Source organism: Nelumbo lutea, chromosome 1 (genome assembly GCF_056320005.1).
Source record: "Nelumbo lutea isolate HS-2025 chromosome 1, American lotus-T2T, whole genome shotgun sequence".
Lineage (NCBI taxonomy): Eukaryota > Viridiplantae > Streptophyta > Magnoliopsida > Proteales > Nelumbonaceae > Nelumbo > Nelumbo lutea.
In genome coordinates this window covers 72,890,891-73,035,069 of record NC_142684.1, presented here as the reverse complement: position 1 = coordinate 73,035,069, position 144,179 = coordinate 72,890,891, and the positions used below count along the sequence as shown (strand labels likewise).

The following is a 144,179-nucleotide window of genomic DNA, read 5'->3' as shown; positions in this document are numbered from 1 at the left end:
TCATGCGCTATCTTCATCTTCTCGAGGGCTTCATAGAAGAGGATGTCGGCCGAGGAGTCACTATTGACGAGAATCCTCTTAACTACAATCTTTACAATGACGACCGAGATCACCAAAGCATCATCATGGGGGACTGTGACCCCTTTCATGTCCTTGTCCGTGAAAGAAAGGGTCTCCTATTGCTTTGGCTTCTTGGGGGTAGGTCCTTGGATGTTTAGCTGCATGGCGTAGGCCTTGCGGGCCAAGGCCGGGGCCCCAACCGAGGCTGTGCCCCCAGCGATGACGTCGATAACTCCAGCTATTTGCTGGTGCCGTTGGGAGGACAAGGCATCAGGCTCACCTTTGACGAACTACTTAAGGTGACCTCATTGGATGAGGGACTCTATCTCATTCTTTAAATCGTAGCAGTCCTCGGTGTCGTGGCCAGTGCCGTGGTGATACTTGAAATATTTTTTCAGATTCCCCCCACTTGGGGTTCCTATTCATTTTCTCTGGCCACTTCATGTACTTCTCTTCCCCGACCTAAATCAAGATCTGGGTTCGGGTAGAGTTGAGTGGCGTATACTGGTTGTAAGCTAGGGCCGAGGCCAGCTATTTCTTCACTGACCGAGGGCAGCTATTTCTTCTTCTTCTTCTTCTAATATTCCTGATTCGGGGTTCTTGTTTGTCCATTCTATAGCTATTCGTATTTGGTGATTAGCTCATCAACTCCTCAGTAACCAGCAACCACAACACAAGGACCATTGTCCAACATTCAAAGGTAACACAACCCCCAAAAAGCCCTTTAAAAAAATGCAGTGAGATGCTTTGTTTGATTTGGTGGTATGTGCTCATGCTATGTTTATTTAACCAAGTCTCAAAACTCGTTTTTGCAAACCCCAGACAATATTACTATCATGAATGCCATGGGCCCATTCTTCTAACCTAGCATTTGGCATATGCATTTGCAAATGTTTAGTTACATTCTACTTTATCTAGCCACAGAACTAGAGTTAGAGTATTTAGTATTTACTATTGCCTTATAAGTTATTCTAGTGAATAATGAACAAACTGCATACTTTAATGAAGGGAGATAATGATAGAGAAGATGGGCTATGAAGCTAAAAGAAAAAATTTAGGAACAGCTACAAGGCTAGCAATGTTGCATGGAGAAGAGTGTTGTGGCAGTCAAAAAACAAAATGTTTAAAACAAGAATATAGCAATTCAAATTTTGAGATCTAGAACCTTTATTAATGAAGGGCTTTTGAGCTTTTAGACCAGTAGAACAATCTCTGGAGCTCCCTTACGTAAAGCTTCTATAGTTTTGAAAATTCATTAAAGTTTCTTGGTCCCTTAAATTCTTTATTGTATTGATAAAGATCGCTCAAGCTTCTACTGGTTGTGAACTCTGGTGAAGATTTCTGAAGCATTTTCTTTTTTCTCTTGCTTAAGACATTCCTACCTTGAAGTATTCTTTCAGTAGTCTCTTTCTTCAAGTAAGGACATCTTCTAATTTATGGGCGTAGGGCGATAAAAATTTGAAAACCTAATGGATTGCATGCTATAATAATTTTATAGCATGAATATATCTTATCCATTCAAAGATAACAAAAATGTTATTCTCTTGGGTTTGCTTAAAATTTCCCAGGATCACAACCAAAACCCGATTCTCCATGTCATCTAACCATCTTGCCAACCCCCTTTGCTACCATAATCTCTCTCTCTCTAAATTCTGTTGGGTATCCCATGAGATATATTTACTAATTTATAGGCTTGTTAGTGTCGTTTGGATGGATTATTTCAGGTTTAAGAAAAAGAAGTTTTTAGAATCATATTGCTGAATATCTAGAGCATGCTTTCAGAACCAATGGGTCCAAAAGCACCACTAATAATAGTACAACCACCTCTTGTGATGCAGAAAGAAAACCAAATCCTTCGAGGACAGGTGGGTGATCTTCAAGCAAAAATAGCATGATTGGAGTCCATGGTGGAGCTGTTAGCGCACCGTCAAGGACTGGATGCCTTGTTTCCCACTCCTCTTCCGGTTCAGGTAAAATCTTGAAAATTGATCCCTCTTCAAACTAGTATAGAAATGCTAAAAAAGAACAAGAATAATGAATCACTGAAATGTGGCAAATTTTCTCTGTTGGCATCTAAAAATCATTTGGTGATGGAACAACATAATCTATGAACCAGCCAACAGAGTGAAAAGAAATGCAAATTAAGAATTTTTTCTAGGGTAAAAGCTTTTGGCAGTTTTACAAGTCAATTTAAAGAACATCATATAGTTGCCTCATTTGTGATTTTGACAACAATGTTCCACTTTGATCATGCTTAGTTGAAATATAGCACCAAGGAACCAATGACTACTAACCAGAAATTGAGTTTTTAAACCTCTTTGTTACGAATAAGTTCCATGGTTGCACCTGCATCATTTTGTTTCAGACTTAACTCTTAGATCCTCTTGATCAATTTCATAGGACTCATAGAAGAAGCTGAAAAGCAAGATCTTTTATCTAAAAGCAAACAGAAACAAAATCTCTTCATAGAAAGAAAAAGGAAAGGAAGGATCTGATCGTCTTAGACTTAGATACTTTGATAGTGCAGTTCAAAAGATGGCTTTCTCTTGACAACAATGTTCCACTTTGGGTCAGCTTTCTCTTCCTCCTTTTTTTTTTACTTGAGGAGTCCTTGCCCCTCTTAACGAAGAGATCACAGTTGAAAAGATGGCTTGTAATGGCCCGCTTTAGGTATACGCTCGCTTTAAATAGTTGGGGGACCGAGGCTGAGGCAAAAGGTGCGCAACCGAGGTGCAACTTGCCTGGCCCGCTTCCTCCCAAGTGTTTACTTAGGAAAGGCCGAGGTGGCCTGTCAAAGTGTGGAGGAGGGGCCGACGCAGAGGTGTAGCTCGCCTGGCCAACCTCTTTCCCAAGTGGTTACTTTGGCGAGGCCGAGGAGACGCTCTGGGGAGGCTGGGGTCTCAGGCTGAAGTGAACTGCCAAGTTAGTCGAGGTTGCTGTCTTTATTTAATCGTGCTAAGTATGTAAGACTAGTAGGCCATCCACCACCGAGGTGGGTAGTGAGGCGTACGATGCCTCAACTATCCTAATGTATTTTCTGTTTGGCTAGGTGTTAAGTTTGGGTGTTCGCCATCGGCTTTGTGCCCTTCCTGAGTACGAGGTCTCCCTTTCGGTAGTGTCTTTCTTTCACCTTTGAGTTGTTATAGCGGGCCATTCATTGTTGGTAGGCGGCTACCCTAATTTGTGCCTGCTCCCGAGCTTCTTCCAGCAAATCTAGGTTTGCTCTCAGTGCTTCACTATTCTCAGATTCATTGTACGCTTCAATCTGGAGTGTCGGCTGGCTAATTTCTTCTGGGATAACTGCTTTTGTGCCGTAAGTTAGTCCCAATGGGGTCTCTCCCGTGGTCGCCCGAGGTGTAATTCGGTATGCCCAGAGGATACTGATCAGTTCATCAGCCCATAGGCTTTTGGCTTGGTCTAGTCTAGTCTTCAGTCCATCCAGGATGGTTCAGTTGGTGACCTCGGCTAGGCCATTTGTCTGAGGATATTCTATTGAGGTGTACTGTTGTTTGATGACAAGGGAAGTGCATCATTCCTAGAACCTGGCATCTTTAAATTACTTTCTGTTGTCAGTTACCAACATGTGGGGGAGGCCGATGGGACAAATTATGTTCTTCAAAAAGAAGATCTAAATTGCTCGAGTTGTGATAGTAGCCAAGTGCTCGACCTCTACCCACTTGGTGAAGTAGTCCACGACGACGACAAGGTATTTCCTACCCCCCGTTGCTTGAGGAAACGGGCCAAGGAGGTCCATTCCACACTTGGTGAAGGGCTAGGGGCTGCTAAGAGTTGAGAGGGTTGTGGCCAGTTGGTGGCAAAGGTTGGCATGTCTCTGGCATTTGATGCATCTCCACACCAACTCGGCTACGTCATTGTAAAGGGTCAACCAAAAGTACCCTGCCTTAGTGTTTTTTAGGCCAGGTTCTATTGCCAAGGTGGCTGCCACAAATGCCTTCATAAACTTCTCTAAGCACATACTCACCCTCTTCTGGATAGAGGCATCGGAGGTAGGGCAAGGTGAATAATCTTCTGTACAACTATCCCTCAAGCAAGGTGTTATGGGCTTCCTAACGTCAGAGTCACCTAGTTTCAATCCTATCGTCAGGCAGCTACTTAGTCAAAAGGAAGATGATGATGGGGTCCATCCATGACGGTTTGGCCTCTACTGGGAGGACCTGGGCCTCTTCTACAAAGTGCCAAGGTAGCTTCTCTATGTGAATAGTGCAGCCGAGCATTGCGTCCGAGGTGCTCGCCAGGTTGGAAAGGGCATCGGCTCTCGTGTTTTCAACTCGCAGGACTTGTTGCAAAGAGAAGCGTTGGAAATGGCGAGCTACCTCTTGAATCTTGGCGAGGTACTTGGTCTTGTTCTATTCTCTGACTTCGTACTCACCATTGACTTGGTTCACCACCAACTGCGAGTCATTGAAGACTTCGATGTGCTAGGAGCTGAGGTCCTTTGCGAGCTGCAAACTAGCAAGAAGGGCCTCATACTCGGCTTTGTTGTTGGATGCTGGGAAGCCGAATCTCAGTGCGTACTCTATTACTGCGTCATCTAGGGTGAGAAGGATAGGCCTGCTCCACTTCTTTTGGGGTTGGATGACCCGTCAACAAAAGGTCTCCACACAGGATAAGCCTCCTCGACTTGGCGACCCTCTTCCAATTCGTCTTTAGGGTCTCGATAGAGGGTTCGACTGAAGGTACATTCTACTACAAAATCTGCAAAGGCTTGTGCTTTGATTGCTGGCCTCGGCTGGTACTGGATATCGAAATCAGACAGTTCAATGGCCCACTTAATTAGGCGTCCCGAGGTCTCAGGCTTGGTGTGGACAGCCTTAAGGGTTGCTTCGTCAGAACTACAATGGTGTGAGCTTGAAAATACGGCCTGAGCTTCTTGGCCAAGAACCTTGTTGACATAGTATATTGGCTTCTACGTCTCATCCTCATTTATCAAGGTCGAGTTGATTGCCTCCTCCCCGGCTAAGAGATATAAGTACAAAATTTCTCCTGGAGTAGGCCAGGCAAGAAAGAGAGGAGAGGCGAGGTATCTGTTCAGTTCATCCAAGGTGTGCTAGCACTCCTCCGTCCATTGGAAGTCTTTTAGTTTCTTGATGGTGTGGATGAAGGGCAAACAATGGTTGTTCGACTTTGAGATGAAGCAGTTGAGGGCAGCTATTCGGCTAGTGAGCCTTTGAGTTTCCTTCATCGACTGAGGGGGTGCCATGTCCAGTATGGCTTGTATCTTCTCAAGGTTAGCGTTAGTGCCTCTTTGAGTAACGATTAAGCCTAAGAACTTGCTTAAGGCGACGCCGAAGGCACACTTGCTGGGATTGAGCTTCATGTTGAACTTCCGCAAGGTGTCAAAGGTCTCGACCAAGTCCGAGGTGTGTGCTTCGACTTTTAGGCTCTTCACCACCATATCGTCGACATAGGCTTCGATGTTCCTCCCCATCTGATTTTTGAAAACCTTGTTAACAAGGCGTTGGTAGGTGGCCCCTGCATTCTTGAGGCTGAAAGGCATTACTCTGTAGCAGTAGGTACCATGTTCGGTGATGAACGAGGTCTTTTCCTTGTCTCGGGCTACATCTTTATTTGATTGTATTTGGAGAAGGCATCCGTGAATCTAAGCAACTCGTACCTTGCAGTGGCGTCAATAAGGTGGTCTATTCTCGACAAAGGAAACCTATCCTTAGGGCAGGCTCTGTTAAGGTCTATGAAATCAATACAAATCCACTACTTCCCATTAGCTTTCTTTACTAAAACCACATTTGACAACCAGTTACGGTAGTATACCTCTTGGATGAAGCCGGTGTCGAGTAGCTTACCAACTTCCTCTCCTATGACGTTCCAATGCTCTGGTGCAAAGTTCTTCTTTTTCTATCGAATTAGCCCAGAACTTGGGTCCATGCTCAGCTTGTGAGTGATGACCGATGGGTCAATTTCTGGGCATGTCTACGGTAGACCAAGCAAAAATGTCAGCATTAGTTTTGAGGAAACTTACCTGTTCAAATAGGCTATCAGGGCGAAGGTTGGACTCGACACAGACTGTTTTCTCGGGCTCGACCTCGTTTAGGGGATCCGAGGTGAGGTCTTCAATTGGTAGGCCTTGGCTCGCTGGTTCCTTGATAGTCCTTGTGTGACTGGACAAGAGTAGTTACTCTTGTCAATACCCTTAATTTTAAAATTTGTGCCTTCTTTACACTACTCTGTACCATGGTAGTTATTGGGTCTGGAGTCTGGATAATGGTTTAGGAAATTCAAACTCCATAATGTCAGCTTGATCAACCCAACCTCCAGTTTCGCCTGCTTGTCTTCCTGGTACAGTTAAAATATTTTGTTAGATGTTTATTTTTGTAACATTTTGTTTATTTCATGAGAATTTCATTAGAAAGGGGGTTTTCTAATGTTAATGTTTCTGTTTTTCTTGTATCAACTAGTGACGACTCGGATTTTGGTAATCGACACCTAAGGTTTTTTCCTTTTTTCTAAATTGTTGGATGATCATAAAACTAATATCAATTATTTGGATGATTTTGCACACACTCAAGTGCACCTTTAGCATTTTACAACATTGTGTAATGTTTTTTTCCATGAAAATTTTGTGCAATTGGACTGGATTTGGTCCAACCTGATCCAGTCCAATGTGGGAAAATAACAAGATTGGCCTTATAATGCAGGTTTTCTGGTTTACTGGGTTCCGTAGTACCTAAAAGTTTTAGGAAATTGACTTATCTCAGAAGTCAAAAATGTTTTTTAAATTTAAAAACCTGTCAGATGAATAATTCTCATAAGTGAATTCTTTGTTTAACATCTAATTAGTGAATTCCACATGCTAGGATCACCCACGGGTTGACACTACAAGATTTTGGTATAGAAAGATCTCAAAAAATCCATAAAACTCATCTCCATCAGATCTGGATCCACCACAATCTAATATGATTAAGATCTAAGTAGTGGACTCCTAAGTATCGGAAGCAGAGAACTCGACAGGAATGATTCAGTGAGGGGAAACATTCAGTCATCCCATCATTTGGATTCAGACTTGAAGCTCATTAACATAAATTATCCATTCAAAGATAACCAAAATCTTATTCTCTTGGGTTTGCTTAAAATTTTCCAGGATCACAACCAAAATCCGATTCTCCATGATCTCTATTATCGTTTCCTCCCCCAGTTAGTCACCATTGAGCCATCAACTTCACCACAATATTATAGACCTGATGATGTCATCTAACCATTTTGCCAACCCCCTTTGCTACCACATTCTCTCTCTCTCTCTCTAAATTCTGTTGGGTTTCCCATGAGATATATTTACTAATTTATAGGCTTGTTAGAGTCATTTGGATGGATTATTTCAGGTTTAAGAAAAATAAGTTTTTAGAATCATATTGCTGGATATCCAAAGCGTGCTTTCAGAACCAATGGGTCCAAAAGCACCACTAATAGTACAGCCACCTCTTGCGATGCAGAAAGAAAACCAAATGCTTCGAGGATAGGTGCGTGATCTTCAAGCAAAAATAGCATGATTGGAGTCCATGGTGGAGCTGTTAGCGCATGTCAAGGATTGGATGCCTTGTTTCCCACTCCTCTTCTGATTCAGGTAAAATCTGGAATGTTGATCCCTCTTCAAATTAGTATAAAAATGCTAAAAAAGAACAAGAATAATGAATCACTGAAATGTGGCAAGTTTTCTCTGTTGGCATCTAAAATTCATTTGGTGATGGAATAACATAATCTATGAACCAGTCAACAGAGTGAAAAGAAATGCAAATTAAGAATTTTTGTTAGGGTAAAATCTTTTGGCAGTTTTACAAGTCAACAATGTTTCACTTTGGTCATGCTTAGTTGAAATCTAGCACCAAGAAATCAACGACTGACTAACCAGAAATTGAGTTTTGAAACCTCTTTCTTACGAATAAGTTCCATGGTTGCACCTGCATCATTTTGTTCCAGACTTAACTCTTAGATCCTCTTGATCAATTTCACAGGACTCATAGAAGAGGCTGAAAAGCAAGGAGATCTTTTATCTAGAAGCAAACAAAAACAAAATCTCTTCATAGAAAGAAAAAGGAAAGGAAGGATCTGATCGTCTTAGACTTAGATACTTTGTCACTAGGCAAGTTTTACAAAACTTTGATTTGCCTTAAGTCTTTATAGTTTGATGGGCTGATTCCTTCATGGGGGCTGTCCAATTTTTGTTTCTTGAATACGTTGTATGGAGAGTGGAGATGTTATTCTTGAATACTTTAATGTTAGTTGAAATGGCTGAATTGAATGGCTTATTGCTTTGTCTTTTCTAAGTAAATATTCAAGACACGTTACTTTGTAATTCAACCCAACTCTAGCTAAAGCCATTAAGAAGAGTTTCCTACAACCTCCTGAATATATAATTTATTCACTAAAAAGACCAAGTAGCTATTGTCAAATGGCTCCTTAGGTATGTGATCAGGTATAGGCTGATAGTTCATAGTGAAGAGAGGAATTAATTTCTAATATTGCTTCAATGTATGCCAATGTATGCCAACGTTTACGTAACGTCACCAAGAAATGTTTTCTCTGTAGTGAATATTGTAGCTAAACAATAAAGGGGAGAAATGTTCTCCCAATATTTTTTAAATTTATTTTCCATAATTTCAACAATACATTGAAATTGTGGATTATTTTTATATTTAATAAAACAATCATTAATTACCATTAATTGATATGGTAAATTACAACTAGTTGGATAATAAATTATAGATAATTCATTTGTTGCAACATAAAAATGTTTTAAAAAATCTCTTATACAGATTGCAATTTCCTAGTCTTCCTCAAATTTCATATCATTAGGCATTTTTGAATTAAAAAAATCAGAAAGAATTTGTTTATGAGATATACAAGTTTTTAACATAGCATAGGTAGAATTCCACATACGCTTTACATCATCTAATATAAAATGTTTATATTTTCAACCATAATTTTGGCATAAATATTTAAATTATTGTTTCATTGCCCCTGAACTTATATATATAATACAATTTCTAATTTTTGAAATATGAGTAGAAATAATATTCAAGGCATCTTGAATATATAAATTTAAGATGTGACATACACATCTAATGTGAAATAATTTACCATTTAAGCATGGTTTAATTGAGATTTTAAAATATTTGTGGCAGAATCATTATTGCTGGCATTATCAAAATTAATAGAAGAGAATGAAAAGTATTTAAAATACTTGTAGCAATAGCTGGGCCACTATGTGGCTATTCAAGCCTATTAAAACTTAAAATTCTTTTATTCAAAATCCATTTTTCATCAATGAAATGGCCGGTAAGACAAATATAATTACTATTAAATTTGGATGTCAAAAAATCCGAAATAATCGCAACTTTAGAATTAAGATTTGATAACAAAGAAATTAAATTTTGTTTATATGAATAAAAATATTTTAAAGCATCAATTCTCATAGTATTCCTAGATTTTTTTTTTATTGTGGGTTTATAGAACTAGCAAAACATATACTAGCTAGTTATGCATGCAAATTCGCGTGACCCATATGCCTCCCTTTTAGACGAAGCCTATGCAAGGGAAGAGCTGGTATGTTTTAATAAAGTCATATTATCGATCTACATATTTCATCATGCCTCTTGCTCCTGTAACATAAAAAAATTCTTAATGATGAGGTTTATGTAAAGATGAGAAAAAGAATTTGCATTGTCAAGGTTGTTGGTAATGGTGCTCAGTTTATTTGTAGACCATGTTTGTAAGCACATTGTATCTATATCTATATATTAAAATGGAATGTGTCAATTTGGAACTTTCTTGCCTTATGGTTTTTTTTTAATGTCACGTATTATTTTTTTTTTGTCTTTTCTCAAAAGCACTTATTTTTTGTATAGTTTTTTTTTGAATTTTTACTTTTATAATTGAAAACAAAACTTAAGTATTGACCAATCACTTTTAAGACTATTAACACTCCTCATTAAGAACTCAGCCATTACCTCTCTCATTGACTCTTTTAGTAACCTATCCTCATTAATTATGTCATTAACTTTCTCCTCATTAATAATAATTCTCTTTCATCTCCATTACTCCATTAATTAAATATCACAAATTCATTAACTTTTATGCATATCTATATCCATTTTAGTTTAACTACAATTTTATATAATATATATATATATATATTTTTATTTATTTACATTAAATAATAATTATTAGTAAAGATTATTTATATTGAAATTGAGATACTCAATTATATACTATTACGCTAAATAATCTACTTCCATTTAAAATTATAATCCATTTATATTCCATTTGAAAATAATAAAAATAATATAGTAAGTTACATGAATAAAATAAAAATAATTATTAATTATTATTATTATTGGTGAGGGGTAATTTGGCCCTCCAAATGACATCACGACATATTGCATTTCTAAACAACTATCCAACATCTCAACACCAAGTAAGTTGATCACCTCTACAGAACAACTAGCAGTAGTTCGTCCAAGGCTTACCTGTATTACCTCGGCCTTGTCGATCTAAGGGTCCTCGATGTAAGTAGCGACCTCCTCAAGGACTTGCCGAGTAGACTAGGGTCCAGGTAGCAACTTGCAAGACATACTTGTCAACCTATTCCTTAACTCTATGATCAAGATCGACTTCTCTGGGGGAACGATGCTCAACCGCTAAGCCCGCCTATCCGCATCAGAGTTGATCGAATGAACCTTAGCCCTTTGCATGGATCACATAATTGACTGAGATATCCTCTCCAAACCTAGCGGGAGCAGTTTTTCGGGAATCTCAGACGTGTTACAAGGAGCATCTGGATTGTTACACCTATATAAAGGCATCACTTCCTTGAGAAAAGATATCCACAATTTAGCTCTTGCAACTCTCTAGATCTCTCAATTTTATCTCTCTCAAAAATCTCCAATTCGCTTATTTAAGCATTGGAGTGCCCATCCTTGGTAAAGCAACCCGGGCACTCTACTACTGTCTCCTTGTAGGTCACCCCAGTAAACTATATAACTCATCATTATTCAGCTCGACATTTGAATCGCCTTCCAACTTGACATTATTCAACTAGGCATCCGAGTCACCTTTTAATTAGGAAGGTTTAGCTCAACACCCGAGTCACCTGTCACTAGGGAGCTGCCAGATTGCACACCATCAATTTTTGATAAAACTATTTTTATTAATATAGTAAAAAGAATTTAATTAATAAAAGGAATAAGATAAATTAAAAACTAATATCAATTTAAAATTATTATAAAACTAAGGCAAAATTATCTAATAATTATTAGTTTTATAAATAATTATTAATAATTTTAAACCAACTTAAGTTCTACTAAAAATAGAAAAATTAATATAGTTAAATAAGGAATTTAAATTTATTAAAAACTTATCATACTTAATTAAATTTGTTTTTTACTAATTTCAAAAATTTATAAAAACTCTTAATTTTAAATATAGTTTAATTATTTTAAAATCAATTTAAATTCCATTAAAAATAAAGAAAATTACAAATACTTGCTCGGGTTTTCTAACCTCCACTATTGTTTTGAAAAAAAGGTGGAAATACCTTCCTTTTGTCATCATTTCAAATTAAAAATGTTGGTTAATGCATTAATTTTGCTTCACTTCAGCCTTTTTGTCTTACTTTGTCCAAGAAGAGTAAGGAGAACTATTCTTTGAAAGTTGTTTCACGAAATAAATTAGTGGAAGGTAAAGTTGAAAATTTTAATTGTATATGATAATGCATTAACAAGGATAAGGGTATTTTGGTAATTTTATTGTCTTTGTTAATGAAAATTCAAGGGAAAGGAGGTATTTGTACTTTCTTTTCAAAACCAGAGGGGAGATCATTATTAGGGTCAAAACACAAATGTGGTTTAAAGAATTGTTATTTAGATTTTTTTTTTAATTTTACCTAAAATTAATACAAGAATAATAATAAATCAATAAAAATTAATAACTTATTTTCAAAATAATTAATAAAAAATACTATTAATATACAAAAAATAGAAATTCATCTAGAGTCACTTTCACTAAAGAGCAACTTAGATTGTGATTGGATAAACTAGATGTAGCCCAAAAAATAATACTTGAATTGAAAATAGATAAGCACCACTTAATTGAAAATGTCATAGGTCTTCATCCTGAAATTTGCTTATAAATAAAGCAAAATTTATCTACAGTCACTTTCACTAAAGAGCAACTTACATTGTGATAGGATAAACTATATATAACCCAAAAAGTAATACTTGAATTGAAATTAGATAAGCACCATTTAATTGAAAATGTCATAGGTCTTCATCCTGAATTTTGCTTATAAATAAAGCTTGTGCTTGCCCTAGTTGCATTTTAAAACAAGCCCTCAACACATTCAAATCACTAAGCTTAAATCAAAGTTTTAAAAATCGACCCAAAAACGAAACCGGTTTGATTTCCAGTTTTCAGATCAGTGGTTCAACTATCTGATTTGAATGGGTCAAATCAGTAAAATTTAAAATAATACAAAGATTTGTCTTTAACTATTTCAACAATTTTTTACAAAATGATAGTTCATGACCAAAAGAGAACCAATGCTGAGTTCCTGGGCCAAACGGTTATATATATATATATATATATATATATATATATGTCCTTTTTGAACCATTCAACTGACGGGCACGTAATTAGGTTGAATATCAGCCTGAGAAAAAAAATTATCGACCAAAGCATTTTCCTAAGGCGGTTAAAAATTAAAAATCATCATTAATGGCTTAATGCCGATGTTTTTATGCAATAATTTCTTCCCTAGCTAAGTGGGACCCAACCAATGGTCCAAGCTGATCCATTGATTATACAACACACGTGGCTAGTTATGCAACCCGAGAACGGCCATTAGCGTCCCGTGGCGCTTACGTGCATGGCCATACATGCAGGCCTGTACTATTAAAACCGAAAAGGCTAAAAGCCTAAAACTGGGTCAATTACACAGGCTTGGCCCGTTCCAAAGTTTTACTTGGTTATTCCGTTGAAAGTCAATGTATGAATGCCATGCTGACCAACCAGAAACAGTCCGATATGCCGAACCGGTTCAAGATGTTGAACGTAAGATGGAATTCCATTCAATTTTTTCGTTCTGTTTCTCTTCCTATACTCCTCCATCTTACCTTATATAAATGAAGATGAGGCTGGCCTCTTCTCCACCATCTCATCTCGCTTCTGACAACCCAATTGCAGAACAACCATAACATCGGGAGCCAAATTAAAAAAATTGGCAAACTGTGAGCATCAGGCCATCAGCATAGCATGGCGACCCTTCGAACTTCCGGTCTCCTGTGCTCTTCCTCCTCGTCATCATTTTCACGACGAAGAAGAGTATCAGCTACGCTTAATACCCCAAGACTCCAACCGAGTTCTCCTTCTTTTCCAAAGATCCGGACTACGGACTTGGTTGAGGAATTGAAGTTGAGAAGTGGATACACAACAGCCACAACCATTACCCAGACAGAAACGAAGCCTTTTGACACTAAAGTTGCTACCAATACCACGAGAGATGATCATCAGGAGGTTAACTCCGAGTCTGCGGTCATTGCGGAGCTTTATGCAATCATGGAAGCTGCTGCAGACAGGGCGGAGATGCATGCCAACATCCAGGAGCAGCGGAATAACTGGAACCACCTCCTTCTCACCTCCATTAATACAATCACCATCACCGCTGCAACGATGGTCGGGCTGGCAGCAACAGCTGGAACGGGAGCACCACTTGCCGCACTAAAGCTCTCATCTACTCTATTATATACGGCAGCTACTGGGATGTTGCTGGTGATGAATAAGATTCAGCCATCGCAACTCGTAGAAGAACAACGCAATGCGACAAGGCTATTCAAGCAACTTCACGGGCAAATCCGAACAACTCTTACACTTGGTAGTCCTAGTCCCATGGATGTTAAGGACGCCATGGACAAGGTGTTTGCTCTTGACAGGGCTTACCCATTGCCCTTGCTTGGAGTGATGCTTGACAAGTTCCCTAAAGCCGTGGAGCCTGCCGTGTGGTGGCCAAAACAAAGTAAATTACGAGAACAGGGCTTCGGTGGAAGAAGAGAAGGAAATGGATGGAGCAGAAAGCTGGAAGAGGAGATGAAGCAGATAGCTGCGGTTTTGAAGAGGAAGGACACTGAAGAGTACTTGAGGCTGGGAAAGATAGCTTTGAATGTTAACCGAGTTTTAGCCATTTCTGGTCCTTTACTCACAGGTCTCGCAGCTGTTGGGTCAGCTTTCGTGGGATGCTCTTCTCATGAGACATGGGCTGTGCTGTTGGGTGTCAGTGCTGGAGCATTGGCAAGTGTTATCAACAGCTTGGAGCATGGTGGGCAAGTTGGAATGGTGTTTGAGATGTACCGGAGCACTGCTGGCTTCTTTACATGTATGGAGGAGTCCATAGAATCCACTTTGAAGGAAAAGGACGTAGAGAAGAGAGAAAATGGGGAATTGTTTGAACTGAAGGTGGCTTTACAATTGGGAAGAAGCCTATCAGAACTTAGAGATCTAGCTGCTTCAGCATCTTCAATAGATGGGGAGGCCAAAGAAGAGTTTGCAAGCAAGCTCTTCTGATTTCTCCATGGATCGGATCCTCGCTGATGATCAAATTTTGCAGCTCATCAGACGTTTTCTACTATTCTTTCCTGTATCTATAACATCGCCTAGAGATGGGTCCACAAATTTCATTGTTTTCTATATACTCAATTTGTTCATTCATTGTAATTGTAAACAAACAGTACATATATATTCAATTCCTTCATTCATCTATGCTATAAGTCTTTACATATATATATATATATGATACATGTATACCAGATTGGTCATTTATAAAACAACTCCCTAAATGGGGCAATACTTAGCTCCTACCCAGTCACGAGTACATTTTCAGGGTAAATTTTAGAGTACGTTTAGGGTTAGGGGCCTGGGGTTCATGGGTTAGATGTAAAAACTAAAAATCAAGAAGTGGTAGAATGATTTAATCCGCCCATGATGGTTCGGAAACAAATAAAGTATTTTGTCATTTTGTGGGCTTTTTATTTTTTAATTTCTTTTTATCAAATGTGGGCTATTTATTATCACTCTCCTATAATCTTCTTTTCACTCTAACCCATACGTCGCACAGATATCTTGGTAAATTACAAAGAACCCCTGTATTATGGGTCTGTGACAAAAGATGCGCTGTACTTTATTTTGTGACAAATACCCCTCTGTACTATGACGGTGAGATAAAGACCCCCTTCTTTTTGCCTTCCATCAAAAAATGCCATTATAATATTTTTTAATCCCCATACTTTCCTTATAATAATTAGACAAGATAAACACTGTTCATCTTCTCCCGACCTTCAAATACTACCCTTCCTTCACATTTCTCTCTTTCCCTCCCTCCCTCTCTCTCCTCTCTCTCCTCCTTCTCACCGGATCTCTCTTTTTTCTCTTCCCCTTAACAGTATCGGGATTGAACCCATTTAATTCAATTTTGATATCTCTCTCTCTCCATTGAGCTGAGGACGTGGAGCCTTCGGAAAGTTGGGGTGTTAGTCTCCAATTTATTTTTTTGATATGTTAAAAATAAGAAAAAGGTGGAGAAAAAAATAGGAAAGTTGAATGCCCAGTCGAACTAGGAAAGAGGCTAAACAAGAAAAAGGAAACTTTAGCTTTTTCAAATCTAGACGCCATTAACAACCAAATTTTAGAAAAGATAAAAGCGTTTCTTTCTTTGAGCGGCATTGAGAGAAGAGATTTGCTAAGAAATGGTGGAGTGGTTCTTTGGGCGGCATTAATAAGAAATTTGCAGAGGTCTTGTTTGAACAATACACAGTGACGAATCAGAGGTAACTTCCCACCAAAATTGTGACATCTCACTATTTTTATTTTTATAGACTGATTCTATATACATCTCTGCTCTAAACCCACCGAAACACTGCTATTATGTTCGAATTATTTTAACCGCACTAAATCTCTATTACTGTGATAAACAGTTCAGAGAGTTGAAATTTCAGCCCATATTCTTAACCATTTGATGGGACATGTTTAGAATCAATTTTGTATTAAATAGTTACAACTTTATGGCTACGGAAGTCTTTAAAAAAAATTCAACCTAGGAATAGAGATTTGTCAATAGTAATGTTTTAAAAAGTGACCCGGAAGCTGAATTATGGCCACCGGTTTTCAGGTCGACGGTTCGACCATCTAGTTTGAACGAACGACCCATTTTTGACAAATAAAATAAAAAAATAATTAAAAATAAAAAATGGTCAAAAACCGTTGAATAGGTTGATGGGTCAACGGTTTGATCGCTTGGGTCAACGAGTTATTGACTTTTTTAACGGTTTTTGACCAAAAACCAGGTTTAGGGTAAAACGGAACCGGTTGCTTGAACAGCTCACGGGCCGAACAGTTCAACCGTCAGGGTCAACAATGGTTCGAAAACCTTGGTCAATAGTAACTATGTTGCAAAACATCCATGCTCTTAAATGTCAAAGAAACCTTTGTTTGTTCCATGCATGTCTCTCTATCACTATTAAAACATCTAATGCTCTTAAATTGTGCATTGAAAAAACATGCTTTGTAACGATCATTTAATGGAACTCCAAGGCCGATCACGGACGATTTAGATCAACCAGATCAGATAGTTCCCGTGCGAGGAGTCACTCGACTTTTGAGGTTGAAATTAGTTGAGTGCGTGTTTGACGTCGACGGAATTTATAATCTGAGTGACGTCTATGCATTCCCGAGGTGCAATCTAGCTCCACGGTTGAGCCAGTTGGGTCATTTAGGTCTAACCCACAGATTGGATCTCAACCAAATTGAAGATCAGGCCAAATTCACCTAGGCTTGTCATGAACTCTCACACTAGGTCAAATACCCTTGGCATGGTGGGGGGGGGGGGGCAATTGATGAAGAGTAATATGGCCCGACCTATCAAAACTCGAACACGTGGAAGCGACCTGCTGACTAGATGATGACTCGACATTCCCTACTACCTCAACGAGCCAGGCCAGCTTGGGTACCTCGTGCACCTCAGCCAAGACCGAGTATTGAACAACTCATGATGGCCTGACCTATTGAGGTAACACATACCCACTACTAGAAGCTATCCAGTTATCTCCGACCTCTCCGAGATTATGTCGCACGTCCGCAAGCCTTATCTTTATCCCGCCTGAATCAAACAGACTCGATAAGCCTTATTATCTCACACAAAGTCCACCTCCAAGTGCATAACGAATTCCTAGTAGTGCAGGCTGAGGATCTCGGAGGTGTTTAGTAAGACCTACGGTAGATCACCTATACAAGGGCTTCAACCCCAACGTTATAAGGTACGTCCGATTATTTGCTCACTAGACTTCAGCTCACATACAATTACTGACTTAAGCATTGGAGCACCCAAACTGTGTAAGCCACCCTAGGTCCTCTAAGAATTCTTTTCTTGTAGTTCGACTGACCAACTAAGAGGACTGACGTCCGAACTATCCTCCAACTAGGAGCATTTAGATTGTGCACCATCAATTACCTTAGCTCCCATTATTGACTATGAGAGGCTGAGATTTTCCCTTACCATTAACAACAAAAGATGACAACGGTACTAACCCCAATTGAAAATGATTGCCGAATGGAGGTTACAACAAATAAGGGGCATAGGGCGAGGTACATTAAAACAATGAAAAGCAACGGGATTAACTCAAGTAATTAATCTCCTACACATCTGTTAATGCAACTACTCTCGTCGCTTCAACTATGAAAGAAGCTGTAGCAATCAGAAATGGATTGTGAGCTCCATTAGTGGCACTATAGTCATATCATTTCAGCTGCTTTTGGGATGTTGGCTATGAACAAATATGAGAGTAATAAGAGAGAGAGAGACAATTGATAATGATGGTTGAATATCTATTCTCCTTTCTTTGATGATATATAGAGTATAAGAAGTTATATCTGAAATATGATATGTTAGATGAAATCCTAATTAGAATAATCCTTATCTTACTAGGATAGGTTGCTTTTGGGATGTTGTTGGCTATGAACAAATATGAGAGTAATAAGAAAGAGAGAGAGAGAGACAATTGATGATAATGGTTGAATATCTATTTTCCTTTCTTTGACAATATATAGAATACAAGAAGTTCTATATGAAATAGGATAGGTTAGATGAAATCCTAATTAGAATAATCCTTATCTTACTAGGATTGGTTTATCCTTTACAAAGATAATCTACAAGTGTATAGGATAGGGGTTATTTGCAAGAATGAGAAGTATAGTGGGAAAGGTATTTACAGGATAAGTGGGAAGAGGAGTTTACAGGATGAAGTAGGAGTCTTGGGTGCATGTGCCATGCACTGGATATGTGCATGGAACATGCACGTTAGTATGTTATTGCTTACACCCCCTCGCAAGCACAGTCGGAGGAGAAGCGGTGAGCTTGTGATGAAGGACCTCGAATTGCGGAAGATCGGGAGGCTTGGTAAGGATGTCTGCGATTTGATCAGCCGAGGGTATGTACCGAACATCAAGAAGCTTCGCTGCAACCTTTTCCCGTATGAAGTGAATATCCAACTCGATGTGTTCAGAACGAGAATGAAGCGTAGGATTATTAGCAATAAATTTAACGCCCATGTTGTCACACCATATCAAAGGAGTGGAAGAGAGAGAGATACCCAATTCTTGGAGGAGCATATGAAGCCACAATGGATTGCTTTTTGGACCTCCAAGAAATTAATTTAGAACCAAGAAACACACAATAACCACTTTGAGAGCGACAATCCATGAGACAACTACCCCAATCAGCATCAGAGTAAGCAACAAGAGAGAATGTATGGCATGGTCGAAGACGCAAAGCATATGTGATCGTCCCTTTGAGGTATTGAAGAATCCTCTTTGTAGTAGCCCAGTGAACAGTAGTAGGGGTTTTCATGAAATGACAAACCTTTTCAGCAAAGACGATTTCTGGACGTGTAATGGTTATGTACAGGAGAGCACCAACAATACTACGAGAAAAGATTGGATCAGTGAGAGATTCCCCTTTCGATTTGGTGAGCCGAGTGGAGGCAAACATGGGAGTGGAGAGGGGTCTGGCATCATGAAGTTGTGCTCGATGCAGAAGGTCATCAATATACTTATGCTGAAAAAAATGAAAACTAGTGGATGATCTATGAAGTTCAACACCAAGAAAATAATGTGTCGATCCCAAATCTCGAAGAGAAAACTAAAAGGAAAGATGCTGAATGAGAGTGTTAGTGGCAGATGAGGAAGATCTTATAATGATGATGTCGTCAACATAAACAAGAACTAAAATAATATCAGATCCAGAATGAGAAATAAATAGAGTGGCATCTACTCGAGATTCGAGAAACCCTAGAGAAAGAAGAAAATCATGCAGCTGTGTAAACCATGCTCGAGGTGCCTATTTCAAACCATAGAGAGAGCGATGGAGCTAGAAAACATGTGTTGGGAATCTGGGGTCAACAAACCCAACTGGTTGCTTCATATATATCTTCTCTGAAATGTTGCCATGTAAGAAGGCATTGCTAACATCCAATTGGCGAACATCCCAGTTAAAAGAAATTGCAAGATATAATATTATGCGAATCGTAGCCGGTTTGACCATAGGGTTGAATGTCTCATCATAATCAAGACCAGCTTCCTAAGAGTAGCCCTTGGAAATGAGGCGGGCTTTGAAACATTCAACCGAACCATTAGACCTATGCTTGATTTTAAAAATCCATTCGTTAAAAATAATATTTTTATCAGGTGTTGCTGAGACAAGAGTCCAAGTGTTATTTTGAATTAAAGCCCTATATTCATCAGTTATAGCAAGGACTAAGCAATGATCCTTGTGAGCTTGGGAATAACAAGTAGGTTTGGATTCTGGAAGAGGACTAGCAAGAAGGGCATACCTCGGATTAGGCTTGAATATACCATGTCTAGTCCGAGTGGTCATGGGATGCAGGGAAGATGTAGGTGGCAGGGCAGAATTAATAGATAATGCAATTGAAGGGAGCACAACATCCTGACGTGTAGATGAAGAAGATGAAACCTCACCTAACAATGTAGTGTCAGAAGCAACAATAAGGGTAGGAGCTCCAACTAGAGGCGGTGAAGCCAATGTTGGAGAAAATGTAGCATCAGTCAGAGTAAGGAAGGGAAGGAATCCTCATTATAAATGACATCCCGAGAGATAAAACTCCATCCTGTAGATTGATGTAGGAAAACATATCCTTTGTGAGAATTACAATAGTCAAGAAATACACATGAAAGAGAGCGAGGCTGTAACTTGTGCTTATTATATCATCGAACATGTGGAAAGCACTCACATCCAAAGGCATAGAGTTCGAGGTAGTCCGAAGGATGATCAAATAACTTTTCAAAGGGAGAACACAATCCAAAAATTGAAACAGGAAGCCAATTAATAAGATAGACTGCAATGGAGAATGACTCAAACCAATATTTTTAAGGAATCCTGGCACGAGTCATAAGAGCAAGACTAGTTTCAAAAATATGGTAATGCTTGCATTCAGTTTGCCCATTTTGTGTCTGTGTGTGGACATGATATACGACGAGAGATGCCCACATGATGAAAATAGTTCTCAAAAGGTCTTAAATTCAAAGCCACCATCACTTTGAAAATATTTAACTTTAGTGTAAAACAATAATTCAACATTGGATTTGAATTTTAAGAACACACTAAATGCCTCAGATTTGTAAGTAAGAGGAAAAATCTAACTATAATGATTAAAATCATCAACAAACAGAATATAGTTACAGTAGTCAGAAGCAGATGTCACTGGAGAGGGTCCCCATAAATCACAATAAATTAATTCTAAGGGAGAATTTACTAATGTTATGATTTCTAGAAAAGGGAAGTATATGACTTTTGGCCATAGAGCAAATTAAACAAAAAGTTAAATCACTACTAAGTACTATTGGTAAGTGTTGAGAAGAAATAAGTTGTTGAGTCACTCTAATAGCAGGGTGACCCAATCGATGGTGCCAAATTGCAAGGCTGGCACGAGTACCTACAAATGCAGAAGGGGACAAATCTGATATCTTGAGTGGGAGATGAAATTGATACAGATCACCCCTATTTGGCCCTTGAAGAAATATCATCCTAGTGTATCGATCCTTTACAAAAAAATCATGAGGGTGAAATTCAAAATATACATCATTATCAGTAGAAAATCGAGCCACAATAATAGATTAAAGGAGATCCGGGGAACATGTAGAGTATTATTCATAATCAGTGATCGAGAAGATAAAGCAGAAATAGTAGAAGAGCCAGAATGAGCAATCGGCAAACCTGAACCGTCACCAATAGATATACGATTAGATCCACCATAATCAGAATGTATTTGCAGTTTATTCAAATCAGAAGAGAGGTGATGTGTCGCACCAGAATCAGGGAATGAAACATTTGTATTCTGCTTGTTACGTCCTAATGTAGCTGTAAACGCCAGGGGTTATGGTCGTTACCTGGCAGAATGATTTTGTCCTCTACAAATTTGACAAAGATTATTGCAATATTTGGAGGGCTTAGTAGAACCATTACCCGTTCGGGAGGAATTGAATTTATTATATTTCTCGAAATCCTTCCCCTTAGAGGCAAGATTCAGGGAATGAGAGCTAGCCTGTGTAGATGCAATTACTGAATGAAGTAAACGATTTTCATGGGTGAAAAGCATACCTTGCAAACTAGTAAATGATAATTCATCTATCCGGGTAATGATTGTTGTAGAGAAGACATCATATCTGGATTGAGACCATTGAGGGCATGATGAATTAAATGTGAATGTGTCAGGGGCTCACCAATTGTAGCTAGTTTGTCACCAAGTACCTTGAGTTTTTGCAGATAGTCTGACATGGTCAGATCATTCTTGTGCAGAGCTCCGAGTTTGTTTCTAAGACCAACTTTTCTAGTTGTTCCTCGAGGAGAATAAAGACTCTCAAGTGTTTCCCAAACATCCTTGCTGGTTTTGCTTCCCACGACTTGCGTTAATGTTGTTTCTGTTAGAGAAGACAACGGTAAACTGAAAATATAACGGTCCTGTTTAACCCATTGTGTATAGGGTTCAACCAGCGAGCAAGATGGACAAGGGTTTGTCCCATCGACATATCCGAGAAGCTCATGGCTCGGAAGGGCATCCTCAACCCGAAAACACCAGACAATATAGTTGGAACCATCCAACCGAACTGAAATCAACTGAGGAATGTGATTCCCCAATACTCTGAAGGTTATTTGATTGATCGAACTGGTAGACATGCTGGAAGACATGATGAAAAGTTGAAGAAGAAATTGCTCGAAAAGAAGAAAAGAAAGGAACTGTCTATGGCTCTAATTCCATATGAGAGTAATAAGAGAGAGAGAGAGAGATTTGATAATGATGGTTGAATATCTATTCTCCTTTCTTTGATGATATATAGAGTACAAGAAGTTCTATCTAAAATATGATAGGTTAGATGCAATCCTAATTAGGATAATCCTTATCTTAATAGGATAGGCTTATCCTTTACAAAGATAATCCACGAGTGTATAGGATAAGGGTTATCTACAAGAAGGAGAAATATAGTGGGAAAGGTATTTACAGGATAAGAGGGAAGAGGAGTTTACAGGATGAAGTAGGAGTCTTGGGTGCATGTGCCATGCCCCGGATACGTGCATGTGCCATGCATGTTAGTATGTTATCGCTTACAACAAGGCCATTCAACTTGCCGAGGAACAAGTTAAGCAACACAACAAAAAGCTATTCAAGCAACTTCAGGGGCAGTTTTGAACAATCTTTGCGCTTGTCCATCCTATTCTCTAGATGTAAAGGACGCCATAGAGAAGGTGCTGGCACTAGACAAGGTGTATCCGCTTCCCTTGTTTGGGCTGATCAGAAACGAACGGAGTTGACTGTTCATGGATGGACGGACGGTTGTCGGTCGGACGAACGATGGCCTGTTTCAGCGTTCAACCCTGCCTTATCAAGTTTCCTGTTGTGTTTTCCAATTTGTGTCTCTAGTCTCTTTAAGTCTTTCGAATGAGGAGAAAGTTGGAAACGAAGAGGGTGAGGGGGCAAAGGGCATTTTGGTAGGATTTTGAATGAAACCCTACCGAAATAACACTTTTTAGTTATCTTTTATTTGAATTTCAATATTTTAAAAATCCACTTCGAGGCCGAATCATTTTGCCTTCTGGTTGCGGGTGATCGGTTTGACTATTCGGGTCAAATTGGTCAAACCGCCCCACAAATTATTTAATGATAAAATATATATTTATATATAAACATATATACAAAAATATAAAAAATTGCAATTTAAAGCTAAAAAAAGAGGTTTTTCGTGAAAATAGCGGGGCAAGGCACCCACCGCTCCTAAGGATGCATGGATCATGAAAAGTTATCCAAAACAAAAAATAAAAAGATCAACCCAATTGGACATCAGAGTGCTATGTATTGAGTGTGCAACCCATGACCCGGTGATTGGGTCGAACGAACCATCGGTTGAACCGGATGAGTAGGATGGTTCTTGACCAAGTTAATAATTTTTTACCAACTGACAGGTTTTGACTAAATCAGACCTAGAATCCAAGTCGGGTAAAGGTTTTAACTGTAAATAGCTGGATCAACAACGAATTGAAAACACTGATTTTAATATTATAATATTACTTGTATGTATATATATTCCAATTGGGACAAGATGGACCTAATTCCAACCCAATAATAATCAGGAAGATTTAGTAGGATCCGGGAACCGACTCATCAGGGCAAGTTCTAAAACCAGAACCGGTCCAATCAATCCGGGTCCATCGGGTCAGACCCGACCCTTTGACAATCCTAACGGAGTCAAATAAACCTCAAAAGTTAGTAGGATCTTAGCAATTACTGGTCCTTTGCTTACTAGCCTAGCTGTCGTTGGGAGATTTCCCTCCCATGGGTCATGGGTTGTGTTTTGGTGTCACTACAGAGCTTTGGCAAACGTGGTGAGCACTTTGTACTTGGAGTACAGTGGGCAAGTGATATAATGGTGATGTTATTCTTTGCAAATAAAAACTTTATAAATAAAAGAATTAAAATTCTATCATATATTAAGAATATCTTTCAATGAATTTAACATAAATGTAAGGGAGATATTCCCAAGGTGAAGCTGTATACTATATTGCTATGTGAGAAAACTTTTTGTTTTCAGGACTGGATACAGAACCATTTTGTCCATTGGTTCCCAGCTCAAATGGTCAGACTTGCTTGTCCAACCCCGGGTCGGATGGTTTTGGGGTCCAAAATCTGACTCGATCCTTGATCAATTCCCTGGTCAGCTGGTCTGACTATATATTCCGGTTTTCAAAACCATGGTTTGAAAAGAGAAGGAAGAATTGTTTAAAATTAAGTAGCTTTACAACTAAGCAGAAGCACACCAGAGCTTAGGGAACTAGCTGCAATGCATGGCATCTGAAGAAATGGGGGGTCCATAGAAGAGTTTGTAAGCCAAGGCAATTCCATTAAACCAGACGATACTTTAGGGATAATAATAATAATAATAATAATAATAATAATAATAATAATAATAATAATAATACTAATGATAGTAGTAAAGCAAGTCGGCAAGGGGAGCGCGGTAAGGATGCTCCCGAGTCCAGCAGTAGGCCGATAGAGCAGTCATAGAGGCAGCCCCTGGAAGAGAGGTCGGTTCGGGGTACCATCCACATGATAGTTGGAGGCTCGATCGTTACGGGCTGTACCTCGGCGGCAGCTCGGACATCAGTCCACGAAGTTGACAAAGAAGAACAGAAACCTCCGAAATGGCCAAAGACAGAGGAACCGATCTTCTTCATGGAGGACGATGTGCATGGGGTCCACTACCCCCATGACGATGCGCTCGTCATAAAAGTAATGATCAATGATTTTGAGGTCAGGCGCATCCTCATTGATTTAGGTAGCTCGACGGATATCCTCTTTAAAGCCGCGTTCTACCAGCTTCAGCTGCAGGGAAGTGACTTGAGGAAGTCGGCGCATGGCCCAGCGTAGTAAGGCTCAACCATAACTTCTTAGTGGTCGCGACCCCCTCCCCATATAATGCCATAATAGGTCGGCCGATCACCCATGCCCTATGGGTGCTGGTTTCCACTTATTATTTGGCAATGAAATTCCCTACAGACTTCGGAGTGGGGGTAGCACAGGGCGACCAACTGGAGTCTCGCAAGTGCTATGTCGCTGCCCTCAAGGGAAAGACCAAGGTGACCGACAATCTTGAACTGGAGTGACCTACGGAGCAAGGCAAAGAACGAGTTGCACCCACAGAATAAACAGTTGCTATTTCAGCTTCAGCGAAAGACCCATCTCGAACACTTCAAATCGGAGTTTCAATCCAGTAACCCCTGCGGTTCAAACTAGTAAGTTTCCTACTTCAAAATTTAGATGTTTTTTCATGGTCCGCGGTAGAGATGTCGGGCATAGACCCTAATCTCATAACTCACAAACTCAATACTGATCTTGTAGTTAGTCCCGTTAGACAAAAGAAACGCAACTTAACCTCAGAGGGATGAAAAAGCAGTTGACGAGGAGGTCGAGAAGCTCCTCGCATCTGACTTCATAAGAGAAGTCCATTACCTGAGTTGGGTAGCCAACCCCGTTCTGGTAAAGAATGCTAACGGCAAGTGGCGCATGTGCATCGACTACACCGACCTGAACTGAGTTTTCCCAAAAGACTGCTTCCCCCTTCCCAGAATCGACTGCCTAGTGGACGCGACCTCAGGGCACGAGTTGCTGAGTTTCTTAGATGCCTATTCGGGCTACAACCAGATCAGGATGGACCTGACGGATGAAGAAAAAATTGCCTTCATAATAGATTTTGGTCAGTTTTGTTACAAGGTTATGCCCTTCGGATTGAAAAATGTTGGGTTAACCTTTCAGAGGTTTGTAAATAAACTATTTGAGCCATTAGTTGGTAGGAAAATGGAGTGTTATGTAGATGACATGGTCGTCAAAACCCAATTCTTACATGAATTAACACAAGACTTACATTCTGTCTTTCAAATTCTACGACAATTTAATATGAAGTTAAATCCAAACAAGTGTGTTTTTGGTATTACTTCGGGTAAATTCCTAGGGTACATCATCAACCGGCGCGACATTGGGGCCAACCCGGATAAAATTAAGGCCATCATAGATATGAGACCACCCCGGAAATTGAAGGAGGTTCAGAGGTTAAATGGCCGCATAGCCGCCCTGAGCCGCTTTATGTCCAAGTCAGCAGACCGCTGCGTGTCTTTCTTTAAGGCAATTGAAAGCAAAGGATTTGAGTGGACCCAAGACTGCCAGCTCGCGTTTGACGAGCTCAAGATATACCTCACTAGTGTACCAATCTTAACCTGGCCCAAAGAGGGCAATGTTTTAGAGTTGTACCTCTCGGCGAGTGATGAAGTGGTCAACTCGGTACTAATAAAGGAAGTAGACCAGGTCCAACGACCCATCTACTATGTTAGTAAAGTATTGCAGAGAGCAGAGATGAGATACCCAGAGATAGAGAAGCTAGCCTACGCACTGGTCATCGCAGCTTGAAAGCTCCGCCTGTACTTCCAAGCTCATACTGTTATCGTCTTCACCAACAAACCTCTGAGGCAAGTCTTACTTAAGCCCAAGGTCTCTAGTTGACTGACAAAGTGAGCCATTGAGCTCAGCGAGTACGACCTCCAATTCAAGTCGCAAACTACTATTAAGGCCCAAGCATTAGCAGATTTCATTGTGGAGTGCACTTTCAACTCCGAAGTCCCCAGGCCGGTTGAGCACGAGGCCCTCAGTTTGGGCAAGCCCGGAACTCCCATGCCAGCTGAGTCTGAGCCCCGTGAGGTAGCAGCTAGCGTGGCATCTCTCCTAGTTAGGCCAAGCGTGAATTGGGATGAGGAGCCCTAGATCCTTCACGTAGATGGCTCCTCATAATAGCAGGGCAACAGAGCCGGAATAGTTCTGCATGGCCCAAGTGGCACAAAACTGGAGTGCACACTACGCTTCAAGTTCACAGCATCCAACAATGAAGCGGAGTACGAAGTGTTGATAGTCGGGCTAGCTTTAGGTAGAGAAGTAAAAACCAAGCATATTGTCATTTGCAGCGATTCCCAACTTGTAGTCAACCAAGTCACAAGAGATTATGAAGCTCGCGAACCAACCATGATTGCCTATTTAGCCAGAGTTAGAGAGACTCTGCACAACTTCCAGTCACACTTCATCAGGCAAATCCCGAGGTCAAAGAACGTTGAGGCTGACGCTCTGTCTCGGTTAGCCAGCACCAGTGACATCACCATGAGGACCGTGTACATAGAGAACTTGCCTCGGCTTAGCATTCTTGGGGGAGCAAAGGAGGTCGCTCCCGTCGAGCTGGATTGACCCACTCGTGAGCTTCCTGCTACATGGGACCCTCCCTACGGACCGTAATGCTGCCAGAAGGGTAGAGTGTCAGGTGGCCAAATACGTCATAATAGACGAACGGTTGTACCGAAGATCCTATATGCTCCCCTACTTGCGCTGCTTGCGACCTTCTGAAGCCGAGCTCGTACTCCGCGACACTCGTGAAGGCCTGTGCGGCGGACACTTGGGGGGTAGGGCCCTTGCCCAAAAAGCACTGCGACAGGGGTACTACTGGCCAACGATGAAAGCGGACGCTGTTGAGTTCATCAGAAAGTGTGACAAATTCCAGAAGCACGCCAACACCCATCATCAGCCCACTGCTGACCTCAAATACCTCACCAGCCCGTGGCCTTTCGCACAATGGGGTATAGACATAATTGGGTCGTTCCCACCAGTGACTGACCAGAGGAAGTTCTTAGTGGTAGCGGTAGATTATTTCACCAAGTAGGTAGAAGTTGAACCCCTTGTAACGATTACAGCCCGAAACGTCCAGAACTTCTTTTGAAAGAACATAGTGTGCCGCTTTGGTCTACCTCGGGTGTTAATCTCTAACAATGGCAAGCTGTTAGAAGACATAAAATTCCAGAACCGGTGTCAAGATATGGGAATATGATAGGATTTCACTTCGGTTGCAGACCCTCAAGCGAACGGACAAGCAGAGGATACAAACAGAGCTATCCTTCGCGGACTGAAAGCATGCCTAGATCAAGCTAAAGGACTGTGGGCAGACGAACTACCCAACGTTTTATGGGCCTACCGAACTACAGAAAAGACCACCACAAGAGAAACTCCCTTCAACCTCACCTATGGCATCGAAGCAGTCATCCCAGTCGAGATTGAGATTCCCTCGTTACGACTGGAAACATACAACGACAAGGCAAATGAAGACGAGCTAAGTACCAAGCTCGACCTACTCGATGAAGTAAGGGACCTTGCATATATCAGAACTGCAGCTTACCAACAAAGAGTAGCCCGGTACTATAATGCTAGGATCAAGAAGCGAAACTTTCGCATTAGTGACTTGGTCCTTTGGAAAGTTATGGTACCTGAACCTGGCGTTGGCAAGCTCGGACTGAATTGGGAAGGACCTTACCGAGTGAAACAAGTTCTCAAGTAAGGAACATATGAGCTCGAGACCCTCGAAGAGAAACAAGTACCTCAGGGATGGAATATTGTCAACTTAAGACAATATTACTTGTAACAACTGAGTAGGCCACGAGTCACTCTCAAAGCTTAAGGGCCAAAATGCCGAGCTAACATGATCTCAGCGCAATAAGACCCAGTCACCTCACGAGTGTCCTACTTCGAGTAAGCCCTCAAAGCTTAAGGGCCAAACTTTCGCATTAGCTCGAGCATGCATGGCACCATAGGGATGCCTTAAAACGTCAAAAGACGGCTCAGAACAACAATTGCCAAAGGGTCCTAGTTCGAGTAAGTAGCTTTAAGTTACTTGGAACGATGAGAACATTGCGGCAAAAAGGAAAATTCATCACTGCTTAAAAAAAAAATACATGAAAGAAAAATGGCAAATGACAAAGCAATAACCGAGCTAAATAGCTCGGGAAAGTCTGACGGGAGGCAGTGCGAATCAACACCGGACATGATGGCTACCAAGAAGAAACCATAAAGTATTAGTTCGGTAAGAACAAATTACATGTATATACACAATATTGTGACAAGGTACTACGCGACCTAAAGAGGCAACCTACCCGGGCTTAGGCCAGCCTGCACAAGCTTCTCCTCCAAGTAATCCGAACAGAGGAAACCAAATGATGCCCAGGACAGCATCATTTTTTTAGTGTCGGGGTCTAGCTCGACCCCAGAGTCATGGATGGCGCCCCTCCAAGAAGTAGGTAAGGGCCACCCCTTAGGGTTGCGGACCAAAAAACAATCCCACTTCCAGGTGGGAATTTTATTCGAAAGCTCGTATAAGAGCTTGTAGCTTCAGCGGGGAGAGAAGGAGTAGAGACGCCTCTCCGGCGGAGCCCCGGGCGTGGCATTCTTTATACAGAGGATAGCAGAAAAAAATGTCGAGGTTCAAGGGAAGACAGTATTCACAACACAAGGATATAGTCCCAACCATGAGAGATGATCTTGATGTTAACTCCAAACAACATGAATCAAACATGCACTTTATTTATTTCCACTAAATAACAAAAGTACATCAAATCAGATTGAAGCTAAGGGCATACAAAAAAACTGTCTAACACCACTATCAAGGGGTACAGGGGGAGATGCAGGCCAGCCTCGAGTTGCTCCTGGTAGATAACTATCTCATTGGGATCATGCTCCCACGGAAAGTTACCGGTGGGAAGGCAGTAGATGAGGTCCCTGGGAAGGTGGAAATAGCTAATTAGAGACCTAAGTCTCCCCTCTGTCATGGAGGAAGGGCTGAAAGTATCGGGCTTCCTTCCTCGGGAAGTGGAGGCTCTGTCACCGGAGGTCTCCCAGGCTCCCGGGGCCCGTTCCCAAGCTCCCCCCGAGTTTGAGGGAGCATCATAATCCTAGTCACCGCCCCGATGACGAGTGTGGTACGGGTACCCAGACATGTCTAATAGTGATCAAGACTCACCGGAAGGGATGGGACGAAGTGAACTGAGGAATTTGAGTAGACTTGATAGATGCGCGACCTCAGAATTTGAAGACAGCAAGATGGCGTGAGGGAAAATGAGACCTAGAGGGCCCTTCTATTTATAGCATCCACGCCTCCAAATCAACGGCCCAGATTAAGGCAGATCCGACGGTTCGCAGGTGTACTGACTGCACGCCTTCGGAAAATCGAAAGGAGATTGGCTGCACGTCTCCCATGATTGAGGTAATGACATTTGCACGACATCCGGAGTTAAGAGCCACTTCAGCACGTTTTCGGAATTCGAAAAGTCAAAAAATCTCCTGATTCTCGCGAACACATTTAATATGTGAAGTCAATCAAGATTGAATTTCGATCAATTCAGTCCCTCATACTCCATGAACTCCTTGCGCTAAGGCAACTTTCTCAGCTCGAGGAGTGGGGGGCAATTGATGGAGGATGATTTGGCTCGACCTACGAAACAATGACACGTGGACCTGACTCAGCACGAGCAACAACTCAGCACCATAGTCTGGTAGTGGCTAAGTAACAGGCCTATAAAGCAACTCGCTATATCGTAGCTCGCTGAAGGAGTTTGCTACAACACGAGCTTCGGTTTCCCTGAGCTACCTTAAAGGGGATAGTCCGAGGCTACCTTAGCTCACGAGTTAGGGAAACCAGCTCACTCAAGCCCCTAAGCAGATAAGTCATTAGAAGGGTAACCCTGAAGGAATCCTTTTTTTAATCCCTATACTACCCTTATAATAATTAAACGAGAAAAATATCGTTCATCTTCTCCCAACCTTCAGATACTACCCTTCCTTCCTTCACATTTCTCTCTTTCCCCCTCTCTCTCTCTCCTCTCTCTCCCCCGATCTCTCTTCTTGCCCTTCCCCTTAACAGCATCGGGATTGAACCCTTTTAATTCAATTCTGATCTCTCTCTCTCCATTGAGCTGGGGACGACGTTCCGATGCCTTGTGGAGCCTTTGGAAACCAATGCACATAATACATCTCTTCATTGCTTCTCTTGTGTGAAACCATTTACAGAATTACAGTTATAGAGAGGAGAGGCACTCACTGATACAAGATCATACGATGGGAATTCTAGTGCAACCACTTGCTATTCTACTCATCTCCCTCTTCCTTGTCTTCCCTCCCAGAACTTGTGCAAAATTTGGGATTGAACCATGTAAGTCCTCTGACTCCTGTACCTATCTACTCTCCTATCTCCTTCCTTGGGACTCCACGCTCTCAGAGATTGCATCTAGGTTCCAAGTAAATGTACTCGATACCTTAGGCTCAAACTCGCTTGACCCAACAATGTCATTCCCTGAGAACCGAATCCTCCCCAAAATTTCTCTAATCAGAATACCCATTTCATGCTCCTGCACGGATGACATTTGTAGTTTCGTATTGACATCTTATACGGTTCGAGTTGCAGACACAATTGAGTCTATATCGATTGGTTATGGTGTGCTAGCCAGTGCAGAGCAGATCATGGGCGTTAATGGGGTTGATGCCCAGGAGCGACTGTGGAGTGATCAGAGCCTTGTAATTCGTTGCCGTGCAAATGCTTCAATAACACTAGTAATGGCATTACGACAATTTACTTGTCGTATTTAGTGCACGCAACGGAGAGCGTAAGCAGCATCGGAGCGACCTATGGTACAACTGTAGCAGAGTTGGTCATTAATGGCCTGTCACAAGCGGCAGTTGATCGAGGAGACATTGTAGAAGTTCCGATTCCAGGTTAGCTTAATTAACCACTTAAATTCTTCATCCTACTTCTCTACAACTCACAATTGGTAGTATTGTTTCATTGTTTGGGCTTTCGCATCATTAAGCCTTGTAATTTGTCTGAGGAATTTGTTTTTCCATCTAACCCAAAACAATGAGTTGAGTTATTGGGTTGTAGCTCTTCGGAACTTCGGATGGTCATTCCACCTAGATTTCCAACTAGAAACCTAACTGGTATTTGGCTAGATGCCTAGAAATTCCAGATTTCCAACTAGAACGTCGGTGGCTACCATTATTGCAAGACTTGTGGATGGCAAAGGAAGGATTAGTAGTGGCGACAGGGCCTTCGGGTCGGGACGTGACGCCGGCTCCAGCTCCGTCTCTGCAAGTGCTGCAGGAGGAGAGTCTCTAGTTCCGCCAACTACAAGTTCTTCCATCCTTTTTTTCTCCCTCTGTTGGTTGCCATGGAAGCAGAAGAAGTCGGCGATGACGATGAGAAAAAGATGGAAGACGGAGATTTGGGCAGACATCTGTTGTTGGGCTACGAAGCATTGCAGTTTACCATGATCGTGGAATCGTCAGCGACGACTATAGAGATGAGATTGAAAACGGATAAGAGAAGAAACGGAAGATTAAAAACAGGTTTCCTCCGTCCTTTCATTTCAGATAGTTGGAAAAGAGAGAATGAAAGAGGATGGTGAAAGAAGGAAAAAGAAGAGAAGAAAGGAAAAATAATAGGTTAAATAGGTTTTAAGAGAAAATGGCCAAAAAAAAAAAAAAAAAATACCACAAAAAGCAGATCAGTCGATGTTTTGAATTTAAAACAAATAGATTGTGTCAGAATTAATTTGCTATCACCATGGTTGTAGCATGCCTTTCCTCCTTGACTTTACGGATGCTGAATATGTATCTATGACTTTTTTAATATATTTATGGTTTCTTTTTTCAAATTTAAAATATAAAATTAAATTAGTAACGAATTATCTAATGGGATGGAACGTTGCTTGACTTTTAAGGGAAGGCAACCGATGTGTTGACCTAATGACCTTTACCCCGGGTATTAACGATGAGAGATTCCAAATGTTCTCCTTCACTCTTAGTATTCCGAGAGAGTTTATTAAACAACTGCTTCGTGAAGGCTATTTAACGGCTTCTATTTAGTTTGTTTTGTTCTTTTTTAAAGTATTATTAGTTGGGTTTTCTAAATTTGAAAAAATTTTCATCTGACTGCTTAAAATTTTTTAAATGTCCAAACTACCCTTTTATACTGTTCATTGTCATCTTCATTGAATTTAGGTGAAATGGCTACAATAAAAACAACGGTTTTGAAACATTCAATCGAAAACATTAACGGAATAAAGGGGACTCCTTTTATGATGAAGATGGGAAAAAGGATGAATTAGAAGACTTAACCAGAGACGAGAAAGAAGCTAATTAAGCTCCGGGGTGAACCAACAAGGGCATCGGAACTCACCCTTGTAAATCTTCTTGTACATGGCCATGATGTTTTGATCATGGAAGGGAAGATAACCAGCAATCAAAACAAACAAAATCACTCTGCAGGACCAGATATCCATTTCCTAGGTTAAATAGGTTTTAAGGGAAAAAGGGTAAAAAAAAAAAAGAAAAAGCTTAGTGGGGTATTTTGGTAATTTAACGCTTTCCATCATCTAACTTAACGGCCAAGGGGGTCTTTGTCTAATGACTAAAGTTCAAGTGGGTCTTTGTTGCAAAAAAAAAGTACAAGGGGGACTTTGTCACTAACCCCATAATACAAGGGGGGTCTTTGTAATTTACCCTTATTTTTATTATAAATGTGAATCAACGTAAACACCATTGTCAGTTTGCATTTGCTCGTGTTTATTTCCAGTGTAAATACGGATTGTTGTAAAACTCTATTTTCGGTTTATATTTTCATGCGTTTGTTTTTAGTGTAAGGTTTACATTGAAAATCAATGTAAATCTCCCCATCCTTTGTATTTTACATTGAAAATTGATATACTTTTACATTGAAAATCAGTGCTTCACTATTCTCGGCTTCATTGTACGCTTCGATTTGGAGCGTCGGCTGACTAATTTCCTTTGGGATAACTGCTTCTATGCCGTAATTTAGTCCGAACGGGGTCTCTCCCGTGGTCATCCGAGGTGTGATTTGGTATGCCCAGAGGATGCCGCTCAGTTCATCAGCCCATAGGCCTTTGGCTCAGTCTACTCTAGTCTTCAGTCCATCCAGGAAGGTTTTGTTGGTGACCTCGGTTAGGCCATTTGTCTAAGGATAGCCTACTGAGGTGTATTGTTGTTTGATGCCAAGGGAAATGCACCATTCCTGGAACTTGGCATCTCTAAATTGCTTTACGTCGTTAGTTACCAACATGTGGGGTAGGCTGATGCGGCAGATTATGTTCTTCCTAAAGAAGATCTAAATTGGTCGAGTTGTGATGGTAGCCAAGGGCTCAGCCTCTACCCACTTGGTAAAGTAGTGCACGACAACGATGAGGTATTTCCTGCCTCTCATTGGTTGAGGGAAGGGGCCGATGAGGTCTATTCCACACTTGGTGAAGGGCCACGGGCTGCTGAGAGCTGAGAGGGTTGTGGCTGGTTGGTGGCAGAGGTTGGCGTGTCTCTAGCATTTGTCGCATCTCCACACCAACTTTGGTGCGTCCTTGTAAAGGGTCAACAAAAAGTACCCTACCTTAGTGTTTTTCGAGCCAGTTCTATTGCCGAGGTGACTGCCGCAAATGCCTTCATAAACTTCTCTAAGCACATACTCACCCTTTTCTAGGTGGAGGCATTGGAAGTAGGGCAAGGTGAATAATCTTCTGTACAACTATCCCTCAAGCAAGGTGTAATGGGATACCTAACGTCAGAGTCACCTAGCTTCATTCCTGTCGTCGGGCAGCTGCTTAGTCAAAAGGAAGTTGATGATGGGATCCATCCATGACGGTTTGGCCTCTACTAGGAGGACCTGGGCCTCTTCTACAGAGTGCCGAGGTAGCTTCTCTATGTGAATAGTGCGACCAAGCGTTGCGTCCGAGGTGCTCGCCAGTTTGGAAAGGCATCGGCTCTCGTGTTCTCAACTCGCAGGACTTGTTGTAGGGAGAAGCGTTGGAAATGGTGAGCTAGCTCTTAAATCATGGTGAGGTACTTAGTCTTGTTTTGTTCTCTGGCTTCATACTCACCATTGACTTGGTTCACCATCAATTGTGAGTCGTTGAAGACTTCGATGTGCTAGGAGCTGAGGTCCTTGGCGAGCTGCAAACTAGCAAGAAGGGCCTCATACTCGGCTTTGTTGTTGGTTGCAGAGAAGCCGAATCTCAGTGCATACTCTATTACTACATCGTCTAGGGTGAGAAGGATGAGGCCTGCTCCACTTTCTTTGGCATTGGATGACCCATCAACAAAAGGTCTCCACACGCGATAAGCCTCCTCGACTGGGCAATCCTCTTCCAATTCATCTTCGGGGGCTTGACGGAGTATTCGGCTAGAGGTACATTCTACTACAAAATCTGACAAGGCTTGTGCTTTGATTGCGGGCCTCGGCTGGTACTGGATGTCAAACTCAGACAGTTAGATGGCCCACTTAATTAGAAGTCCCGAGGTCTCAGGCTTGGTGAGGACAGCCTTGATGGGTTGGTTCGTCAGAACTACAATGGTGTGAGTTTGAAAATACGGCCTGAGCTTCCTACCCGAGAACATTGTTGACATAGTATATTGGCTTCTACGTCTCATCCTCATTTATCAAGACCGAGCTGATTGCCTCGTCCCCGGCTAAGAGATATAAGTACAAAATTTCTCCTAGAGTAGGCCGAGCAAGGAGGGGAGGAGAGGCAAGGTATCTCTTCAGTTCATGAAAAGTGTGCTAGCACTCCTCTATCTATTGGAAGTCTTTTAGTTTCTTGATGGTGTGGAAGAAGGGCAAACAACGGTCGGTCAACTTTGACATGAAGTAGTTGAGGGCAGCTATTCGGCTAGTGAGCCTTTGAGTCTCCTTCATCGACCGAGGGGTTGCCATGTCCAGTATGGCTTGTATCTTCTTAGGGTTGGCGTTAGTGCCTCTTTGAGTAACAATTATGCCTAAGAACTTGCCTAAGGTGGCGCCAAAGGCACACCTGCTGAGATTGAGCTTCATGTTAAACTTCCACAAGGTGTCAATGGTCTTGGCCAAGTCCGAGGTGTGTGCTTCGGCTTTTAGGCTCTTCACCACCATATCATTGACATAGGCTTTGATGTTCCTCCCCATCTGATTTTTGAACACCTTGTTAACGAGGCGCTGGTACGTAGCCCCTGCATTGAACTTGAGGGCGTGGTGGTATGAGGACATGGCTGCCCTGAGGGCATGAAAGGTCAGTCTCCCCATGATTGCATTGTAGGGTGAGCCAATCTTCACGCCTAGGAACTCATTCATACTCGTCACCTACTGAGGCTCGGTCCCTACCGTGACAGGTAGGGTAATTCTTCTCTCTAGTCTGACCACGTTAATAGAGAAGCCGACCAGTGGGACGTCGTTTGGCTAGAGATGGTCATGCGCTATCTTCATCTTCTCGAGGGCTTCATAGAAGAGGATGTCGGCCGAGGAGTCACTATTGACGAGAATCCTCTTAACTACAATCTTTACAATGACGACCGAGATCACCAAAGCATCATCATGGGGGACTGTGACCCCTTTCATGTCCTCGTCCGTGAAAGAAAGGGTCTCCTACTGCTTTGGCTTCTTGGGGGTAGGTCCTTGGATGTTTAGCTGCATGGCGTAGGCCTTGCGGGCCAAGGCCGGGGCCCCACCCGAGGCTGTGCCCCCAGCGATGACGTCGATAACTCCAGCTATTTGCTGGTGCCGTTGGGAGGACAAGGCATCAGGCTCACCTTTGACGAACTACTTAAGGTGACCTCATTGGATGAGGGACTCTATCTCATTCTTTAAATCGTAGCAGTCCTCGGTGTCGTGGCCAGTGCCGTGGTGATACTTGAAATATTTTTTCAGATTCCCCCTCTTGGGGTTCCTATTCATTTTCTCTGGCCACTTCATGTACTTCTTTTCCCCGACCTAAATCAAGATCTGGGTTCGGGTAGAGTTGAGTGGCGTATACTGGTTGTAAGCTAGGGGCGAGGCCAGCTATTTCTTCACTGACCGAGGGCAGCTATTTCTTCTTCTTCTTCTTCTAATATTCCTGATTCGGGGTTCTTGTTTGTCCATTCTATAGCTATTCGTATTTGGTGATTAGCTCATCAACTCCTCAGTAACCAGCAACCACAACACAAGGACCATTGTCCAACATTCAAAGGTAACACAACCCCCAAAAAGCCCTTTAAAAAAATGCAGTGAGATGCTTTGTTTGATTTGGTGGTATGTGCTCATGCTATGTTTATTTAACCAAGTCTCAAAACTCGTTTTTGCAAACCCCAGACAATATTACTATCATGAATGCCATGGGCCCATTCTTCTAACCTAGCATTTGGCATATGCATTTGCAAATGTTTAGTTACATTCTACTTTATCTAGCCACAGAACTAGAGTTAGAGTATTTAGTATTTACTATTGCCTTATAAGTTATTCTAGTGAATAATGAACAAACTGCATACTTTAATGAAGGGAGATAATGATGGAGAAGATGGGCTATGAGGCTAAAAGAAAAAATTTAGGAACAGCTACAAGGCTAGCAATGTTGCATGGAGAAGAGTGTTGTGGCAGTCAAAAAACAAAATGTTTAAAACATGAATATAGCAATGCAAATTTTGAGATCTAGAACCTTTATTAATGAAGGGCTTTTGAGCTTTTAGACCAGTAGAACAATCTCTGGAGCTCCCTTACGTAAAGCTTCTATAGTTTTGAAAATTCATTAAAGTTTCTTGGTCCCTTAAATTCTTTATTGTATTGCTAAAGATCGCTCAAGCTTTTACTGGTTGTGAACTCTGGTGAAGATTTCTGAAGCTTTTTCTTTTTTCTCTTGCTTAAAACATTTCTACCTTGAAGTATTCTTTCAGTAGTCTCTTTCTTCAAGTAAGGACATCTTCTAATTTATGGGCGTAGGGTGATAAAAATTTGAAAACCTAATGGATTGCATGCTATAATAATTTTATAGCATGAATATATCTTATCCATTCAAAGATAACAAAAATGTTATTCTCTTGGGTTTGCTTAAAATTTCCCAGGATCACAACCAAAATCCGATTCTCCATGATCTCTATTATCGTTTCCTCCCCCCAGTTAGTCACCATTGAGCCATCAACTTCACTGCCATTCACTCTTATAAACCTGATAATGTCATCTAACCATCTTGCCAACCCCCTTTGCTACCATAATCTCTCTCTCTCTAAATTCTGTTGGGTATCCCATGAGACATATTTACTAATTTATAGGCTTGTTAGTGTCGTTTGGATGGATTATTTCAGGTTTAAGAAAAAGAAGTTTTTAGAATCATATTGCTGAATATCCAGAGCGTGCTTTCAGAACCAATGGGTCCGAAAGCACCACTAATAGTACAGCCACCTCTTGCGATGCAGAAAGAAAACCAAATCCTTCGAGGACAGGTGGGTGCTCTTCAAGCAAAAATAGCATGATTGGAGTCCATGGTGGAGCTATTAGCGCACCGTCAAGGACTGGATGCCTTGTTTCCCACTCCTCTTCCGGTTCAGGTAAAATCTTGAAAATTGATCCCTCTTCAAACTAGTATAGAAATGCTAAAAAAGAACAAGAATAATGAATCACTGAAATGTGGCAAATTTTCTCTGTTGGCATCTAAAAATCATTTGGTGATGGAACAACATAATCTATGAACCAGCCAACAGAGTGAAAAGAAATGCAAATTAAGAATTTTTGCTAGGGTAAAAGCTTTTGGCAGTTTTACAAGTCAATTTAAAGAACATCATATAGTTGCCTCATTTGTGTTTTTGACAACAATGTTCCACTTTGATCATGCTTAGTTGAAATCTAGCACCAAGGAACCAATGACTACTAACCAGAAATTGAGTTTTTAAACCTCTTTCTTACGAATAAGTTCCATGCTTGCACATGCATCGTTTTGTTTCAGACTTAACTCTTAGATCCTCTTGATCAATTCCATAGGACTCATAGAAGAGGCTGAAAAGCAAGATCTTTTATCTAAAAGCAAACAGAAACAAAATCTCTTCATAGAAAGAAAAAGGAAAGGAAGGATCTGATCGTCTTAGACTTAGATACTTTGATAGTGCAGTTCAAAAGATGGCTTTCTCTTGACAACAATGTTCCACTTTGGGTCAGCTTTCTCTTCCTCCTTTTTTTTTTTTACTTGAGGGGTCCCTGCCCCTCTTAACGAAGAGATCACAGTTCAAAAGATGGCTTGTAATGGCCTGCTTTAGGTATACGCTCGCTTTAAATAGTTGGGGGACCGAGGCCGAGGCAAAAGGTGCGCAACCGAGGTGCAACTTGCCTGGCCCGCTTCCTCCCAAGTGTTTACTTAGGAAAGGCCGAGTTGGCCTGTCAAAGTGTGGGGGAGGGGCCGACACAGAGGTGTAGCTCGCCTGGCCAACCTCTTTCCCAAGTGGTTACTTCGGCGAGGCCGAGGAGACGCTCTGGGGAGGCTGGGGTCTCGGGCTGAGGTGAACTGCCGAGTTAGTCGAGGTTGCTGTCTTTATTTAATCGTGCTAAGTATGTAAGACTAGTAGGCCATCCACCACCGAGGTGGGTAGTGAGGCGTACGATGCCTCGACTATCCTAATGTATTTTCCGTTTGGCTAGGTGTTAAGTTTGGGTGTTCGCCATCGGCTTTGTGCCCTTCCTGAGTACGATGTCTCCCTCTCGGTAGTGTCTTTCTTTCACCTTTGAGTTGTTATAGTGGGCCATTCATTGTTGGTAGGCGGCTACCCTAATTTGTGCCTGCTCCCGAGCTTCTTCCAGCAAATCTAGGTTTGCTCTCAGTGCTTCACTATTCTCAGATTCATTGTACGCTTCAATCTAGAGCGTCGGCTGGCTAATTTCTTCTAGGATAACTGCTTTTGTGTCGTAAGTTAGTCCCAATGGGGTCTCTCCTGTGGTCACCCGAGGTGTAATTCGGTATGCCCAGAGGATACTGATAAGTTCATCAGCCCATAGGCTTTTGGCTTGGTCTAGTCTAGTCTTCAGTCCATCCAAGATGGTTCAGTTGGTGACCTTGGCTAGGCCATTTGTCTGAGGATAGCCTATTGAGGTGTACTGTTGTTTGATGACAAGGGAAGTGCATCATTCCTGGAACCTGGCATCTTTAAATTACTTTCCGTTGTCAGTTACCAACATGTGGGGGAGACCGATGGGACAAATTATGTTCTTCAAAAAGAAGATCTAAATTGCTCGAGTTGTGATAGTAGCCAAGTGCTCGACCTCTACCCACTTGGTGAAGTAGTCCACGACGACGACAAGGTATTTCCTACCCCCCGTTGCTTGAGGAAAGGGGCCAAGGAGGTCCATTCCACACTTGGTGAAGGGCTAGGGGCTTCTGAGAGTTGAGAGGGTTGTGGCTGGTTGGTGGCAAAGGTTGGCATGTCTCTGGCATTTGATGCATCTCCACACCAGCTCGGCTACGTCATTGTAAAGGGTCAACCAAAAGCACCCTGCCTTAGTGTTTTTTAGGCCAGATTCTATTGCCAAGGTGGCTGCCGCAAATGCCTTCATAAACTTCTCTAAGTACATACTCACCCTCTTCTGGATAGAGGCATCGGAGGTAGGGCAAGGTGAATAATCTTCTGTACAACTATCCCTCAAGCAAGGTGTTATGGGCTTCCTAACGTCAGAGTCACCTAGTTTCAATCCTATCGTCAGGCAGCTGCTTAGTCAAAAGGAAGATGATGATGGGGTCCATCCATGACGGTTTGGCCTCTACTGGGAGGACCTGGGCCTCTTCTACAAAGTGCCAAGGTAGCTTCTCTATGTGAATCGTGCAGCCGAGCATTGCGTCCGAGGTGCTCGCCAGGTTGGAAAGGGCATCGGCTCTCGTGTTCTCAACTCGCAGGACTTGTTGCAAAGAGAAGCGTTGGAAATGGCAAGCTACCTCTTGAATCTTGGCGAGGTACTTGGTCTTGTTCTGTTCTCTGACTTCATACTCACCATTGACTTGGTTCACCACCAACTGCGAGTCATTGAAGACTTCGATGTGCTAGGAGCTGAGGTCCTTTGCGAGCTGCAAACTAGCAAGAAGGGCCTCATACTCGGCTTTGTCGTTGGATGCTGGGAAGCCGAATCTCAGTGCGTACTCTATTACTGCATCATCTAGGGTGAGAAGGATAGGCCTGCTCCACTTCTTTTGGGGTTGGATGACCCGTCAACAAAAGGTCTCCACACGGGATAAGCCTCCTCGACTTGGCAACCCTCTTCCAATTCGTCTTTAGGGTCTCGATAGAGGGTTCGACTTAAGGTACATTCTACTACAAAATCTGCAAAGGCTTGTGCTTTGATTGTGGGCCTCGGCTGGTACTGGATGTCGAAATCAGACAGTTCAATGGCCCACTTAATCAGACGTCCCGAGGTCTCAGGCTTGGTGAGGACAGCCTTAAGGGTTGCTTCGTCAGAACTACAATGGTGTGAGCTTGAAAATACGGCCTGAGCTTCTTGGCCAAGAACCTTGTTGACATAGTATATTGGCTTCTACGTCTCGTCCTCATTTATCAAGGTCGAGTTGATTGCCTCCTCCCCGGCTAAGAGATATAAGTACAAAATTTCTCCTGGAGTAGGCCGGGCAAGAAGGAGAGGAGAGGCGAGGTATCTGTTCAGTTCATCAAAGGTGTGCTAGCACTCCTCCGTCCATTGGAAGTCTTTTAGTTTCTTGATGGCGTGGATGAAGGGCAAACAATGGTTGTTCGACTTTGAGATGAAGCAGTTGAGGGCAGCTATTCAGCAAGTGAGCCTTTGAGTTTCCTTCATCGACCGAGGGGGTGCCATGTCCAGTATGGCTTGTATCTTCTTAGGGTTAGCGTTAGTGCCTCTTTGAGTAACGATTAAGCCTAAGAACTTGCATAAGGTGACGCCGAAGGCACACTTGCTGGGATTTAGCTTCATGTTGAACTTCCGCAAGGTGTCAAAGGTCTCGACCAAGTCCGAGGTGTGCGCTTCGACTTTTAGGCTCTTCACCACCATATCGTCGACATAGGCTTCGATGTTCCTCCCCATCTGATTTTTGAAAACCTTGTTAACAAGGCGTTGGTAGGTGGCCCCTGCATTCTTGAGGCTGAAAGGCATTACTCTGTAGCAGTAGGTACCATGTTCGGTGATGAACGAGGTCTTTTCCTTGTCTCGGGCTGCATCTTTATTTGATTGTATTTGGAGAAGGCATCCGTGAATCTAAGCAACTCGTACCTTGCAGTGGCGTCAATAAGGTGGTCTATTCTCGACAAAGGAAACCTATCCTTACGGCAGGCTCTGTTAAGGTCTATGAAATCAATACAAATCCACTACTTCCCATTATCTTTCTTTACTAAAACCACATTTGACAACCAGTTACGGTAGTATACCTCTTGGATGAAGCCGGTGTCGAGTAGCTTACCAACTTCCTCTCCTATGACGTTCCAATGCTCTGGTGCAAAGTTCTTCTTTTTCTATCGAACTAGCCCAGAACTTGGGTCCATGCTTAGCTTGTGAGTGATTACCGATGGGTCAATTTCCGGGCATGTCTACGGTAGACCAAGCAAAAATGTCAGCATTAGTTTTGAGGAAACTTACTTGTTCAAATAGGCTATCAGGGCGAAGGTTGGACTCGACACGGACTGTTTTCTCGGGCTCGACCTCGTTTAGGGGATCCGAGGTGAGGTCTTCAGTTGGTAGGCCTTGGCTCGCTGGTTCCTTGATAGTCCTTGTGTGACTGGACAAGAGTAGTTACTCTTGTCAATACCCTTAATTTTAAAATTTGTGCCTTCTTTACACTACTCTGTACCATGGTAGTTATTGGGTCTGGAGTCTGGATAATGGTTTAGGAAATTCAAACTCCATAATGTCAGCTTGATCAACCCAACCTCCAGTTTGGCCTACTTGTCTTCCTGGTACAGTTAAAATATTTTGTTAGATGTTTATTTTTGTAACATTTTGTTTATTTCATGAGAATTTCATTAGAAAGGGGGTTTTCTAATGTTAATGTTTCTATTTTTCTTGTATCAACTAGTGACGACTCGGATTCTGGTAATCGACACCTAAGGTTTTTTCCTTTTTTCTAAATTGTTGTATGATCATAAAACTAATATCAATTATTTGGATGATTTTGCACACACTCAAGTGCACCTTTAGCATTTTACAACATTGTGTAATGTTTTTTTTCCATGAAAATTTAGTGCAATTGGACTGGATTTGGTCCAACCTGATCCAGTCCAATGTGGGAAAATAACAAGAATGGCCTTATAATGCAGGTTTTCTGGTTTACTGGGTTCCGTAGTACCTAAAAGTTTTAGGAAATTGACTTATCTCAGAAGTCAAAAATGTTTTTTAAATTTAAAAACCTGTCAGATGAATAATTCTCATAAGTGAATTCTTTGTTTAACATCTAATTAGTGAATTCCACATGCTAGGATCACCCACGGGTTGACACTACAAGATTTTGGTATAGAAAGATCTCAAAAAATCCATAAAACTCATCTCCATCAGATCTGGATCCACCACAATCTAATATGATTAAGATCTAAGTAGTGGACTCCTAAGTACCGGAAGCAGAGAACTCGACAGGAATGATTCAGTGAGGGGAAACATTCAGTCATCCCATCATTTGGATTCAAACTTGAAGCTTATTAACATATCTTATCCATTCAAAGATAACCAAAATCTTATTCTCTTGGGTTTGCTTAAAATTTTCCAGGATCACAACCAAAATCCGATTCTCCATGATCTCTATTATCGTTTCCTCCCCCAGTTAGTCACCATTGAGCCATCAACTTCACCACAATCTTATAGACCTGATAATGTCATCTAACCATTTTGCCAACCCCCTTTGCTACCACAATCTCTCTCTCTCTCTCTCTAAATTCTGTTGGGTTTCCCATGAGATATATTTACTAATTTATAGGCTTGTTAGAGTCATTTGGATGGATTATTTCAGGTTTAAGAAAAAGAAATTTTTAGAATCATATTGCTGGATATCCAAAGCGTGCTTTCAGAACCAATGGGTCCAAAAGCACCACTAATAGTACAGCCACCTCTTGCGATGCGGAAAGAAAACCAAATGCTTCGAGGACAGGTGCGTGATCTTCAAGCAAAAATAGCATGATTGGAGTCCATGGTGGAGCTGTTAGCGCACGTCAAGGATTGGATGCCTTGTTTCCCACTCCTCTTCCGATTCAGGTAAAATCTGGAATATTGATCCCTCTTCAAATTAGTATAAAAATGCTAAAAAAGAACAAGAATAATGAATCACTGAAATGTGGCAAGTTTTCTCTGTTGGCATCTACAATTCATTTGGTGATGGAATAACATAATCTATGAACCAGTCAACAGAGTGAAAAGAAATGCAAATTAAGAATTTTTGTTAGGGTAAAATCTTTTGGCAGTTTTACAAGTCAACTTAAAGAACTTCATATAGTTGCCTTATTTGTGATTTTGACAACAATGTTTCACTTTGGTCATGCTTAGTTGAAATCTAGCACCAAGAAATCAACGACTGACTAACCAGAAATTGAGTTTTGAAACCTCTTTCTTACGAATAAGTTCCATGGTGGCACCTGCATCATTTTGTTCCAGACTTAACTCTTAGATCCTCTTGATCAATTTCACAGGACTCATAGAAGAGGCTAAAAAGCAAGGAGATCTTTTATCTAGAAGCAAACAAAAACAAAATCTCTTCATAGAAAGAAAAAGGAAAGGAAGGATCTGATCGTCTTAGACTTAGATACTTTGTCTCTAGGCAAGTTTTACAAAACTTTGATTTGCCTTAAGTCTTTATAGTTTGATGGGCTGATTCCTTCATGGGGGCTGTCCAATTTTTGTTTCTTGAATACGTTGTATGGAGAGTGGAGATGTTATTCTTGAATACTTTAATGTTAGTTGAAATGGCTGAATTGAATGGCTTATTGCTTTTTCTTTTCTGAGTAAATATTCAAGACACGTTACTTTGTAATTCAACCCAACTCTAGCTAAAGCCATTAAGAAGAGTTTCCTGCAACCTCCTGAATATATAATTTATTCACTAAAAAGACCAAGTAGCTGTTGTCAAATGGCTCCTTAGGTATGTGATCAGGTATAGGCTGATAGTTCATAGTGAAGAGAGAAATTAATTTCTAATATTGCTTCAATGTATGCCAATGTATGCCAACGTTTACGTAACGTCACCAAGAAATGTTTTTTCTGTAGTGAATATTGTGGCTAAACAATAAAGGGGAGAAATGTTCTCCCAATATTTTTTAAATTTATTTTCCATAATTTCAACAATACATTGAAATTGTAGATTATTTTTATATTTAACAAAACAATCATTAATTACCATTAATTGATATGGTAAATTACAACTAGTTGGATAATAAATTATAGATAATTCATTTGTTGCATCATAAAAATGTTTTAAAAAATCTCTTATACAGATTGCAATTTCCTAGTCTTCCTCAAATTTCATATCATTAGGCATTTTTGAATTAAAAAAATCAGAAAGAATTTGTTTATGAGATATACAAGTTTTTAACATAGCATAGGTAGAATTCCACCTATGCTTTACATCATCTAATATAAAATGTTTATATTTTCAACCATAATTTTGGCATAAATATTTAAATTATTGTTTGATTGCCCTTGAACTTATATATATAATACAATTTATAATTTTTGAAATATGAGTAGAAATAATATTCAAGGCATCTTGAATATATAAATTTAAGATGTGACATACACATCTAATGTGAAATAATTTACCATTTAAGTATGTTTAATTGAGATTTTAAAATATTTGTGGCAGAATCATTATTGTTGGCATTATCAAAATTAATAGAAAAAAATGAAAAGTATTTAAAATACTTGCAGCAATAGCTGAGCGACTATGTGGCTATTCAAGCCTAGTAAAACTTAAAATTCTTTTATTCAAAATCCATTTTTCATCAATGAAATGGCCGGTTACGCAAATATAATTACTATTAAATTTGGATGTCAAAAAATCCGAAATAATCGCAACTTTAGAATTAAGATTTGATAACAAAGAAATTAAATTTTGTTTATATGAATAAAAATATTTTAAAGCATCAGTTCTCATAGTATTCCTAGATTTTTTTTTTTTTTGTGGGTTTATAGAACTAGCAAAACATATACTAGCTAGTTATGCATGCAAATTCGCGTGACCCATATGCCTCCCTTTCAGACGAAGCCTATGCAAGGGAAGAGCTGGTATGTTTTAATAAAGTCATATTATCGATCTACATATTTCATCATGCCTCTTGCTCCTGTAACATAAAAAAATTCTTAATGATGAGGTTTATGTAAAGATGAGAAAAAGAATTTGCATTGTCAAGGTTGTTGGTAATGGTGCTCGGTTTATTTGTAGACCATGTTTGAAAACACATTGTATCTATATCTATATATTAAAATGGAATGTGTCAATTTGGAACTTTCTTGCCTTATGGTTTTTTTTTAATGTCACGTATTATTTTTTTTTTTTTTGTTTTTTCTCAAAAGCACTTATTTTTTTATAGTTTTTTTTGAATTTTTACTTTTATAATTGAAAACAAAACTTAAGTATTGACCAATCACTTTTAAGACTATTAACACTCCTCATTAAGAACTCAACCATTACCTCTCTCATTGACTCTTTTAGTAACCTATCCTCATTAATTATGTCATTAACTTTCTCCTCATTAATAATAACTCTCTTTCATTTCCATTACTCCATTAATTAAATATCACAAATTCATTAACTTTTATGCATATCTATATCCATTTTAGTTTAACTACAATTTTATATAATATATATATATATATATATATATATATATTTATTTATTTATTTACATTAAATAATAATTATTAGTAAAGATTATTTATATTGAAATTGAGATACTCAATTATATACTATTACGCTAAATAATCTACTTCCATTTAAAATTATAATCCATTTATATTCCATTTGAAAATAATAAAAATAATATAGTAAGTTACATGAATAAAATAAAAATAATTATTAATTATTATTATTATTGGTGAGGGGTAATTTGGCCCTCCAAATGACATCACGACATATTGCATTTCTAAACAACTATCCAACATCTCAACACCAAGTAAGTTGATCACCTCTACAGAACAACTAGCAGTAGTTCGTCCAAGGCTTACCTGTATTACCTCGGCCTTGTCGATCTAAGGGTCCTCGATGTGAGTAGCGACCTCCTCAAGGACTTGCCGAGTAGACTAGGGTCCAGGTAGCAACTTGCAAGACATACTTGTCAACCTATTCCTTAACTCTATGATCAAGATCGACTTCTCTGGGGTAACGATGCTCAACCGTTAAGCCCGCTTATCCGCATCAAAGTTGATCGAATGAACCTTAGCCCTTTGCATGGATCACATAATTGATTGAGATATCCTCTCCAAACCTAGCGAGAGCAGTTTTTCGGGAATCTCAGACTTGTTACAAGGAGCATCTGGATTGTTACACCTATATAAAGGCATCACTTCCTTGAGAAAAGATATCCACAATTTAGCTCTTGCAACTCTCTAGATCTCTCAATTTTAGCTCTCTCAAAAATCTCCAATTCGCTTATTTAAGCATTGGAGTGCCCATCCTTGGTAAAGCAACCCGGGCACTCTACTACTGTCTCCTTGTAGGTCACCCCAGTAAACTATATAACTCATCATTATTCAGCTCGACATTTGAATCGCCTTCCAACTTGACATTATTCAACTAGGCATCCGAGTCACCTTTTAATTAGGAAGGTTTAGCTCAACACCCGAGTCACCTGTCACTAGGGAGCTGCCAGATTGCGAACCATCAATTTTTGATAAAACTATTTTTATTAATATAGTAAAAAGAATTTAATTAATAAAAGGAATAAGATAAATTAAAAACTAATATCAATTTAAAATTATTATAAAACTAAGGCAAAATTATCTAATAATTATTAGTTTTATAAATAATTATTAATAATTTTAAACCAACTTAAGTTCTACTAAAAATAGAAAAATTAATATAGTTAAATAAGGAATTCAAATTTATTAAAAACTTATCATACTTAATTAAATTTGTTTTTTACTAATTTCAAAAATTTATAAAAACTCTTAATTTTAAATATAGTTTAATTATTTTAAAATCAATTTAAATTCCATTAAAAATAAAGAAAATTACAAATACTTGCTCGGGTTTTCTAACCTTCACTATTGTTTTGAAAAAAAGGTGGAAATACCTTCCTTTTGTCATCATTTCAAATTAAAAATGTTGGTTAATGCATTAATTTTGCTTCACTTCAGCATTTTTGTCTTACTTTGTCCAAGAAGAGTAAGGAGAACTATTCTTTGAAAGTTGTTTCACGAAATAAATTAGTGGAAGGTACAGTTGAAATTTTTAATTGTATATGATAATGCATTAACAATGATAAGGGTATTTTGGTAATTTTATTGTCTTTATTAATGAAAATTCAAGGGAAAGGAGGTATTTGTACTTTCTTTTCAAAACCAGAGGGGAGATCATTATTAGGGTCAAAACACAAATGTGGTTTAAAGAATTGTTATTTAGATTTTTTTTTTATAATTTTACCTAAAATTAATACAAGAATAATAATAAATCAATAAAAATTAATAACTTATTTTCAAAATAATTAATAAAAAATACTATTAATATACATAAAATAGAAATTCATCTAGAGTCACTTTCACTGAAGAGCAACTTAGATTGTGATTGGATAAACTAGATGTAGCCCAAAAAATAATACTTGAATTGAAAATAGATAAGTACCACTTAATTGAAAATGTCATAGGTCTTCATCCTGAATTTTGCTTATAAATAAAGCTTGTGCATTGCCCTAGTTGCATTTTGAAACAAGCCCTAAACACATTCAAATCACTAAGCTTAAATCAAAGTTTTAAAAATCGACCCAAAAACGAAACCGGTTTGATTTCCAGTTTTCAGGTCAGTGGTTCAACTATCTGATTTGAATGGGTCAAATCAGTAAAATTTAAAATAATACAAAGATTTGTCTTTAACTATTTCAACAATTTTTTACAAAATGATAGTTCGTGACCAAAAGAGAACCAATGACCTAAGTTCCTGGGCCAAACGGTTATATATATATATATATATGTCCTTTTTGAACCATTCAACTGACGGGCACGTAATTAGGTTGAATATCAGCCTAAGAAAAAAAAATATCGACCAAAGCATTTTCCTGAGGCGGTTAAAAATTAAAAATCATCATTAATGGCTTAATGCTGATGTTTTTATGCAATAATTTCTTCCCTAGCTAAGTGGGACCCAACCAATGGTCCAAGCTGATCCATTGATTATACAACACACGTGGCTAGTTAGGCAACCCGAGAACGGCCATTAGCGTCCCGTGGCGCTTACGTGCATGGCCATACATGCAGGCCTGTACTATTAAAACCGAAAAGGCTAAAAGCCTAAAACTGGGTCAATTACACAGGCTTGGCCCGTTCCAAAGTTTTACTTGGTTATTCCGTTGAAAGTCAATGTATGAATGCCATGCTGACCAACCAGAAACAGTCCGATATGCCGAACCGGTTCAAGATGTTGAACGTAAGATGGAATTCCATTCAATTTTTTCGTTCTGTTTCTCTTCCTATACTCCTCCATCTTACCTTATATAAATGAAGATGAGGCTGGCCTCTTCTCCACCATCTCATCTCGCTTCTGACAACCCAATTGCAGAACAACCATAACATCGGGAGCCAAATTAAAAAAATTGGCAAACTGTGAGCATCAGGCCATCAGCATAGCATGGCGACCCTTCGAACTTCCGGTCTCCTGTGCTCTTCCTCCTCGTCATCATATTCACGACGAAGAAGAGTATCAGCTACGCTTAATACCCCAAGACTCCAACCGAGTTCTCTTTCTTTTCCAAAGATCCGGACTACGGACTTGGTTGAGGAATTGAAGTTGAGAAGTGGATACACAACAGCCACAACCATTACCCAGACAGAAACGAAGCCTTTTGACACTAAAGTTGCTACCAATACCACGAGAGATGATCATCAGGAGGTTAACTCCGAGTCTGCGGTCATTGCGGAGCTTTATGCAATCATGGAAGCTGCTGCAGACAGGGCGGAGATGCATGCCAACATCCAGGAGCAGCGGAATAACTGGAACCACCTCCTTCTCACCTCCATTAATACAATCACCATCACCGCTGCAACGATGGTCGGGCTGGCAGCAACAGCTGGAACGGGAGCACCACTTGCCGCACTAAAGCTCTCATCTACTCTATTATATACGGCAGCTACTGGGATGTTGCTGGTGATGAATAAGATTCAGCCATCGCAACTCGTAGAAGAACAACGCAATGCGACAAGGCTATTCAAGCAACTTCACGGGCAAATCCGAACAACTCTTACACTTGGTAGTCCTAGTCCCATGGATGTTAAGGACGCCATGGACAAGGTGTTTGCTCTTGACAGGGCTTACCCATTGCCCTTGCTTGGAGTGATGCTTGACAAGTTCCCTAAAGCCGTGGAGCCTGCCGTGTGGTGGCCAAAACAAAGTAAATTACGAGAACAGGACTTCGGTGGAAGAAGAGAAGGAAATGGATGGAGCAGAAAGCTGGAAGAGGAGATGAAGCAGATAGCTGCGGTTTTGAAGAGGAAGGACACTGAAGAGTACTTGAGGCTGGGAAAGATAGCTTTGAAAGTTAACCGAGTTTTAGCCATTTCTGGTCCTTTACTCACAGGTCTCGCAGCTGTTGGGTCAGCTTTCGTGGGATGCTCTTCTCATGAGACATGGGCTGTGCTGTTGGGTGTCAGTGCTGGAGCATTGGCAAGTGTTATCAACAGCTTGGAGCATGGTGGGCAAGTTGGAATGGTGTTTGAGATGTACCGGAGCACTGCTGGCTTCTTTACATGTATGGAGGAGTCCATAGAATCCACTTTGAAGGAAAAGGACGTAGAGAAGAGAGAAAATGGGGAATTGTTTGAACTGAAGGTGGCTTTACAATTGGGAAGAAGCCTATCAGAACTTAGAGATCTATCTGCTTCAGCATCTTCAATAGATGTGGAGGCCAAAGAAGAGTTTGCAAGCAAGCTCTTCTGATTTCTCATGGATCGGATCCTCTCTGATGATCAAATTTTGCAGCTCATCAGACGTTTTCTAGTATTCTTTCTTGTATCTATAACATCGCCTAGAGATGGGTCCACAAATTTCATTGTTTTCTATATACTCAATTTGTTCATTCATTGTAATCGTAAACAAACAGTACATATATATTCAATTCCTTCATTCATCTATGCTATAAGTCTCTCTCTCTCTCTTTGTTTTTTTGATCCGTGGTACATGTATATATACCTGCAGATTGGCCATTTATAAACCAACTCCCTAAATTGGGGCAATACTTAGCTCCTACCCGGTCACGAGAGACATTTTCAAGGTAAATTTTTGAGTACTTTTAGGGTTAGGGGCCTTGGGTTTATGGGTTAGATGTAAAACCTAAAAATCAAGAGGTGGTATGCTTTAATCCGCCCATGATGGCTCGGAGCCAAATAAAGAATTTTGTCATTTTGTGGGGTATTTTATTCCTTTTTATCAAATGTGTGCTATTTATTATCACTCTCCTAGCTATAATCTTCTTTTCAGTCGAACCAGTACATCGCATAGGTATCATTATAAATATATATTAAAATTTTGAGCAGGTCATTGTCCCACTTGTTATTCTATTACTGATGATTTGATTGCTAACCTATACATGCTTGTTTTATGGGGCAATTGCAAGAAAATACCACAAAGATGGTCATGGCATAGAAGCAGTATATGTAAATTCGAAAGAAAAGATGAAGACATCTAATCTACAGAGAGGTCTTGACTTGGAGTTCGTATTTGCTGTTTCCATGGTTGCATCAAAATGCTGGAGGTCCAACCAAAAAGCAGATCAGCTGATGCTTTGAATTTAAAACAAACAGATTGTGTCAGAATTTTGTTGGGTGATGGCAAAATTTGCTGTCACCATGGTTGTAGCATACCTTTCCTCATTGACTTTACGGATGCTGAATATATATGACATTTTTAATATATCTAAGGTTTCTATTTTCAATTTTAAAATATAAAATTTAATTAGTAACGAAGAATCTAATGGGACGGGACGTTGCTTGACTTTTAAAGGAAGGCAACCGATGTGTTGACCTAATGACCTTTACCCCGGGTATTAACGATTAGGGCTTCCAAATGTTCTCCTTCACTCTTAGTATTCCGAGAGAGTTTATTAAACAACTGCTTCGTGAAGGCTATTAAACGTCTTCTATTTAGTTTGTTTTGTTCTTTTTTTAAGTATTACTGGTTGGGCTTTCTCCTATTCTTTTGTTTCTTCTTTTTTATAATGGTTTATAAAATTTCAGCTAATCATCTCTCCACTTCAACTAAATTTAGGCTGTTTATGTTTTATTTATAACGTTATCGGCATGGTTTTTGAAGAATCAATTTTTTGTTAAGTATCAGTTTTTTGGTTAATTACCTCGTCATTTGGTTTGCTTCTAAGTGGTCGATGACTTATGCCGAAGTGAACTTTGGATACCGAACTGAGTTGAGCTGGACAGGCTAGGTGGCGAGCTGACTATAGTGTCGAGCTGCCTATGAGGTATCGAGCTAACCATGTGGCGAGCTGCTTGTGAGGTGTTGGATTGACCAAATTCCGAGCTACCTGTGAGGTGTTGGGCTGAACAGGTGCCAAGCTACCTGGTGGAAAGCTGAATTGATGAGCTTCGTTGCTCTTTTGAACCTGCAAGGAACCAAATGTTAGAGGACTCGGGGTGGCTAACCTAGTGAGGTTGCTCCGGTGCTTAAGTCAGTACTCTCATAGTAGACCGCGAGCTCAAAATCACAAAGTTTGAGAGCTAGAACTTGCTTACTTGTTTGTTTGCTTTCTTGGTATCATTGGGGTTGGTGCCTTTATATAGGCCTTGCTCGCGTACCGCCCCTGAGATCTCCGGGAGGTCGTGTCTAACTGGTCCGAGATCCTCGACGGTAATTGCCATGCACACTGACCATCTTTTGGAACAAGGGCCAACCTCCAAGGATCGTGGGGTATGCATGCCGAATTTTTCAGCGAGCACGTCTCGCAGGTCACCAGGTCGACGCCTGGGCCAGGCCGCCAGGTTGGACACCATCAACTTGGCAAGTTGTTGCCTGAGTGGTTCCGGGTGTCACCTAGTTGTTTTGAGGTACCATGTGTCACAATGTCATTGGAGGACCAAATCCGCCCTCATCAGTTTTCAAAACCGGACTGGATCAGATGGTCGGATCAGAAAAACCAGGAATCGGTCAGGCGATCGATTCCATTTTTCCCCAAAATAGGATTTTCTCAAAAAACCATTGATTTTGGTCAGTAAATCGCTGACTCGGGCGGTTAACCATTGATTTTGGTCAGCAAACCGTTGACCATTTTTTAAATTTTTGTCAGAACGGGCCAACTATTCAGTTTAAACGATTGGACCGTTCGACCCAATAATCGGGCCCCTGACCGATTTGGTCTCCGGGTCGTTTTAAACAAGGTTTTATAAACTGACCTAGAAACGGAACCGCTCTAGCTACCAATTTCCGGGTTAAAGGTTCAACCATCTGGGTCGAACGATTTGGACGATTTGCATATTAAGGCAAATATTTTATATGAGTTATGAGATTTGAGAAAGGAGATAAGAGATGTTGTTGGCTGAGAAAGAGAAAAAAAAAGAAAGAAGAAAAGAAAGAAAGAAAGGAGAAAGGAAAAAAGAAAAGAAGAGAAAGGAAAGGAAGACCACGTTTGTTTGAGGTGGAAAATCAGACTGGAGTAAATTTTACACCCCAGTTCGATTTTACACATGTTTGGTAGAGGTGTTAATATTGCCTCGTGAATCGATGTAAAAGTCCATTCTCACCAATATTTACATTGAAAAACAATGAAAAATTTACATTGATAAAATCGATATAAACTTTTCCTTCTTCTCTGTCAAATGGTCTCCTCTATATGAAGAGTCGAAGAGAGAGTGAGAAGACCTCCTCTCCTTTGATCGTGAGAATCCCCCTCTATCCAATGGTCTCCGTCCAAAGAAGAGCTCGTCGTACATTAACATTCTATCACCAGCCATTGACATACTCAAAGCGCGGGCTTATGGAGATGAAATCCTTGTCATCAACGGACAAAGAGATCCGAAGGCTCAATGTCAACTCCATGCAGTTTCAGAGTAGATCTCCTTCCAAACCGAGCCTAAGGCAAAGGGTTTGGGTTTCCTGCACTAAGGTCGGCTCTAGCCTTTAGGTTTATTTATTTAACAGACTGAACCGCCTCACCTACAAACCTTCATTTCTAATCGTTGGAAAATATTTTCCAACTCTACTAGCTCCTCAATCCCTCTCTACCGCTCATTGCATTCTGTGACTCGGTGTCGGAAATATTGAATCCTCTTGAGGCTGCCTGAAACTACCAGACCATCTCTGACACCCTTCTTTGCATTTGAGTATCCTATGATTCTTTTGGCTTCATCGTCAAGAATCGATACCCATCTAAGTATCTAAGGAGATTCTCTGAGAGAAGCTTGTTATGCTCTTGCAGCGCAGCAACGTTCCTTTCGTCATCTCCTCTTCTACAGTTGCAGTATTTTTTCTGGCAGTGCAAGCTTGGACCTTGGCCAATAACATCTTGTTCTATGCTTTATCATCGTTGAGGAACTCCTCTGTGTCTTTTAGTCGTGAACCTTTCGAGCAAGCTCCCTTGCTATTATCTCCTCCTTCCCCAAGCTTGAGAACATCCGTTCCAGGTTCTTCTATGCTGCCATGCTTGCATTGAGTTTCAAATCAAAGCAGAGTTTCAAAGTTTCAAAGCAGAGTTTCACTTTTACATCGAAACAACCAAACAACATGAGAGAAGAATTCCAAAACACCCCAGTTCAATTTTTGATCGATCACTAAACCGGGATCAAATTTTTCATTCGTGTAAATTTGAATTTACACCTCTACCAAACACAACCGAAGGAGGGAAGAAGGAGGAGGGAAGGTTTACATTGAAAATCAATGAAAATCTCCCCATCCTTTGTATTTTATATTGACAATTGATATACTTTTACATCGGTTATCACATAAAAATTGTTCCAACAACAGTTAACTAAAATTTTAATCCCATCGGCATTGAACTCCACTAGTTGACTTTTACATCGATGGAATTTATACACAAACTCAGCCTTAGGGATTAAAAGAAAATTTCTATTTATCTTTTAAGATCACATGATGAACCTTGGCTAATAAACTATTAGGAGAATAATAACAATAAACGAGTAGCCATTTCGGTGGGTCTTTACGTCAATACATCTATGAAAAAGAGAACAAAGCTTGGTAATTAATTAAAAAGGTGTAGTATTCCTGATTAGAGGTGCAAATGGGGTATCCAATTTGAAACATTTACATCAGGCCAAGGCTTCCTAGGCTATTGCAAATTTAACAAAATCCCAACTCAAAGTCTGCTCAAATTGTACTTTTATTCTTGATGATTTAGTATATTTAATGAATTTGGATTAGTTAAACGCTTTAGCTGTGTGGCGGGCTATGGAATTAATGATAACGTTTTCATCCATTGATGAAAGTAGATCGGATAAATACAATATTGTGAGTACGTTCAATGAACATTTAGAAAATATTTTGACATTTATATTTTAAAATATTTATAGTTTATCCTTGAAAAATATTAAAATTCACTTTTAATAATTGTCAAAATATTTATCAAATATTTACTATATTATACCTACTACATCCAGTCCCTGATAAACGAACCCACATTTTGGGGTTAAATGTTTGTGGGTCTCATGTATTTTCTAACTGATGTGAAACATTATTCTTGATTAATAGCGCATATTGAATAGCTATTACTTTCTGCTAAACCTATCTCATATTAGATAGGTGTTGGGACCTGCTGCAAACACTTTGTATAATAGGCTGCAGAGTCAATTACAGAGGAACATATGCCAGTGTTCCGTATGTATGGACCCATATGAGCCCACGGTATTTATAAATGCCACGTATATAGAATAATCTTTAATCAAAAATTTGGAAAAAAAAAATAATGAATTAATCATTTATGGTGAACAGAAAACAAATGGTCATATGTAATTGGATGAAGATGTGATATGTAACTTGGACGGGATCATACAAGTAGAACCATGCATGGAACCATCAACTATCGATCAAAATGTTTTTTTTTCTTTTTTTTATTTTGCTTTTCCGGTTCTTGGTAAGTTGATTTGGTCAAATTTACTACAATTATTTGTGTTAAATAATAGTGTTATATACTCTAATATTTATTCTTTTAAGTTTATATTGATATACCTATGAAAGATTATAAAAAATTAAAAACTATGTTAATTTTATTTTAAATTTTTATATTCATTTGAACAAATTGAACGATTGAATTGGCCATTGGATTGATTGGGATATCGAACTGTTTGACCCATGACCCAGTCACTAAAATGATTCCATGTTTGATCAAAGTCTGAGTCTGACAACATGCATTAATTTCTTCAATAAATATTACCAATTGGTGTCGATGGTCCGATTGATTCTTCCGGCCAACAAACAATATGTAAAAAAATAAACTGAAAACACTACTTTCCAGCATTGTAAAAATTTTACGTATCTACTCTCAAGGTTTGACTAATTCAACTATTTGGAACATGCACACCGGAGGCGGATACCCCTCTCCCTCTACCCAATTTTGGGGCCACGAAATGATGTAAGCGATCTGACCACTTGTCCGGTCCAGGTCTCACTGTTGCGTTGGGTTATGAGTCGCGCAAAATAAAAACGGAAAAATACAGACAGGTTCATCGCAGATTTTTTATTTCCACTTCAGATTTATAAATATTCAAAATGTCAAATACCCTGAATTGTCATTAATTCCGAATCGGCACCTACCTCAAATGTATTTTGGGCCTAAAATTTATAATCCTGGGCTGAACCATCATTCTCTGAAATAAAAATTCTTATAACGGTCTAATCAGAACTAGAAAGGCCAATTCAAAGCGTCAAATGGCCTGTCGAGATTGAAGTGACAGCCTCATTTGATAAGTCTTTTTTTTTTGATAATTGTGACAGTAAAAAGAGAATCCTGATCTCCTGTCTACACAAAATCTGCCCATATCTAGTCACAAATGAAGAATATCCTCGTACATGGTAGTGTGTTATGGATAAACATGGGCGTATATTTTGATAATTCTCTTAAACTCACCGTAACGGCGAAAACTCACCATGTCAGTGAGATAACGGTAACTTGACTAACAGTCATCATTAATTTACCATTTTAACCTTCATTATCTCCTACTTTCCTTTCTTCCTCTTCGATGGTTTCTTCCTTCGCTCTTCCGCCTTCCGCCTTATTTTTATCTCCTTATCTCCTCCCATCTATTGTCTCTCTCTTTGTCTCCTCCTATCTATCGTCTTTCTTCCTCTTTGATGGGCTTGTCCCGTCGATCGGTCACGCAACACCAAAACACCTCATCGGACCAGAAACTTTTACAGAGCAATCCGATCGCAACGGAAAAGGGGGATCGGACTAGATAAGAATGAGGGACTGGTGGCCGACGTGCATCTATTGCCGACGACTGCAGTGGGTCAGAAAACCGGAGATATGAAAATTATTCTCTCCAACTTTGTTGTATCTGCTGAAGAAAATGGTTCTCTTCATTCTTTCAAACTAACAGAGTCGACATTCTTAGCTTCACTGATGCCCATGAAGGAGATCGGAGCCGACCGATTTGTCGAAGCTCATCCTGAATACGATGGGCAAGGCATTGTTATTGCGATTTTCGGTAACTTAATCATTCAAATTTGTTCTTTTTGTATTCATTTTGAAATTATGAGAAGTGAACGTTGAGACCAGTGGACTTCCGAGTACAGAACGTTAAACTACGAAGATAGAAAAGAAAAGGTTGGGATCCTGGTCTTATTGTATTCACGTGTAACGCCACCAAGAAAGTAGCGTCATTGATCTCAACTACCCTTCCTTTGCCGTCCCGTTCGACACCGCAGAGTGGAGGAACTACCGCTGCGACTTGAATCCATGGAGACGGAGTTAAAGACGAAGAATAGTGATTTCGATTGACATTTCAGCTCGATGGAGATGAGGAAGAGAAAGGGAGAGAGAGAGAAAAACTGAGAAAAAAAATGAGGAACAGTAGATGTTTTGGTCATAAATGGAGGCGACTTGAATCCCGCTGTTCGGGACGATGAACAGTATTCGCCATTTAGGGGTATTTTGGTTACAAAAAATGTATTTGTGCTGACGTAGATAATTTTCGCCGATGAATACTAACGATGCTTTGACGGATGGTGAATTTTAGAAAATGAAAACTAAGTGAATTTTGAAAAGTTATGATCATAAAAAATGGATGATGAATTTTGAACAATTTTCCAAAAATAATAAAAAGGCTCCATTTGAAACTTTCTGAAAATAGCCTAAAACGGGTTTTTTGCATCTTTTTGACACCTTATTAGCTTTTAACAACTAAATCTACTACAAACCAAACGGATAATAAAACCAAAGACGATCAGCAGACTGAACGCACAGAGAGACGTGCCAAACGGGGGCAAGAATACAGAGTCTGCCCGTTTCAACGTTTCACTGTTTATTTTCTGTTGAAAGACAAACATAAGAATGCAGACAGCAGATCCCGTCTCACAGCAGAGAAGGGGAGACCAACCAAAACAAAGAAACAGTCCAACCTCTGATCCATTCAAAATGTTGACAAGGACTGAATTATTATCTTTTCATTTCTTTAGATCTCTTCTCTCCTTCGTTATATAAATGAGATCGGGAAAGTCAGCTGCTACATCGTCTCACACATCTTCAAGCCAATTAATCCAAAAGCCTTCCAATACCCACCATCAAACAACAGCAACAAAAGGCCAAGGCAAGTAGCAGATTATTAAACATGGAAGCGCTTGGATCTTCTAGTCTCGTGCGTTCGTCGTTCCGGTCATCATCACGTCGCCAAAGAGGAATACAAGCTACTCTCCAGGCCCCAAAAGCCCCATCCAATTTCCTCTATCTTCCCAAGCTTCCGGCCGGGGACTTGGTGGAGGAACTGAATATGAGAACTGGTTATACAGCCAGAACTATTAGTTCTCAAATCGAAACATGCCCCTTCATACCAATTGTTCCTACTACTACTACTAGTACTACAGCCACGAGAGACGATGAGGGAATCTCCAGCTCCAATTCCGTTGCGATTTCCGAGCTATACGCTATAATGGAGGCTGTTGCTGACAGAGCCGAGATGCACGCAAACATTGAAGAGCAGAGGAATAACTGGAACCACCTCCTTCTAACATCCATCAACACAATGACCATGGCTGCTGCCACCATGACCGGACTTGCAGCAACCTCTGGAATGGGAGCCCCTCTTGTGGGACTCAAGCTTTCATCCACTGTTATATTTGGGCGCTACTGGATTGTTGTTGGTGATGAACAAGATCCAACCATCTCAGCTCGCCGAAGAACAACACAACGCAGCAAGGCTGTTCAAGCAGCTTCACGGGCAGATCCGAACAACCCTTGCTCTTGGCACTCCTACTCCAATGGATGTAAAGGACGCGATGGAGAAGGTGTTAGCGCTTGGCAAGGCCTATCCACTTCCCTTGCTTGGAGCGATGCTTGACAAGTTCCCTGAATCTGTAGAACCCGCTGTATGGTGGCCGCAACAACGACAACGTGGCCCTGGTGGCAATGTAGAGAGAAATGGCTGGACTAAGAAGCTTGAAGAGGAAATGAAGGACATCGTTGGGTTTTGAAGAGAAAGGATAGTGCAGAGTACCTTAGGCTAGCCAACGTAGCTCTGAAAATGAACAGGATCTTGGCGATTACTGGTCCTTTACTAACTGCCCTTGGCGCCATTGGATCAGTTTTCGTGGGATCTCCTAATGCCACATGGGCAGTGTTGTTAGGTGTCATTGCCGGAGCTCTGGCAAGCGTGGTGAACACCTTGGAGCACGGTGGACAAGTTGGAATGGTTTCCGAGATGTACAGGAGCTCTGCCGGCTTCTTTGGACTTATGTAAGAATCTGTTGAAGCCACTCTAAAAGAAAAGGTTGAGAAGAGAGAAAATGGAGAACTGTTTGAAATTAAGGTCGCTTTACAGCTTGGGAGGAGCCTATCGGAGCTTAGGGATCTTGCATCGTTGTCATCGTCTAGAGGAAACAAGAAGACAACAGAAGAATTCGCCAGCAAACTCTTCTGAATTCTCAAACAAAAATTCTTAACTTTGAGCTGATTTTTTGTCCAGGACTCAAGACTGTTGTATAGCATTAATTGTTCTTAGATGCTTCCCCAAAAATAACGGCATCCTATTCATTTGTTCATTTTTTTCTTTAATAATATGTCCAATGTTTTCTAAACACATTTTTATTTTTAAGTTTTATTATTATTTAATTATGACATTTAGGGCTGATATATTTGACCAAGGATTTAAAAAATGACCCAGAAATGGAACTATTCTATCTACCGGTTTTTGGGTCAGCACTTCAACCATCTAGGTCCAACAATTCGGACAGTGCATATTAGGGCATATTTATATGATATTTCAGATTTGAGAAAGGAGAAAGAAAAAAGAGATGTCGGCTGAGAAATAAATAAAGAAAGAAGAAGGAAGGAGAAAAGGAGGGAAGAAGAAGGAAGAGAGCGGCAACAACGACGACGGCGAGGCGGTGGCAACAGATGTAGATCTGAGATCAATTTCTCTAAAACACTTATAGTCTTCTTCTTCTTCTTCTTCTTCTACTACTACTTCTCTTTGTGCTAGATCCCAAATGTGAATTTGTGTCTCAAACTGCATCTCAGATTTGAGTTCTCCTCTCTACAACTTTATATTGCGAACCACTGGCTAGGTCAAACGAGATGACAGTTCGACTACCGGGGTCAGCGGTTTTCTAACGAATTCAATGGTTTTTGACCCAAGAACGGGTTAGGGGTGAAATGAAACCAATTGCTTGGATGGTTTCTTAGTTGAATGGTCCAACCGTTCGGGTCAATGACGGTTCAAAAACATTGCATTTGACACAAAAGCCTGAATTGTTGACTCATCACCAAAGAGGAAAACAATGCCATTTTTGTTTTGGTTTTAAATTTGTATATTTTTATATAATCAATAAATATTATTGTTTGTCACACTTGTTTTTCTTTAATATAGTTAATTAATATATGAAAGAATGAAAGCTAATATCCTCAACATAAAACATAATGAGAGGGAATTGATCGAGAAGAAATGTAGTAGTTCAAATTACATTTTGTGCCCTCACAAGAAAGTGATCATATTCAAAAATAGGGTGTTCTAGTCAAGAATAGGATTCAATGACTATTAATAGGAATTAATATCTTAAATATAAAACTTTATGAGAAAGATTTGAACAAGGAGAAATGTGGTTCAAATAACATTTCTTTCTTACAACTACAGAGTAGAGAGTATCAAATTCAAAAATTGGGGTACATTAGTCAAACAAAAGTTTCACATTATCACTCATACTTTTAATGGTACTAGTAATCGTGCACGTGCTTTGCATGTGACAATTCTAGATGATGATAACGATAGTAATAACATATCCAAATTTTTCTATAAATGTTATGTATTTTTTTTTTGTTTTGTATTATTAATCGGATGTAAATTGCAAAATCCAAATATGAATGCATAAACACCTCGTTCAAATATATGATAATAGGATCAAGTGACAGGCCTATTTGCTTGGCTAAAGTCTTATTTTTGTAATGTTTTATTTTTTTGGTGTATCTTTTTTTTATTCATTTATCAAAAAAATGTAATATTTAAATAGAGATAATTGAATGAGGTGAAAAGTAGTAGTTCAATTTACAATTTAAAACTCATAATTAAATAGGGCCTAAATTCAAAAATGAATATTTTAGTCAAAAGAAAGTTTCACAATTTTATTCATATTTTTAATAGTAATGTAAATGTAGAATTATAGACGTGTTCAAATTTTTCTATAGTTTCTTTTTGTATTTTCCGTAGTTTCTTTTACAAAATTTATGTATCTTTTTCATTTTTATATCTTTATATTTTATTAATTTTTGTTATTTATTTATGGCATTAAAGGTTAACACATTTAACCCAAAAGTTGAATTACTTATTATTAATTTTTATATTTTATTTTTTCCAATTTTAAATTATGTATTTCATGTTCATTATTAATAGAAATAACTATTGTTTATGATACTTATTTTTTAATTAGATTAATAAAAATATCATAAATGTGTCTAATTATTTTTACATTTGTATAATTTTCTATGCTAATTTATATTTTAAAATTTATTACCTAACTATGACTTTATAGATTGATCAATTTGATTTAGATGATTGAATTGATTAGTCACCACTTGAACAAACAATGACTTTGTGTTTTTTTCAAATTTAAAATATATGGGGTTGTATCTATACTATATATAAAAGTGTAGATGTAATGTGAAACTTTTTTTGGACTAAAATTACCATCTACATTTTTGTTTGAGAAAGGGTATAAATGTCATTTTATTATAACTTTAATGTCAACTTTAATGGCTACTAAAATGTCCATAATTGTGTATATAGTCCATCTCTAATGGAAAATTTGAAATTATAATTTCAATTATTATTTCCCACCTTATTTAATCCCCTCTCATTACGTCTTACACTTAAATTATTAACTTCTAATTGTGTTAATAATTTTAACAATATAAACCCATATGTTTTAAACCTAACTCAAATATCAAACCGTTTTTAATTCAAATGGTGGCTAAGCAATTCAACCATCTATTGGGTGTGGGTCCAGCCCATATGAGGGGCCCACCCCACCTTTATTTGCTCCCAAAAGGAGTCGTATAGTGGAAGAAAAAGGCTTCCACCTTTTTAGTTTTTTTGGGCATCATGTTCGTAACCACTGAGGGTTTTTCTGGTTCTTTGAGTTTTGTGAAGAATAGAAGAAAAGCTGGCCCTTAATCCATTCAAGATCAAGTTTGGAGGTGTCTTTCAAGCCTGTTCTTGATGATATTAAGTGCTGGAGTTAAGAATTTCACTCCAGTTCAGATTTGGTGATTTTTATTTTCTCTACTTCTCAGTTCAGATTTACAATAACTTCGTGAGATCTAAACCTTTATTTGTGTTATATCCATCTTGCATTTGGTGATGTTAATGCTATTCTTGTGAGCCAATGATTATTTCCTTGATGTTTGTAAGCCTCTAGTTGCAATTAGAGAAGACTATTGTACCCATTAATTTATGAATTAGTGGAAGACTTTTATGGACCATAGGTCCCATGGTTTTTTCCTAGATTTTGGGGTTTTTCACGTAAAAATTCTGGTGTGCTATTGTGTGGTGATTGTTATCTATTTTTCTGTTACTTGGTTGAATTGTTTACTTGTTATCATTGTTGTTGGCATACCCATTTTCACACACAAACTTAGGGGAAAAGTTCTTGCAGTCCTGGGATTGGTTTCTTCTACTATAGTGTAACTTACCCAATAGTGGTATTATAGCCAAGCTGGCTGAAATTAATTGTTTGTGTTGATACAAATGGAGGAATCCTCGGGTGTTATGATAAAATTGACTTCATCGAATTATGCCATTTGGAAACCCAGAATGGAGGACATTCTTTATTGCAAAGATTTGTACCTACCCATAAGAGGTGATGAAGCAAAGCCAAGTGGCAAGTCAAGTGATGAAGGGGGAATCATGCATAGGAAAACTGTAGGCCAAATCCAACAGTGGATTGACCACAGTATTTTTCACCATGTTAAACAAGAAACTGGGGCTGATGTTTTATGAAAAAAATTAGAGTCTATGTATGAAAGAAAAACGAGTTTAAACAAAGCTATCTTTATTAGAAAACTAGCACACTTGAGATATAAAGATGGGACTAATATGTCTGAACATTTGAGTGATTTTCAAGCTTTGATAAATCAATTGACTACTATGAAATTGAATATGGATGATGAAGTGCAGGCCTTGTTGTTACTTAGTTCCTTGCCTGACAGATGGAAAATCTTGGTGGTTTTAGTTAGTAATTCAGCCCCTAATGGTATAGTAACCATTGACACAATCAAAGATGCTTTGTTGAATAAAGAGTCCAAGAGGAAAGAACAAGGGACTTACTCTGAATCTCAAGCTCTTGTGACAAAAAATAAAGATAGATAGGGAAGAAGTAAGAGCAGGGGTCCCCGTAACAAATATGATAAAACCAGAGAAAGATCCAAGTCCAAGAAAAATATCATTTGTGATCACTATAATAAACCAGGACATTACAAAAATGAATGTAGAGAACGGAAAAGAGAACAAGCCAAAGGGAAAGGTGAAGGCAAGAAAGAAGAAAAAGATACTACAGCTATTGCAGCCAAGGGTGATGCTGTTATTGTTTGTGATGATAATTATATCGACTTTGCATGCCCAGACAGTGATTGGGTTATAGATTCGGGTGTTTCTTTTCATGTTACTCCCCATGGTGAATTTTACACAACTTACACTATAGGTGATTTTGGACATGTTCGTATGGGGAATGCTTATGCATCCAAGATTGTTGGTATGGGAGAACATTTGTCTAGATAGTAATACTAGTTGCAAATTAATTTTGAAGAATGTTAGACATGTTCCTGATATCCGCCTAAATCTGATTTCCACTAGTAGGTTAGATGATGTAGGTTATGTAAGCACCTTCAGTGATGGAAAATGGAAGCTCAGTCGGGGTTCACTCATTGTGGCAAAGGGAAAAAAGCACAATACCCTTTATGTGATGCAAGTAAGGTTGAGCAAAGGAGAGGTGAATACAGTTCATGATTCATCCACTAAGCTTTGGCACCGGAGGCTTGGATATTTGAGTGAAAAATGGCTTTAGATACTTTTCTGAGAAAATCTTTTTCTTGATGTGAAATGTATGCCTCTTGAAACATGTGTACATTGCTTACCTGGCAAACAGAGTAGAGTTGCATTTCATAAATTTCCTCCATTTAGAAAGCCTTATGTTTTAGATTTAATTCACACTGATGTTTGTTACATGAAAGATAGATCTCTTGGTGGTGCATTATATTTTGTGACATTTATTGATGACAACTCCAGAAAAGTGTGGACATTTGCCTTGAAATCTAAGGATCAAGTGATGGATGTTTTCAAGTATTTTCATGCCAAGGTTGAGAGGGAAATAGGGAATAAGTTGAAGTGCATCCGAACTGATAATGATGGTGAATATAGGGGTCTTTTTGAAGAATATTGTAGGATCCATAGTATCAGGCTTAAGAAAAGTGTTCCTAAAACTCCTCAACACAATGGAGTAACAGAGAGAATGAACAGAACAATTACTGATAGAATCAGATGCATGCTCTCTCATGCTAAGTTACTTAAATCCTTTTGGGGTGAGGCTATGAGAATTATAGTTGACCTCATCAACCTTTCTCCTTTAGTTCATTTGAATGGAGATACTCCTGAAAGAGTTTGGACAGGGAAAGTCATATCATACAATAATTTGAAAGTGTTTGGGTGCAAGGCATTTGTTCATATTTCTAGAGATGAAAGATCCAAGCTTGATGACAAGGCTAAACAGTGCATCTTCTTAGGCTATGGGCACAAAGAGCTTGGGTACAGGTTATGAGATCCAGTGGACAAGAAAGTGATCAGAAGCAGAAATGTATTTCTTGAGGATCAAACAATTGAAGATATAGAGAAAATTGAGAAGCCCAAATTCTTTGTTGATGTTCCAATTAACTTGGATCCGGTTTTCCCACCTATAGTTGATGGTGATCATGGGGGAGTTATACCAAATGAACAGAATGATACAGTTAGTGATGAAACTCCTGTAAATGAAAGTACAAAGAGTACGGAATGAACAGGTACCTTTAGTTCATTCACCACAAGTTCAACTTAAAAGATCAACTAGAGAGAGAAGACCTTCTACTATGTATCCTTCACATGAGTATGTAATGCTGATAGATGGGGGAGAGCCAGAGACTTATCAAGAGACTGTCACATGGAAGCCTTTGGACCATCTAGTTTCGTGTGTTCGTCGTTCCGGTCATCGTCATGTCGCCAAAGAAGAATACAAGTTAGTCTCCAGGCCACAAAAACCCGGTCCAGTTTCCTCTCTCTTCTCAAACTTCCGGCCAGGGACTTGGTGGAGGAATTGAAAATAAAAACTGGTTATACAGCCAGAACCAGAACCAGTACTCAGATAGAAGGAACCTCCAGCTCCAATTCCGTTGCAATTTCCGAGCTATATGCTATAATGGAGGCTGTTGCTGACAGAGCTGAGATGCACGCAAACATTGAAGAGCAGAGGAATAACTGGAACCACCTTCTTCTGACATCCATCAACACAGTGACCATGGCTGCTGCCACCATTACCAGACTTACAGCAGCTTCCGGAATGGAATCTCCTCTTGTAGGACTCAAGCTCTCATCTACTCTGTTATATTTGGGCGCTACTGGGTTGTTGCTGGTGAAGAATAAGATCCAGCCATCTCAACTCGCCGAAGAACAACGCAACGCAGCAAGGCTATTCAAGCAGCTTCACGAGCAGATCCGAACAACCCTTGCTCTTGGCACTCCCACCCCAATGGATGTAAAGGATGCGATGGAGAAGGTATTAGCGCTTGACAAGGCCTATCCACTTCCCTTGCTTGGAGAGATGCTTGACAAGTTCCCTGAATCTGTAGAGCCCGCTGTATGGTGGCCGCAACAACGACAACGTAGCTCTGGTGGCAAAGTGGAGAGAAATGGCTGGACTAGGAATCTTGAAGAGGAAATGAAGCAGATTGTTGGGGTTTCGAAGAGAAAGGATACTCCTAATGCCACATGGGCAGTGTCGTTAGGTGTCACTGCCGGAGCTTTGGCAAGCGTGGTTAACAACTTGGAGCACGGTGGACAAGTTGGAATGGTTTTCGAGATGTACAATAGCTCTGCCGGCTTCTTCGGGCTTCTTTAGACTTATGGAAGAGTCCATTGAAGCCACTCCGAAAGAAAAAGTTGAGAATAGAGAAAATGGAGAACTGTTTGAAATTAAGGTCGCTTTACAGCTTGGGAGGAGCCTATCGGAGCTTAGGGATCTTGCATCATTGTCGTTGTCTAGAGAAGATAAGAAGAGCACAGAAGAATTTGCCAGCAAACTGTTCTGAATTCTCAAACAGAAACGATTCAACCTAGCCGCTGATCTTTGTTCAGGATTCACGACTGCTGTACAGCATTAATTTTTCATATATAGATGCTTCCACAAAACTAACAGCATTCTTTTGTTTTAAGCGAAGCCTAATAAGGCAACAAAACTAACTGCATTCTATTCATTCGTTCGATATTCTTTTTGTATATGTAAATAACTTGACAGCAGTGATCTGAAATCCATAGCCTTTTCTACTTTTTTTTTTCGAAGCCTCGAGTTGTACTCCTTCCAAACTGATGTGTGGATTGGAGCACCATTTAGTACGTTTTATGGAGCAACAACTTTTTCTATTTAGTATAAATTTTGCTCTAAATTGTGCCTTCCCAATTTGTAAGGCATGACTTAGAGTACCATTTTCCATGACTGTATATAAGCTTTGGCAATATTATATACAAGGTTTTGCACCATAAATCTGTGGAGAGTTCACCTGAATTACTTTTCCTCTACCTAATAACGTGCGTGTCATTTGGGATAGCCCCTCCCCCAGCCAGGCCAGCCCATAAGTCCCCTGGTGAGTGGTGATAGAAAAGAAATGTCAGATTAGATTTGGTCCAATCTGATTTGATCCAATATGAATTCATTATAAATGGATCATGTCCAATCCAATCTGATAAATAATTTGGACGATTTAGACTGGCCCAATTCAATGTTTGAACTATTCAATCTGTTTAAATTGGTTTTTTAATTTAGACACCTGAATTCTTTATCTTTTATTAATGAACTGAATATTGGTTCAATTTCACCCAATAGACTAAATATTGATTAAGCTTCACCCAATATATTCAATATAAATTCATTATAGATGAAACAAATTCAGTCCAATCCAATAAATACTTTGGACCATTAAATTTTACTAATCCAATTCAATGTCCTATTGGTCTGTCCAATCTCCCCAAATAAATATTGATCCAATCCAAACCAGTATATTGACACCCAAGCAAAAAACATGATCAACTGACAATCTTAGTAGGGGTCCAAATTGGGTACCCAATTTTAAGAATTTAAACTCTATGGAGCTTAGGCTTCCGGCAGGATGGGCCCATTTAAATTTTAAAAAGTTTCAACCAGAGCCAAACTAAGTTGCACCCTTATCAGTAAGAGAGATTCATTGGTACTCCTAATGAGTCTACTAGATTAGGCAGGCAGTACGCACATTTGCTTAGCACGCCAAGTAAGAACTTGTAAATTTTCTGGCACTTGTCCATAAGTTGTTGAAATGATTTATAGCAAATTTATATTTTATAAGACAGTTGTGAGAATATTTTGAAACAAAAAATAAACCTGAAGCCTTTAGCCATTGAGATGGCCATGGATAAGATAAAGATCAAAGATATTCGAGTTGTAGTTCTTCGAGGGTGTCTTCTTGAACTCTATACTCCAAAGCCGTGTCAACATGTCTATAACCAGCCTCAACAATTGCAGTGAAGACAGAGTTAGAAGCTTCAAAACCAGACCTCCAAGTGCCCAATTCCACCACAGATATGGTGTGACCGCTCAACAGTTTAAATGATTGGGTCACATCTAGCGCAATGAACAAGGCTTGTGCAATCTCCTCTCAGGGTGTCGCAATTTACTTTTCTTCTCTACTCTGTGATTTGGTTAATTGATTCCAGTGTTTAGGACGCAAGTTAGTTTTTTCCTTTCAGGAACTATATTTCATTGATTTAGTATATCATGGCCTTCATTTATTAAATAAACATTTTTACTTGATTTATCTTTAAAACCAAGAAATAGTATTTGATAAACATTTTGTCATAATTTGTTGACAATATTGATGAAACAGTAAATAAACGATTAATCATTGAGAAAAGCGTTAAAATGAAACTTTCTACAACGGTTGATGTACACAAAAATTATGGTCAAAATTTATCAATTCCAATATATATAAATCGATACAATGCGACTAATGCTGATTTGGGGATGATATGGCTTTGGGGAAGCTATACTGAGCACCACCTTAATCATTTTGATCACAAGATGAGCGTTGGTTTTCGGATCAGAACTCCTTGGTAATTGGATACAGTGGTAATATGAACAACAATCAAGTTTACTGTTCCAAGGTTGAAAATGATGGTTTTTTTTTCCTTGAATTAATTATATGTCAATCTAATCCCACAATTAACTTAGGGTACATTAGTCATTTTGCTTTCTCTGTTAGAAATACCGGTCTAAAAAATTAAAAGGCAAAATTTAAATTCAGTTTAAAAGGTAAAGGGATGTTTCAGTATTTACGTGAAATATAAGGGGAGGTTTAAATCTTTTGCCCTAAAATCATTTGTTCTCCCATAATCATCCCTTTGTAAATAAAAAAATTACCTATTAGAGATAATCATGAATGGGTGCGTAGGTAATATAATATAATAATTATCTTTCTTTTTTTTTTGAGAGAAGTGATATAATAATTATCGGTTTAAATATTAATTAGATCCAATCATATTATATCTGAATTGGATCTGATTAAGCTGAATATTGAATTCTTAGCTACCGCTTACACCCCTCTAATTGATAACAAGTTATATGAATGACGACTGGTTTAGATCCACTTCCTCTGAAATAGTGCTCAAGAGAGAAACCATTTATTGGTGGTGAAGACTTCGTTGGGAGGATATTCACTTATTTGTCACTTGAGGTCGGTTTTTTTTTTCTTTTTTGAATTTTGAGGAAGAAAAATGGTCAATGCATGGGATTTTGGTTTTCATGTTTTTTGTTCAAATTTATTTTCCCCCTCAGGCAGTATCACTTATCCACCTATTGGGCGGCGGGGGATTGCCAATACATTGATGGGACAAAATTGTCCCTTTTAATAATATATTTTTATTATTAAAATTATCATTTTTTATTTACTTGGGGATTAAAAGAACATAGGTAAATGCACTTACTCGGATAAGTATTTCCAAGAAAATACTTAGTCAGGTAAATGCATTTATCTAGATAAGTAATTTCTAGGAAAGCAAACAAGGCCTTGATGTCTTACTACAATATTAATTTGAAATGTTCAAATCTCCCCATGGTTTCCTAGTTAGTTGGATATCCATCGATTTCATAACAACACTCTTTTTTGTAACATGTTTGATTACAGTGATCACACCACAATTTAGGTTGATTGTTGGACAAAGAATTATGTGAGCCAACTTTGGCTATAGGGATGCAAATGGATTGGATCGGACTTGAATCATGGAATATTCGAATCCAATCTGATAACACATATTCAAGATCTGATCTGATCCGATTCGAAGATCTGATTTGATCTCACAAATGATGATTCAAACAAAGAATTGTGTGAGTGTTGTGCGGATGCAAATGGATCAGATAGTTAGGATTCGAATTAGGGTATTTCCAAATATGATATGATAGCACATATATGAAATCCAATCCAATCTGAAGATTTGATTGGATCTCACAGATGGTGATTCAAATCCAATTCTGTTAAGGATATCAGATGTCTAAATATGATCTGATCCGATTCAAATTCTAAAAATCTTAATAAACTTTTAAAAAATATAAAGAAAAATAAAAAATATAAGTATTTTGTTAAATTATTTTCGTCATATATATTAATATATATATATATATATATATATATATATATATATATATATATATAGTGTGTGTGTGTGTGTGTGTGTCTTTTTATAAAAAAAAATTAAAAAATGTAATATAAACATATTTATTACTAAATATGCCAATAAACATATTAATATATGCATGACTTTTTATAGATAGATGACTTTATACATGGCTTTTACAAATAAATATGTTTATATAGAAAGATAGATAGATCCGACCGAATTGGATCCTATCCAACATCTCAACTTGCTATAAATTTACTCATCCAATTAAGTTCATTAATATATAGTGTTATTTGCTCAAATATTGGTTGACTGTTTTTAGCTATATATTTTGGTATAGCTATAAAAATAATATAAAACCAATTTTCTTTTCTCTTTTAAGCTGTATTTAATTTTAAAGAAAATGAAAGGGTTGGGAAACCTATACAAGGCTTGTATAGGTTTTCCAACCTTTTCCTTCCTTTCTCAATCTTTTCTTTTAAACCAATTGAACGATTGAATTGGGTTGGTCTATGGAATTATTTGACCCATGACCCAGTCGTGAAAACTATTCTATGTTCGACCCAAGTCTGACAACATTGTAATCTTCGATAAATATTGCCTGTTTGTATCAACGGTCTGGTTCTTCTTATCAATTATCCAGATCAAACCAATATAGAAAATGAATATGAAGTAAAAAAAGTAATATTTATGCAAAAGTAAAGCTAGCAAGCAAACATTACAAAGCTGTATCATATAAGCCGAAAATGCTAAATCCACCGCTCAAGGTTTGACTAATTCAAGTATATCGCACCCCACGCACTCAGATTCTGTAATCCGCTCCATGTCTCACCGCTGCATTTGGCTAATCTGAACCTGGTCTAAGTGAGGCAGCTGGTTAGAGTCAGGCACTTCCAAATTCCAACCCGTTGGATTTGACCCCTGCATTCACATCAGTAACCCTGTAAAAATATATATATGTCCACACCATTCTAATTAACAGTCTTTTATAACCTTGCATTGAAAATATTTTTTCTTGAAATATGCATTGCACTAAAACCTGCCCGAATGGGCTTTGCCTGACTGAAACCGAATTCGATTTCCGATATGTTTTATTTGTTCTATGGGCGTTTATCAAAAAAACGCAGCTGCCATGGCGTGGGCATTTGTTGAGGGTAGAACCATTGTTTGGCTCGCCTGTTTAATAAAAGAACGGTAAAAAATTGTAGCACGTTGATTTGTGTGCCTGGAGAAGTTGGAGGAAGCGACAATTGTAACACGTTGATTTCTCGCTTCCTGCTACGGCATAGCGTTTCCCAAAACCTCTTGATGATATGGTGTCAACGTGGATGCCAACAGGGTGGTTCAAGTAAGATGATCCCATGCATTGCGGACCACGAAGAAGAAATGCTTTTCACCCTAATGCAAAGAGAACCCATTTTTTAATCTGTAGAGAACTGCCACCACTATTCACGACCATCTGAAGAGAACTGTCGCCATCGTTTGTCGCCGGTAAGAGCCACCGTCAACCTGAAACCTTGTATTATTTCCGCTGTCATCTGTATCCCCATTTTCTTCTTATTTTTCCAGATCTATACCTTGACGCAAGTCTCTCCCATGCATCGACCTTCTGGGCGTTTCTTCCCGTCATCGACAGCCCTCAGTGTTTGTTGTTGTACCCAACACAAAGGTACATTCACCGGTCAGAGGTTAGCTACCGGTTGTGATTAATTAATACAAAAATACATTTTCGGCGAGAACTATTTGATTCATTTACTCTTTTTTCCAAATCTCGTTTGATTGGTTATTAGCATAATCCTCTTGCCTAAATGTCAAATGTCAATGGATCGTGCCTACTCATAGAATTGATTTGGTCGAACCAATATCAACTCTGGTTATACTGTTTATGTCTCGATTAACTATTGGTGGGGTGGGGATCTCTTGCTCTTATGAATCTAGGGGTGTCAGTTGGATTGGATTTGGTCCAATCCCATCCAGTTCAATGTGAGTCTATTATAAATGGATCAGGTTTAATCTAATCTAATCGATTTTGGACTAGTCCAATTCTATATCTGGACCATTTAATCTATTTAAATTCATTTTAATTTAGACCGACTTCAATTCAAATCCGATTGATTGACACCTTGGACCAGATATCTTAATCCAATCCAATCTAATATAAATTTATTATGAACAATCTAGATCCCTTCCAATCTCATAAATATTTTGGATTAGATTGGTGCAATCCGATATATCTTGTTGGTCTATCCAGTCTGTTCAAATTGATTTGGACTGAATGGATTCAATCCAAAACCTGTCCCATTGACAAAGACCCAAATTCATTAGATATGGCCTAGCGATCTTGATTTTCTTTTGTAATATTTTATGTATAAGGGAAAATTTCAAATAGATATAAGATAATTTTGATTAAAAACTTGCCTTATCAACATGTATGATTAATTTACTATTTACTCTCATTTTTACTAAAATTATATTGTCAGAAAAGAAGTACTGATGTAAAGTATAGTCGATCCAATTAATAATTGATGAATTAATAATCTTTTTTTTTTTGTTTTTTTATTCATCTTTCCATCATTCAATTGATGAATTAATACTGGGAGCTGGGACTGGCCTCGCTATCCCTAATCAGACCCGACCCATGACAAGTCTCACTATAACTAGAAAAATCCCCATCAGAGCGTTAAATGGTCCGCCAGAACTGAAGAGAATCCAGTGTTTTTTTTTTTTTTTTAATAAGAGTGAACCTTGTTTTAGGGAGAGAAAAAGTTGGCTGCGAACAGCCAAAGCTGTTTTGAAGCATGCACATGACACGTTACTCACTTAGTTGTTTATTGTCTTTTTCAATTAAATTACGCCACGTTTCATGGACAAATCTTCACCTCAGTTGTTTTAGTTTTTCATTTTTATTTTTTCAAAAAGCCCAACCTAAACAAGGTTGGGGGGACGCTAAACTGTGACGGGATCTGCTTTTCAATTAAATTACGCCACATCCACCGTGAATTAGGAATATCTCCCGTAAATAATGACTAATAAGTACGGGATGTTCCAATGCATGGTAGGATTTGCGTGTGAAGCGCCATTGTGAGGAGCAGATCCGGTCTCCGCTAAACGGGGGCAAGAGGACGGAGTCTGCCAGTTTAAAGATTTTACTGGTTATTTTCTATTGAAAGTCAACAAAAATGAATACAGGAGAGACCAATCACCAATCAAAGCGAGAGAGAGAGAAGAGAGGAAAAAGTCCAATATTTGATCCGTTCAAAATGTTGACAAATACTGATTTATCATTTATTCATTTCTCTCTCCACTCTGTCTTCTATAAATGATGAGATGGAGCAACTCTCGTCTCAGCCATCTTCAACTTCAAGCCAATTAATCCAAAAGCCTTCCAATACCCACCATCAAACAACAGCAACAAAAGGCGAAGGCAAGTGGCGTTTTATTAAACATGGAAGCGCTTGGATCTTCTAGTCTCGTGTGTTCGTCGTTCCGGTCATCATCACGTCGCCAAAGAAGAATACAAGCTACTCTCCAGGCCCCGAAAGCCCCATCCAATTTCTTCTCTCTTCCCAAGCTTCCGGCCGGGGACTTGGTGGAGGAACTGAATATGAGAACTGGTTATACAGCCAGAACTACTAGTACTCAGACGGAAACATGCCCTTTCATACCAATTGTTCCTACTACTACTATTACTAGTACTACAGCCACGAGAGACGATGAGGGAATCTCCAGCTCCTATTCCGTTGCGATTTCCGAGCTATACGCTATAATGGAGGCTGTTGCTGACAGAGCCGAGATGCACGCAAACATTGAAGAGCAGAGGAATAACTGGAACCACCTCCTTCTAACTTCCATCAACACAATGACCATGGCTGCTGCCACCGTGACCGGACTTGCAGCAACTTCTGGAATGGGAGCCCCTCTTGTGGGACTCAAGCTTTCATCCATTCTGTTATATTTGGGCGCTACTGGATTGTTGTTGGTGATGAACAAGATCCAACCATCTCAGCTCGCAGAAGAACAACGCAACGCAGCAAGGCTGTTCAAGCAGCTTCACGGGCAGATCCGAACAACCCTAGCTCTTGGCACTCCTACTCCAATGGATGTAAAGGACGCGATGGAGAAGGTGTTAGCGCTTGACAAGGCCTATCCACTTCCCTTGCTTGGAGCGATGCTTGACAAGTTCCCTGAATCTGTAGAACCCGCTGTATGGTGGCCGCAACAACGACAACGTAGCCCTGGTGGCAATGTAGAGAGAAATGGCTGGACTAAGAAGCTTGAAGAGGAAATGAAGCAGATCGTTGGGGTTTTGAAGAGAAAGGATAGAGCAGAGTACCTGAGGCTAGCCAACGTAGCTCTGAAAATGAACAGGATCTTGGCGATTACTGGTCCTTTACTAACTGCCCTTGGCGCCATTGGATCAGCTTTCGTGGGATCTCCTAATGCCACATGGGCAGTGTTGTTAGGTGTCATTGCCGGAGCTCTGGCAAGCGTGGTGAACACCTTGGAGCACGGTGGACAAGTTGGAATGGTTTTCGAGATGTACAGGAACTCCGCCGGCTTCTTTATACTTATGCAAGAGTCTGTTGAAGCCACTCTAAAAGAAAAGGTTGAGAAGAGAGAGAATGGAGAACAGTTTGAAATTAAGGTCGCTTTACAGCTTGGGAGGAGCCTATCGGAGCTTAGGGATCTTGCATCGTTGTCATCGTCTAGAGGAAACAAGAAGACAACAGAAGAATTCGCCAGCAAACTCTTCTGAATTCTCAAACAAAAATTCTTAACTTTGAGCTGATTTTTTGTCCAGGATTCAAGACTGTTGTATAGCATTAATTGTTCATAGATGCTTCCCCAAAACTAAATGCATCCTATTCATTTGTTCATCTTTTGTTTAATATGATGAATACACACTATTATAGATATTTCCAATGTTTTCTATTACACATTTTTATTTTTAAGTTTTTTTATTATTTAATTATGACATTTAGGGCTGATATATTTGACCAAGGATTTTAAAAATGACCCAGAAATGGAACTATTCTAGCTACGGGTTTTTGGGTCAGCAGTTCAACCATCTAGGTCCAACAGTTCGGACAGTGCATATTAGGGCATATTTATATGATATTTCAGATTTGAGAAAGGAGAAAGAAAAAAGAGATGTCGGGTGAGAAATAAGGAAAGAAAAAAGAAGGAAGGAGAGAAGAAGGGAAGAAGAAATAAGAGGAGGAGGAGGATAGCAGCAACAACAACGACGGCGAGGTGGTGGCAACAAATGTAGATCTGAGATCGATTTCTCTAAAACACCTATAGTCTTCTTTTTCTTCTTCTTATTCTTCTTCTCTTTTGTGCTAGATTCCAGATATGAGTTTGTGTCTCAAACTGAAATTGGATCTCAGATCTGAGTTCTCCTCTCTGCAACTTTATATTGCAACCCGCTATTTAGGTCAAATGAGTTGACAGTTCGACTGCTCGGATCAGCAGTTTTCTAACGAAGTCAACGGTTTTTGACCCAAAAACAGGTTAGGGGTGAAATGCAACCGATTGCTTTGATGGTTTTTCGGCCAAATGGTCCAACTCTCCGGGTCAACGACAGTTCAAAAACATTGCATTTGACACAAAAGGCTGAATTATTGACTCATCACCAAAGAGGAAAACAATTACATTTTTGTTTTGGTTTTAAATTTGTATATTTTTATATAATCAATAAATATTATTGTTTATCACACTTATTTTTCTTTAATATAGTTAATTAATATATGAAAAAATGAGAGTTAATGTCCTAAACATAAAACATAATGAGAGGGAATTGAATGAGAAAAATGTAATAGTTCAAATTACATTTTGTGCCCTCACAAGAAAGTGACCATATTCAAAAATAGGGGTGTTCTAGTCAAGAATAGGGTTCAATGACTATTAATAGGAATTAATATCTTAAATATAATACTTTATGAGAAAGATTTGAACAAAGAGAAATGTGGTTTAAATTACATTCTTTCTTACAACTAGAGAGTAGAGAGTATCAAATTCAAAAATTGGGGTACTTTAGTCAAACAAAAGTTTCACATTATCATTCATACTTTTAATAGTACTATTAAGCGAGCACGTGCTTTGTATGTGACAATTTTAGATGATGATAATGATAGTAATAACATATCCAAAATTTTCTATAAATGTTATGTAATTTTTTTTATTCTTATATATATATATATATATATATATATTTGTTTTGTATTATTAAGCGGATGCAGATTGTAAAATCCAAATATGATTGCATAAACACCTTGTTCAAATATATGATAATAAGATCAAGTGGCAGGCCTATTTGCTTGATTAGAGTCTTATTGTTGTAATGTTTTATCTTTTTGGTGTATATTTTTTTATTCATTTATCAAAAAAATGTAAGATTTAAATAGAGATAATTGAATGAGGTGAAAAATAGTAGTTTAATTTACAATTTAAAACTCACAATTAAATAGGACTAAATTTAAAAATGAGTATTTTAGTCAAAAGAAAATTTCACAATTTTATTCATATTTTTAATAGCAGTGTAAATATAGAATTATAGATGTATTCAAAATTTTCTAGTTTCTTTTTGTATTTTCTATAGTTTCTTTTGCAAAACTTATATATCTTTTTCATTTTTATATATTTATATTTTATTATTTTTTGTTATTTATTTATGGCATTAAAGGATAACACATTTAACCCAAAAGTTGAATTATTTATTATTAATTTTTATATTTCATTTTTTTCCAATTTTAAGTTATGTATTTCATTTTCATTATTAATAGAAATAGTTATTGTTTATGATACTTATTTTTTTAATTTGATTAATAAAAATATCATAAATGTGTCTAATTTTTTATTTACATACGTGCAATTTTCTATACTAATTTATATTTTAAAAAATTTATTACCCAACTACGACTTCATAGGTTGATCAATTTGATTCAGATGATTGAATTGATTACTCACCACTTGAATAAACAATGGTTTTGTGTTTTGGTCAATTTTAAAATATATGGGGTTAGATTTATACTATATATAAAAGTGTAGATGTAATGTGAAACTCTTTATGGACTAAAATTACCATCTACTTCTTTGTTTAAGAATGGGTATAAATGTCATTTTATTATAACTTTAATGTCAACGTTAATGGCTACTAAGATGCCCATAATTGTGTATTTAGTCCATCTCTAATGGAAATTTTAAAATTGTAACTTCAATTATTATTTCCCACCTTATTTAATCCCCTTTCATTAAGTCTTACACTTAAATTATTAACTTCTACTTTCTCCTATTAAATTAGATTTGTGTCAATATTTTTAACAATATAAACCCATATATTTTAAAACTTACTAAAATATCAAATCATTTTTAATTCAAATGGTGGCTAAGCAATTCAACCATTCAAATCAAATTGATCAACCTACCAACAAGGTTCAATATATGGATACATATCGTATTAAGAGTTTCCCAATATGCCCTTATACAGGATGTATTGGGGTTTTGACTTATTCAGGGGGTGGACGAACTTTAAACCGGACCCTCTGAATCTGTTTCAAGGGGCAAGTCGCAAGAGGACAGAGTCTGCCCATTTCAAGATTTTATTGGTTATTTTCTGTTGAAAGTCAACATAGGATGAACGTAGGAGAGAAGGAGAGACCAATCAGAGCCGGTTAGTGCATTATGGCAGCGACCAATGTCCAGCGCGGGACCAATGGTGCGACCACACATGGCAGTTCTCAGATGCCCGCCCGCCTGGGGTTAAGATCGCATCCTAACCGTCTGCAACGTCTACCATTAGGCGACCTCAAATATAAATAGAGTGACATTCTCCCAAGGTAAGGGATTCGATCCCGATTCATAACTTGCATCCCAATTCTAGCTCTCCAGCTTCTGGGAGAACTCGTACGAACTCCTCAGACCTTGTCCGCCCTCTTTGATCCACCCTACTAACTTGATCGTTGGAGTCCCCACCTCGGGTCCCTGACCTGAGGCCTCTGACGTCCCCTTTCTTCATAAGCACTAGTAACCGGCCTCGGCACCCCTTGGAGTCCTCGGCCTCAGCACTTCTCGGATCTTTCTAGTCCATGGCCTCGGCCTTCCTCGAAACCCATTGGTCCTCGGCCAGACTCCACTTGCCCTCGACCACAGTATACCTTGGTTACATGCCTTCATCCTCAACAATTCTCAGATCCTTCTAGTCAGCTCCTCTAGGAGACAAGGTAAATTCATTGTGTTGTCCTTAGCCCATTCTGAGCATTAACAATTGGTGCCATCTATGGGAAAGACCGCTAAGTCTTGCCCCCAATGCTATGACTCAGCTTCCAATGAAATGACTAGGAGCAAGGAAACTAAGTAGAATTTGGTCACCAAGGACCCCAACTCCAAATAGTCCTTGACCGGCTCGATGACCTCACGCAGAAGTTGGACAAGGTGTGGCAATCAGTAGGAGGCCACTTCGTTGAAAAACCCAGGGCACCGCCGTGGACGCCCTTCATGGGCTCCGCCAGCTAAGCGCCTGGTTGGGCCCCCTCGGGCCAACCCCTCAACGCCCGGTGGAAGCGGTCAGAGTGTGGATCAGCTGTTGAGGACCCTCCAACCTCCCGATCGAAGGGAGAACAGATCAGTACGACCTCGCAACCAATGAGCCAAAAGGAATCAAGACGCAGCCGGCCCGTCCCTCGGCCAATAGATCGCCAACCTGGGGGTGCAGCTCAGCAAGGTGAAGGATGATGTTCGATAAGTCAAGGAGAGCCAAGCTGACACCTCGACAAGCTAGCACCCATCCATTAGGATGGACGCCTTTGCTATCGCCATCACCTCGGAACCTCTTCCGCATCATTTCAAAGCTCCCACATGGAAACTTACAACGACACCTTGGACCGAGATGAGCATTTGGAGGCCTTCCGCGCACTCATGCTTCTGTACGGGTATTCCGATGCATTGATGTGGCAAACTTTCTAGGCAACCTTCAAGGGGGCAGCTTGGCATTGGTTTTCCAGGCTCCCGCCTACTCCATCAGCTCTTGGGACCAGTTTGCCGCTCTCTTCCTCACCCACTTCATCAGTAGCCAACGACACCAAAAAAGCATCGCCTCACTCATGGTCGTCCAGCACCGCGGTGAGAGCCTACGATCCTACATCGATCATTTCAAGAAAGAAGAATTGGAGGTCCACGACCTCGACCCCATGGTCTCCATGTACATAGCAATCCATGGTATCCTCCCTCGGTCCACCCTCAAATGCTTTGTCATTGGAACGCCGCCCAAAACTAAGGCAGAATTTTTGAAGAAGGCATAGAAGTATATTGCCGCTGAAGATGCTTTGACTAGCGAGCATCAAGGAGGAGAGGCCTCGACACCAATCTCATCGCCCAGTCCTTACAACAGTTGTTATAGTTAGCCATCGTTAGCACCTCAGCCTCGACTTTACCTGTAGGCCGAACCATGTAACAACAAGAGCTTGGCTTCTGCCAATCATGTAAACCCCTTTTTGTAATAAAGCGAGTTTCTCTTACGTTGCCTCAAATCCTCAGCGTATACATTCTCATCTCGATCGAGCGCCCTCCTGTAGCATACAACCTTCACCAAGGTTACACACTCAGATTGGACCTCGGTCCAAGGCACACGACCTTTGGAGGTCATACACCTACTCGCCAGGTCCCACTCCTTGGCTGGCCGGTTGGCTGTGGCATACGACCTTCGCCAAGGTTAATCGGACATCAGTCCAAGGTTTATGACCCTTCGGCAGCCACGCCTCGGCTTCAACAGTCCTCGGACTTCATAGGTCCTCAGCCTCAACAATCCTTAGGAATCACATGTCCTCGGCCTCAACATTCCTTAGACTTTACAAGTCTTCGGCCTCAACATTCCTTAGACTTTATAGGTCTTCAGCCTCAACAGCCCTCGGACCCCACTGGTCCTCGACCCCGAAGGTCGCACTCGGTGGCCACGCCTCAGCGGTCACTCCCCAATGGTCGCACCTCAGCATTCACGACCCCGAAGGTCACACCTCGACGGTCGCACATTGGAGGTTACACCCCAATGGTCACACCTCGGCGGTCACACCCCGACGGTTACACCTCAACGGTCAAACCTCTGCCCCACAGTGACCACACCTCGATGGTCACACCCTGATAGTCACACCTCGGTGGTTACACTCCAATGGTCACACCTCGGCAGTTACACCTCGATGGTCACACCTTGGTGATCACACCCCGATGGTCGCACCTCGGTGGGATCACCTCGGCGGTCACACTTCGGTCCCCCAACAGCCACACCTTGGTGGCCCTTCAACTCAGAGCACCACCACCCTCTCATGTATGGTTGTGACCCGATGCCCACCTCGGGACAATCCAAACCTTCAACTCCGAGACATGTCTCATGCGTGGCCATGACACACCCACTCGTCGTCTACATCTCACACAGTGGTGTCTGACGCTGGGTCCGCTCACGGACTCATTAGTTCATTTGAAGCACACGACTTGGGGGCATGCGCATCTTGTACCCGTGGATAACACAGAACTGAGCTCTTTGAAGTAGAGGCCAATGCCTCCATGCTCTTTGGCCCTCCACAACCTCTCGAAGGAGCGGAATCGACACAATAGCTAACAGAAGCTCACTGAAGTCGTGGACGACGTCTACGCAAGCCTAACCGACTCTAATGATGCCTTAGCCACTGTAGACGACTCCACGTTCTCAAGTCGGGCTATCCTTTGCGACTACAAAAACGGGACCAGCAATTCCTCACCCAAAGACCACTCTCTCTAGCTCGGCTTCAGCCGATGTCTTCACCATGGAAGGCCACTCAGCGCCTCCCAGCAAGAATGACACTCTCTTTGGCCGAAGCCGAGGTCCTCAACTGAGACCTCCACCATGGCCTCGAGAGTGGCGGGAAAATGATGTAGGTGCATTAGGCAGGCCTTTGGGGCATTGACACGTGGTCAAGCTCAGAGCCGGTCAACGCGTCATAAAGGGCAGAGGTCAGCGTCTAGCATAGGACCAATGGTGCGACCACACGCAGTGGTTCTCGGATGCTCGCCTGCTTGGGGCTAAGATCGCATCCTGACCGTTCGCAATGTCTGCCATCAGGTGACCTCAAGTATAAATAGGGCGAGATTCCCCCAAGGTAAGGGATCCAATTCCGATCCGGAACTTGCATTCCCAGCTCTATCTCTCCAGCTTCGGGGCGACCTCGTTCGAACCCCTTGGACCTTGTCCGCTCTCTTTGATCCACCCTACTAACTTGATCGTTGGAATCCCCACCTTGGGTCCCCGACCCGAGGCCTCTAACATCCCCTTTCTTTGCAGGCACTAGTACTTGGCCTCGGCACCCCTTGGAGTCCTCGGCCTTGGCACTTCTCAGATCCTGCTGGTCCACGACCTCGGCCTTCCTCATAACCCGTTGGTCTTCAGCCGGACTCCACCTGCCCTCGGCCACAGTATACCTCGGTTGCGTGCCTTCGTCCTCAACAGTTCTCATATCCTTATAACCAGCTTGTCTGGGAGACAAGGTAAATTCACTGTGATGTCCTTAGTCCATTCTAAACATCAACAAAGGTTGTTGCTGACAAAGCCAAGATGAATGCAAACATTGAAGACCAGAGGAATAACTGGAACCACGGTCTTCTGATATCCATCAACACAATGACCATGGCTTCTTTCACCATTACTATACTTATAGCAGCTTCGGAAATGGGATCTCCTCTTGTGAGACTCAATCTCCCATCTACTATGTTATATTTGGGCGCTACTAGGTTGTTGTTGGTGATGAATAAGATCCAGCCATCTCAACTCGCCAAAGAACAACACAACTCAAAAGGGCTATTCAAGCATCTTCCCGAGCAGATCCGAACAACCCTTGCTCTTGGCACTCCCACCCCAACGGATGTAAAGGATGCGATGGAGAAGGTATTAGCGCTTGACAAGGCCTATCTGTTGGATAAAATGGGGTCACTGTAACTTTGGAGGAGAAGCTCTAAGGCGCATCTGAAGACACTGTCTTTAGAACGTTATTTTCCCCCACTCAGTTTTACTGAGTTTGATGTTGGGTTACAGACAAATTCATTCCCAGGATACAATAGAGCCTTGGGCGAGATTTGCAACCAGCAAAGTTGAAGAGTCTCCAAAGAAACCTTCTGTGAGAATGTAACAAACCGGACTGAGAGAGAGAGAGAGAGAGAGAGTGAATTTTGAAATTGTGTGTTTTGGAGTTTGATTCATGCTCCTTAAATAATTTGTGAAGAGGTATGAAGAAATGGTAGGTGCTGGTTTAGAGAAGGCACCTTGAACAGTCACAATTTCAAACATTGTGACTGTTTAAAAAGTAGTTAACAGTTAGTGATTGTTAATTTTGAATTGTGCCTCTTGATCACACCCGATCGAGTCATGACCGTTGATCTCATCAACGGTCAGCAATGCTCCAAAACCAAAGCCACCCATCGCGAGCCACATGGGTGCGACGAGCAAAGTGCGCCCAATTGTGCCACACACATGTGCGCACATTGCGCGGTATCGAATCCCCATACTTTCCTCTACTAATTCTAAGGAGTGTAAATCAGCTCCTACTAAAATACTGAAAACAAAACTTATAATTTTCCAATGTGGGACAAGTTCAAAACTGGGTTTTGTAAGAGAAAAACTGATTTTTCAATCAAGAGTGCAGGTGCAATTTCTCATGTAATTGACCAATCAAACCCATTGGATTTAATCTCTTATGAGATTAAAATCCAACAATCTCCCACATTGATTGATCAATTACATAGTTCTCTCTCAATCCAAACTACTACGATACAATTATGCATACAAAAGATGTTTATCAACTTAAACCTCTTGTTAGTATAATTATCTTAGAGCCTTGTCAAAGTTATTGGTGGTAAGACCTTAAACCAATTGCTCTCAAGACAGACCGAAGACACCTATACACACAAAAATGTCCAATCTCTACAAGAGTTTCAAGTTTTTCTCAGCACTGTTATGGTCATGTGCTTCTTTCCTGGTTTCATGAACAATCCCGAGAGTAAACCCAAACCCTCATGAGAAACGGCACCACTTCTATGTTCACATAGGTGAAGTTCCACTATTTGCTTCGTTATTTGACACATTTAAGAACTTCATTAAGAGTTTATCTCAATCTCTCATCATAACGGACAACATTGTTTATGTTGTAATGGGAAATTTCTCAATGTCAGTGCTAACAGTTACATTACTGTAACTTGTTATTACCCATTAAACCCAATACTGATGGTTTTCAGTTCAGGTTGGGTTACCATTACAGGTGACTAAGTAAAGAGTTTTAATCTCATCTCTTTGGTTGTTATTCTTATCAATTCTCTAACCAAACCTTTGGTAAGAGGATCAACCAAGTTTTTACTTGACCTCACATAGGTTATAGTGATGACTCCATCTTGACTATCCACTTCCCTTGCTTGGAGAGATGCTTGACAAGTTCCCTGAATCTGTAGAGCCCGCTGTATGGTGGCCGCAACAACGACAACGTAGCTCTGGTGGCAAAGTGGAGAGAAATGGCTGGACTAGGAATCTTGAAGAGGAAATGAAGCAGATTGTTGGGGTTTCGAAGAGAAAGGATGCTCCTGAGTACCTGAGACTTGCCAACGTAGCTTTGAAGATGAACAGGATCTTGGCGATTACTGGTCCTTTACTAACTGCTCTTGGCGCCGTTGGATCTGCTTTCGTTGGATCTCTCAATGCCACATGGGCAGTGTTGTTAGGTGTCACTGCCGGAGCTCTGGCAAGCGTGGTGAACACCTTGGAGCACGGTGGACAAGTTGGAATGGTTTTCGAGATGTACAGGAGCTCTGCCGGCTTCTTTAGACTTATGGAAGAGTCTGTTGAAGCCACTCTAAAAGAAAAGGTTGAGAATAGAGAAAAATGGAGAACTTTTTGAAATTAAGGTCGCTTTACAGTTTGGGAGGAGCCTATCGGAGCTTAGGGATCTTGCATCATTGTCATCGTCTAGAGGAGATAAGAAGACCACAGGAGAATTCGCCAGCAAACTGTTCTGAATTCTCAAACAGAAACGTTTCAACCTTGCCGCTGATCTTTGTTCAGGATTCACGACTGCTGTACAGCATTAATTGTTCATATATAGATGCTTCCACAAAACTAACAGCATTCTTTTGTTTTTTTCGAAGCCTGATTAGGCAACAAAACTAACTGCTTTCCATTCATTCGTTCGGTATTCTCTTTGTATATGTAAATAACATGACAGCAGTAACCACTAAAACCCATAGCCTTTTCTTCTTTTTTTCGAAGTCTCCATTTGTACTCCTTCCAAACTGAGCTTTATGGAATATTGCAGATTTGCAGTATACTTTGGTGTAACGACACTTAGGACTCCTTAATTTCAAATTGTCTACCTTGTTTCAATTTGAGAAGGGTAATTTGCAAATATAAATATGTATAGTGCAAATATAAGCTTTGGCAATATTTGCACCCTAAATCTGTAGGGAGTTCACCTGAATTACTTTTTCTCTTCCTAATAACGTCCGTGTCATTTGGGATAATTCCTCCCCCAACCCATAAACCCCTAACCCTGGTAAAATTAGGATTTGATCCCAAGCATCCACTATAATCAGACAGAAAATTATTGTCAGTTAGATTAGATTTGGTCCAATCTCCGTTACAAATGAATCAGGTCCAATTCAATTTAAATTATTTAAACCAGCCCAATTCAATGTCTGAACCAGCTAATCTATTCAAATTGGTTCTCTAATTCAGATTTGTTCTAATACAAGCATGATCCATTGACACTTATATTATTTTCTTTTATTAAGGCTGAGTTTGGAAGGAGTATAAATGCAAATATGTAGAGTGCAAAACTTTACATTTTATATTATTTTGTATGTATTTACGCTGTACATATTTGCATTTGTACTGCTTCTAAACTGAGCCTGATGAACTAAATATTAGTTCAATTTCACCCAATGAACTAAATATTGATTCAATTTCACCCAATGAATTAATGGCACAACAATCTAATTAAACTGCTGGAATTCTTCATACTTGTACTGTTGTTGTCTCAAAATCTAGTGTTGTTGCTAATCATAATAACATGAAATTCATTCCATGTCAGGGATTTGCCCAAAAATAAAGCAGAAGATCAGAGATTCAGACATGAAAAGCCAAGTCTTGATCGCTATGAAATGAAATTGTGGAAAATGAGGGTTGTTATTGAGGCAGGTAAGGTAATAAATCTCTCGATGAATTTTCTTTAGTTTAGACTTTGAAGGAATGGAGACTTCAATAAGAATCAACCAAGGCCATTTCAGTTATATAATGACTTGTCTGGCGACAAGTCGGAGCACCAGATGAAGAGATGTTTTCTGTCCACGCTTGCTTGTATGGCCTTATTGAGTGCATATCCAACCTCTTCTTGAACTCCATACTCCGAAGCCGTGTCAACATGTCTATAACCAGCCTCAACAATTGCAGTGAAGACAGTTAGAAGCTTCAAAACCAGACCTCCAAGTGCCCAATCCCACTACAGGTATGGTGTGACCGCTCAACAGTTTAAACGATTGGGTCACATCGTGTGCAATGAACGTGGCTTGTGCAATCTTCTCTCAGGCTCTCACAATTTACTTTCCTTCTCTACTCTATGATTTGGTTAATTGATTCCAGCATTTGGGACGCAAGTTGGTTTTCTCGTTTCAGTTCTGTTGATCTTTGGTATGATTTCCATTTATTAAATAAATATTTATATATGATTTGTCTTTAAAATCGATACATAGTAATTGATAAACGTTTTGTTATAATTTATTGACAATTAGATGCCATTAATCACCATTAAGTATTACATAGGTAAAACAGTAAATAAACACTTAATGGTTGGAGGAAGCGTTAAAATCAAACTTCTCCCAACAATTGGCATGCACAAAAATCAAGACCAGAATTTATCAATTCCAATGTATATAAATCGGCATGATGGGACAAACGCTGATTTAGTGATAATATGATACTGTTTATCAAATAAACTGAAGCCATACCAAACACCACCATCATTTTAATCACAAGATGAGCATTGGTTATCAGATCAGAGCTCCATGGTAATTGGATACAGTGGTGATATGAACAACAATCAAGTTTACTGTTACAAGGTAGAAAATGATCATTTTTTTTCCTTTGAATTAATTGCATGTCAAACTAATCCTACAATTAACTTAGGGGTATATTAGTCATTTTGCTTTCTCTGTTAGAGATACCGGTTTAAAAGTTTAAGAGGAAAAATTTAAGTCCAATTTAAAAAGTGGTAGGATGTTTCAGTATTTAGATGAACTATAAGGGAAGGTTTAAGTCTTTTACCCTGGAATCATTTGTTCTCCCACATAATCATCCCTTTGTAAATAAAGAAATTGCCTATTATTGATAATCAAGAATGGGTGCGTAGGTAATGTAATATAATAATTATCTTTTTTTTTTAGAGAAATAAAATAATAATTATCAGTTTAAATATTAAATAGGTCCAATCATATTATATCTGAATTGGATCTGATTAAGCTGAATATTGAATCCTTAGCTACCGTTTACACCCCTCTAATTGATAACAAGTTACATGAATGACGACTGGTTTAGAGCCACTTCTCTGAAAAGCTGACCATATGTCTAAATCATCTATTACCTATTATCCATCTAGAGGGCAATGGCTGAGAAGACTTGTTTATCACTACTCATTTAGGTATGTTCATATTCATGAGCTGCTGATAATGTTCAAAAGTGAGGCCAGTTAGTGGTGGTGAAAACTTCGCTGGGATTTTCACTTATTTGTCATTTGGAGGCCGGTTTTATTTTTGGATTTTGAGGAGAAAATTTGGTCAATGAGATTTGATTTTTATTAATTAAGATATATATTGTTCAGATTTATTTGGATTCATGAAAATTTTATTTTCTCTAATATCACTTATTTATCCACTTATTGGGGGGAGGGGAGGAAGTTGTAAACACTTGGATGGGATATAATTGTCCCTTTTAATAATGGATTTTTATAGCTAAGATGATTATTTTTTATTTACTTGAAAAATAAAAGAACGTAGGTAAATGCACTTACCCGGGCAAGTATTTCCAACAAAACACACTTACCCACACAAGTGCATTTATCTAAGTAAGCAATTACCTAGAAAACAAACAAGGCCTTGATGTCTTGCTACAATATTAATTCGAAATGTTCAAATCTCCCCCATCGCTTCCTAGTTAGATGGATATCCATCGATTTCATAATAACGTTCTTTTGTGTGACTTGTGTGATTCCAGTGATCACACCACAATTTAGGTTGATTATCGGACAAAGAATTATGTGAGCCAACTTTGGTTGTAGGGATGCAAATGGATCAAATCGGATTTGAATAAAGGTATATTCAAATCCAATCCGATAACACATATTCAAGATCTGATCTGATATGATCCAATCTGAAGATCTGATTGGATCTCACAAATGGTGATTCGAATAAAGAATTGTGTGAGCCAACTTTGGTTGTAAGGATGCAAATGGATCGAATAGAATTTGAATCAGGGTATATCCAAATCTGATCCGACAATGCATATCTGAGATACAATCCAATCCAAAGATCCAATTGGATCTCAGGGATGGTGATTCGAATCCAATTTTGTTAAGGATACCAGATATCCGAATATGTTCTAATCCGATTCAAATTCTGAAAATTTAATAAATTAATAAAAGAAATAAAAACATAGCCATTTATGTAGAGAAAAACAAAAAGTATAAGTATTTTGTTCAAGTATTTTCATCATATTATTAATATATACATGACTTTTTATAAATAAATATATATATATTGATTGATTGTTTTTTAGCTATAATTTTTTCTTTGATCTTTTAAGCTGTATTTGGTTTTAAAGAAAATGAAAGCCTCATGAAAACTGATGAAGGAAGATTTGTCCCGACCTCTCTATTACGTGACACGTGGCAGAAACAACAGCTCGGCAAAAGGGGCCAAGCCTAGGCGGGAACAAGGGGACACGAGCGGACTGAACTCCCTACCGGGGGCCTGAACTGACCCACCTTGTAACAGCTCGGGATACACTTCGCCGAACTAACCTTGTAATAGCTCGGGTTATACTTGCCAAACTTTGTAACAGCTCGGGTTATACTTCGCCGAACTGACCCACCTTGTAACAGCTCGAGATACACTCCGCCGAACTGACCCACCTTGTAATAGCTCGGGTTATACTTGCCAAACACCTTGTAACAGCTCGGGATACACTTCGCCGAACTGACCCACCTTGTAACAGCTCGGGATACACTCCGCCGAACTGACCCACCTTGTAACAGCTCGGGATACACTTCGCCGAACTGACCTGCCCTATAGATACCTCCGAGCTCAAGGCTGCCTCGCTCAGCACTTCGCATCACTTGGCACCAAAACCAAACAAGTCGTACCACGCCTGACACTAAGGAAGTTCGTGCCCAAGGGCGCCGCGCCTGACTGACTTGGGATCTGACGTTTGGTGGTAGCACCCTAAACGGCCACCTGCCACCGCCACTGACACCGCCATCTCTGGTTAGATGACGGTTAGGCAGTGACGGTTCTGTCTCAGCAGAAAGGACGACGGCCGAATTGACCAGCACAAGGGTAATCATACTTGACCTGACAAGGGCCCCGGGACGAGTGCACGAAGTGACTATAAGAGCCCCCTGCCCCCCGACAACGAAGGTATGCAAACTTTGCGCTATCTGGTATTACCTTGCTTTTGAAGGATTCTAACTTGAGCTTTGGAGACTCTACACTGGGTTCCCCCCAGAGCTTCCCCATCTCCTCTGTTTCAGGTTCCCTGCTACCCCGTTCGGAAGCAAGGCAGCGGACAGCTAAGACCGGCCGGATCGCGCTCCATCAATTGGTGTCGTCTGTGGGAAACGCTTCAAAAAGCCTCCCTCCAAACTTCGATAACCCCTTTTCTCCAAAAAAAAAAACCCAACACTCATGGCCTCCTCCAGCAACACCGGACGTGGCACGGAGACAAACGCCACCGGGGAACAACTTCAAGTCCCCGTGGTGTGCGTTGGAGAGTTCACCATCCCCCTTTCGGCGGATGGGATCCCCAGCCTGAACGCACCACAAGCAGTGGCACCCATAAACCCTCCTACCACAAGCATCCCCTTTCCTCTCCCCATTAAGACAACCTTCACTGAACCGGCTGCCGTCCCCTTGGTAGCTAGCCAAAACCAGTTGGAGGACCTGATGCAGTGCATGCGGGCAATGCAAGCCCAAATGCAACAGTTCCAACAGCACCAGCTTCACCAGCACCAAGTGCTGCACAACATCTCCCAGTATCACTATCAACAGCAGTTCCCCCAACTGCCACTGAACCAACCACTACTTCCGCCTCGCCACCCCGCTCCGAGGCCGATCAAGGCCTCCCCGCAGGATGGGCGCCTCCACCAGGCGAAGGCCTCCCGGCCCCAAAACCACCCCAACAGCCAGGCCTCGTCCCCAGGCCGAAGAGAGAAAATTGTCATCCCCGCCTCGCAACCCGCAAGCGGGTCGGGAACCTCGCCCGCGAGGTCAGCACCCCGGCGCTCCAAGCCCGAGCTCCCGCTCACCGAAAACCGATTCAGCGCCCTGGCGGCAGACTACCAGCATTCTGGGTCCATCGAGCTCGGTAACACGGAGGCCAGCAGCGCCAGCACAAGGCCTGCTCAACGGTGAAGGCACCGACGAAGTCGCCGAACTGCCACCCGCGCCTTGCCGGAATTCAGAGGCAAAGACACGAGCTCGGACGAGGTAGGGGCTGCCCCGGTTCTCTCGGTTCCTTCCCCCCTCGCATCGGAACTCCTGGCGGTCCCCTTACCCAGAGACTTCAAGCTCCCACCTCTGGACAAGTACGACGGGTCCTTCGACCCCAACGACCACGTTGACACCTTTCAGTCGCAAATGCACCTCGCCAGGGCCAGCGAATCGTGCATGTGCGTGGCCTTTACCACCACCCTCAGGGGGGTAGCCCGCACTTGGTACAGGAACCTGGCCCCCGAGTCGATAAAGTGCTGGGCCCAGTTCGTGCAAATCTTCACCACACACTTCATCACCAGCCAACGGTGCCCCAGAACGGAAGAAAGCATCTTCGGAGTAGTCCAAAGAGAAGGAGAATCTATTCGGGGCTACATCAAGCGGTTCAACGAAGCATGCTTGCAGATACCACGGTTGGACCCCGCAGTGCAGCTCACGGCGGCCAAAAGAGGGGTGACGCACAAAGAATTCAAATGGCACATGGTGTCCAACCAGCCTGCAACCGTGGCCAAATTTCTCAAACTCGCGGATAAGTTCATGAGGACAGAGGAAGAAATCAACCAACGAACCGAAGGCGGGAACGAGAAAAGAAAGAGAGAAGGTGAGCTCCCCAACCCGGTGAATAGAAAAAACCCGACCCGGGAGTCGAAGCCGAACTAGTCATTCCGGGCCCCCCTAGCAGTTCGGACGGACTACACGCCATTAAACACGAGGCGGACAGAGATCTTAATGACGATCAAAGACGCTCCGTACGTTATGTGGCCACCTCGCCTAAAGGGAAATCCGAACGAGAGAAATAAGAATTTGTATTGTAGTTTCCATAGAGACCATGGTCATAGCTCCGAACAGTGTAATAACCTCCGGGACGAGATAGAGGGGCTCATCCGTCGCGGATACTTGAGAAACTTTGTACAGCACAACAACAACAATAAAGCAGGTCGGCAAGGGGAGCACGAAAAGGATGCCCCCGAGTCTAGCAGCAGACCTGCCGAACCGTTGCAGAAGCAGCCTCCGGAAGAGAGGCCAGTTCGGGGAACCATCCATGTAATAGTGGGAGGTTCGGTGGTAGCGGGGTGTACCTCGGCAGCAGCCCAGACTTCAGTTCGCGAAGTGGCCCTCGAAGAACGGAACCCCCCAAAGAGACCAAAGACTGAAGAACCAATCTTTTTCACGGAGGACGACGCGCGAGGAGTCCACTACCCCCATGATGACGCGCTTGTCATTAAACTAAGGACCAGCAACTTCGAAGTCAGGCGCGTACTCGTAGATTCGGGCAGCTCAGCGGACATCCTCTTCAAATCAGCATTTGACCAGTTGCAGTTACAGAGGAGCGAGCTGAAGCCCGCGAACACTCCCCTGGTGGGTTTCAGCGGAGAGGAAGTCAGGCCCCTCGGAAAAGTAACTGTCCCTGTGGAAGTCGGCACATGGCCTTGTGCGGTCAGACTCAACCATGATTTCCTGGTAGTCGCGACCCCCTCCCCATACAATGCCATAATAGGGCGGCCGATCATGCATATCCTACGGGCGGCGGTCTCCACCTACTATTTGGCCATAAAGTTTCCTACGGACTTCGGTGTAGGGGTAGCGCGGGGCGACCAGCTCGAGTCCCGCAAGTGTTATGTTGCTGCCCTGAAGGGAAAAACCAAGGCGGCCGGCGACCTCAAATTGGAGCGGCCTGCGGAGTAAGGTGAGGAACGAGCTTCACCCACGGAGGAAACTGTCGCAATCCCGACTTCAGCTACAGACCCAGCTCGCACACTAAGCATCGGAGCTTCCATCGAAGACCCCCTACGAGCCGAACTGGTGAGTTTTTTACTTCAAAATTTAGATATTTTTGCCTGGTCCGCGGCTGACATGTCCGGCATTAGCCCCGGACTGATAACTCACAAACTTAATACTGACCCTGTAGTCAGACCCGTTAGACAGAAGAAACGCAACTTAGCCCCAGAACGCTGGAGAGCGGTCGACGAGGAGGTCGAGAAGCTCCTCGCAGCAAACTTCATAAGGGAAGTCCATTACCCGAGCTGGGTGGCCAACCCGGTGTTGGTAAAAAAGGCAAGCGGCAAGTGGCGCATGTGCGTTGACTATACCGACCTGAACCGAGCTTGCCCGAAAGATTGCTTTCCCCTCCCCAGAATTGACCGCCTAGTGGACGCGACCTCGGGAAACGAGTTAATAAGCTTCCTGGACGCCTACTCGGGCTACAACCAAGTTAGGATGGACCCATCCGATGAGGAAAAAACCAGCTTCATAACCGAGTTCGGCCTGTATTGCTACAGAGTCATGCCCTTCGGACTAAAAAATGTCGGAGCGACTTTCTAAAGACTTGTAAATAGGCTATTTCGGCCCCTGATTGGTACGAAGATAGAGTGCTATGTAGACGACATGGTCATCAAGACTCAGTTTTCACAAGAATTAATACAAGACTTGGATTCTATTTTCCAAATCCTGCGTCAGTTTATTATGAAGTTGAACCCCAACAAGTGTGTCTTCGGTGTCACCTCGGGCAAGTTCCTAGGCTACATTGTCAATCGGTGCGGTATTGAGGCCAACCGGACAAAATAAAAGCCATTCTAGATATGAAACCACCTCGGAAAGTAAAAGAGGTTCAGAGGCTAAACGGCTGCATAGCCGCTCTAAGCCGCTTCTTGTCTAAGTCAGCAGACCGCTGCCTACCCTTCTTCAAGGCAATCAAAGGCAAAGGGTTCGAGTGGACCCAGGACTGCCAGTTCGCGTTCGACGAACTAAAATCTTACCTCGCTAGTGTGCCAACCTTAGCCCGGCACAAGGTGGGCGAGGTCTTAGAACTGTACCTCTCGGCGAGCGACGAGGCGGTCAGTTCGGTACTGATAAAAGAAACAGACCGGGTCCAATGACCCATCTATTATGTTAGTAAAATTTTGTAGGGAGCAAAGGCAAGGTACCCGGAGATAGAAAAACTAGCATACGCCCTAGTAATAGCAGCTCGGAAACTCCGCCCATACTTCCAGGCTCACACCGTCATCGTCCTAACTGACAAACCTCTTAGACAAGTTTTACTCAAACCCGAGGTCTCCGGTCGACTGACGAAATGGGCCATCGAACTCAGCGAGTACGACCTCCAGTACAATCCGAGAACCGCTATCAAGGCCCAAGCTTTGGCAGATTTTATCGTCGAGTGCACTTTCAGCCACGAATCCCTACAGGTCGAGCCCGAGGTCCCCAGTTCGGGCGAACCCGGAGCTCCTGAACCCATAGAGTCCGAACCCCGTGAAGTAGCAGCCAGTGTGGCATCTCTCCTGGTCAGGCGAAGTGCGAACTGGGATGAGGAGCCCTGGATCCTTCACATGGACGGTTCCTCGAACCAGCAAGGCAGCGGAGCTGGAATAGTCTTGTGCGGCCCGGGCGGCACAAAATTAGAATACGCACTACGCTTTGAGTTCGCGGCATCCAACAACGAGGCAGAGTACGAAGCACTGATCGCCGGGCTGGACCTAGCGCGAAAGGTAAAGGCAAAACACTTGGTCATGTGCAGCGATTCTCAGCTCGTGGTGAACCAAGTTACCGGCGAGTACGAAGCACGCGATCTCTCCATGATCGCATATTTGGCCAAAGTAAAAGAAGCCCTGCTCAACTTCCGGTCACACATCATCAGGCAAATCTCGACGCCCTGTCCCGGTTAGCCAGTACGAGTCACAACAACATGAGAACTGTGTACATAGAGGACTTACCTCGGCCTAGTATTCTCGGGGGGACAGAGGAGGTCGCTTTCGTCTTAGAAGCAGAGCCGAGCTGGATCGATCCACTCGCGAGCTTCTTGATAGACGAAACCCTCCCTGCAGAACGCAATGCGGCCAAGAGGGTGCAGCGCCAGGCGGCCAAATACGTCATAATAGACGAACGGTTATACCGACGGTCGTACATGCTCCCCGATTTGCGTTGCCTGCGACCTACCGAAGCCGAGTTCGTACTCCGCGACACTCATGAAGGCCTGTGCGGCGGACACTTGGGGGGCAGAGCACTCGCCCAAAAGGCACTTCGACAAGGATACTACTAGCCAACGATGATGGCAGAAGCTGTCGAGCTCGTCAGAAAATGCGACAAGTGTCAGAAGCACGCTAACATCCACCATCAACCTACCTCCGACCTCAAATACCTTGCCAGCCCGTGGTCCTTTGCACAATGGGGCATCGACCTCCTAGGGCCATTCCCACCAGCAACAGGCGGAAGAAAATTCTTAGTTGTTGTAGTAGATTACTTTACGAAGTGGATAGAAGCCGAACCTCTGGCAACTGTTATGGCTCGAATCATACAGAACTTCTTTTGGAAGAACATAGTATGTCGGTTCGGGTTACCTCGGGTACTAATCTCCGACAACGGAAAATAGTTCGAGGATATCAAGTTCCAAGAGTGGTGCCAGAGCATGGGGATTCGGAAAAATTTCACGTCAGTCACGCACCCGCAGGCAAACGGTCAGACGGAAGTAATGAACAGAGCCATCTTGCGTGGACTGAAAGCACGTCTGGATCGAGCTAAGGGATTGTGGGCCGAAGAGCTACCAAGTGTCTTATGGGCTCACCGAACTACCGTAAAAGCAGCCACGGGAGAAACCCCCTTCAACCTCACCTACGGCACTGAAGCAGTGATCCCGGCGGAAATCGAAATACCAACGTTGCGATTAGAAACATACGACGATCGGACGAACGGAGACGAGTTACGCACCAACCTCGACCTACTGGACGAGGTAAGGGACCTCGCGCACATCCGAACAGCGGCATACCAGCAGCAGGTAGCTCGCTACTACAATAGTAGAGTAAAGCAACGAAGCTTCCGAGTCGGCGACCTGGTCCTTCATAAGATTATGGTGCCCGAACCCGGCATGGGCAAGCTTGGACCTAATTGGGAAGGGCCTTATAAAGTAAAAAGAGCGCTCGGGGGCGCATACGAACTCGAAACCTTGGAAGGCAAATGAGTACCTCGAGCGTGGAACATCGTGAACTTAAGGCGATACTACCTATAAACCACCAAGCGAAGTGGACGAAATCAGGCCCTATGTGCCACAAGGCAAGCCAAAAGGAACTTCGGCATAGACAAGCATAGAAGAGCATATTATCAGCTCGGCAAAAAAATCAGTTCACGGCGTAAAAGACCGCAGAAATTTAATAACCCGGACAGTGGCAAAGAAACAGTTCGGGGAAGATGAGCAAGGGGAAAAAGACACTCCATTGCAAGAAACAGTACATCGAAAAAAAAAATTACATGCCCGGAGCCACTTCTTCGCCATTGGAAGGCATTTCAACAACACCCGAAGGCCCTGCCTCTCCTTCAGAGTCCGGCTCGCCATCGGCAGCATTGGCCATCTCTTGAGTTATACGCGAAGTGGTTATGGCACTTACATCGAGGTCGGGGTACGTATTTCGGATCATCCACCGGCTCAACTTGAAACCCCTCCTGTAAGCGTCCACCATCAGATCGTCAAAACGCGGAGAGGCAATATAGTCTTCAACTGCCTTCTTCTTGGCGTCTTCAATGCCTTGGGAAAAAATCTGTGTTCTCTCCCTGATGTCATCTTGAAGATATTCGACTTGATGCTGCAAATCCAACTTCAAGTCCGCCATATGCTTGACAACTACCCCCATGGCCTCGGCGTCACGCTGAGACCTCGCCTGCTTGGCCATCGCGACGCGAGCAGCATCTTCAGCAGCCTAAGCAGCCGCCTCAGCAGCCTGGGTATTTGCCTCTGCAGCACGGAAGGCTTCTTCAGCAGCATGAGCGGCAGCCTCAGCAGCTCACGCTTGTCGTGAGCTCCTCTCCACTTGGGCCGCCAAGGCATGAATTGAAGAATTCACCTACCAAAAGAAACAAGTGAGCAAATGACAGCAGAAGCAACAGAATAAAAAAGGAAGACAGAATCTAACTTACCACCATGGCATGTGTTACGGCGCGGCAAGCGACCTGATTCAAGGGAAGATCGGTCCACGCCGCGACCTCCTTAGGGAAAGTAGCGTCCCTACTCTTCTAAAGAGCGTAGTTCGGCGTCAACACGCTCCTAAACTCCCCTTGAGCTCCCGAGCCTGAGGGCCCAGCCCGCGTATGAGCAGACCCGGAGTGAGCAGGAGCACTTGAGTAGGAGCGCCCGTATGAGTGGTCTTAGCGTAAGGCGCCCCGGCAGTACCGGTGGAGTCACTTCGGGTTCCCTGGGCAGATCCTCCGGCTTATGGTCTGGAACTTGGGGCTCTTCATCCAGGGGCAGCTCGGTACGAGTTCGCTTGGCGACCCGCTTCCTCCTCTTCATACCTTGAAACAAACGCCCCCCATGAGTTCTCTCCGCGTCCATCACACCTACAGAAACGAGTTCGACATCAGAAAAAATGAAATAACAAAGCAAGCAAGAAACCGCATAGCTAGAAACCTACCCGAACTCAGGCCGGCTGCAATAAGCTTGGCCTCCGTTAAGTAGTGGTGGCACTTTAAGCCTTGCCGTGCCCATTGCCGGAGACCCTTCACCATCTCTTTATCGAGAGTTACGCCCAAGTCAGGAGCGGCCTCACCCCACCCGGTCTGAAAGGGCCATCCTTGTGCACTTCGCACGCCGAAGTAGTCCCACGTCCAAGCCGGGACCTTATTAGGAAGATCGTGCAGAAGCTTAAAACCCTGGCGAGGAGAAAGGTAATACGCCCGTCTCCCCCCAGGAAGAGAACCCACCTATCTCTTGAGCATCAAGATAGAGGAGAATATCTCTAAGTCTAAGGGGAAGTTCTGCTCGCAGAAAAGGGAAACTGTCCCCACCAGGTTCCGAATAGAGTTCGGATGAAGCTGGCCAATGGTGACACCGAAGTGGTTTATGACTTCGACGAGAAGGGGATGGAAAGGAAGTCGCAACCCTGCAGCGAGCTGCTCTCGAAAAATCACGATCTCGTCAGGACCGTGTTCCCAAGGAAAGCTACCCGAAGGAATAAAATATGTGTACCCCCCAGGAAGATTGTAAGACAGAAGTATGGATTGAAGCCCCTTAGGCGTCATGGTCGATGGACCAAACTTGTCTAGCATCCGACCTCGGTGGGAGGTAGACGCCAAATTGCCCGAAGCAACTCAGCCTACTGGTTCATAGTCCTCAAGCTCCACCTCAGGATCACTGAGGCAGTCTAGGGACACGACTCGGTTGGTTGAACCTACGTTGGCCCTACTCGAAGAATCGTCTGAGCTATCAAAGCTAGGCATTGGGGAAAAGATGGATTCAGGAAAGTACTCACCGGAAAGTTTGAAGAACAAGCCAAAGAACCGTGAAGACTGTATAACCAGCTTTGACGCGAGCTAGAAAAGACTTGGATGCGAGCTGAAAGGTTGGACGGGAACTCAGTAGACAAACCGCAGAAGTGACAAACCAACCAGGGTCCCCCACTATTTATAGCTACAGTAACCAAGAATCGACCACGCAGATCGAAGATGATCCGATGGCCCACGTTCTTACCGACCGCACAACCCTTAAGGTCGAGACGTGATTGGAGCACGTCTTTCCGAAAAAAGTGAAACGTCAGCGCACGTCTTTTTGAAACCGACGTCGCTTCGACACGCGTCTTTTCCGAAACTGACACGCCACACGTCTCCCTGGTAGTCGCCCGCGCACGTACAGCAGTGGCGCGCCTTTTTGAAACAACCCGCTGTCACGTCCCAATTGCGCGAATTGGTTTGAAATTTAAAACGTGCGTTGTTACAACTACCAGTGTTCTTGAGTAAGCACGTTTCCAGCCTTCTCGAAAACTGAAAGAACCCTAGCAAAAGCATCTCGTGTAGTGAAGGTTCGAAGGACGGGACAAATCCACCTGCTACCTCGCGAAAACTCCCCGCACCATGGCAAGACCCCCGGCGCAAGGAGTGGGGGGCAATTGATGAAGGAAGATTTGGCCCGACCTCTCTATTACGTGACACGTGGCAGAAACAACAGCTCGGAAAAAGGGGCCAAGCGTAGGCGGGAACAAGGGGACACGAGCGGACTGAACTCCCTACCGGGGGCCCGAACTGACCCACCTTGTAACAGCTCGGGATACACTTCGCCGAACTGACCTTGTAACAGCTCAGGTTATACTTGTCAAACTTTGTAACAGCTCGGGTTATACTTCGCCGAACTGACCCACCTTGTAACAGCTCGAGATACACTCCGCCGAACTGACCCACCTTGTAACAGCTCGGGTTATACTTGCCAAACACCTTGTAACAGCTCGGGATACACTTCGCCGAACAGACCCACCTTGTAACAGCTCGGGATACACTCCGCCGAACTGACCCACCTTGTAACAGCTCGGGATACACTCCGCCGAACTGACCCACCTTGTAACAGCTCGGGATACACTTCGCCGAACTGACCTGCCCTATAGATACCTCCGAGCTCAAGACTGCCTCACCCAGCACTTCGCATCACTTGGCACCAAAACCAAACAAGTCGTACCACGCCTGACACTAAGGAAGTTCGTGCCCAAGGGCGCCGCGCCTGACTGACTTGGGATCTAACGTTTGGCGGTAGCACCCTAAACGGCCACCTGCCACCGCCACTAACACCGCCATCTCCGGTTAGATGACGGTTAGGTAGTGACGGTTCTGTCTCAACAGAAAGGACGACGGCCGAATTGACAAGCACAAGGGTAATCATACTTGACCTGACAAGGGCCCCGGGACGAGTGCACGAAGTGACTATAAGAGCCCCCTGCCCCCCGACAACGGAGGTATGCAAACTTTGCGCTATCTGGTATTACCTTGCTTTTGAAGGATTCTAACTTGAGCTTCGGAGCCTCTACATCGGGTTCCCCCCGGAGCTTCCCCATCTCCTCCGTTTCAGGTTCCCTGCTACCCCGTTCGGAAGCAAGGCAGCGGACAGCTAAGACCGGCCGGATCGCGCTCCATCAAAAACTATTGTATGTTCGACCCAAGTGTGACAATATTGTTATGTTTGATAAATATTGACTGTTTGTATTAACAGTCCGATTCTTCTCGTCAACTATCCACCAGCTCACACCAATATAGAAAATGAAAATAAAGTAAAAAATAATTTATGCAAAAGTAAAGCTCGCAAGGTTTGACTAATTCAAGTATATCGCACCCCACGCACTCAGATTCTATAATCCGGTCCATGTCTCGCCGTTGCATTTGGTTAATCTGAACCTGGTCTAAGTTGGGCAGCTGGTTAGAGTCAGGCACTTCCAGATGGCGTGTTTTGTCCCGTGGGCGTTTATGAAAAAAACGCTGCCACGTCTGGATCAGTTAGGCATGGCGTTTATTGAGGGTAGAACTACTGTTTGGTTCACCCGTTTATTAAAAAACTGTAAAAAACTGTATTGTGTTGATTTGTGTTCCCAAAGCTATTGGAGGTAGTTACAGTTTCTCGTTTCCTCCAACGGCATGACGTTTCCCAAAACCTCATGATGTGGCATCAACGTGGTGGTTTGAGTGATGATCCCATGCATCATGGACCATGAAGAGAAATGCTTTTCACCCTAATGCGAAGAGAACCCATTTTTTCGTCTGTAGAGAAGTGCCGCCGTTCTCTAAAGAGAACTGCCGCCATCATTTATCGTCGGTAAGAGCCATTGTCAACCTGAAACTTGTATTATTTCCGTTGTTGTCGCCTGTCGGTATCCACATTTTCTTCTTATTTTTGCAGATCTATACCTTTACGCAAGTCTCTCCCATGCACCGACCTTCTGGGCATTTTTTCCCGCCGTAACGGCCCTCAGTGTTTGTTCGCCGATCAGAGGTTACCTATTGGTTGTGACTATTTATTATGAAATACATTTTCGGCGAAAACTATCTGATTCATTTACTATTTTTTCCAAATCTCTGTTTAGACCATTCGATCGATTCGATGGCACCCAAATATCAAGGAAAGGTGCCACATCGAATCACCTAGATTGATATAATATATATTTATATTTAATCTTTTACGTTTATTATAATTGCTTCCACAAAACGCACCCCCATAAAAAAATATATTTACAGGGTGTTTGGTTTAGTTTACGATTATTCAGTAAATATTTCGTATTGGTGTGGCTGCAAAACCGAGAAATGCATTTAATGAGGGCATTTATAACACATAAGCGTCATTAGGCACCACATTAGCAAAATGCCAATAAACGTCTACCCAATTTTAGGAAGCTCCAAAATGAAGCTTCTTATACAAGAAAGGTGCACAGAAACTTAAATTTGCTTTACACACAAATGCAATTAATGAGGCATTTGCTGATGGAGTGCCTATGTGGCATCGTAAATAAATGTTTACTCAATAAACGTAAAGGGAACCAAACATATGCTTAATCTTTTACGCCTTTTACATTTATTCTAATTAAGGTTCAAGTATTGATACGATACGAGTTTCGGTCATATCATATCGGTATTTAAAAATGGCTAAAACTTTATTTTTTTTAGTTTTTTTTTCACATTTTGGTTTTTTTAGGGAAGCTTTTAGCGTGCTTTTTATTATTAAAAAAATCGGGGATCCGAAACCATATCTTTTTCAAAAGATACGAAATGATACGCCCTGTATCGAATGTATCGTATTGATACTTTGAACCATGATTCTAATTGCTCTCACAGGCTACTTGAGGTTATTAATTAATGCAATCGCTTGATCAGTATTTCGAGTGGACTTTGTCCTAGTCAAAATTACCGGTAGAGCAAATGTAATGAACATTGGGAATATGACACTATTTTTAACACAAATAAGGATAAAATAAAAATGTTAAATTTTTGCAATTTTTTTCACCTAGGGGTGTCAATTGGATTGGATTTTGGTTGTGTTTATATTTATTGGATGGGCATTTATTAGAAAAATGTTCACTTTAAACTTTTTGTTGTTGTTTGGTTATGTTTATTTTGGGCGTTTCAAGGAACACCCTTTTACAACTCAGCACAACAAACGCTTTTTTACTTCTTGTTGTTTGGTGACGCGTTTTAAGAAATAACCATATAGATGTTTCAGTGTGACACTTTCACTTTGATGTATAGGATCCATTAGTTAATCCAATGGTCCAAATCATATGTGTTGGTATTAATGATCGATTTTCATATCCAACAGTGGATATATGATGTTTCAGTGTGACACTTTCATGATTTATTTTGAAGGGGATGAGAGATCCATTGTATGGACGCTCAAAGATTGTGGAATAAGGGGATGAATTTCAAAAATTTTTCTCTCCCTTCAACTGGGAATCGCATTCCCTATTTAGAAAATCATATTTTCAATGATCATTCTTGAACCATAAACTGAACCAGATCTGAACCAAAAAGAGTAAAAAAGGATTATACCTGATACGGAGAAATAGTATCCCCCAACGAAGGTGTTCACGCCCAAGGAAGGATCCAAAGACTGCTCCCACTAAAGATGGCGCAGTACAGGATGGAGCAGATTCAGTAGTGTTCTTCTCCAAGAACTCTATCATTCGCAAGAAATAGCAGGATGGCACATGAGCACAGCTTCCTATCATTTCTTTCTCAAAGAACTGATGTCAAGATCGAATCTTGACTTCTCCCATAACTGGAGATCGAACTGGCAAATAGGGGCGGCAAGAATAGGGACGCGACAAGAAAGAATTCTGCAGCGATGCTTATTTCTTCCTTCTATGATTTCAGCACTCAAGAGGATGTGAATATCTCATTCATCTAAAGGTTGCCGCCCCCTCCTTCTTTTGTTAACCTAAAAGATCAGCTCCTGATCCAATTAGGAGCTGCTTATCCAAATCATATTTGGATCAGCATTTTCTTCAGGTAATAAGGATAAACTCTTATCTTATCTGCAAATTAGATTAGCTTTCTTCTAATCTCATTAGGGGATTTCTAAATCTGAATCACATCCAAATCTAGACTCTCTGAGTGGATAGGGTCTTGACCCTATCCTATCTGCTAATCTATCTCAAAATTCGCCCCATAATTAACTAATTAAATAGCTCATTTCGAAATGGGCTTTAGGCCCATTAAGCTTATGTGTTCACTTAGCATTCCTAACTGCTGCCCAGTTGGGCTTCCTTGTATGGTGTGGGACTCAAGCATTGATTTACACATCAACCACATGGGTTTGGCTCACCCTTTGTTACAAGGCTTGGCCGAATACACTGTTATGGACAGTGCACTCCCTAAAATCCATCAAATGGGCTCTATGGGCCCAACACTTACCCTAAGTGGTCCTTGGGCCAAACCACCTTGTAACACCTAGGGATTGTGGGCAGATGTAAGATTAGCCCATCAAGTATTATCCTCAATGGTCTTACACTTAACCTCTCAGCCCATAATGATCATACACCGCCCGACAAGAGATGACCTCTCCCTCGGCTGCAAAGAACAGTGTTGCACTCTCTACTTGTATGGATCCCGGGAATTAAAAATTTTTTTGCAAACCTTTTAGAAACCATTATATACATACTTTTATATCTCATATAAAATATATTTTGCAAAACAAATCTCAATGATTGAAATCGGCTGCTAGCAGTCTTGGTTTCCATTAGTGAGAGTGCATCACCCACTCAGATGAATTCTCAGACTGTCCCAACATACCCAGGTTTTGACCCCCGCTAAGGATCTCACTGATTGATACATCAAAGACAGTCCAATCCAACACCTAGTGCAGTGTCATAATCGAGTCTAGGGGTCGGGTGTAACTTTTTAGTTTTGCCCATCAATCTCCAAGGTCCAGGGCGATACTGAAAATTTGGTCCAGTTCATAGATTCAATTAATCCTACACTGTATGTGCCTAGGGTCTCACCCTGGCAGCTGAGACAGGCCACCCCAACCGACTTGGTGGCACCACAGTGTCAGCCTTGTCAGGATAGATCTCCCCAGACCGACCCACTGGCTGTGAACATTCTAAACTAACACGAGTCTCATTAAGTGTCCAGTTTAAGGGGATTACATAGAAACATACCAAGGGAACATGAATCAAATATGCACTTTTATTCATTTACAATAAGCTCATAAAGTACATAATTCTAATTGAAGATAAGGGCATACAAAACTATCTAACATATTTAAAAAAAGCACCGTATCAATGGCAAGCCGAGGGATTAACGAGTGTTTGCCGGTGAATTTATCGATGTCCACTAGTCCTCCTGTGTATGGAAGACACTCCTCCATCAATATGCGGGCAGCGTCAAAGCTCTGCTCGTGGTTTGGGTTTCACCAGATGGTAAAACAAATAACAAACTATCTAATATCTCTCTCTTTTCTATTTTCTCATTTATCTTCTCTATAAGTAAAATCAGAAATAATAAATTTATGTAAAAACCACTAAAAATGTGAAAGGGAAACTAACTTGAAAAACTGTCTAATTCTAAATTCCGTTACATGGCTAAGGACCTACTGCATCAGCATCCACTATTGAAAATATACACTCGAACCGAAACGGTTTGAACCGGATTATCCTACTGTCTAAAGTTTCAGAAACTATGGATCGCCGGAGCCAGTCCAGATTCTGGCCCACCATCATCATCATCATCTCTTTCTTCCGTCGCATCTCCAGAACCTTGCAATGGTTGTTAGAGTGAATGTCGCTCGAGAATGTAGGGCTACAAGCCTGTCTATACTCTGGCAAGAGCCGACCGGACTTGTAACGAACTCCACAAGCGTTACAGAGGGTCTTGGCCCCCAGCGGACCGGTTCTCCACTATGGGGTCTTCTGAACATGACAATGAGTCAATGACTGCACCTGCAAGGTGGTTGGGGCCCATCCATCTCTGTAACTGGCTTCTTCGTCGGTGCCTTTATAGAATCGTTGAACAATTCCAGGTTTTGGCCACTATTGGTCAATATGAGACATGACGTCGAAGAGCACGACAAAGAGGAAGAAGATGATGACTAGACCTGTTAATGGGCCAGGTGGCCCAATGGGCTTGAACAGGTATATGGGCCCGCGTGTTTAACCTCGGGCTAAAATGCCCGGTACACAATAAATTCGAGTCGGTCTCGGGATTTGCTAAAATAGTCCGGTCCGACCTATAATTAAACTTAAAAATCCTAGTTTAATATCCCTCTTTTTTTCACCTCTTTCCCTTATTTTTCCAGTTGAATCCTTCTAATCTACATCATTTTTATCTTCTTTATATTCTTTTTTTAATGTAAATAAATTTTGAATTTATATTTTTTTAATGTAAATAAATTCAAATTTATATTGATTATTGAATAGGAAAAAATTCTAATTTTTTTTATTAGGTCAGGCTTCAAGCTCGGACTCGGGCTTCGAGCTTTTTATCAGGGCCGGAATCGGGCCCAAATTGTAGGCCTGTTGGTAGGGCTGGGCTCGGACTCGAGCCTAACATATTTTCATTAATGAAGAGTTAAAACCCGACCCAGCCCGGCCCATGAACAGGCCTAATGATGACGAGGGTGACGAAAAACACTCCCTAAGGAAAGGAGACATGAGGGACCAAGGTAGCGGGAATCCTAAGAAAGAATCCTCCACGAAACGATATAACCATTCGAGGCAAGAAGAAAAATTATTGTGGGATGATAGATTTGCACCGGATCAAAATTTCAATGCACCACGTCATGTGACATATAAGCGAGAATTTCACGCTTCCCCCAACAGCTCTTTTCATGAAAGCCGATAAAAAACATTGGGGAAAATGTTTTTCAGCGTTTTTTCATTAAATGCTATCAAACAGTGGTTTCAATGTAAATAAACGTTTATTGCGTCAAATGCTGATATGACACTGAGGTGGTAGTATTTTTTCAATAAATGTAAATAGAATCAAACATCCCCTTGTCTCAATCCAACCCAATCCAATATGAATTCATTATGGACAGACCAAGTTCAATCCAATCCAATATATACTTTGGATCATTAAGTCTGGACTGGTCCAATTTAATATATCTTGTTGGTCCATCCAGTCTGTCCAAATAGATTTTGATTTGGACAGGTCCAATCCAAAACCAGTCCATTGACAGTCCTAAAAGCATCATTTTAATAACTCCCTCCCCTAAAATGGTTGTAGATATCGAATTTACATCTTTATTAGTACAAACCAGCTAACATACCAACTGAACAGCTTGAATTTGAGCAAATATGAGGAAATATCATGTGATAATACACAATAACATTTTATCTATCTTTCCATTGTTAAATTCAGTTTCATCTAAAAATCCTTTGAGATGTCTCAATTTATCTCGGACCTCCTATAGTCATACCCACAAACTCTTTCCACATCACTACTGGTCCACAGCACACTAGGCATGCATTGAAAATAGGGTATATTTTCTCAATACATGACTCTAATGTCATATGCGTAGGGATGTAGAAAACGTTTGTAAGGATTGACTGTGAATTTGAAGAATATCATTTGATTAGTTATTAGCATAATCCTCTTGCTCTTCTGAATCTGGGGGTGTCAATTGGACTGGATTTGGTCCAATCTGATCCAGTCTAATGTTAGTCCATTATAAATGGATCAGCTCCAATTTAATCTAATCAATATTTTGGACCATTTTGGACCGGTCCAATTTAATATTTGGACCATTCAATTTGTTCAAATTTGTTTTGATTTAGATTAGTTTCAATCTATACCTGATTTATTGACACCTTAGACCAAATATTAGCTTAATCCAACACAATCTAATATAAATTTATTATGAATGGGTCAAACCAAAACAGGTCATTGACACCCTTACTTCATTAAGACCCAAATCCATTAGATAGTTAAAAATATATCATGGTCTAGTGATCTTGGAATTTTTGTAATACTTTATGTGTAAGGGAAATTTTCATACATAGCATATAAGATAATTTTGATTAAAAACTTGTTTTATTGATTAATTTACTATTTACTGTCATTTTTATTAAAATTATATTGTCAGAAACGAAGTAAATACTGATGTAAAGTATACTCGATCCAATTATCGCAATTAATAATAATTGATGAATTAATAATTTTTTTTTGTTTTTTAATTCATCTTTCCTTCATTCTTTATTCAAAAAAATTTCTTTCCTTCATTCAGTTGATGAATTAATAATCGGGAGCCGGGACTGGCCTCCCTATCCCTAATCAGATCCGACCCATGACAAGTCTCACTATAACTAGAAAATCCCCATCAAAGCGTTACTTAAATGGTCCGTCAGAACTACAGGGTTTTTTTTATCATAATAGTGAACCACGTTTTAGGGGGAGAAAAAGTTGGCTGCGAACAGGCAAAGCTGTTTTAAAGCTTTTTCCAAGGTTCAAAGTAATCGTTCCAGGAGCTCCCCGATACGTCCCTACAGAGGGTGTATCGGGGTTTAACCGGTTCAGGGGTGCAGGAGTCTTAAATCGGCCTCCCTGAACCTCCACCCCCTGAATCGGTTTTGAAAAAATTAAAAAAGAGTAGAAAAAGCAATAACGATATTGATCAATATGCCCCTATCGACGTATCGGGTGTATTGATATTTTGAATCTTATACACGACACGTTACTCAGTTGTTTATTGTATTTTTCAATTAAAAATATGGTAAAATACAAAAACCTCCCCTGAAGTTTTTGACAATCATAAAAACCTCCCCTATAGTTTTATTTTAGCAAAAACCTTCCCTCTATTTTTGACAAAATCAACAAATATCTCCCTTCCGTCAATGACCAAGACGAAAAACGTTAAAGAGATGACCATTTTTTCAAAATACCTATTTTACCCTTTCTCGAACTCTATTCATCTTCCTCACACACAGAACAGCAGAATGGCGGTGCACTCCCCCCTCCAACCTTCCCACTTTTTTTATTTCCCGCTGATTCTCTCTCCTCAAGAACCACAGAATGGTTGTGCACTATTCATCTTTTTGTCTCCTCTTGTTTATTAATGTTTCTATCCCTGTTGATGAAATTATCTTTACCTTTCATCTCCCCAGATTACGTTGACTTGCAAGATTGGAACGACCAGAGTAGCATCAAGAATCCAAGCAATCACAACGGCATTAACTATCTGATTTCTCTGATGATTCATCACACCAGAAAACCACGACCAGCAAATACTTTCTCTGGCCCCTCACAATCACTTCACTCAACCTCCGATACTGCTGAAATCTAAGCTGGTCGATAACCCAAACCATCTGGCTACTTCCAAAGCTCTGTTTCCTCACCGTCCTCCTCTTCTTGGCGAACGCCCCCAGCATTTGATCCTAGACCCATATGCTTAACCGAATCCTCCCTCGAGATTAGCATTTATGGCTGACTAACAAAGAATGGGTTGGGCAAGAAAGGCAATAGTGGGTCGAGATTGAAGCCCAACCTCAACATTCCGACAAAAGCAAAGAGAATGTTGAGGTTGGGTGTTCCAATCTTGGTGCTGCTCTGGTCGTTCCAATCTTGCAGAGATGAACAATGATTTTTTGCAGAAATAAGTAGTGCAAAGAATTGAAAGATTGGGTGTTCCAATCTCGGTGCTGCTCTGGTCGTTCCAATCTTGCATAGATGAACAATGATTTTTTGCAGAAATAAGTAGTGCAAAGAATTGAAAGATGAAACTATAAAATAGATATATTTACAAAAATCCCCTTTTACCAATGATTTTTTAAGGAACGTCTTTGTGGCTTATGTTCTGTTCTATTTTTCTTGATTTAAATCAAACAAAGTGAAGAAGAAGAAAGGGAGAAAAGGAGGAGACGCAGAGATGAGCAGTGCACCGCCATTTTACTGTTGTTGGGGAGAGAGAGAATCAAAGGAAAATTGAAGAAGAGGGAAGGTTGGAGGGGGGAGTGTATCGCCATTCTGCCGTTGTGCGTGTGAGGAAGAAGAACATTGTTCAAGAAAGGGGAAAATAGATATTTTGAAAAAAATGGTCATCTCTTTAACATTTTTCATCTTGGTCATTGACGGAAGTGAGGTATTTGTTGATTTTGTCAAAAATAGAAGGGAGGCTTTTGTTAAAATGAAACTATAGGGGAGGTTTTATGATTGTCAGAAACTTTAGGGGAGATTTTTGTATTTTACCCTTAAAATATAGATTACAATTACTATTTTACCCCACCCCTTGCTAACGTGTTATGCACAAATCTTCACCCCAATTATTTTAGGGCTCATTTAGCGTGTCTTTCCGAGCGATCTTTAGGCTATTTATAGGCTAGGAAGACCGACTTTTGGTATATTCCCATTTGGCTCGTGAAAGATCTAGCCGCCAAAACATGATGCACTAAAAAGACGCAAGAAGTCTATTTCGGGCTGATTTCGGGAAGCAGACACACGGAAAGACGCGCATCTGCCAAACTGTCTTCAGCCCACCCAAATCTTATGTTAAAAAAGCTCAATACGTCTTTTAACTATCAGAGCTACAAGAAGATCATCTCAAAAATACATGCCAAACCGGCTCTTAATTTTTCATATTTTTTTTCAAAAAGCCCAACCCAACCAAGATGGGGGACTATAAACGGGGGCAAGAGGACAGAGTCTGCCCGTTTCAAGATTTTACAGGTTATTTTCTGTTGAAAGTCAAAGACTGATTTACCATTTATTCATTTCTCTCTCCACTCTCTCTTCTATAAATGAGATGGAGCAACTCTCATCTCAGCCATCTTCAACTTCGAGCCAATTAATCCAAAAGCCTCCCAATACCCACCATCAAACAATAGCAATAAAAGAAGACAAGTAGCAGATTATTAAACATGGAAGCCCTTGGATCTTCTAGTCTCGTGTGTTCGTCGTTCCGGTCATCGCCACGTCGCCAAAGAAGAATACAAGCTACTCTCCAGGCCCCAAAAACTCCGTCCAACCTCCTCTCTCTTCCCAAGCATCCGGCCGGGGACTTAGTGGAGGAACTGAATACGAGAACTGGTTATACAGCCAGAACTAGTCCAATTCCGCTTTGATTTCCGAGCTATACGCTATAATGGAGGCTGTTACTGACAGAGCCGAGATGCACGCAAACATTGAAGAGCAGAGGAATAACTGGAACCACCTCCTTCTAGCATCCATCAACACAATTACCATGGCTGCTGCCACCATGACCGGACTTGCAGCAACTTCTGGAATGGGAGCCCCTCTTGTGGGACTCAAGCTTTCATCCACTCTGTTATATTTGGGCGCTACTGGGTTGTTGTTGGTGATGAACAAGATCCAACCATCTCAGCTCGCCGAAGAACAACGCAACGCAGCAAGGTTATTTAAGCAGCTTCACGGGCAGATCCGAACAACCCTTGCTCTTGGCACTCCTACTCCAATGGATGTAAGGGACAAGACGGAGAAGGTGTTAGCGCTTGGCAAGGCCTATCCACTTCCCTTGCTTGGAGCGATGCTTGACAAGTTCCCTGAATCTGTAGAACCCGCTGTATGGTGGCCGCAACAACGACAACGTGGCCCAGGTGGCAATGTAGAGAGAAATGGCTGGACTAAGAAGCTTGAAGAGGAAATGAAGCAGATCGTTGGGGTTTTGAAAAGAAAGGATAGTGCAGAGTACATGAGATTAGCCAACGTAGCTCTGAAAATGAACAGGATCTTGGCGATTACTGGTCCTTTACTAACTGCCCTTGGCGCCTTTGGATCAGCTTTCGTGGGATCTCCTAATGCCACATGGGCAGTGTTGTTAGGTATCATTGCCGGAGCTCTGGCAAGCGTGGTGAACACCTTGGAGCACGCTGGACAAGTTGGAATGGTTTTCGAGATGTACAGGAGCTCTGCCGGTTTCTTTAGACTTATGGAAGAGTCTGTTGAAGCCACTCTAAAAGAAAAGGTTGAGAAGAGAGAAAATGGAGAACTGTTTGAAATTAAGGTTGCTTTACAGCTTGGGAGGAGCCTATCGGAGCTTAGGGATCTTGCATCATTGTCATCATCTAGAGGAAACAAGGTGACCACAGAAGAATTTGCAAGCAAACTCTTCTGAATTCTAAAACAAAAATGCTTGACTTTGAGCTGATTTTTGTCCAGGATTCAAGACTGTTGTATAGCATTAATTGTTCATAGAGAACACCCTGGAGTCTGGCGATTACAGGAGCTCTGCCGGCTTCTTTAGCCTTATGGAAGAGTCTATTGAAGCCACTCTAAAAGAAAAGGTTGAGAGAAAATGGAGAACTTTTTGAAATTAAGGTCGCTTTACAGCTTGGGAGGAGCCTATCGGAGCTTAGGGATCTTGCATCATTGTCATCGTCTAGAGGAGATAGATGCTTCCATAGAGGCACCTCTGTACAGCATTTATCAATTCCCAAAACTAACTGAATTCTTGTTGAAAATGGAGAACTTATGTACAGCATTAATTGCACAAATTGAAACTAGCATTTATCAGGTATGGGAGGAGCCTATCGGTGGACAAGTTGAAAATGGATAACTTCTGTACAGCATTAATTGTTCATATATAGATGCTTCCACAAAACTAACTGAATTCTTTTTTTTTTCGAAGCCTGATTAGGCAACAAAACTAACTGCATTCTATTCATTCGTCTGGACACAGTGATCACTGATCACTGAAATCCATAGTCTTTTCTTTTGTTTTTTTCGAAGCCTCGATTTGTTGTTTTGTACTCCTTCCAAACTGAGCTTTATCGAACATTGCAGATTAGCAGTGAACTTTGGTGTAACGACACTTAGCACTCCTTGATTTCAATTTGCCTACCTTGGATCAATTTGAGAAGGGTAATTTGCAAATTTTAATATGTATAACGCAAATATAAGCTTTGGTAATATTACATACAAGGTTTTGCACCCTAAATCTGTGGAGAGTTCGCCTGAATTACTTTTTCTCTACCTAATAACGTGCGTGTCATTTGGGATAGCCCCTCCCCCAGCCGGGCCGGCCCATAAGCCCCCAACCCTGGTGTGTGGTCACGTTAGGATTTGATCCCAAGCATCCATTACAATCAGACAGAAAAGGATTGTCAGACTAGATTTCCAATCCGATTTGATCCAATATGAGTCCATTATAAATGGATCAGGTCCAATTCAATCTGATAAATAATTTGGACCATCTAGACTGGCCCAATTCAATGCCTGAACTACCCAATCCGTTTAAATTGGTTTATTAATTTAGACGCCTATATTCGTATTTTTTATTAATGAACTGAATATTGGTTTAATTTCACCCAATAAACTAAATATTGATTCAGCTTCACTCGATATATTCAATATAAATTCATTACAGATGAAACAAATTCAATCGAATCCAATAAATACTTTGGACCATTAAGTTTTACTAATCCAATTCAATGTCTTATTAGTCTGTCCAATCTCCCCAAATAAATATTGATCCAACCCAAACCAGTACATTGACACCTTAGCAAGAAACCTTATCAACTGACAGTCTTAGTAGGGGTCCAAATTGGGTACCCAATTTTATGGAGCTTAGGCTTCCGGTAGGATGGACCCATTTAAATTTTAAAAATTTTCAATCAGAGCCAAACCTAAGTTGCGCCCTTATCAATAAGGGGGATTCATTGGTACTCCTAATGAGTCTATTAGATTAGGCAGGCAGTAGGCACATTTGCTTAGCACACTAAGTGAGAACTGTAAATTTTCTGGCACTTGTCCATAAGTAGTTGAAATGATTTATAACAAATTTATATTTTATAAGACAGTTGTGAGAATATTTAGAAACAAAAAACAAACCTGGTGTTTGATATGAAACAAAAAACAGACCTGAAGCCATTAATCATTGAGATGGCCATGGATCAGATAAAGATCAAGATCGATATTCGAATTATAATTCTTTGAGGGTGTTATTTAGAGCAGCTCTTTCCATGTCTGGCGATAAGTCAGAGCACCATAGCTTTGATGTGATGAAGAGATGCTTTCTGTCCACGCTTGCTTGTATGGCTTTATTGAGTGCATATCCAACCTCTTCTTGAACTCCACACTCCAAAGCCGTGTCAACATGTATATAACCAGCCTCAACAATTGCAGTGAAGACAGAGCTAGAAGCTTCAAAACCAGACCTCCAAGTGCCCAATCCCACCTGTGTGACTGCTCAACAGTTGAAATGATTGGATCACATCTTGCGCAATGAACGTGGCTTGTGCAATCTCACAATTTACTTTCCTTCTCTACTCTGTATTAGGTTAATCGATTCGAATGTTTGGGACGCAAGTTAATTCTTTCCTTTCAAAAACTGTATTTCGTTTATTTAGTATATGTTTGGCATGACTTTCATTTATTAAATAAACGTTTGTGTATGAATCGACATGAAGGGATAAATACTGATTTGGCAATAATAATCATTTTGATCACAACATGAGCATTGGTTTTCGGATCAGAGCTCCATGGTAATGTGATACAATGGTGATATGAACAACAATCAAATTTACTATTCCGAGGTTGAAAATGATGGTTTTTTTTCTTGAATTAATTATATGTCAATCTAATCCCACAATTAACTTAGGGCATATTAGTCATTTTGCTTTCTCTATTAGCAAAATTTAAATCCAATTTAAAAAATGAAGGATACTTCAATATTTAGGTAAAATATAAGGGGAGGTGTAAATCTTTTAAGATAGAATCATTTGTTCTCCCATAATCATCCCTTTGTAAATAAAAAAAAAAAAAAAAAATTGCCCATTAGAGATAAGAATGGGTGCGTAGGTAATGTAATATAATAATTATCTTTTTTTTTTAGATAAGTGATATAATAATTATCGGTTTAAATATTTATTAGGTCCAATCATATTATATCTGAATTGGATCTGATTAAGCTGAACATGAATTCTTAGCTACCGTTTACACCCCTGCTCATTGATAACAAGTTACATGAATGACGACTGGATTAGAGCCACTTCTCTGAAAAACTGACCATATGTCTAAATCATCTATTACCTATTACCCATCTAGAGGGTAATAGCTGAGAAGACTTGTTTAGCACCACTCATTAAGTATGTTCATATTCATGTATTCATGAGTTGCTGATAATGTTCAAGAGTGAGACCAGTTATTGGTGGTGAAGACTTCGCTAGGATATTCACTTTTTTTTAGTTTGACGAAGAAAATTGGTCAATGAGATTTTAATTTTCATTGACTAATATACATATATTCTTTCTTAAATTTATATGGGGTTCAAGGAAAAATTCACTTATCCACCTATTTTGGAGGGGGGAGAAGTTGCCAATACTTGGATGGGACAAAATTGTCCCTTTTAATAATGACATTTTATGACTAAAATTGTTATTTTTTATTTATTTGGGAAATAAAAGAACATAATGACATTTTTATTTAATAATGACATTTTTTTAATTTTATTTAATAATGACATTTTTTTATTTACTTACCTGAATAAGTATTTCCAAGAAAACACTTACCCAGGTAAGTGCATTTATCTAGGTAAGGAACTTCTTAAAAAGCAAACAAGGCCTTGATGTCATGCTACAGTATTAAGAGTTCAAATCAGCCCCCCACAATGTCCCATAGCACACTCTCGTCGTGTATTGGAAACATCTCCCGATGATGACACCATCATTTCTGGGATTATCATCGAAAGATGTTCCCAATACACGACAGAGATGTGCTGTGGGACATTGTGGGGGGCAATCTTGTGGGGGGCTGATCTGGTCTCCAATATTAATTGGAAATGTTCAAATCTCCCCATCATTTTCTAGTTAGATGGATATCCATCGATTTCATAACAACACTCTTTTTTGCGGCATGTTTGATTATAGTGATCACACCACAATTTAGGTTGATTATTGGACAAAGAATTATGTGAGACAACTTTGGTTGTAGGGAAGCAAATGGATTGGATTGGATTCGAATCAGGGTAATTCGAATCCAATCCGATAACACATATTCAAGATCTGATCTGATCCGATTCGAAGATCTGATTGGATCTCAAAAATGATGATTCAAACAAAGAATTGTGTGAGCCAACTTTGTTTGTAAGGATGCAAATGGATCATATAGGATTAGAATTAGGGTATATCCAAATATGATCCGACAGCACATATATGAGATCCAATCCAATCCGAATATTCGATTGGATCTCACAAATAGTGATTCAAATCCAATTCTATTAAGGATATCAGATATCTAAATATGATCTGATCCGATTCAAATTCTAAAAATTTCAATAAATTTAAAAAAAAAATAAGAACATAACTATTTATATAAAGAAAATAAAAAATATAAGCATTTTGTTCAATTATTTTCATCATATATATATATGTGTGTGTGTGTCTGTCTTTTTATAAAAAAAATTATAAAAATGTAATATAAACATGTTTGTAAATAAATATGTTAATAAATATATTAATATATACATATATATTTATAAATAGATAGATAGATGACTTTTTATAAATAAATATGTTTATATAGAAAAATAGATAGATAGATCGGATCGAATTGGATCCTTTCCAACATCTCAACTTGTTATAAACTCACCCAATTGTGTTCATTAATATTATTTGCTCAAATATTGATTGATTGTTTTTAGCTATATATTTTGGTATAGCTATAAAAATAATATAAAACCAATTTTCTTTTCTCTTTTAAACAATATTTAATTTTAAAGAAAATGAAAGAAAGGGTACGGAAACCTATAACCTTTTCCTTCCTTTCTCAATCTTTTCTTTTAAACCAATTGAACGATTGAATTGGGTTGATCTATGGAATTGTTTGACCCATGACCCAGTCATGAAAACTATTTTATGTTCGATCCAAGTCTGACAACATTGTTATCTTCGATAAATATTACCTGTTTGTATCAACAGTCCGATTCTTCTTCTCAACTATCCAGCTCACACCAAAATAAAAAATGAAAATAAAGTAAAAAGTAGTTTATGCAAAAGTAAAGCTAGCAAGCAAACATTACAAAGCTGTATCATGGAAAAAATAAGCCGAAAATGCTAAATCCACCACTCAAGGTTTGACTAATTCAAGTATATCGCATCCTACGCACTCGGATTCTGTAATCCGGCCCATGTCTCACCGCTGCATTTGGTTAATCTGAACCTGGTCTAAGTGGGGCAGCTGGTTAGAGTCAGGCACTTCCAAGTACCAACCCCTCGGATTTGACTCCTGCATTCACATCAGTAACCCTGTAAAATCATTAGGATATATTTTAAAATATAAACCGTATGGCTTTTATCAGGCCAAATAGAAATATTTTCAGTGTAAGGCAGTAAAAGATGCCCGGATGGGCTTTGCCCCGACTGAAGCCGAACTTCATTTCGAGTCCATTTTGTTCGTGGGCGGTTGTCAAATTGCAGCTGCCACATTTGTTCAAAAATATAAACCATTGTTCGATTGACCTGTTTATTAGAAAAACGATAGAAAACTGTAACGCATTGATTTGTGTGCCCAGAGTCGTTGGAGGTAGCGACTATTTCTTGCTTCTTCCATTGGCATGGCGTTTCCCAAAACCTCTTGATGATATGGCGTCGACGTGGATGCCGACATGGTGGTTCGAGTAAGATGATCCCATGCATTGCAGATCATGAAGAAGAAAGAACCCATTATTTTCGTCTGTAGACAACTGCCACCACTATTTACGACCATCTGAAGAGAACCGTCGCCATCATTTGTCGCCGGTAAGAGCCACCGTCAACCTGAAACCTTGTATTGTTTCCGTTGTCGTCAGTCTGCACATTTTCTTCTTATTTTTCCAGATCTATACCTTGACGCAAGTTCTCCCTTGCACCGACTTTCTGGGCGTTTCTTCCCGTCATCCACGGCGCTCAATGTTTGTTGGAAGATTCATTCACCCGTCGGAGGTTACCTACCGGTTGTGATTATTTACCACAAAAATTCATTTTCGGCGAGAACTATTCGATTCATTTACTCTTTTTTCCAAATCTCTGTTTAGACCATTGGATCGATCCGACGGCACCCAAATATCAAGAAAAGGTGCCACACCGAATCACCTAGATGCCCTTCCTAACAGCAAAAGGTCATGAAGCGTTTATCTTTGCTGAGTTGGCAGGTGCCTTTGACTGTTGTTTCTTGAAATGCCCACTTTAAGTCCAACTAAACAACGAAAATAAAAAAAGTTTAAAGCGGCATTTATCTGATAAACGCAACTGCCCTCCCTCTCAAAAAAAAAAAACCATCAGAACCAAACATATATTTAATCTTTTACGTTTATCCTAATTGCTCCCACAGGCTCTTTGAGATTATTAATTAATGCAATCGGTTGATCAGTATTTCAACTTGACTTTGTCCCTAGTAATAGAGTAAATGGAACAAACATTGGGAATGCGACACTATTTTTAACACAAATAAGGATAAAATAAAAATGTTAAATTTTCGCAATTTTTTTTTATATATATTTTGGCGATACGCCATAATCCTCATAGAGGCAGTTTAAATAGCACAGCACCTATAGGTGTCAATTGGACTAGATTTGGTCAAATTTCATTCAGTTCAAGGTGAGTCCAATATAAATAGATCAGATTTAATTCAATCAAATGAATATTTTAGACTATTTTGGATCAGTCCAATTTAATGTCTAGATCATCCAATTTGATCAAATTTATTTTAATTTAGATTAATTCTAACCCAAGCTTGGTCCATTAACAATTATATTCTTATCTTTTATCCATGGACCAGATATTGTCTCAATCCAACCAAATCCAATATGAATTTATTATAGATGGATCAAGTTCAATCCAATCCAATAAATACTTTGGACCATTAAATCTAGACTGGTCCAATTTAATATGTCTCGTTGGTCCATCCAACCTGTCCAAATAGATTTTGGTTTAGACGGGATTCAATCCAAAACCAGTCCATTGACACTCCTAGCAGCATCACTCTAATAACTCCCTCTCCTAAAATGGTCGTAGGGATCAAATCTACTTCTAACACACCAACTGAACGGCTTGAATTTGAGCAAATAAGAAGGAATATCGTGTGATAACAGACAATAACATTTTATCTATCTTTCCATTGTTAAATTCAGTTTCATCTAAAAATCCTTTGAGATGTCTCAATTTAGCTCGGAAAGGCCTCTTATAGTGTTTGTAAGGGATGACCGTGAATTTAAAGAATATCGTTTGATTGGTTATTAGCATAATCCTCTTGCCTAAAAATAAAAAACAAAATCCTTTTAACTAATACCAGTGCTGCCAAATGTCAATGGATCGTGTCTACTGATAGAATTGATTTGGTCGAACCAATTATATCAATTGTGGTTATACGGTTTATGTCTCGATTAACTATTGGGTGGGGTGGGGGATCAGTTCTTGCTCTTCTAAATCTAGGGTGTCAATTGGACTGGATTTGGTCCTATCCAATTCAGTCCAACGTGAATCCATTATAAATGGATCAGGTTTAATTTAATCTAATGAATATTTTGGATTTGTCCAATTTAATGTCTGAATAGTTCAATTTGTTCAAAATCGTTTTGATTTAGATTAGTTTCAATCCAAACCTAGTTCATTGACACCTTGGACCAGATATTAATTTAATACAACCCAATCTAGTATAAATTTATTATGAATGATCTAAATCTCTTTCAATCTAATAAATATTTTGGATTGGATTGGTCCAATTGATCCATTCAGTCTGTCCAAATTAATTTCGACTGGATGGATCCAATCCAACTTACTTCTGATTAAGTCCCAAATTCATTAAATATGGTCAAGTGATCTTGAAATTTTTGTAATATTTTATGTGTAAGGGAAAATTTCATAGTCTCACTATAAGTAGAAAAATCCCCATCGAAGCGTTAAATGGTCCGTCAGAACTGAAGTGAAACCATTTTTTTTTTTTGATAATAATAGTGAACCTTGTTTTAGAGGGGGAGAAAAAGTTGGCTGCGAACAGCCAAAGCTGTTTTGAAGCTTTTTGCACATGACACGTTACTCACTAAGTTGTTTATTGTTTTTTCAATTAAAAATATAGATTTCAATTACTATTTTACCCCACCTAACGTGTCATGCACAAATCTTCACCCCCGTCGTTTTAGATTTTCTTTTTTTCATTTTTTCAAAAGGCCCAACCTAACCAAGGTTGGGGGGGATGCTAAACGTTGGCAAGAGGACAGAGTCTGCCCGTTTCAAGATTTTACTGGTTATTTTCTGTTGAAAGTCAACAAAAGATGAACGCAGGAGAGAAGGGGGGGACCAATCACCGATCAAAGCGAAAGAGAGAGAAGAGAGGAAAAAGTCCAATATGTGATCCGTTCAAAATGTTGACAAAGACTGATTTATCATTTATTCATTTCTCTCTCCACTCTGTCTTCAATAAATGAGATGGAGCAACTCTCATCTCAGCCAACTTCAACTTCGAGCCAATTAATCCAAAAGCCTCCCAATACCCACCATCAAACAACAGCAATAAAAGGCGAAGACAAGTAGCAGATTATTAAACATGGAAGCCCTTGGATCTTCTAGTCTCGTGTGTTCGTCGTTCCGGTCATCGTCACGTTGCCAAAGAAGAATACAAGCTACTTTCCAGATCCCAAAAACCCCATCCAATTTCCTCTCTCTTCCCACGCTTCCGGCCGGGGACTTGGTGGAGGAACTGAATTTGAGAACTGGTAATACGGCTAGAACTAGTACTCAGATAGAAACATGCCCTTTCATACCAATTGTTCCTACTACTACTATTACTAGTACTACAGCCACGAGAGACGATGAGGGAATCTCCAGCTCCAATTCCGTTGCGATTTCCGAGTTATACGCTATAATGGAGGCTGTTGCTGACAGAGCCGAGATGCACGCAAACATTGAAGAGCAGAGGAATAACTGGAACCACCTCCTTCTGACATCCATCAACACAATGACCATGGCTGCTGCCACCATGACCGGACTTGCTGCAACTTCTGGAATGGGAGCCCCTCTTGTGGGACTCAAGCTTTCATCCACTCTGTTATATTTGGGCGCTACTGGATTGTTGTTGGTGATGAACAAGATCCAACCATCTCAGCTCGCCGAAGAACAACGCAACGCAGCAAGGCTGTTCAAGCAGCTTCACGGGCAGATCCGAACAACCCTTGCTCTTGGCACTCCTACTCCAATGGAAGTAAAGGACGCGATGGAGAAGGTGTTAGCGCTTGACAAGGCCTATCCACTTCCCTTGCTTGGAGCGATGCTTGACAAGTTCCCTGAATCTGTAGAACCCGCTGTATGGTGGCCGCAACAACGACAACGTGGCCCTGGTGGCAATGTAGAGAGAAATGGCTGGACTAAGAAGCTTGAAGAGGAAATGAAGCAGATCGTTGGGGTTTTGAAGAGAAAGGATAGTGCAGAGTACCTGAGGCTAGCCAACGTAGCTCTGAAAATGAACAGGATCTTGGCGATTACTGGTCCTTTACTAACTGCCCTTGGCGCCATTGGATCAGCTTTCGTGGGATCTCCTAATGCCACATGGGCAGTGTTGTTAGGTGTCATTGCCGGAGCTCTGGCAAGCTTGGTGAACACCTTGGAGCACGGTGGACAAGTTGGAATGGTTTTCGAGATGTACAGGAGCTCTGCCGGCTCCTTTAGACTTGTGCAAGAGTCTGTTGAAGCCACTCTAAAAGAAAAGGTTGAGAAGAGAGAAAATGGAGAACTGTTTGAAATTAAGGTCGCTTTACAGCTTGGGAGGAGCCTATCGGAGCTTAGGGATCTTGCATCGTTGTCATCGTCCAGAGGAAACAAGAAGACAACAGAAGAATTCGCCAGCAAACTCTTCTGAATTCTCAAACAGAAGCAATTCAACCTTGCCGCTAATCTTTGTTCAGGATTCACGACTGCTGTACAGCATTAATTGTTCATATATAGATGCTTCCACAAAACCATCTGATCATCCTATTCATTCTTTCAATGTTCTTTCGTAATTAATTATACACATGCATGTACATAGCTTGTTCAGCCTGACAGCAATCACGGAAATCCAAAAAATTTTCGCCATTTTTAATAATCCACACCTCAGTTTCATGAAATTTTCAAGGGAAAACTTCACCGTAACCACTTCAGAGCTATAAATGATCATCGACGTCTGATGATCAACATGACATCGGTTCACATTTCACCAGCGAAACTTGACATAATCTTAATGGAAATATCAATTTATGTTTGTTTTAATTTGTTTGGTTGCAAGTGCTATGCTCTTTGCAGTATACCCAACAATGTCCAAACATATCTCTTATTGATTTCCGTAGCTGGTTTACCTAAGGGCGGGATTATTCATTATTGTATCGTCCAACAATGTCCAAACATGTCACTTTCTTTTTTGGAGTTTGAACATATGCCTTCTCTATACAAGGAATGCCTTATGACCAACTTCAATTTCAAATGCCTTTATAATTTGCCAATAACCCTGCAGCTGAGTTGTTTGACTAGCATATGACTGCTTCTAAAGAGTAGTGGTTTAATCTTATGGAAAGCTAAACTCTCTACATTATGCCTACTCTAGATTTGATGGTTGCCTTGTTAATTACTAAATATAATGCATATTAATTTTTAGGGTAAATTATAGATAGGTATCCTATACTTTGGGGTAGTGATAGAAAGGTATTTTTGAACTTTCAATTGCAATACTTGAGTACCTTGAACTCTCAAAAATAGACATTTGGGTCCATCCCTTAGTATTCCATCAGTTATACATTACATGATGCCAAAATTACCCTTTCGTAAGTTAAACTTATACGGTCTAATTAATATTATATAAGTTATTAAGTTAGTCAAAGGACATTGACTAAGTGGTTGGTCCCTTCACTAATTTAATAACTTATTAGGTATACATCAGACCGTATAAATTTAATTGATAGATGGGTAGTTTTGGTACTATGTTATGTTTAACTGACGGAATACTAATAGATGGACCCAAGTGTCTATTTTTGAAAGTTCAAGGTACTCAAGTTTTATGTTGCAATTGAACGTTCACTACCCCCAAAGTGCATGATACCTATCTATATTTTACCCTAATTTTTAAGGTCACTGATATTGCTATATTGAGAATTTAAAGTTTTAGTGGCTTTAATATATCACAATTCACTAATATATGTTAGTTAGTATATCTATATCTATACTACAATAAAAAGTGTGAATAGGTCACACCTATTTTCAAAAATTTTAATGGATAGAAATGCACGCCCTCATGTTTGGACTTAAAACAAGAGAAAATACCATAAAAAATGTCATTCAACTATTGCATTGAATATTTTAATAGTATGAATGAGAGTGTGAAACTTTTGTTTGACTAAAGTACCCCAACTTTTGAATTTGATTCCACTCTAATTAGAAGGATAGAAATGTAATTTGAACAACCACTTTTTACTCATTAAAATCCCTCTCATTAAATCTTATATTTACAGAATTAACTCCCAAATAAAAAATATAAAAAAATTGGACACATCTCTAATATTTTATATTAATCATATCAACGAAAAATAAGTATGATAAATAATAATAATTCTTATTGATGTTGGAATGAAATATAAATTTAAAACCAATCCATTGTGACATATCAAGAATTAAGGCTTTTGAATCAAATGTGTCAACCATTGATATAATAATTAAATAAAAATTTTTAAAAAGATAAAAACATAAAAAGAAAACATTTAGGCATTTATCTAATATTTTATATTAATTATATCAAATAAAAATAACTATGATAAACAAAAGTTGTTTTTATTGGTGTTGGAAATAAAATATAATATAAAACTGACACAAAAATGAAATTGTTTTCTTGGTAGCGGGTCATCAAATTCAACCTTTCGTATTATATGTGTCAACCCTTCTTCTCACAATTAAATAATAAAGATTTAAAAAATATAAAAAACAAAAAACATGAAAAATATAGAAGCTCCATAGAAAACATTTGAACACATCTAATATTTTATATTAATCATATGAAACATATAGAAACACCAAAAGTGAAATCACTTTCCTATTTGGTGGTAGATTAACAGTGCAACCTTTCATGTCAAATATGTCAACCCATGATGTCACAATTAAATAATAAAAATTAAAAAACATAAAAACACAAAAAATATATAAATTATGTGGAAAAAACTGGGCATATCCCTTATATTTTATATTAATAAACTATATTAAAGAAAAATATGTGTTACAAAGAATAATTGTTTTTATTAACTAATGAGGGCAGATTTGGCCCTCCACTGACATCATAACATGTGGCATCTCAAAAACAGTTGGATGACACCCGACACCACGTAGGCGATGACTTGCCTTAGCCAAAATGATGGAAACCTGAAGACCTACCTCCAGAGACCTGATGGAGACATGAAGACCTACCTCTAGAGACCTGTTGGAGACTTGGAGACCTACCTCCAAAGACCTACTAGAGACCTAGCGACCTACCTTTGGAGCCACATGGAATTCAAATTACACCATGATGCCCAATCAACGAGCTAGTTTAGTAAAATTAGCTTGGAGCATCTCACCCAGGTCGACCTCTACCTCAGTGAGACCGAACTAGCTGACCCTATAGGATTATGGTGAGCTGTCCTAGGATTCAGTCGAGCTATAGGGACTTAAGGCAACTTGCTAAGGAGAGCTCGCTAGCCACCTCCTCTAGTTCCCAATACAACTCGACAAGGTCAAGCTGGAAGACCCGTAAGATTACGGTGAGCTGTCCTAGGAGTCGGCTGAGCTGAAAGGACCTAAGGCGACCAACGAGGAAAAGCTCACTAACCGTCCCTAGTAGATCGCTACCAAAGGTGCCAATAGCGTGACTATTAGAACGACTCACCATGTCGCGTGCTAGATTCTATATGAACAAATCGTAACTCCTGCGAAAATCTCTCAACTGACACCTTAATGTACCTGAAAATAAGGAAACGGCTCCACAATGAGCTCAAGACTATTACCTTGAGCCCTTAGAGTCCAGGGGCCTATATAAGACTTCCAGATCCACTCAGAAAGGTGTGCACATTGATACCCTCAAAGCTCCCTTATGTTCTCAGAGATTACTCCTACACACTTACTAACTTAAGCATTGTAGTAACCTCCTTGGGTAAAAACTACCCGAACACCCTCACCTCCTTTCTTTTTATAGCTCGCACTTAGCTCGATCACATAGATACCAACTTGGCCATATAGCTTGTCACTGTCTGGTTGGACCCCTATTCGAGCCAAATCACAAGATACGAGGGAGCATCCAGATTGTGCATCATCAATTAGCATCGCCTGTGGGAAACCGCTACAAAAAGCTAAATTCTCACCTTCTAGAAAGCTGGGTTTTCACCTTCTAATTTCTATTTCTATTAACTCAATGACATTTTTTAGCAACACTAACATCAAGAATGAAGAATCAATCACTAGGGGGCAAGAACATCCATGATGAACCTTGAGAACCCCCCCCCCTATGACAATCAGATGTAGGCATGGGAGAACAACCAACAACAGAATGGCCAATAGCAACAGAAGAATCAGTAGTAGAATGACCTAAACCTCCAGCCTCCTATTAACAACGCAGCCCTCGATAACAACCAACTATCGGTGGAGACTTGAGATTTGGCTCCTCTCGAGACTGAGTTCGCTAGCTCATCCACGGGGATCAAGAAAAAGCGTGGAAGGTGTACCCACCATGCTAGAATAAAAAAAAAAAAGAAGCCTGTCCACATCGACCAAGGAAGCGCCAAGAGGTAAAGTGAACAACAAGGAAGGGACAAGCAACAAAGAGAAAATGAAGGGAAGTAAATCTCCTAGAAGAAGCAGGCGCAACAACTTGCCACGAAGAAAAAGCAGGTCACTTCAAAGAAAGCGCAACAACTCATCATGAAGAAAAAGCAGGTCGCCACCTCAGGGCTCAACTCAATGGCAAGCCACTCCACCTCTATATAGCAACTCGCCTTTGACGAGCTGAAAAGAGAACTTAGTTCACCTCTGCTGTTAGCCAAACTTGAGACCGAGGATGAGCTTAAACTCTACCTCTCTACAAGTGATGAGGTGGTTAGCTTGATTTTTGTAAGAGAAGTAGATAAGACGCAGCGACTTGTCTATATGCCAGCAAGGTCCTGCACACAGCGGAAATGAGTTACCCTGACATAGAGAAGCTCGCCTTCGCACTGGTGCTAGCCACCCGAAAGCTAAGACCATATTTCCAGGCCCATACCATTATAATTTTGACAGATCGACCTCTGAAGTAGGTCCTTCAAAAACCTAAGGTCTCAGAGAGTGACAAAATGGGCAATAGAGCTCAATGAATACGACATCCAATACAAGTTGCGGCCAACGATAAAAGCACGGGTCCTAGCAGACTTCATTGCTGAGTGCACCTTTAGCTCGCCACCTCTTGTAATGACAGAACTGGAATCAGAAGCCTCCTCCAGTGCAGCACTACTCTTAGCTCGTAAGATAGTGGAGTGGGATGAGGAGCCATGGATACTTCATGTGGACAGCTCATCCAACCAAGGGGATGGAGCTAGGCTAATACTCTATGGACCTAGCAAAGTAAAGCTGGAGTACATGCTCCAGTTTCAATTCCGAGCTTCTAACAATGAGCCCGAATATGATGTATTGCTGGCTAGCTTGGCACTAGCAAAGGAAGTAGGAGCCAAACACCTTGTAGTGTGTAGTGACTCATAACTCGTCATAAATCAAGTTAATGGGGAACATGAAGCACGAGAACCCTCCTTGAAAGCCTACTTGGCCAAGGTAAGAGAGCACCTCTCCAATTACAACTCTTGGTATCTCTAGCAAATTCTGAGACCGGAAAATACAGAGACTGAAGCCTTTTCCGGACTTGCAAGCATGATAACTTAACAAAATGAATAAAATGCAGCTCGACTCATAGAACGACAAGTAGCTCACTACGTGATAGTAGGCGAGCAGCTCTATAGAAGATCTTTCATGTACTATAGAGCCGAGCTGGATAGATCCAACCTTCGATAAGGCATATTGCCAAAAGAACGAAATGCAGCTCGGCTCATAGAATGACAAGCGACTCTCTATGTGATAGTAGGCAAGTAGCTCTACAGAAGATCTTTCATGTACTATAGAGCTTAGCTGGATAGATCCAACCTTCGACAAGGTGTATTGCCAAAAGAACGAAATGCAGCTCAGCTCATAGAATGACAAGTAGCTCGCTACATGATAGTAAGCGAGCAGCTCTATAGAAGATCTTTCATGTACTACAGAGCCGAGCTAGAAAGATCCAACCTTTGACAAGGCGTATTACCAAAAGAACAAAATGCAACTTGTCTCATAGAATGACAAGTAGCTTGCTATGTATAGTAGGTGAGTAGCTCTACAGAAGATATTTCATGTACTGTAGAGCCGAGCTGGATAGACCTGATCTTCAACTACCAAAAACATAGCACAATGTCGAAAGAAAGAAATGTAGCATGATGGATAAAATGACAATCAACTCGCTACGTGATAGTGGGTGAGCTATTCTACAGAATGTCCTTCACCCTGCTCTATAGAATGTCCTTCCGCCGACCTGGCGACTTGATTCCGCCAACCTGTGACCTGCAACTATTGACCAAACAGCCTGGGCCAATAATTATGAGCTCAACAAACCAGTCACTCTGAGCCAAAGGACCTACAACAAGCTACTCCCTTCGCTGAGATGACCTTAGCTTGGGAGTGGGGGGTAATTGATGAGGGCAGATTTGGCCCTCCACTGACATCATGACATGTGGTATCTCAAAAACAGTTGGATGACACCCGACACCATGTAGGCGATGACCTACCTTAGCCAAAATGATGAAGACCTGAAAACCTACCACCAGAGACCTAATGGAGACCTGAAGACTTACCTCTAGAGACCTACTAGAGACCTGGCGACCTACCTTTAGAGACACATGCCATCCAAATTACACCTCGGCACCCAGTGAGAGAGCTAGCTCGAAGCATCTCACCCAGGCCAACCTCTACCTCGGCGAGACCAAACTAGCTAACCTCATAGGATTATGGTGAGCTGTCCTAGGAGGCGAATTGTCCTAGTACAGTTCGGCAAGGCCAAGTTGGTAGACCCATAAGATTACGGCGAGCTATCCTAGGAGTCGACTAAGCTGAGAGGACCTAAGATGACCTGCAAGGAAGAGCTCGCTAACCTTCCCCAGTAGCTCGCTACCAAAGGCGCCGATAGTGCGACTATTAGAATGGCTCACCGTGTCGTGGACCAGATTCTACTCAAACAAGTTGTAAATCCTACGAAAATCTCTCAATTAACACCTTAATGTGCATAAAAATAAGGAAACAGTTCCATAAAGAGCTCAAGACTATTACCCTAAGACCCTAGAGTCCAAGGGCCTATATAAGACGTCCATATCCACCCAAAAAGGTATGCACACTAATACCCTCAAAGCTCTCTTTTGCTCTCAAAGATTACTCCTACACACTCACTGACTTAAGCATCGGAGTGCCCTCCCTGAGTAAAAACTACTCGGGCACTCTCACCTCCTTTCTTTTTACAGCTTACACTTAGCTCGGTCACACAGATACCAGTTCGGCCATACAGCTCGTCATTGCCAGGTTGGACCTCTATTCGAGCCAGATCACAAGGCACGAGGGAGCGTTCAGATTGTGCATCATCATTAACGATGAAAATAAAATAGAAATTTAAATGCAACTCAAAATTGAGTTCTTTTTTTTTCTTTTGGTGGTGAGTCAATAACTCAACCTTTTGGGTCAAATGTGTCAACCATTGATGTCATAATTGAATAATAAATATTAAAAACACAAAATAATATTAAAAATACAAAAAAATGGTAGAAAATATTTAGGCACATCTTGAATATCATATATTCATCATATTAAGAAAATAAGTGTGGCAAATAAAAATAATTTTTATAGACATAAAAAGATAAAATAATTGTAAAAAAGTTTGGAAGCATATTATTTATTATAATCATTATCACCAAAATTTGTCACGTGCAAAGCATGTGCACATTTATTTGTATTGTCAAAAAGTCAAAACCAAAAAGCAAATGTAAGGATGTGTTTCAATGGTTTATAACTCTTGAGTGGTGATACTTTGAATCTTGATTAGCAAGATTTATTGTTGGATCCTTAATAAGAATACAACTTGAGTGCATAATGTAGACCACATATTGTATATTTAAAGATCAATCTATCATTTCTGCTTACATGATTAGTTAACCAACAAGTCCTAATGCCATTAGGCTAATGGGCCCTATGTGCACCCTGCTAATATAAGCTAATTCCACTTTTCTCTATGCATGTCACAATACATTTTTTTTCTTCACATTACAGGGGAAATAGGGGTGTGGATATAGCAGACTATACCGTAGAGTTATACAGTGGTTCTAAGGTTTTGATTTCATGCCTCCTAATTTTGAAGAGTGTTGACTAACAATCTCTTAAAATTGTTTTTTACATGGGAGCTTTTGGAAAGTCTTTTTGTATTGTCCTTTGGGCTTTTCAAAACTTGTAAGACCAAAATTTGATCTTTCTCCATTTGGCAATGAAAGACCAAAAAAGCTAGAAACACATATGCCCTAAAAATCTTATGGAAGCCCAAAATGGCCAAAAATTTGGAAGCTTCATGTCTTTGTGCATTTAAAATCATTCATTTAACAACTTTGTAGACCATGGTAGACTAGAATACTTTCCAAATTGTCTAGATCTTTAAAGACAAGACCCCAAAAGCTCATTACATATTTTTACCATTTGTTGTTGGCAAGGTTCAAAATATCAATACGCCTTTGTGTATCAGTAGAGGTGTATCAGTACTTAGATAGATAGATATACACATAAACATTTTTAGGGAGTTAAATACAGGTATTTTTTTATTGAAAAAGAGTGGGGTCCCAAAACATTTGTACATAGGTGCATCGGGACCCAAAAGATACAACATGATATGCTCAATATGGGCACTACAAGAAAAATGACTTTTAGCGGCAACCAAAACTGCCATTAAGGTCTTTAAAACTGCCACTACAAACTTTGCTAGTAGCCGACAAGCTATCATTAAAAGAACTATTGCTAGAAGTTCTAGCGGCAGTTTTCACGTTGACGACTGTTGCTAAATCTATACTTTATTTTTTTTTTCATATAGCCAATATTTTTTCTAATTTGCTTCAAATAACATGCTTTCTTTACATTTGTCTAAATTGAAATGAAATACAAAAATTAAAAAAAAAAACATCAATTACAAGTAAAATTTAAAAATCCATTCTCCATTCAAAACATTTGAATCACAAATACATCTTAATTTCAACTTTATAGATTCTCGATTTGTACAAGAGATATTCCCTTCACTATGCCATTTTGGGAACTTTTTGAATCTAGAAAGTCTGGAATTTGATTTCCTCCAATGTTGTTACCACTTAGATCCAACTACTTCACACATTTCAGCTCTAGCAAATGATGGTTTATCTACCACTCAGTGAGCTTATTAGGAAAGAGCCTCACAGCTTTTGTCACAGCCTCTTCTTTGAACTTCTCATTTATGAGCTTAAGTCCTTCTTTTTGTGCTGCATTAAATTTCATTCAGTCAAGAACAACTAAAGGAAAAAAGTTAAATTAATCATTATCATATTGACCACAAGACATTATAGATGACCATAATACCTTCAATGAAGAGGAGTAAATGGAACTACTTTAAGAATGCTATCTTACCAAAACCCTTGGGGCTTCCAATATTCTAAGGGGCATTGAATCAATGAAATAGAGGGGATGAGGCATGTTTGAGTCAACAATGCAAGTGTTTTTGTCAATTCAATAAGATAAGGCATTGCAAGAAAGCTAATACCTTGGCATCTTGAATCCAAATGGTTCCTCTTAGAGGGTGTTCTTTTTTTGGATTTTGAGAAGGGGAAAAATTGGTCAATGGGATTTTGGTTCCCATTGACCAAGATTCCCATGTTCTTTTTTCATATTTATGTGGGGACCAAGGAAAATTTATTTTCTTGGGTATCACTTACCCAAGTGGGTAAATAACTTTCCCACCTAGGGGGAAGTCGCCAACACTTGAATGGGACAAAAATCCCCTTTTAATTATAGATTTTTATGGGTAAAATGGTCATTACCTTATTTACATGAGAAATTAAAGAACATGGGTAAATGTTATTACCTAGGTAAGTTTTTCCTAGGAAACACTTACCCAAATAAGTGCATTTACCCAGATAAGTAACTATTCAAAAAGCGAACCGGGCCTTAGGGTTACCTGCATTTGTTAACTTTCTTGTGGGAAAGAAAAAGGAGAAAAAAATCAAGGACAATCCCCAACTAGTCATTTCTTCAAATAGTAAACTAGCGATCTTATGACACTTACAAGTCTAACATAATCTAAGACTCAACATTTTGTAGTTGCACCCAAATTTCTTCAGAAACAATGCCAGGATCTTAGAGCTTTTCTTGCTTATCTGCAACTTCATTTTGGTTTTAAATCTTTCAAAAGCCAATGCAAATAGAGTAACAACCCCAATACATGGTAGTAGGACAAATTGTATATTTATCAAATTAATGGCTGTATAGGACAGAAAATATTGATTTAGAGGAAAATCCCGCTAAACCGTCTCCATGGTTTTCATCTGAAAAACCCTGGCCAAGAAGCCTCTTTTCGAAATAGATATAAGAAAAAGAAGTGACAAAGTAGTGATGTGCATAAGAAAAATAATACAAATATAAAGAGAGTAGATGGTAGATGATGCTAATAAAGCAGTTATGTGCCTTTCAAGGATGCCAAGGTAGAGCTGATTTTGCTATTTTAAAGCATTCTCTAATCTGCTACCAGGGGGTGGGTGGGTAGCCTTTTCATTCTACATGATCTTCATTTAATTTGGTTTTGTATTTCCACCCCTAGCTGTGAACCTAAAATCATTTTAATCTGTCAAACTTCCCAAACGAATCTCTCACAGTATATCCATTGAATTGGACGCACAGGATTATAGCTACTAGATAGTTAAGAATACATATTCTACATACAAGTCAAAGTTAGACTTTTTACCAAATTTATGATTATATCTTAGTAGAAATCACTGATTGTAGATTTAGTTGAATTTCTAGTGAAAGGAAAGGGGAGGAAGATAAAGATTTCAGTAGTAGAGAAGAAAAGAGAGGGAGAAAAGAGTAGGAAGTCAACTAGGATTCTTGGATTAACCCTAGTTGCCAACCCCTCATTATATTTATACTTAACTTAAATGATGAGATATTACAAGGATGCCCTTAGTAGGGTGGCTACTAATGTAGCTGAACAATCATAACTTAAAAACATAAACTAATGGGCCTAAAGCCCAACAACTTCCTAATTAAATAGCTTAAAATAAGAATAAAAAAACAACTAGGCCCAACTCAACACTCCCCCTCAAGTTGAGAGTAAATGTCACACATTCCCAACTTGAATAGATCATGCTTTAGCTTGTTCTTTGCAACACCTTTTGTGAGAACATCCGCGAGCTGCAGCTCAAAAGCAATATATTAAAGACAAACTTCTCCAAAAGTTACTCTTTCTCTGATAAAATGTTTCTCCACTTCAATGTGCTTAGTTCGGTCATGCTAGACTGGGTTATGGGCAATGTTAATTGTTGTCTGGTTATCACAGTATAACATCATAGGTTCTTCTACCTGTACACCAATTTCTTCTAATAGGGAATGGATCCAGAGAAATTCTGAAACTCTATGTGCCATGGCCTTGTATTCAGCTTTAGCTCTTGATCTTGCCACTACTGTTTGTTTCTTACTATTCCACAAGACAAGGTTACCTCCAACAAGGGTGCACACTCCTAAAGTTGATCTCCTATCATCAAGGCATCCTGCCCAATCTGCATCTGTATAAGCCTCTAGTTTCAACTGTCCATGATTAGTAAACAACATCCCTCTGCCCATGTGTCCCTTCAAATAAGCAAGAATCCTGTCAACTGCCTCCCAATGCTGGACTCGTGGAGCATGCATGTATTGACTTATCACACTTACTGCATAGGAAATGTCTGGTCTTGTCACACACAAGTATAACAGCCGACCCACAAGTCTCTGATATCTTCCAATGTCCTTTACCGGTTCACCTTCTAATGCATTGATTCTATGGTTATGATCAATAGGGGTATTGATTGCCTTCGTTCCAAGCTTCTCTATCTCTTGAAGAAGATTCAAGACATACTTCCTTTGAGAGATAAAAATTCCATGTTTTGATCTTGCAACTTCAATGCCTAAGAAGTATCTCAGTTCTCCAAGATCCTTAATTTTGAATTCTTTATGTAGATTCATTTTCAAATAATCAATTTCACTTAGGTCATTTCCTGTGACAACAATATCATCCACATAAACAATTAGGACTGACACCAAATATCCCCTTCACTTCACAAACAAAGTATGATCGGATTGAGTCTAAGTGTAGCTAAAAGCAATCAAGGCCTTTCTGAATCTGTCAAACCATGCTCTAGAAGATTGTTTCAAGCCATAAAGTGAAATCTTAAGCTTGTATACCTTTCCTTTTTCAGTATCACTGTAAAAGTCAGTAGGAAGATTCATATACACTTCCTCTTGCAAATCCCCATTTACGAAAGTATTCTTCACATCAAGTTGAAATAAGGGCCAAGAGTATGAGGTAGCAAGAGAAAAAAGTATTCGAATAGAGGTCATCTTTGCAGCTGGTGCAAAGATCTCTAAGTAATCAATACCATAGGTCTATGTGTACCCTTTTGCAAAAAGTCTTGCCTTGTACCTTTCTATACTTCTATCAGCCTTATATTTTACTGTGTAAACCCATCTACATCCAATTGTCTCCTTGCCTTCTGGTAGATCCAAAATGTCCCATGTCTGATTCTTAACCAAAGTTGCCATGTCTTACTACATAACTGTCTTCCACTCAAATTTGGAGAGAGCCTCACTAACACCCTTGGGTATAGAAACAGAGTCAAGGGAGGAAAGAAAAACACAGTAGGAAAGAGAAAGTCCACTATAGGATAAGTACTATGAAATACAATGATCAGTACACTTTCTCTTCCCTTTTCTAAGAGCAATAGAAAGATCAAGGTTATCTGTAATAGGGTTAGTATAATCAATGGGAACTGAAACAGTAGCGGGACTAAGAGGAATACTTGAATCCATGTCAGCCGAATCTAGAGTCTCTAAGGAATCGACAGAAAGTGATGTGAGTTCTGCTGTAGTGGAATCAACCTCCTTGTGAAGTCTTTGTCGAAAGTAATGCTGAGAAGTAGGACGCAAAGGAGGTGGTAAGGTAGGATGGTCAAGCACAGGAGTAGACATAGGATGGTCAAGCACAGGAGTAGACACATGGACTGGAACTGGGATAGGAATAGACTGTTGACTCGCTTCCCTAAAACACTCCCCCTGAGAATGATTCTTTGAAAAACAAGTATGTGGATTCAAACAAAGTGACATCCATGGTAATATACCGGCTCCTAGAGACTAGATCATAGTAGTAGTACCCTTTCTGATTTTTTGCATATCCAAGGAAGACACACTTCTTTGCCTTGGGATCAAACTTCGAGTGGTGAGGACCAAAGATATGTGCAAAGCAGACACACCCAAACGCCCTGAGAGAAATATGAAACATCTACAGCCCACAACAGTTGTCCCTTGCCTCATATCTGTTAGAATATGGTGTTGTCCATCAAAGCAGTTGTCCCTACAACCTATAACAGAATGGTGTTGCAGAAAGGAAGAACAGAAACATTGTTAAGATTGCAAGAAGCATGATGAGTGCATCTACAGTTCTAGTTCAGTTTTGGAGTGATGCAGTTCTCACAACAGTATATCTGATTAATGGGGTGTTGAATCCAAGTATATGAGAGGGCACCCTGTTAATCAGATATATTGCTGTGAGAACTACATCACCCCAAAACTGAATTGGAACTATAGATGTGCTCATCATGCTTCTTGCAATCACAACAATGTGTCTGTTCTTCATTTCTGCAACATCATTCTACTGTGTGTTGTAGGGACAACAGCTCTGATGGACAACATATTCTAACAGATATGAGGCAAGGTGTTTTTCAAAATATTCCCTAACATTGTATGATCTGGACACCTTTATTCTTGTTCCAAACTGTGTTAGCACCATCTGATGAAATTGCTTCACCAAGTATGGTTCTTCATCGTGGGATCTCATCAGGTAAATCCAAGAGTGTCGTAAGAAATCATCCACAAATAAGAGAAAAAATTAATAACATCCCATAGAAAGAACATGGTAAGGTCCCCACACATCCGAATGAATAACATTAAAAGAAGAAGAACACATTTTATTAGTAGGTTTAAATGAATGTCTACAATGCTTTCCAAGTTGACAACCTTCACACTCTAGACTTGACAAACTAATAGACTCAAAAAATTTTGGAAACAAGACTCAAAGAAGAAAATGGTAAATGACCCAAACGATTATGCTAAAGCATAATTTGACCCATAGACCTTGACTCACTATCCATGTTGACATGATGACTCTAATGAGGAGGAAGAACATCTAGGAGGTAGATCCCATTCACTTCATGATCACTCCCAATCGTCCTCTTTGAATTCAGATCCTGCAAAATACAATGACCAGGAGAAAAAAATACTGAACAGTTCAGGTTCTTAATCAAACTACTAACAGATAACAAATTAGTGCTCAATCTAGGAACATAAAGGACTGAGGGAAGAGAAATAGAATCACTAATCTTGACAGATCCCTTCCCAACAATAGAAACATGGGATTCATCAATTTTGGAGACCCTATCCCTGCCAGAATAGAGCTGGTAAGAAGAAAAAATAGTAGAGCTATGAGTCATGTGCTCTGAGGCTCCAGAATCTATAATCCAAGGAGGTCCCTGCTTACCTAAAGTAGAAACATAATTTGCAGTGATTTGTGAACTACCTGTGTTAGCAAAGGAAGTAGATTAAACTCCACCAATGCCACCTCTACCTTGTTGTCTACTTGTTGCTGAATTGGAACTGGTTGTATCCCGCTGGTTCAATAGTTGTCCATACCTCTCAAGTTCGGCCCTTACTGCAGCAGCTACAACATACTCTAGAGCAACTGTAGTAGGAGGGGCCGGAATGTCACCAGTAACTGCCATGTGTGCATTTCCCTTCTTATTTTTCAATCTAGTTGACACAAGATGTGGGTGAAGCTTCCAACAAGAATCTCTTGTGTGTTTAGGCTTCTTATAGTAGTACAGATCAAATCTCTTTTATCTTCTTTCTTGATTTCACTGCCACCCCGATCTCCACTTTGTTTAGGTTTCACAGTACTCACCATGGAAGATTGATCAAAAACAGAATTTTTCATCATCACATCTCTCCTGCTCTCCTCCCCTGACACAAAGGCATATGCTTGGGAGAGGGTAAAAATGTCTTTGGAAAGAATATGTTGTCTTGCAATATCATACTCAGGATTAAGGTCAGCAAGAAATTCAAACACCCTATACTTCTCTAGATGTTTCTGATAGGTAGTTACATCCTTAGTGGTTTCCCAAGCAAATGTCTCTAAATGGTCAATCTCCTGCCACAGGGTTTTAAGGGATGAAAAATAGGCTGCAACAGGTCTATCTCCTTGCCTTGTAGAAATAATCTGATTTCTCAACTAATAAGCCCTAGCAACATTCTCCCTCTGTGAATAGGTTTCTACAACCCCATCCTATATTTCTTTAGTTGTATTTGCCCATAAAAAATTTTTACTTATATGGGGCAACATGGAATTACACAACCAAGTCATCACCATATAATTCTCCTGTACCCACCGGGAGTTGCTAGTTTCGGATTTCACTTCCTCACCAGTGATATACCCTAATGTCCCACGAGCACCAATGGCCATCTTTGCAGATTGTGATCATTCCAAGTAATTTGCACCATCCAACCTAACGGTAGTAATGGTCCTAGTCCCGAAAAGGCCTCCGCCACCTCCTCTCACTGGTCTCATTTCACTCCCGGGCTTATTTTCAACTCCGTGAACCTCCATGCTTCTCAAAAAATGTAAAGAAAATAACTGAAATATGTAACAAGATCAAACAAAACACTTCTAGAACCAACAACACCTTTCTCGTGTCCTAGACTGTCTTCCCACAAAAAATTCATTTTCTGTGGGACGAGAGAAGAGAGAGAAGAGGTAGTCGCTCTCTCTAGAAGCCTCCAAATCAGGCAATACTTGAACCACCCCTTTCTCTAGTTTTTCCTAATTTTGATGACAAACCTAGACAAGTTACAGGGCACACAGATCCACCAAAAAATCCAAAAATTGGGCTTATCTGAGAACTTCAATCAGCCTCTTAAATCACCATGCAATCAGCCGATCTAGGACTGCATGAGGAAACAACTCAAGGAACCTTCGGCCTACTCTGATACCGAGTAAAAATCACTAATTGTAGATTTAGTTGAATTTCTTGTGAAAAGAAAGGGGAAGAAGATAAAGATTTCAATAGTAGAGAAGAAAAGAAAGGAAAAAAAGAGTAGAAAGTCAACCAGGATTCTTGGATTAACCCTAGCTGCCAACCCCTCGTTATATTTATACTTAACTTAAATGATGAGATATTACAAGGATGCCCTTAGTAGGGTGGCTACTAATGTAGCTGAACAATCATAACTTAAAAACATAAACTAATGGGCCTAAAGCCCAACAACTTCCTAACTAAATAGCTTAAAATAAGAATAAAAAAACAACTAGGCCCAACTCAACAATCTTTTAAGGAGAGACTACTATTGTGTAAATTCCTTTATTTTCCTTTTTTTTTTTCTTTATAGGCATTTGACTTTTTCCTTTATTTCATTGATCCAATCTTAAACCCATCATCTGGGTCTGGTAGTCCTAGACCAATTCTTCTGTCTTGTTCTTGTCTAATTTTAATTGCATTTTTTTTCCATTTTATTTTGTCAAAGGAAAGGGATAATTGGGGATATCAATGGGTCTGCTTTGCTCAGCCCAAACTCGTCCCGGCCCAATTAATTAAGGAGGGGAATATCCAACCCAACCTGACCCATCGTATGTACAGTATACCTGATAATCTTTTTTTTTTTTTTTTTTTGAAAGGTAAATACTATATTAACACACAAAAAGGGAAATAAAGTCCTCAACTCTGAGTATCCCTTCTAGATAATCTGAACTAACAAAAAAAGAAGAGTGAGATTTAGTTAATTGGGATACCGTGTGGGCTGATTTGTTAAACTGTCTATTTACATAACAAAAATTCACTTTTTTAAGTTTCCTTAGTAACATCCTGACTTTCAACAAAAGCCAGTGGCATGACCAGGGAGTATCCATATGCTGTGTAAACGTTCTTATCAGCTGCTGTGCATTAGAACATAAATAGACTTCTTCAAAATTCCAGTTTTGTAATTCCCGTAACACCTGCAAAATAGCAAAAAATTCAACTTGAATAACCGAATTAACTTGAGAGGTTCGTCCTCCAATTATTTTCAAGCATACCTGATAATCTGATATCAATGTTAATAGGTCAAGTACAGTATGAGTTCACCTAAACCCAAAACCAGATTAAGTCTGACCCGGCTCTAACCCAACAGGGTCGGATCATTGTGGGTTTTACAGTCAACCCGACCCACTGACATTCTTGACATCAACAGCCAAAGTGGTTAATTCCAAAATCCGGGTTAGGCTTGACTTGACTTCAACACTTATCTTTCCCTTTTAAATCCAATGGAATTTGATTACTCTCTCCAAGACTCCAACCAATTGCCACCCCTACAGGCTATGAAAGCTACGCCTATGCCCCCAGCATAGAAGCTTTACAGGCATTTTCATTTTTCGATATACCGTGAATGGTGCTCTATGCAGCAGGGATCTAACTAATACTAGGCATCTTGAGAAAGAGAAGAAACTGCATATAAAAGCTGATCTACTTCCAGAGGAGCTTACCATTTCGCCAGACACCGCTGATACAAATTCAGGGAAGAACAACAAGCCTGATGAGAGTCAGAAAAGACTAAGACTTCAAACCTACAAGAGGAGAAAAAGTTTTCGAAGCTATCAGAGGAAGAACAAAATTAATGTTGTTTGATTCCTCGCTCAATAACATGGAGCAATCCATGGAGAAGTGTCCTAACAGCACAATACATGGTATACAAAACAGTTCAGTAGGATTTGCAAGATACATCCCAGATATCTTGGTATACCAAACTATTAGATGCTTAATTGAACATGGTAAATGTAACCAGTATGGAATAACATCCCAGTTAACAATCGAAATGAATGGGAAGATACATCAAACAATTTATTTAGACAAAATATCAAACCTAACTTACTGAGCAATAACATCAGAATAAGAATCACAATTAACATAGGACCAAGTGCATGGAGTAACTTGACTCTGGATCCACTCAGAGAGATGATTGCGACAAGCATTTATTGAAGTCCTCAATGAATACAGGGCATCTCCTGAAATCAAATTTAGGAGAGAAGTCATCATCCAATTGAGCTGCAGGTACAATTAGTAGCATTCTAGCTATTCCTGTAACCTTAATAATATTTTTAGGAACCAACTGGTTCTACGGTTTTATAGCATTCTCTAATATCAACAGGACCTATGTCTACAAATTGGTTAGTAATAATCTGGAGAAATAGACATAGAAGGCTACTCTGTATGTGAATACCTAAACATTATAAGCATAGGACATGTATTAATATACAAGAATACCTAAATAAAGAAAAAATCACTGACATTGAAAGCAACGAGTTGTTTCCTGCATACAAGAATAACCAAGAGGTCTTAAGACAACTTAAGAGTGACCTAATTGGCATTTCCATGAATCTGAAGGTGCAAAATATCAGCTAACTTATCAGTGTCCTAAGTACTGTTAACCATATCAGGAAAAGGTAGTATCTGCAACCCTTCATTATGCATATCAGAAAACCATTAGAAGAGCCACATTTAACCTCAAGGGGTCAAAGAAAATGATGAAAGTTTTCAAACCCAGAAAGATCAAAACCCCTAACTTTTCTAGAAAGTTCTTTAATTTAAAGAGATAAAACAAGCTTCAAAATCCCACCTTTATCTTTCTGAATTCTAAATATTTCATGAATTAGCATCTAGCTAGGTAGCAATTCGTGGACAGATCACCAATTAAAGTGTGATGTTAGTGTGCCTTCTGGCCTTTTTACATGTTACTGCGTCCTTCTATTCACTTCTTGCATTGAGTAACTAATTTTCCAATACAGAAAGCAACCAAATAAGTAATTTCATCTTGCCTCCATAAAGAATATGGTTTAAAATCCTTATCTTGATTTGGATGGTCCTATATCTCAATTTTGAAGTTCTGTAACTGAATGTTGATAGGAGGCCATGAATGCAGTGTTTTAATTTTAATACCAGCTCAAATGTAGCAGCAAGCATTAGTAAAGGAGGCAAACGGAAGAGGGACCCAAACATTCTAGAAAATATCAAAAGGAACACTACTGAATAAAAGGCAAGATACAACATGAATCTCAATATCCTCTCCAGTCAACAAGTCATAAGAGTTTCAAATAGAATGAGGAGCAGGTAAATTGTACTAGACTGCCACACTATCTCAAGATACCCCACTGGAAAATAAAGAAGCTCCACTTCTACCTCAGGAAGAAGCAATGGATTAAAGATAATGCCAATCACATTTATTAAGAGTTAACTGAGGAATCTGGGATTAGATACCTGTACAAGGATCTGAATCAGATTCCAACAGAAATATTAGATTTTATTAAGAGTTAACTAAGGAATGGTAATGCCAATAACCATGGATTAAAGGTAATTTGGGATTCAATTCTGATTTTTTATTATGATACCTGTACAAGGATGCTGACTCATGTTATGATGCTTCACGTGGACATGCTATGATACTTCACGTGGTGCATTCAATTGGTCGGGAACCTAACAATGATAGCAAACAAGAATGCATATTTGTAAACACATCTAGTATGTCAATATTGGAATTGTACTTTGAGACATGTGTTACCTCTGCGCCTCTTGGGTAAATCCTGATCATCGTTTAGTATGCCTTGAAGATTTTAAGGAAGTATGGATATTATCCTTCCCACCTGGCGTTGTACAACTCTATATGCCCTAGTCACCTTTTCAAGGCTATCTTCTATCCGCCTGAATCATTCATCGCTATCCTCATGCCTACAACCTCCTCTTGTTAATGTAGACTCTGATGCTCTATTTTTAAAACTCATGCTCATAGTGGAAGGAGTAACACCCAATCCATATGTTGGCACGTACTTATGCCATTCTGCTCCAAATATTTGATCAAAGTCATCATCATTAGGGGTTGAGGGCCCACCAAAAGTCGTGGCCCGTTGTGATGCCAAGTTCTCTAATTGTTCCTACAAAAGACAACACAATTGTTGTGAGGCTAATACGAGGTTTTTATACTAAATCATACAATTATCATTATATACGTGTGTATGTGTTCACTATTTCAATAAACAACCATTGCCTTTCCTGATTTTATCTAGCTATAGCACTCCGTTTCTACAGTTTTATAAAAACTACAAGTGTAAGGCCATGCATATTGTGACACTTAAACAATATAATTAGGAGATAATACCTTACTCTCATTAGAGCTCCAAAAAGTGGCAAGAATCTGCCATTGTTTGATAGGAACCCCTTTTGGACAATTCCGCATTGCCTCATCAGGGGTAACTAGATCATAGTACATGGCTTTCAAACGTGACTTGTAATCTTTCCAATTTGTCCCAATCAAGGACAATATCCACTTTCTACCTTTGCTATCTATCTCAAATTTTACCCTACAAATAAACAAATATATTAGTGATTAGTATATGAATTCAAACAAATAAACAGGCCTAAATAAAAAAAAAAAAAAAAAAAAAGGAAAACCCATACTAGTACAAGATTCCAAATGTCCTCCTTACGTGGAATTGGAAATGAAATCCATTGCTTAAAACCCAAAGGACAAAGATCACCATTCCTTACAATTGTCCCATAAGCTTAATTAATTTCTTTGTATTTTCTCCGATTCCTCGGCCTAGCTCATTTAATGTTATGGGGATTTTTTTTCCTTTGGCAAGTTCAAAATGTCAATAGCTCTTGTGGGGTCCATACCCCTCCTTCGCACTAAGGCATCTATTTCATAGTACATTAGAAGTTAAAATATTCAAAATGAATATGATAAAAATAAGACCCAAATAAAAAGCTATTCATAAAATAATACCACCAGCTGAATTATCTGCAACCATAATTTCCTACAAGAAAGAAAACAAACATTTTCAACAAATATTTTAAATTGCACAAATATATTAAAATAACATATCTACTATCACATACATCTTTTTTTAATATTAAAAAAGTTGTTTCATTACCAAAATGTAAGCAAAGTTATAGCACCCCAAAGAGAGCCACTATGTGTGACCTCTCTTCAAAGTACAAATAAGTGTAAGGAACCACATTTTGAATCATGCAAACTAATCAACATCATATGTAGTCATAAAGGGTATCATCCTCTGACTCTTCATCATATGTAGGCTCATGTATATCATCATCATCGGAAATGGTTGCCTCAACTAGGGGTGAGCATTCGGTTTATTTGGTTAAAAACTGAACCGAATAAACCAAAATAAAAAAAAAAAAAAGAAAACTGAACCATAACCAAAATTTTTGGTTCAGTTTTCGGTTATTTCAGTTAAAAACCAAATTTAATTAATATATATAAAATATTATATATTATAACATATAATATATATATATATATTATAATATACATTATGAAATTGAATTTCATTATAATGCGTTATATATAATATATTAATATATAAATATATAGCATATTATATATTAAATTTTATATATTGTATATTATATATTACATATTATATAATGAATTTCAGTTAATTCAGTTTTTTCGGTTAACCAAATTTCTAACTCTGAAAACCAAAACCAAAAACCGAATTACCCAAAAACCAAAACCGAAATTTTTGGTTCGGTGTTTTGGTTTTAACCGAATAATGCTCAGCCCTAGCCTCAATAGTTGTTCCATCAACACCCTCACGAACCCAATCAATGCTATCATCAGGAGTGTCTTCCATTAAATGTGTTCTAGGTGGCTCAACTTCTAAATCATCTCCATCAACCTCTTCAGCCTGCATACCAAATAAATCTCTTGGAATTTTAAATCACGAGATTTACATGTGTTCTAGGTGGCTCAATTTTGGGACAGGCTACATTATTATGAAGTTGTAAGATGTCTCAAAGGAACCAAGAAGCTATTGGTAAGATTTCTTGACTTCTTTCTTTTCTCCTACATTGGTTAATCCTGATATTTGTGCTTCAACTAAATAGTAAAAGATGGGACTGATTTCCATTTATTTAAACTTCTTTGCTTCCTCTTTCCTTCTTTCTCTGAACTCGACCAAATACCATCCATACATGCTATGTTTTCTTTGATATAAAATTTTCATTATTTGGTTATTTTCTGTTCACATTCATATCATAATGCAGAAAGATATGCTATTTATTTATTTTTCTTTCATGCTATTGCAAGATTTTTATTCATCATCACCATCTGCCTTGTCCCACCACAGTAGGTTGGCAATAGGAGTACTGTTATTTGTGCATTCTGTTCTTTTTAAGGTCATATGTCATATCTCTTACTACATAATTAGGAAACAATAATTTTCTCTCTACTTGAACCAAGTATTCGTTAAATTATTTATTTATTTTAAGTGTTTCTTTTTCCCATAACATGGTGGAGTGGACTGGATACAAACATAACCTTTGGCTTTGGTTTTTCTCGTGCTTGTCATCCCAAGATTTTATTATTTTTCCATGCAATGGTCCATAACTTAAAGAAGCATTGCAATTTGCAAAAGATAAATTTGTTGATATTTATGAATCTGCTTACTCCCAGCTAAATTTCATTAAATAGCTATTATGTACTCACCTACCTGGTTTGGTTAGACTAATTATGGACCAAACAGGATAAATCTAGTTCACATTTATATTGAGTTTTTTCTTGGATGTTGTTTTTCAAAATCATTTATTTAATACATTGAGTTTTTATATTTATGAAAATATGAGTTGATTTTTTACAATTATCTATCAAGAGTAATGAAGTCAATCTACTAAGGCAAGCGATTTGAAATTGACCCAAGCTTATGCTCAGCATAACAAAATTAATAAAAAAGAAGCGTGTTGGTTCTATTTGAAGCCATAATGCTAAGAAGAAAAGATCATGCCTAACCAACCAAATCCAACCACTAAAACAATCGGTTGACTAACCAACCATTCTTAGACACAAAGGTAGTCGGCTGACTACAGAGGAATAAAATAATAGCTAGTATAATTTTCATTCAAAATAGAGGAAAAATTAAAAAAAAAAATAGAAGAATGCGAAGGAGAAAGCAAGAGAGAAGTTTAGTACCTCCTTGGCAAATTGAAGTTGTCCTTTAGAGTTCCCCAGTACTTAGGTTAATGGAGTAGCATTTATCAAAGAAGACAGAGCATAAGTGGTGGCAATAATGAAGAAACCCTAACAAATAGAGAAAAAGAGACAACACAGATCATCAATCACAAAGAGGGAAGAAAGAGATATTTACCTATGAATCGGATGCTGCGGATGTGCCTGATAGAGAGGCCGAGAGAGAGGAGAGAGACGACTAAGCAAGAGAGAGAGAGGGAGAGCAAGAGAAGGAGTGAACGATTAAGCGAGAGAGGGACGACTGAGAGAGAGAGAGGGCAGGAAGAGGCATGAGGGAGGAAACCTAGATCATGCCTTTTTTTTAGCCGCGGTCGTTTGGTCTCAGTGATTGTCACTAAAAATCAATATTTCTAACGGCAGTCCCCAAATAGCCAGGTCAAAAACTGCCGCTAAAGATGTATTTTCTTGTAGTGGGATGTATCGTAGCAAAATTTTTAACATCAATGACCCCATATTCTTTAAAATTAGGGTATTTTTTGGTTTAGAAACTTTCTTCGACTCCAAAACCCTAAAAATAAAAACCTTCAATTCAAAGCTGGTCTCTTTTGTTGTGAGTTTTTGCTTCGGCAGTTGGAGAAGAACAAAATGTGAAAATATTTTTGTGCTCATTTCTACTTTATGGATTCTCTCTTTACCTATAGTTCATAGAAATCACATGCAGAAAAAAGGATGGGAGCTTTAATAGGTGTTGTTTCCTCCTTGCTTGAGCTTGTGTGTGGCTCAATTTTGTTGAATATGAATCAGCTACCAACACACGGTCCTAATAACATCCCAATCAACCACTGTAGTTGTACATTGAGAACATCTCCCTTGTCATTCATGGGGAGATGTTCCCAGTGTACAACTACAGTGTTTGTTGAGATCATTGGGTGCATCTTGTTGGTAGCATATCCTTATTTGATTTTGCCTTGCAAAAAGAATTAGGTTATTGGCATAAATCACCTAGGGTTCCAATCCAACTGGTGATATAAGTTGTTCTTACGTAAGCATGTATAAGATGGGTAATTTTGATAGGTGTCATTTCCTCCTTTCCTTGAACCAATATGGGTTTCGATTTTGCCTTGTAAAATCAATCATGTTATTGGCATAGATCACCTAGGATTCAAATCCAACATGTGATAAGATTGATTCTTATGTAAGCATGTATAAGACTAGTAAATGCACATATGCCTTGCATGTGGCAATTTCTAATGATTATGATAATGATGATAAAACTTATTGATTTAATTAAAGGACTTTAATAATAAAAAATAAAAACATCTTAAATATTGAATTCGGTGATAGAGAATAGGAGTTAATACCATAAAATGGGATTTAATGAGAAAGAAATGAATAAACTGAATAGTAGTATTGAAATTGTATTTTTGCCCTCAAAATGAAGAATGCCCAAATTCAAAATGAGAAGTATTTTATAGCTTCTCTATTCTTCTCAGCTTCTTCCTTTCCTTCACTCCTCTCTCTTTTTCTTGATTTTCTTGTTCCACTTCTCAGTCTTTCCTCTCACATATTCTTCTCCTTTATCTTTTGTTTTTTCTTTCTATTCTTTTATGTAGGGATTTTGATACAAGAGGTTGACTCTTCCTTGACGATTTTAGTGTTGGATGGTGGCCTTCATCACTTCTTTGGCTTTCACCATCAGTGGTTATTTACCGGAATGTATTTCACCGGCGGTTACAATTATGACGGTTACTGATGAAGGGTGATTTGGCCCAACTTAGTAAAGAGGGGACATGTGGACACGACCTAACCAAGAGATGACAACTCAGCTTATCA

At 40.0% G+C, this 144,179-nt stretch overlaps 1 protein-coding gene and 9 pseudogenes across 2 annotated transcripts; 9 read left to right on the top strand and 1 right to left on the bottom strand.

Moving 5' to 3' along the window:
* Positions 1-13,341: 13,341 nt before the first annotated feature.
* LOC148875321 (putative F-box protein At4g22030 pseudogene) lies at positions 13,342-14,646 on the top strand (annotated as a pseudogene).
* A 16,460-nt stretch (positions 14,647-31,106) lies between these two features.
* On the top strand, positions 31,107-32,543 carry LOC148875320 (lysM domain-containing GPI-anchored protein 1 pseudogene; annotated as a pseudogene).
* A 17,042-nt stretch (positions 32,544-49,585) lies between these two features.
* LOC148875319 (putative F-box protein At4g22030 pseudogene) lies at positions 49,586-50,896 on the top strand (annotated as a pseudogene).
* Positions 50,897-58,656: 7,760 nt separating this feature from the next.
* Positions 58,657-60,188, top strand: LOC148875318 (putative F-box protein At4g22030 pseudogene; annotated as a pseudogene).
* Positions 60,189-65,800: 5,612 nt separating this feature from the next.
* Positions 65,801-66,944, top strand: LOC148875317 (putative F-box protein At4g22030 pseudogene; annotated as a pseudogene).
* Positions 66,945-73,924: 6,980 nt separating this feature from the next.
* Positions 73,925-75,468, top strand: LOC148875316 (putative F-box protein At4g22030 pseudogene; annotated as a pseudogene). Its single transcript, XR_016105534.1, has one exon. The product of XR_016105534.1 is annotated as a putative F-box protein At4g22030 pseudogene (transcript).
* Positions 75,469-81,347: 5,879 nt separating this feature from the next.
* LOC148875315 (putative F-box protein At4g22030 pseudogene) lies at positions 81,348-84,576 on the top strand (annotated as a pseudogene).
* Positions 84,577-108,606: 24,030 nt separating this feature from the next.
* LOC148875314 (putative F-box protein At4g22030 pseudogene) lies at positions 108,607-110,672 on the top strand (annotated as a pseudogene).
* Positions 110,673-118,439: 7,767 nt separating this feature from the next.
* LOC148875313 (putative F-box protein At4g22030 pseudogene) lies at positions 118,440-119,986 on the top strand (annotated as a pseudogene).
* Positions 119,987-136,056: 16,070 nt separating this feature from the next.
* On the bottom strand, positions 136,057-138,785 carry LOC148875312 (uncharacterized). Its single transcript, XM_088959870.1, has 4 exons — positions 138,754-138,785; positions 137,241-137,373; positions 136,855-136,935; positions 136,057-136,329 (listed from the first exon to the last, which is right to left on the bottom strand). The coding sequence occupies exons 1-4, from the start codon at positions 138,773-138,775 to the stop codon at positions 136,263-136,265; spliced, it is 303 nt and encodes a 100-aa protein (XP_088815996.1). The 5' UTR covers positions 138,776-138,785; the 3' UTR covers positions 136,057-136,262.
* Positions 138,786-144,179: the final 5,394 nt, after the last annotated feature.

Coding starts and splice junctions, on each gene's coding strand:
- LOC148875312 (XM_088959870.1), bottom strand. CDS start 138,775: ATGAGTCAGCATCCTTGTACAG. Junction 137,374..138,753: donor GAGTCAGCATCCTTGTACAG/GTATCATAATAA, acceptor ATTTGATTTCAG/GAGATGCCCTGTATTCATTG. Junction 136,330..136,854: donor CAGCGGTGTCTGGCGAAATG/GTAAGCTCCTCT, acceptor GCTATTTTGCAG/GTGTTACGGGAATTACAAAA.